Genomic DNA, 144,179 nt, shown 5'->3' with positions numbered 1-144,179 from the left:
CTTCATTGTTCTTCATGGGTCTGGTCATGGTGGTGGGCTCAGTTAGCTCATCCAGATTCGATGAACTGTTCCAGGCACAATGGGCCTTGGATCATTTCGTTTACCAAGGGGACACAGTTCAGATGAAGCTCGATAACTTTTCGGGTATAACGTTATTACATTTTTTTTTTATGCAGCTTGTGATCATGGGAGAGTACTAATGTTGTTTGATGATGGTGATAAACAGGGGCAGGGTTCTCATCAAAGAACAAATACATGTTTGGGAAAGTGAACGTGCAGATAAAGCTTGTTGAGGGCGACTCTGCTGGAACTGTCACTGCTTTTTATGTATGTCATGTTCCTCAAACTCATTATCATCGTTTTCTACTTTATATTGCTTGTGAAAATATATTTTACCATTTGATGCAACAGTTTGATTTTTCGCAAAGTACCCTATTTTTGTTTTTTGTTTTTAACTTGCATATTCCATTAAATTGCTCTGCAATTACTACCTGGGCAACCCATTTTCACCATCTCTGTTACTACAGTTGTATTATTAATCCTATGGGCTTCTGGTCACCTCTGTCCGGTTTTGTGAATTTGGTGACTGACGTTAATGATGAAAACCATTTTTAATTTCTACCCATATTCGTGTTTGTGGTACTTTTGGCTAACCAAAAGAAAAAGTGAAATGAAAATCATGTTATTAAAAGCTTTGTACTGACGATGTTTATTTAAAAATTTGGTGTGGGGGCAGATGTCATCGGATGGTCCAAAACACCATGAATTCGATTTTGAGTTTCTTGGCAACACCACTGGGGAACCCTACATAGTCCAAACCAATGTTTATGTGAATGGAGTGGGTAACAGAGAACAAAGATTGAACCTCTGGTTCGACCCGACTAAGGACTTCCATTCCTATTCCATCCTCTGGAACCAACGCCAAGTTGTGTAAGCTCTCTTTCATTTTCCTACTTTGTAAACCCGAATTTTATTCATTTATCGAGATTTAAAATCATTTATATATTTGCACCGGTCTTTCTGATATGTATCCAGAAACACATAATATAAATTAGATTTGATGAATTTAATGAATTGAAATTTATGATGGATTCATATTTATAACCAGAATTGCTAATAAAATTACATGAAGCACGTATTAGAAAAATCGTATTCGTATGTTGTAATTTGTAGCTCACCACTGTTTACTGCAACATTTTTTCATGTTATTGGGGATGAAATGATTATACGTGTGGTGGCCCCAAAAGTTAAATCATTGTCCTCGAAAGCTTTGCAAACTTTTATAGTAGTAACTTTATTAGCGATTTTATTTCACCATGCCCCATGACTTTGAACAAATTATCAAAGTCATGTTGGGGCATTTCAACACTTGGGTCCCATTAAGTATCGTCTTTGATATCTACTGAGATAATGAGATTGGCTCAATTGTTGTTAAGGATATAGTTGTAAGAAAATAAGGTTGCAGGTAATAATAATAATATTATTGTGTTGCTATTTGCAGATTTTTGGTGGATGATACGCCGATCAGAGTCCACTCCAACTTAGAACACAAGGGCTTGCCATTCCCCAAGGACCAAGCCATGGGCGTGTACAGTTCCATATGGAACGCGGACGATTGGGCCACTCAGGGTGGTAGAGTCAAGACAGACTGGTCCCATGCACCTTTCATTGCTTCTTACAGAGGTTTTGAAATCGATGGTTGCGAGTGTCCAGCCACCGTGGCTGCCGCAGAAGTTTCAAGAAAGTGCAGCAGTAGCGCTGAGAAGCGTTACTGGTGGGATGAACCCAGATTGTCTGAGTTAAGCCTGCATCAGAGCCACCAACTTCTGTGGGTTCGAGCCAACCATATGATCTACGACTACTGCACAGACACCGCGAGGTTTCCGGTCACTCCTGTGGAATGCCAGCACCACCACCACTAGTCTTGGATGTTGTATGAATGGTTTCAAAAAGGGGTTCAATCAGGATGTAGAAAAACATAAAAGTCACTTGAAGTCAATAGACACATGAACTCCATGTTAAGTAGTTTCCTCCTGCACACATTGTAAAATATGGGTAATGTGGAATGTAAAATTGTTTCTTTCATTTGACTCCAATTATTTTAATGTTTGGTAGATTTTGGATAGCATGCATCATCCATTTTGCTTCTCTATCCAGAAAAATATGTCTTAAATCATATGTTGACTAATTCTCATTTTCTCATCTATAGTCATGAGCTGGTCTAAGGGGAAAAAATAGTGAAAGGGAAAAGGAGATCATATGAGCCCCACGAGTAAAACTTTTAGATCTTATCAAAGGACTCCTTCGTTTGACTGACCTAAGTAAAACTTACTAAATTTTTTACTTCAGAGGCTGCTACAGGCTACGAGCTTCGTATTTTTGTCTGACCAGCCTGGCAAACCATTATTTTTAATTACTCCTCTCTTCATATCATTTATTTTTGAACGATTTATATTTATGAATGTCCCTCTCATTAGGAACGGATTTAGTAGGAGGTATGAGACGACACACGCCCCCTAACTTTTTTTTGGACATGTTTTCGCCGGTCACGACCCATTGAGCTTTGTGCTTGAGCACCTCCAGGCTCCAATAATGAACCAAAGTTGGTGGGAAGTTTGATTATTTGCACGGGAGGGCCACATTACAATATAAACTAAACGAGTGACTGACAGATGAGATGAAAAGTGAGGATGTGAAATAAACTTGTTAACTAAAAACTTGGCAGTACTTGTTAAGGTCACAAATAATGATATGCTTACAAAGATTTTGTATAGTACTGTATGCAAAGACAATTACCACTGCAAAAGCAGAATGTAAGTTGCTAACTTCAAACCAGTTGATGTTTGATCAGAGAAGGAACCGGGGAATCAAGATTCAAGGTAGGCCGAAGTCCGGGCTGAACTTCTAAAATAAAGTTTTACTAAAATTTTTTTAGCCCCGATTGTGATAAAAAAAATTAAATGTGCTTCAAATCTTTGTTTCAGACACTGTGCTTAGTCAGGTTCATGCAACAACATATTCTTATTGAAAGAGCATTTTTATCAACCTGGTTTGGCTATATTGTACCTAATCAATGGGATAATCAGTTAATTTTAACCTACTCGACCACTCCATTAACTGGGTCACACAATAATGATTATTTTTCCAATGTGTGAGACTTTCATCCTGTACAGCAATCATGTAAAATTATGCAGCTTCTTAACCTTTTCTATACTTGTATACATATCACTTGAGTTCATCACATAAAAATTTCCCCTATTGAGTTGGGCACTACGGTAATGGCAACATTTAGTTAATAGTTTTATCTTCACGCACGGATCAGAAAGACCTCACTGAAACACAAGATCGCCAAACTTTTGCAGAACAAGTCTATCTATTTTATTTTACTTTTGCCAAGTTTTTCACAGACTTAGCATAATCTTCTTTACCATAATCTTGTGCAGTTAAGTGTCAACTTCTGATTGTTTATTCTTGTCACTTCCCCTTAATTTCGGTCGTCGTAGTACCAATCCAGATCCTCGAATCCCCGCACATTGTGTCAAACTGTCTGAGCTTGTCACTCGACTTTATTTCGTTTGGTGGAGCACGTCACATTGTACATACAGTTCCTAGGTTTTTTTTTAGTTTCACTTAAATCAAATATAAGGTGGAGAACAAATTGTAGAAACACAGAAATTACGTTATATGCCGGTTTCTACAACATACTGCTACGAATCTAAAATAATGTGCAGGTTTTGATCCCGTTTTCTCATCGATTAAAACAGTGCAGCAAGGAGATAGCTGAACATTTTCATGTTTTCTGTCTTCGTAAAACATTAGCTGTATTGGACAAACAAATTTCAATTAGTTGACAAACAGAAAAATATACCAGTATTCTTAAGGTAAGTTTTGGATGTACTGTCACGGGGAAAACATGATCTTCAAAATATCATGTGGTCACTACTTTACTGAAGCACAACGTCAACACTAATACAATTGTTAATCCTAGTTAGTTGCAATGCAAATCAGAGTTACAGATTTTAAGGGAATATAATATGGTGGAAACAGTCGACAAAATCTTGATCGTGTTTGTTTAGTAGGTTAATCCTGTGTTTTTTAGTCTGATTAACACAATCTTTCAGATATGGTCAGATTGTTCAGCTGGTCGCTGAAAATTGAGGATGTGGTCAACAACATGGATGCAATGAAACATGTGAAGGTATTAATCCAGAAATTATTCTCGTCTGATGGGCTACCTCTTCAGTAACAACTATTGAAATTGCGACTTTAGGCACAAAGCAAAGTGAAAAAAGGAGAATATGCAGTACATTACAGATCATCTTGAAGCAACAGCACTTATAAAGTCATAGCAAACCTGAAAAGATCACTCAGTTGATGTAAAGCTCAATTATTAATTTACTTGTGACAGGCAGCTGAGGGTTGGGGGAAAAAACCATAATTCGGGAGCAATTTGACCCAAAACACCAAGATTAAAAAAAAGGTCTCATTGCACATATGGTATCACGTACTCAGAACACATGTTAGTCGGTATAATGGGCATCCCATGTTTCTAAAGGAAATACATAGGAGGTAAGCATTTTTTAGTACACACTTCGCCAAATTTGTGGTATTTTGGAAAAATTTTAGGCCAAGATTTACGCTGATCACTGACTTTGTCTTTTGACGTGATTCAATTTTAGTACGTCTGTTCATGAAGTAAAGTAGTCTGTTCTGGGATTCTTAGAACTAAAAGAAATCGCCTTTACATTGAGGAATAACCCAATATAAATAGGCTAATGAAGATCCCTTTGCAATGACTTTCTTCCATGTTATTGACATTTTTTTGATAAAGCGATTAAAGAATCCCATGAGAAGTTCAGAAGAACTACAGGTTATGGTCTAACCCCCCAACTTAACCATAAGTCCATACCTGAATTTCAGTTATTCAGTTTTGGAATGCACTACAGCACAGATAAATTAAAAGTTGACACACGGCACACTCAGAAGTCAGAAGAGTATAGTGATCTTCTTAAGAAAGGCAAAACATTCTTCTGATTGTATGAAACATTAAACCAGATTCAAACAGAAAATCTGCCAAAATTGAGAACATAATTTGTCGATTCTACTGTAAGTGGGAATGTACAAAATATTTTTTTTGTTATATAACTCTATATTAAAAGAAACCTGAACCTGATGATTACTGTCCTTCAACATAGAAATAAACATCTTCATTACCTTTGGTTTAGAGATTAGGCCAACATTGTTAGTATACCAATTCTTAGCCGTTCCAGTAAATATACAACATTCGGAAAAGATAACCCTTTTTCATTAATTAGAAGGATTGAAACCTCGACATCTCTTGGAAGTATTGTAAGGTCAGTTGTTTCTCAACGTGCATAGAAGGGCTCATTCCATTTACGAGGACATGTAACAAATAACATGTATCCTGATCTTTACAATGAATTTTTTTTTGGTGCAGAAAAATCTCAATTTGGCCTCCAATATTGAAGAGGTCTTTTACACATTCATCCTGTAACTTGTAATTTGTAAGTAGTTCAAATTTGCATGGCTATGATTTTCTCAGTTCTTCCCAAACGATTCTCTACTATTGCACCAATATTTCAACCGTTACATTTCACACAATATAAATTTCTCCATTTACAGAACAAGTTACTAAAAGAAAACAATTCTTACAGTGACTTCGATCTTGAGACTTACTACACTTGTCTACTTAAAAATATAACCCACAAGAAGCATCTACAACAAATTCATGCTCGGCTACTTGTCTCTGGAATTCAGTACAATGGTTTCATAATCACTAAATTTCTAAACGTCAGCTCTGATCTTGGATTAATTCATTATGCCCAGGAAGTGTTTGATGAATTTCCTGACCCATATGTGTTTTTATGGAACGCTGTTATTCGCGGGTACTCAATGCAGAACATGTTTAACGAGGCCATCAAAATGTACTTGAGAATGCATGAGTTTGGTGTTCGCCCCGATGGATTTACCATCCCTCACGTGCTCAAGGCTTGTGGAGGCTTACAGAGTGCTGGAATTGGCAGGGCGGTGCATGGACATATATATAGACTTGGGTTTGAATGGGATGTGTTTGTGCAGAATGGACTTGTGTCTTTGTATGCTAAATGTGGTCGAATTGATTTTGCACGTGTCGTATTTGATAGGGTCGATGATAGGACAGTTGTTTCGTGGACGTCGATTATTTCTGGGTATGCTCAGAATGGGAAACCCTGGGAAGCCTTAGGAATTTTTAGGGAAATGAGGAGAGTGAGTCAGGAACTGGACTGGGTTACTTTAGTAAGTGTTTTGAGTGCTTACACCGATGTAAATGATTTGCTGCAAGGAAAGGCTGTCCATGGATGTATAGTAAAAATGGGTCTTGAGTTTGAATGTGATTTGCGTATAGCACTCACAACGCTATATGCAAAATGTGGGGAGTTGGTTGTAGCAAAATCATTGTTTGATCAAATGGAGGTATCTAATGTGATGTTGTGGAATGCTATGATCTCAGGATATGCTAAAAATGGCTGTGCTGATGACGCGATACAACTTTTCTGGGACATGATAAAGAGAAACATTAGACCAGATTCTATCACAATAAGGTTGGCTATTTTAGCTTGTGCTCATGCAGGGTCATTGGAAGGAGCAAGGTGCATGGATGAGTTTATCATTAATAGTGACTATAGACATGATATTTATGTCAACACAGCTCTCATTGACATGTATGCAAAATGTGGAAGTGTAGAGCTAGCTCGCAGGGTATTTGACAAAATTATAAACAAGGACGTTGTTGCATGGAGTGCGATGATTGTGAGTTACGGATTACATGGCCAGGGTTGTCAGTCAATTGACCTTTTTCATGATATGATTCAAGCAGGAGTGATCCCTAATGATGTTACCTTCATTGGTGTGCTCACAGCATGTAATCATTCTGGTCTTGTAGAAGAGGGTTGGTACATTTTCCACCGTATGAAACATTATGGAATTGAGCCTCGCTATCAGCATTATGCTTGTGTGGTCGATCTTCTTGGACGTGCAGGATATCTGGAACAGGCTTACCATTTTATCAGAAAAATGCCAATTGAACCGCATGTCAGTGTGTGGGGAGCTCTTTTGGGTGCATGCAAAATTCATCGGCATGTGACACTTGGAGAATATGCTGCAGAGCAGCTTTTCTCATTAGACCCATATAATACAGGGCACTATGTGCAGCTGTCAAATCTTTATGCTTCTGTTCGATTTTGGAGTGGTGTGGCTAAGGTCAGGGTAATGATGAAAGAGAGAGGGCTAAGTAAAGATCTGGGGTATAGTTTAATTTAAATTAATGGCGAGCTTTAAGCCTTTCGTATGGCGGATAAGTCACATCCTAGAACAAAAGAAATTTTCAAAAAGCTTGAGGCCTCAGAAAGAAGATTAAGAGTGGCTGGGTATGTCCCCGATACAGAATCCGTACTACATGACTTGAGTCATGAAGGCAAGGAGGAATCTCTTTGCAACCATAGCAGGAGGCTACCAATTGCTTACGAGCTTGTAAGCACTTTTCCTGGAACCACACTTCAGATTACCAAAACTCTGCGGGCATGTGTGAATTGTCATTCAGCAACAAAGATAATATCGAAGCTTGTTAACAGGGAGATACTTGTAAGGGATGCAGATAGATTCCATCATTTTAAGGATGGATTGCGTTCTTGTGGACACTACTGCTGAGCAGGATAAATTTATACTTGACACTAGTCATATTACTCCATTTATCTTGCTGGATCTTGATAGCACCAAAAGTGCATTTTGGTTAAAAGACTTATCATTCATCAATCAGAGCTCTGCTGAAGGTTCTGGAATTTTTTTTACAGTGAGTGTTCCTTTTGACATTCTCAGTTTTATCTACCCACAAATATGCATAATTTTGTTCTATTGTTACGGATCTGCATCTTCAGGCAGAGTTGCCTTACATATGCAGATGCTGAGTCCTACTAAGTTGATTGCGTCATCAGCTTGAAAATTCATACATAGAAATCTTTTGCGAAAACTTTTATGTGAACCTGACCAAATTTATCTTATTAAATTTCCAGGCAAGATGGTTTGTATCAGAGAAGGTTCACAAGCATCCTGGAGACAATGAACGTATTCATTTCGTATTTCATTGACCTCGCGGAGTTTAATAAGACACTATGGCCAGTTCAATATGGACTGCTCTGGCTTCAGTATAAACGTCACTGCTTGCATGAAGTGGCAAAGTTGAAAGGGTCGCTGTGTTGGAAAAATATTATGTGGAATGAGAACTGGACGTGTGAGTGGAAGCCGCCATGACTAAATATATACATACTCTTCGTGAAGACCAGACTGCAAATCTGCTTTGTTATACCCGTCTATACTCTGGCGCGTTTGTTTTATCATCATAATTATTATTACTGTGCTAGTCTTTGGAAAGTTTGCCAACTAGACGTGTACATCTCCTGTTTTGCATTAGACTTCTTTATAAACGTACTAAAAATTTAACAAGTCAATCTCCATTCTTCCTTTTTATTCTAAACATTACTGTTACCACTGCAGTTTTGTCCGAAGAAGTTTTTTTTTTCCTTTCTAATTTTCTGTTGAAAGAACTTGCGATCAATCAAGATGAAACACGTGCTAGATGAAATGAAATGATTAGAAAATAAAATGGTAAATTATAAAAAAAAATTATGGTGAAAGAAGAAAGTATGAGAATGAGTTTAAATTTAATGATGAAAATAAAAAATTACAGGAAAATATGATGAAAAGGTAAAGTGGTCTAAGTATGATGAGACTCGATTTCTAAATTTTTAAATGGTACTATTTCAAAAAATTATATTGCATTGACTCCATTCAGTTGAACTCAACTATTGTGTATTCATCATTTACAATATCAGATTGAATCAAACTTCCACTAATATTGGATCTGTGTTCCCATCCCACCACACTTTTGATTTCTTGAATTGTATATCCACAACAATCATGGAGTATTATATTATTTAAATCATGGTTCCTCTTGAGGGAAAATAACACAACATCATCCCAATTGATAAGATAAACTGACAACTCTTGATGTCAGTTTGCAGACAATAACCAATTATTTTCATGTCTTTCTTATTTCCAGTGCCAACATAAACATAAAACATCATCACACCAACAAATTGCAATGCTATAATTTGTTGAACAACAAACAAAATGAACATCATATTTATTATTCAATGTCAGTGGATTCAATTCTCGAATCCTTGTCAAAGCACCTTCCAACTAAAAGAAATTCCTTTTTCGAATTTTGACTTATAAATCGGAAAATAAATTCAATCAAAGGGCTCCTAATGAAAACTATTTGTGATCAAAAGATGAATTTCCCAACTCCTGCTGCAGAGCTTCTTCAAGCCAAGCCTCAGATTCCTGCATCAGCTCCGGGCTTAATCTAAACATCAAAACACAGAACTCCATCTCATCAAGTACTCCATCGCCATTTACGTCGCCTTCTCTGAGCATGCTCCTCAGCTCCTCGTCACTCAAATCTTGCAAGCCAAGCAAAGCAGAGTGTTTCTTCAAGCTCTCAAAAGTGATGACTCCTCTGTCTTGATCCATCAACAATTTAAAACCATTGCACAACTCCTTTATCAAACCATCCCCGCCTAATTTATCAGCCATTGTGGGCAACATATCTTGAAAATCATCTGCAACTCTTACACCGGCCATTTTTAACAAATAAATAGAAACGTGTTTGTTTATAAACAAAGATACAGAGAAGAGAGAATGGAGAGAAATGAATGAGAAATGAGATTATATAAGAGGGAAAATATATGAAAGAGTGTGGGGTCAGCTAAGGATGACAACCAATGTACAGGCAAGAAACAGTTAATTATATTGTGGTCGGCTTTGGTTGTTGCACACTGCACTTGCCTATCAACTTCTCAGAAGAAGGCTCAGAGGGGTATATGCGGTATTTTACACAGATTTTGTTGTTTATAATAGCTTGTGTTCCGCTGACTTGTTCCTAGATGGCCGGAGAAAATAGTTAAAAAAGACAATGCATGTCCCTTAACTTGTGACCTACTCTGTAAGGAATACTCCCCGTGCCAGTTGACAGCCAACAATGTTTATTTGTTTCACATGACAAATTCTGTATCTTGTGCCCTTCTGGGAAAGGACTCGAGGTCGGGGGTTTGGATTCTCTTCTAGTAGGAGAATAGTTCTACTACACTTACCTTTATAATTTAATAAACTGTAGACGAAAAAATCATGTTGAAGATATTCTTTTTATACCGATTTTCTAGTACGTGCTCATGGTATACACTAACAACCACTTTTTTGGAGGTAGGGGACTTTTATTGGTCAAAACCTCATTAATATTCATGTCCCGCTGCATATGCACAAAAATCATGAACAATAAAATTCATCTACCTTAACACAAAGTAGTTGTTAGTATGCGACCACGGGCACACACCAAAAAGACCATTCTTTATATTGTTTCTATTACAGAACACCATTATCTAGAGGGCTAGATGAGCTATTTCGAACAAATGAAATTTAAAGTAAGTTTCGGTTTTTTCGTTTTTATTTCATGAAAATTAAAATTTGAAACACAGAATTTGTTGAGAATTTCGTATACATATCACACAAATTTATTACATAATTTCGGTCTCTCCATTTTTATACCATGAAATGAAAATTTGGAACAAAAAACTTTCAGAGAATTACGTATCACACAAATTTATTATATAAATGATGAGATTTCACTGATACATAATAAATTTTAACTTTTCATATTTATGCTCTTACTATTCATATGAACTAAATCTATTCTAAGATATTTTGTATTAAAATAATACACATTTAATGAAATTAAATTTTAAATTAATTATCACCTTAAAAAGTCTAGATAATAGCAAGATTTTAGATTTGCTAACATCTTTTATTATTATCCTAAAGCGTGAGGAGGGTGCCAAGGTGGACAAAATCATGGGTGGGAGCGATTTGGTAGTTTTAATATTATTATCCCGTTTGATTTTGAATTTTTTATTTATAAAATCCGATCCAACTTGGCATCGAGAGTCTTGTTGCATTTCGTTCAAGGCCTTGAAACAGTATTTTAGGGCCTTAGTTCGTTAAACTTAAACATGTCCACGTACCAATTTGGACTACCCATCAGCAATGAGAAACTGTACGCAGAAAGTCTTCAGCCCATCAGATTCAGTCCAGCGGATACACCAGATCTCCTTATTATTAATACTAGCCTTTAACCCGTGCGAAGCACGGGCGGGTATATAGTTCGTAATTTATTATTTATATTTAAATTTTAACGTTATTTTATTAGTATTTTAATATTAATAGATTGAATTTATTTAAATTATATTATTCGACTGACTATATTCCCTCCCGATTACTTGAAAATGGACAAACCCTATATATATATAATACATTTAATCCGATTTTAGTACATGTAGATTTAAAAATTAAAAAAATTCAAATTTTTTCCAAACATAGACGATCTTGTAATACATTTGAAAGGTTCAGTAATCTAATCAATCGAATTTCAACATAATTCTGTAATGTTGATTTTTTTGACAACATAAACTTTTAAGATTAGAATTTGAAAGGGTTATGTAATGTGTGGTGTTTATATTGATATAGAACACGTTAAAGTTTAAAAGAGTTATATAAAGCTTCTTGTTAAAAAAAGATATTCAAAATTATCATTTATAATTTTATTTATAACATCATTATAATTTTTTAATGAAATATTATATGATAAGATATTGTTAAGAGTGTTTTTAATATTTAAAACTGTTTAACAATGTAAGACCAATAGACTCCACATTTGTAGAGTTGTAGTACCAAAAGGAGAGTACCAAACAAAAAATATAACTAAAATCTAGGACTACAAATTATACCCATGTTGGCTTATTATAGTATAGTATAGATTTGGAATGCAAGTCTACAACTAACTATGTGTATAAATATCATTTGTAAATTTATTTCTCAAACTTTTGTTTTCTAAAAAACTAAATGATTAAAAAATTTAGAAAATATTTATAGAAAATGAGTAAAACATATAATATATTTTTTTAATATTCATGTGTTAGACGTGGAATTAGTGTTATGCTGTAAGACATATTAATTTGTGTGATCTTATTGCACATTTGTACATTCAAATAAAAATAGCCTCTGTTTAATAATTTTAGGCATTTTACCTTTTCATACCCACTAATTTATGTTTGGTAGTTTTAATATTTATGCTCTTACTATTCATATGAACTAAGTCTATTCTAAGATATTTTGTATTAAAATAATACACACATTTAATGAAATTAAATTTTAAATTAATTATCACCTTAAAAAGTCTAGATAATAGCAAGATTTTAGATTTGCTAACATCTTTTATTATTATCCACTTGAAAGCGTGAGGAGGGTGCCAAGGTGGACAAAATCATGGGTGGGAGGCTGGGAGCGATTTGGTAGTTTTAATATTTATGCTCTTACTATTCATATGAACTAAATTTATTCTAAGATATTTTGTATTAAAATTAATACACTTTAATGAAATTAAATTTTAAATTAATTATCACCTTAAAAAGTCTACTCCCTCCGTCCCAATCAATTCTATACGGTTTCCTTTTTGGGATGTCCCATCATTTTGATACATTCCCAAAATATCAATTTTTTATAATATAAAATACTACTACACCCACTACATTCTCCCACTATCTCCATTTCATAATAATAAAAACACTATTACACCCACTACCTTCCTCCACTATCTCAAATCTATTATTAAAAAATATATGGGTCCCGCCACTTTACCCATTTTCTATTTAACTTTACTAATTTCTTACCCTTTTTCTTGGTCTCCGTGTCCAATCCCAGTGTATATAACTCACTGGGACGGAGGGAGTAGATAATAGCAAGATTTTAGATTTGCTAACATCTTTTGTTATTATCCTGCCACTTGAAACGCGTGAGAAGGGTGCCAAGGTGGACAAAATCATGGGTGGGAGCGAATCAGAATCTGCAAGAGCAACCATCCATGTCACCAACAAAATATCTCCCCTCTTCCAACAAAACCAGACTTGGCGTGAATCGCCTTCTACTCCACACAACCTCTTCTTTCCTTGACATCCCTACACGTGTCACCCCTTCTCACCACTAATCCTCATTCCTCTTACACAACCTGAATAGACCCTTTTACCCTTATCCCCGTTAATACCACAAACATGTCTTGTTATTTCCACATCCTATTCAACAAATACTCATCTCAATTCCTTAGACCGTGTATTCCTTTGTAAAATGAAGAAGAATTGTGAGCTTTGTAAGAGCGTGGCCAGAGTTTACTGTGAATCTGACCAGGCTAGTTTGTGTTGGAGCTGTGATGCAAAGGTGCACTCAGCTAACTTTCTGGTGGCTCGGCATGTGAGGTCTCTACTGTGCCACTTCTGCCAGTCTCGGACTGCTTGGAGTGGCTCGGGACACAAGCTGGGACGAACTCTTTCCATTTGTGAGCCTTGTGTCGAGGCTCGTGTGGCGCTGGCTAGCGAAAGTCACGGAGCTAATGACCTGGACTCGGAATCTGGAATCGATTATGATTCCGATGAGGAGGAAGATGTTAATGAGGAAGGAGAATTGTTTCAAGAGGATTTGGAAGATGAGGATAATCAGGTCGTGCCTTTGTCTTCTTGTTCTTCGGAGAGCCATCGATGTCGACCGGACATCGACATCAATATCTCTCCAGAGGGATCCGATGATTTTGTAGCCGATCTTAACTCCAAGGTATTTTTATATCATACTTGTCTTAAAATACAACTATTATTTACGGGGAGTAAAATATACGCAGACCTGTTTTCATGCTCGTGACTAATTGTATTATATGTATTGTAGGATAATTCGGAGAGTTCTTCTCCTCACCAAATGGACAAGGTGACTAGTCCAGGCGATGAAGATGCGTACATTGACTCATCATCTCTGAGGCCTTTCAAATTCAGAAAACTAGAAGCGAGCCGAGTCGCCGGAGCTCAGAAATATTTAAGCGATTCGAGAATTGCGGAGGCGCTCCAGAGGAAGATTTGCAAAGGGGGAGGTGAAGGCCATGAGTGCGTTGATTTGGATCTGAACGAGTGTCCTTCAAATTAAATTAGATAGGCCTTTGAGTTCTTGTTTTGGATTATATGATAGACGGCAGGTTCGTGTTACTGACAACATGTTAGATACTAATCCCCACTATACTATCAGTTATAAGCTTCTACTTATTCGATATTTGGTTTTGGATGTGTTTGTAAATGCACTAGATTCAGATATTTGATCATTTGTTAAACACCAAGCTGTGTAATGTAATTGCTCAAGAGCTGCATTTTTTGGTTCTTATTTTTCCACTTGCAAGTCTTGCACCATCTTCTATAGAACCGTCGAGCAAGTTTTCAATTTCAAATTTCAAACAGAAAACAAGTAGTTGAAGGAATAGTACTGACGTCGTCATATCAAAATTTTGCTTAGCTACGAAATAGTGCAAACAAAAATTTTATCCAACAAGTACGAGATGCAAAAGTGAAATAAAATAAATTTTATAATTTAAAACAATAATATAATATAACCCTCTCTTATCCATCTTATTCGTTAATTTATTTTAAATTATTATTAATGTAATAAAATTTAGTTACTTAACTAATAATATAGATGATAAATTAAAATAGTTATAGATTTTAATATTTGTGGTTATTAATATATAAATTCTTTTATTAAAAATTGATGGAGTCACTAGACCTCAAATTTTATTGGAGGACTATAGAAACCCCGTTAAACTGGCATACGTTTCAATTCCGGTAATCGGCCTCGCAAAATATATAATTAACTTTTTATTATTATGACTCGCCGGAATAGCATAAACTGTACAATCGAATAGAAGACGAAACGTGAGAATTTCATGGATGATCAAGCGCTACATGTTAACTTACGGATGAGAGAGCTGTTGTAACTTGAATCATAATACTCTCTCCTTCCCAAAATAGTTGTTCTATTTAGTTTTGTACTAGTCAAATTGACTAAAGTTTGACTAAAATTTATTGATATTTTATCAATTGACAAAATAAAAAAAATATGTCACCAGAAATAATTTTTAATCTACTTTAATATGTAATTTTTAGTTTTTTAAAATAATGAGTGATTGACTTATAATTTTTAATCAAAACTTAGTTAATTTGATTAACAAAAATAAAAAATGTAACAATTATTTCGGGACAGATGAAATACATATTTTATATAGAGCGATAATGAAAGAGAGCTTCAAATTGTATAAAAATACTCCATAAAGAGTACAGTACAACAAAGTTTTCTAAGACGAGCTACGCTACTGTCGTGACCACCACATCCGTAAGCAGCAGCGAATTTTTAAATACTGATATTTGTAGCAGTAGGCTCCATGATAATTTAATAAGATATTCACTCTAAAACCTTTCATTAGACTCGGTTTATTTGCATAAACAGCATTCTTTTATTCTTTATACCCAAAATCCACGGAACTTTGAGTTTGAAATGGGGTGGATCTTATACAAACTTACTTAAGTTTTATTTTAACAATTTGAAATATTGATAAATAATTTAATATGTGTTAACAATATAAGATTATATGCACATTTAATAGTTGTTTTACAATTTTTAATACACTTAATAACTTAAAATAATTAAAACCTGATCGAAAGAGTTGTTTTCGGTTTAAATCATCTTAACTGCATTTATTTAATGCAATGATATATTTATCTATATGATATGTACATGTAATGTCAGTGGCTGAAAAGAGTCGTAAATATTATGAAATCATGTCAGAAAAATAATATAATTAAACAGATAATATAATTAAATAGATACTTAAGTGGGAAGGAATGTGAGCCAGGCAAAGCGTGATCATTGAGCTCCGCACAATATATAAATAAATAAATAGCTGTTCTTCATGTACTTAATTTGATCCAGTACATTTTTTATGACTTCTGAGTATGATATCTTTAAGTATAATATCTTTTAAGTGTTCAAATAAAAATAATTATATATGGGGGAAATTAAATGTACACAATTGTACAGCTCACTTTTACAACCAACAAATCGTGATCGTTGGTTGGGTGAGATCTACGGTGCTGGTTGCGTTCATCAGTGACTTAAAGTCACTGATCAGTGACTTTATATCACTAATGTCCCCTCCATAATTCATTTTCCTATCATACCCTTACCGCATTAATAACAACAGTGAGTTCAAGTCCCTAATGGTGTATACATTAATAACAACAGTGAGTTCAAGTCCCTGATGGTGTATACATTAATAACAACAGTGTGTTCAAGTCCCTGATGGTGTATACATTAATAACAACAGTGAGTTCAAGTCCCTGATGTATATAATGTTATTTACATTTTTACTAAATGATCCATACTTACGGATGTTGAGGTCTAAATGTATCAGTGATATTATATGAATTTCAGAAGAAAAAAATTAACTCTATTTGTATTGAGATTTTAGCAGTCAAGTAGTAGTTTTTTTGACTTGTACTATTATCGTGTACTTTATCATGTATTACTGCTTACATTTTTTTAAAAAATATTTTTGGATAATCCAACCGTACGAATGTCAAGATTTATATATTTTGATGATATTAAAAAAATTTCAGAAAAATATAATTTTATTTGGATTGAGATTTCAGGAGTCAACTAGTGTTTTGAGTTGTAGTAGTATCTAGTGTTTTATCATGTATTACTGCTTACATTTTTTTAAAAATATTTCTGGATGATCCAACCGTACGGATGTGGAGATTTATATATTTTGATGATATAAAATAAATTTCATAAAAAAATAATTTTATTTGGATGGAGAGTTTAGCAGTCAACTAGTGGTTTGACTTGTACTAGCATCCAGTGTTTTATCATGTATTACAGCTTACATTTTTTAAAAAATATTTCTGGATGATCCAACCGTACGGATGTGAAGATTTATATATTTTGATGATATTATAAAAGTTTCAGAAAAAAATAATTATATCTGGATGGAGAATTTAGCAGTCAACTAGTGGTTTAACTTGTACTAGCATCTAGTGTTTTATCATGTATTACTACTTACATTTTTTTAAAAATATTTCTGGACGATACAACCGTACGGATGTCAAGATTTATATATTTTGATGATATTAAAAAAGTTTCAGAAAAAATAATTTTATTTGGATGGAGAGTTTGGCAGTCAACTAGTTGTTTGACTTGTACTTGCATCTAGTGTTTTATCATGTATTACAACTTACATTTTTTAAAAACTATTTCTGGATGATCCAACCGTACGGATGTGAAGATTTATATATTTTGATGATATTAAAAAAGTTTCAGGAAAAAATAATTTTATTTAGATGGAGAGTTTAGCAGTCAACTAGTGGTTTGACTTGTATAATCATCTAGTGTTTTATCATGTATTACTACTTATATTTTCTAAAAAATATTTTTGGATGATCCAACCGTACAGTTGTCAAGATTTATATATTTTGATGATATTAAAAAAAATTCAGAAAAATATAATTTTATTTGGATTGAGATTTCAGTAGTCAACTAGTGTTTGGAGTTGTACTAGTATCTAGATTTTTATCATGTATTACTGCTTACATTTTTTTAAAAATATTTCTGGATGATCCAACCGTACGGATGTGGAGATTTATATATTTTGATGATATAAAATAAATTTCATAAAAAAATAATTTTATTTGGATGGAGAGTTTAGCAGTCAACTAGTGGTTTGACTTGTACTAGCATCTAGTGTTTTATCATGTATTACAGCTTACATTTTTTAAAAAATATTTCTGGATGATCCAACCGTACGGATGTGAAGATTTATATATTTTGATGATATTATAAAAGTTTCAGAAAAAAATAATTATATTTGGATGGAGAGTTTAGCAGTCAACTAGTGGTTTAACTTGTACTAGCATCTAGTGTTTTATCATGTATTACTACTTACATTTTTTTAAAAATATTTCTGGATTATACAACCGTACGGATGTCAAGATTTATATATTTTGATGATATTAAAAAAGTTTCAGAAAAAAATAATTTTATTTGGAGGGAGAGTTTAGCAGTCAACTAGTGGTTTGACTTGTACTAGCATCTAGTGTTTTATCATGTATTACAGCTTACATTTTTTAAAAAATATTTATGGATGATCCAACCGTACAGATGTGAAGATTTATATATTTTGATGATATTATAAAAGTTTCATAAAAAAATAATTATATTTGGATGGAGAGTTTAGCAGTCAACTAGTGGTTTGACTTGTACTAGCATCTAGTGTTTTATCATGTATTACAGCTTACATTTTTTAAGAAATATTTCTGGATGATCCAACTGTACGGATGTGAAGATTTATATATTTTGATGATATTATAAAAGTTTCAGAAAAAAAATAATTTTATTTGAATAGAGAGTTTAGCAGTCAACTAGTGGTTTGACTTGTACTATCATCTTGTGTTTTATCATGTATTACAGCTTATATTTTTAAAAAAATATTTATGGATGATCCAATAGTACGGATGTGAAGATTTATATATTTTGATGATATTATAAAAGTTTCAGAAAAAAATAATTATATTTGGATGGAGAGTTTAGCAGTCAACTAGTGGTTTGACTTGCACTAGCATCTAGTGTTTTATCATGTATTACTGCTTACATTTTTTTAAAAATATTTTTGGATGATCCAACCGTACGGATGTGAAGATTTATATATTTTGATGGTATTATAAAAGTTTCAGAAAAAAATAATTATATTTGGATGGAGAGTTTAGCAGTCAACTAGTGGTTTGACTTGTACTAGCATCTAGTGTTTTATCATGTATTACTGCTTACATTTTTTTAAAAATATTTTTGGATGATCCAGCCGTACGGATGTCAAGATTTATATATTTTGATGATAGTAAAAAAATTTCAAGAAAAAATAATTTTATTTGGATGGAGAGTTTAGCAGTCAACTAGTGGTTTGACTTGTACTAGCATCTAGTGTTTTATCATGTATTACTGCTTACATTTTTTTAAAAATATTTTTGGGTGATCCAGCCGTACGGATGTCAAGATTTATATATTTTGATGATAATAAAAAATTTTCAGGAAAAAATAATTTTATTTGGATGGAGAGTTTAGCAATCAACTAGTGGTTTGACTTGTATTAGCATCTAGTGTTTTATCTTGTATTACAGCTTATATTTTTTAAAAACTATTTCTGGATGATCCAACCGTACGGATGTGAAGATTTATATATTCTGATGATATTAAAAAAGTTTCAAAAAAAAATAATTTTATTTGAATAGAGAGTTTAGCATTCAACAAGTGGTTTGACTTGTACTAGCATCTAGTGTTTTATCATGTATTACAGCTTACATTTTTTAAAAAATATTTATGGATGATCCAACCGTACGGATGTGAAGATTTATATATTTTGATGATATTATAAAAGTTTCAGAAAAAAATAATTATATTTGGATGGAGAGTTTAGCAGTCAACTAGTGGTTTGACTTGTAATAGCATCTAGTGTTTTATCATGTATTACTGCTTACATTTTTTTAAAAATATTTTTGGATGATCCAGCCGTACGGATGTCAAGATTTATATATTTTGATGATAGTAAAAAATTTTCAGGAAAAAATAATTTTATTTGGATGGAGAGTTTAGCAGTCAACTAGTGGTTTGACTTGTACTAGTATCTAGTGTTTTATCATGTATTACTGCTTATATTTTTTTAAAAATATTTTTGGATGATCCAGTCGTACGGATGTGAAGATTTATATATTTTGATGATAGTAAAAAATTTTCAGGAAAAAATAATTTTATTTGGATGGAGAGTTTAGCAGTCAACTAGTGGTTTGACTTGTACTAGCATCTAGTGTTTTATCATGTATTACAGCTTACATTTTTTTAAAAATATTTTTGGATGATCCAGCCGTACGGATGTCATGATTTATATATTTTGATGATATTAAAAAAGTTTCAAAAAAATAATAATTATATCTGGATGGAGAATTTAGCAGTCAACTAGTGGTTTGACTTGTACTAGTAACTTTACGTTTATCATGTATTTGTGTTTCTATTTTTTTGAATATTTTTTCTCGATGATCCAACTGTACGGATGTCAAAGTCTATATATTTTGATGATATTAAAAAAGTTTCAGAAAAAAATAACTATTTTCCGTTTGAAATCTTAACAGTCAACTAGTGGTTTGACTTGTATATGTAAGTAGTATTTTATCATGTATTGTCGTTTCAATTTTTTTTTGAAAATATATCTCGATGATCCAACCGTACGGATGTCGAAGTTTATATATTTTGATGGTATTAAAAAAGTTTTAGAAAAAAATAATTTTTTTTCGTTTGATATTTTGACAGTTAACTAGTGGTTTGACTTGTATTTTGGTTATTTGTAAGTAAAATTATTTTTCAAAAATATGTCTGGATGATAATAAAAAATATAAATTATATTATTAGTTATAAGTGATGAGTTTTTATGTCAAGCAAAATAATCATCTAAATTGAAAAGATAATATGTGTTGTGTTGAACTTGTGCAAAATTCCATCATTTTCATTTTATTATTGTTCTTAAAAAATCACGGACTTAGTTTTTTTCGTTAATTATAGATATAACGAAACTCCTATACCTTATGTTAATCAAATGCTAAACAAAAATCAACATTTTTTTGAGTTTTACTTAAACTCATGTCAGTGACTTAAAGTCACTAGTATTTACTTGGAATTTTTTTTTCCCGTGTCGCTTATTTTTTACTTGAGATTCTTTCCAAACCTCTAAATCAATCTCCAAAATTACAACAGTGACTTGAAGTTACTGATTTTCTTTACTTAAATTTTTTTTCAAGATTACGCATTAGTGACTTCAGCTCACTAATGTTCTTTACTTAATTTTTCCAGCCACTAGTTTTGGGGAGCTACTTTAACGATTTCATCAGTGACTTAAGGTTACGAATATTCCCAGAATTACATTAGTGACTTCAAGTCACTGATGTTTTTGACTTAGAAATTTTTCCAGCCCTCTAGTTTTGGGGAGCTACTGTAACGTTTTCATCAGTGACTTAAGATCACGGATATCCCCAGAATTATAACAGTGACTTGAAATCACTGATGTTATTTACTTAAAAAATTTTCCACCGCTCTAGTCTTGGGAGCTAATATAACGATTTCATTTCATTAGTGACCTTAATTATGATTTTTTTACTAGGTAGTTGGGATGTTGGTACATTGTTGGCTGATGTAAATTAGATGCAACATCAGTAATCTCATGTCACTGAAGGTGGGAGGGATAATACCGACATTTTAGGTTTTCGCTCAACATCAGTGACTTCCAGTCACTGATTAGTGACTTGAAGTCACTAACGTAGCTATTTAATCTTTTTTTCATGCGTCCGGAAGATCATGTCACTGATGTACTTCATTTAATGCACACCATTAGTAACTTCAAGTCACTGATGGTGTACACCTAACTTTCCTGTACAATTGTGTACATGTAACCGGCCCCATTATATAATAAGAATCCTATAAATTTCAAGGAAATAGAACTAGGCTTAGATTGTTTTAATTAAAAAAAAAGTGTTTCAGATTGGAACTCGAGAAATGGACCACACATTTTTGGCACCCGGTTTTAAGTTTCCTGGTAAAGAGAGAGCAGTTTAGTGGTTTTAGTCAAGCATAAAGTTGACTTCAACAACCACTATTCTAATGTTTGTCGTTTACATATTTTAATGAAGTTGATATATAAATTGTGGGCTGCATATAGAGGTGGCCAAACGAACGAGTTTGAACGGCTCGACTCGTCTCGACTCGCTTTTTAACTCGTTGAATACTGGTACGCCGCGAGACGAGTTATAACTCGCCACGTCTCGTTAATCTATACGAGACGATCACGAGTCTGGGTTTGAGAAAACGCGCACGTCTCGTCTCGGTTCGGACGTATCGGCACGCACGCCCGCCTCGTCTCGGAGTGTCTCGCCTCGTGGACTCGTCTCGCCTCGTGGACTCGTCTCCACATCTCTGTCTGTATTCTGTGTATTGGTCCTAAAACATTTTACACTACCAAGAGAACCCAAGCTTTGCTACTTTGTTGGATGGGCCCCTTTTTCTACTTCATCTAGTTTTATTAGTATTTTTTTATTTCATCACTAAAATAACACTTCCTTTCACATTATTAATGTTTTATATATATCTAAAGGTTTCCTAATGTTTTTAAAATCTGGAGAGACATTGATCTTGATAAATTTAGTTATAAGAAATTTTGATTTTTCCTTTTTGCAACTCAAGTTAACAATAATTTGTAACAAGCCCTTGTTTTTTGGGCGAAAAGCTGAAATAATATTTGTTTTTTATGCTAAGCAAGGCCTACCTAAGAAAGTTATATACTCTATGTAATATAATATATTGAATATTTGAAAAATAGGAACAAAGGTTATGCATGAGAAAAATGAGCAGCAAGGGACAAATGCTAGAGTGACAGGCCCGAGACGTCCGAACTCGTCTCGTTCGTGCCACGCGTCTTCATGCAACGGTCGTCTCTGTGTCTCTGTGACGACTCTGTAGTCACAGAACTCACTCGTCTCAGAACTCACTCGTCTCGCTTCGCCCGTCTCGCCAGCTGCACTGCAGAGAAAAAAAATCACGACTCGTCCAACTCGCCAAACTCGCGAGTTGGACACGAGTTTAATATTTCAAATTCGCCTCGGCTCGTCTCGTCTCGCTAGCCTTACACGAGACGTCCGCGAGTTCACTTTTCATCAACTCGTCTCGCCTCCGACTCGTCTCGTCTCGTCACGGGACGCCCGTATGGCCACCACTAGCTGCATAGCCTCAATATTAAAACCTGTCGTGGCCATGCATCATACCATGTGCGCAAGTAGAAGAGCATTTTGTTGAGGTTAATTGTCATTTTGTCAAACCCTTCACCACAAACATGATTTAACACCGACATTATCTTCATCTTAAACTAGATTAGTACACCACTGCTATTATTTTACATTTTAATAGTGGCTGTAATTTCTCATCATCTATTCCGTGTGTCTATATACGTGCATGGCTATGCACGAGAATCATGACAATCAAAAATTTGTCATGATTTTTCATAATTAGGAATAATAATTCTAGAATTTTATTTGTATAAAAGATTAATTAACTTCTAAAAACTCATTTTAAGATTTTCATTGTTCCGGAGACAAACGAAAATTCGGAAAGAAATTACACGGACCATCTACCTAGAGTCATACACAATTATAAAACCATTTAGAAAAGTTTCACAATTATATCTAATAAAAATATTAAAATTATAAATGATTTGTAAAACATAAACTAGGAAAAATATATTTATTGAACTATAGATTTACCTAATATATATATTACAATTTTTTTTAAAAAAATATTCATTTCTTTTATTACGATTTAATAAATTTATAGCTGCCATTAGTACATTTTGTATCGAAATAAATATAGAAAATTATAAGGGGAGACGGGAGTGTTGTTTAAAAAAAGAAGTTCCGGGTCCACAATGTATTTCCTTTGTGGTTGAGAATTCGTAGATATTTTTTTTCAGATTTTGTGGTCAATATTGTGTGTGTCCTCTCAAGTCTCAACAACTGTGAAAGATATTTTGTAGAATGGATGGCTCAAACTCGATCACCTTTGATGCTAAAGCATCTTCTTTGTAGAGTACTCCCTCCGTTTCTTTTTTCTTTTCCTGTTTGTGATGTCGGTATTGTTCATAACATGAGACAAATTACTAATTTAAATCTAATCTATAAAACTAAATATAGTCATGAGTGATCTTGTTAGATTCGTATTCACGAGTACTTTAATATGGTGAAATTTTTATATTTAATAAAACTACAAAATGAAAGATATTAACGATCAAAAGTGTGTGTTGGCAAACGTGAAAAGTACAAACAGGAAAAGTATTTAGGGACGGAGGGAGTAGCGTTTAATTGTTTTCTGTGGGTTCTGACTATTCCATGTCTAAAGAATTTCAAAAACATGATATCGATGCCAGTTTTCTTTCCTTGTCTTTTTCCACTGTGTTCCCTTTTCAACCATGCATATTACATTCATCATACATGCCGCCTGCAGGCTTAATAGTTAATACAAATGTATCTAGACTCTCCTGTCTCTTTATTTCTCAGGATGAGGATCAAATTACAGCCACTGGCTTGTCCAAAGTCTTGAGACTCAGTTGTCACATACATGAGCAGCAAGCGTGATCGTTTCACAAACTACTTTACTTTATAGTATACCCTTGACCCGGCCTATTATACATCGGGTCCGTAACGTTTCAAAATAAATTTCGTGTTATCGGGTCTATCTCAACCTCAATATTTTACCATGAATTTCATATACGACGAAGCATGTAAAGATATGGCTCCCATTTGCATGAACACGTCATTGACGAAACTTCTAGCTTTTATTTGGCAGTATTAGTGCGTACATTGAATTTTAGGATGATGGGAGGCATGCCCGGGAGTTGTAGCTATGCAAGAATCATATGGTTTTGGTCCACACATATTCGTAAAAGTATATGTGAAACATATAGGTGAAACTTTGTCAGTGTATTATGTATAAGCCTTACAGTACTGTCAGTTGTCTTCAGGGCAACCACAAAACTGTATTCAAAATCATCTTTAATTTTGCATTTGATTGGCAAAGAAGCAACGCCAGAAAAGCAAAGGGATGACGACTTTACGTAGGCAGATGAGAGACTTTAACCACTACAAGCAAAAGGATGGGGCTCCATCACAAACGGACCACACACCAGCAAAAGAAGGGAATACTGGCAGCTCTTAGCTACACTGTATATACCCAACAACTGTACCAATCCTAAATCAACAACCGATTTACCAAGACAAATGTAATGTTTAAGCATACGTATAAATTCCCACGGAAAATGGATCAAGTTTTGAACTACAAAGACATGGAATCCAAAGACTATTGACCAATAAAGAAATAAGCTCAAAAACAACTGCTAGCTGCAAACACATTTGCAGAAACTGGATTTCCATTTCTGGGACTCCAGCACCTGCATGAACAAATTATTTAAAACACCTGAATCAACAAGCAACTCTTGGTTTGCAGCTTCCCCACCATACAATTATTTACTACAAGAAAAGCATGTATTTTCCAGCTCCAATACAAGTTAAGCTTGAACTTGTTTCGAGCTTGTTTAGTTAGATGAGCCAAGTATGTTCAACTAAAACTTGGGTCAAACTCGAAAATTTGCCTCGACACAAGCTTGAGCTCGTTTATAATTTCACATAAAATTATTACAATAACAAATGATAGATACAAGTTATTTTTAACACATTAATATTTTTCATTATTAAGCTCTGAACAACTTGGCTCATTTGGCTCGCATCAAGTCCAATAAGAGGTTTGAGCGAGCTCATTCAACTTATTTGAGCAACTTGCCTCGGTTAAAAAGTAAATGAACTCGAACTCGTTTATTAGATACCCGCTTCGCCTCATCCTTACTCCACCTAGGACTTCTTCCTCATCTTACATCAATTTCAGTTTTGATCCTTTCTTTTTGCGTAAAGCAACAGTCTGAGTGGTGCTGTTCTTACTTCTTAGAGCAACTCCAATGCAATGCTATACTTGGTTCTATTGCTATATTATAGCATCAAAAGTAAAAAAACTCAACTCCAAAGGGGTGCTATATTTGGATGCATCCATGCATAGATGCATCCTTGGTTCTATATTTGAAACCAAGGATGGATCCATCCATGTTGTCACATCAACTCCAAAGGAAAAATTTGTTGAGATATTTAATAAAATTTATAGAAGGTAGGTAAAAGTTAATAAGTTGGTTGAATTTGAAACTAGTTATAGAACTTAGCATTGGAGTGCAAGTTTTATTTTAGCACCAACAAACACTTTTTGGTGCTATATTATAGCAATAGCAATAGATATATAGCATCTAGCATTGGACTTGCTCTACTACAGAGCTTCGCAACATCTTGTTTGCAAACACCAAAATACCTTCTATTTGCTTGAAGCAACTGTGTAAAGTGGTGCTGTTCTTACAACATAATTCTACAACAGCTTGTTTGCGCTTCTTTAAGTTGTAACTTAGAATTACTTATTGTGATTATAGTTCAAACTATACGAAAGCCCATGTAGCTCCCACAATTATAGTTTGCTAGTCTTCATGCAAATGACACGGAATATTAAGGGGACGTTTGGTTCATGGTTAATGAGCTCCATTAACGGGAATTGGAACCTTTATCTCATGTGTTGGTGTTTGGATTGATAATTTACTTGTTTGGAATGCGAACCTTGTTCTCATTAGATGGGCAAATCAATCCCTGTTCTCATTATCATGACGATCCAAACGCCCCCCCCCCCCCCCCCCCCCCCCCCCCCACAAAAAAAAAAAAACAACAAACAAACAAACCCCTCAATGCTAACATTTACCCAACACCAAATATAGTTATGCACTGTGTAACTACTTAAAAGTCTTAGAAAACTCAGATTACTTTTTAGTATCTGGAAGATAAACTACTTCTCGATTAAATTCCAAAATAGAGTCCTAACTATAAATCAAAAGTCATTTCATTTAAATATTATGTATATACGAATAATATCTTACGGACACTAAAAACATCACAAATTATAGTTTTAGAACATTCTACAACCATAAAACTTGAGGGAGAAAGGGGGGGGGGCTAACAACTTAATTCATATTTCTAATACTACAGACATAAAATGCATAAATAACATTTAGTACGAAATTGGTAGATTATATAACTTGATCAAGCATAAGAAAGGCATGAGTGAGAGGGAGAGAGAGCTAGAAAACAACTCATTTTTGTACTTCTACAGACATAAACTTATATTTCTTCTTGTGCACTCAATCCATTCAGCATAAATAAAAATTACCACGACAGTTGCAAACTATATCTTGATTACGTATAAGAAAGATATGAGTTCCTGCGCCTAAAAGTAAAGAGATCATAGCACCCACCCGTCATCAAAGCATCTTCAACAAGTTCACGAGAGACTAATGGCGTTACCACATAGCTGCTCCAACTCGTTTTCCAAAATTCCAAACAGATAGTTTTTGGTACGCCTGTAAACCCAAGCTTGAGCACTTTGATCCCAATCAAATCTTGACGGACCACTGCATAGAAATTGTAAACATTTTGTGTTAGGCCCGATAGGCGGGATTTTTTAACAATGTGCAAAGCAGAGATATATATTTTCATATTAAATGGTCATCAACTGGTCTGGTAAAATATCTAACAGATTTATGAACAACTAAGTATTGATTTGATCCAAAATACTATACTAAAATGTAAATCCTTTGGGTAAGTCAAGTTCATGCTGTTGGTTTGTTTCATCTACTATAATTTGTGCAATACAAAATGAAGGTGCTTGAGTAGGCTAATAGATATAATATGATCCTTGATCAGTTCTGGAAGCTTATTAGTTCTTTCCAATCTTCTAAAGATGTGATCGAAGCCTGCAAGTATAAGTTTGTTTATAATTTTCAATTTTTTCCTGGATCTTACGAAATCGAGGGGCTACAGAAGTATATTATATAGAGTACTAGTTTACCTCACAAAAAAACTTTTTGTTTATGATATAATTGTTCGCACCAGATAGTTTAGTATGATTTATGAATAGTTTAGTACTCGTGTGTCGAACCAAAGTTTTCGCTTTGGTTAGACTTTTTAATTTTCTTTTTTATATCATTTTTTATTAGTTCTAATATTTTTATCTTTGAATAAGATGGTATTTTTTTGTAAAGAATTATATGTCATATTTGGACTTTCTTTCCACAATATATTAATTTTTTCTTTTATTACCATTCTTATGTTTGTCCTTGTTTGCTTTGATTTTCAGGATTATGGAAAGAGACTTTGGGGTTTTCTTTATCAGTCTTAAAAGTCTTATTATCTAAACGTCCGGAGATATCTTTGCGTATCTTTCGGTTAGATGATAAACTTTTTGGATGAAAGGAATCCCTGATGCGGCTATTGTATCTATGATACAACTCATCTACGAGCATGTAGACCCCGACAAAAAAAAATGTAAGACACTCACATTCAACATTCCTGTGCGCACACGCACACCACGTACACAGTAGTACCTTTAGTAGTGGGAATAGAGGAAACAATAGCTGCACTGTATATATAAATGATTCCCCTGATAGCCATTCTCAATTACTCCAACAAAGTCAATTTTGAGTGATAAAATTAGAGATACAAATTTTGGCAGGCTGTACACAAAGAAGTGTTTGATTGATAAACAGGTTGAGTACATTCAGACAAGCATAATAGTAGCAAAAAAACGAAAACAAACGGGCTTATATTTAGATTTCTGACTGCATTTCAAGTTTAAAGGTACCAGCACAATAACCAAGTATAAACCCAGAATGAAAACATAGTTTCTACATTGTGTGACGTAGTTGTTAAAAAATCTGTGGACCACCTAACTTTTTCACGTGACACCAACCATATCTCTGGAGCACCTAACTTATTTCACATGACACTAACCATGCTTGTTTTATAAAATTTGTTTACTAGTGTTTCAAAGTTACTATCCCAGGCCTGAAGATGTCCTAGAACAAATATTTGACTCCACTGCTTGACACTGCCTTAACACTGGTAATATTTGCAATGAACATATGCCTAATGGTGCTCCACATTCACTAACTCAAGAGACAAGTTTTATATCATAATTTGACTTCAGAGCTATAATTCCGTCTTAACAAGTGACATTCTACAAAGTTTATGTTGATTTGAAATTTTGGTCTGAGCTCAATGAATTAATATTACAAGAAGAGTTCATAGCAAAAATTATATGATAAAATCATCAGAAGAAGAATTAGGCCAAAAATTAGGATTGCTTGCTGCATTAGGTATGTGAAAAATGAAGAGTTTTTTCTGAAACAAATTTAGGAGGAGGACTTTTGAACAATTATTCACACTTGATTTGCAGATGCCATAGATTAAAGGGTGGAAGTCGTCAATATTCAAAAGCAGTGAAATAGCTATTACAAAATGCATGTTATTTTTATGTCGCTCAATGGAATAACTGCAATTCTTTTATAGACAAATTATACTTGCACTCTAATATTCTAAATTTCTATATAATTATCAGAGTCTTGTTTGTCCATTTTCAACTAATTAAGAATGTGAATAGATAAGCCAATCGCAAGGGACTGTATTTGGAAAATAATTCACAAATTCCTCTCCCCTCACACACACACACTAAAAAATGTCAAGAGGCATGGGATTGCAATGAGATTGTTACTATGACATATAACTGGGTAAAGACTAAAGATCCACCATAAGTCCTCGAGATAATGCAACACATGCATAAAATATTGTGGAGAACCAGCCAACCACTTTTTTAGTAAGGAGTTACCTCACAGGTGACGACATCCAGATCTGTCTGTTTGGCGTTTGCTTGTTCAACACATAAGTTCCCAAATTCCCTAATTTGACGGTCAAAACTTGGTTCTACACAAGCAAACAAGAGTTAGTAAAAAACATATTTTGGATAGAGCCATATGAATGTAACAACAATTCTCACCCCATAGTCTATATCAAAACCATCTATATCCACAGAATCCCCATATTCCTGCAAACAAAAGTAGTCATTTAATAAAAGCCAGCAAGGTGGTAAAACATTATATTAATAGGCAACAACAGACTCAAAATCCGAGCAAGCAGGAACTTCTAACGACCATAAGCAATAAACTGCATATAAAAAATTCTTACACAATCATAATGTTACATTTTCTTTAAATTAAGAAGTAACGTGGAGAAGATTGTGTTTGATATTTGGACATAAGTTCGAAATTAAAAGGGGAAGCTTGAGCACTCCTTGCTTGAGGAATTTTGTACCTAGCTCGAGCACACTAAGCCGACTTTTTGCCCACTAATCCTCGGTCAAGGGGAGTCTGTCTCAGGCCTTCTGTTTTATAGTATCTCACTAAAGAATATTTTATTTTTTCACAAACGTGTTTTGGTAATTTTGGGAAGTTTCCGCTATGTAAAGGAAGCAACTCAATTAAGATGTCCACCAGAACAGTGGGGGTAAATGAACAAGGATTGCGTTTTAGAAGTCAAGAAGATAATCAATCTGTCACGAGTCCTGTAAAAACTTTACTTAATCTTGAACATTAACAAATGGTCACAATTTCCCTCACTTTTTTCAATAGAGCAAAGATTCCAACTTTTCACAGTAGCTCATATACACAAAACATCAACATTTGCAGATGTAATTGTTACACAGTTGTATCGTTCTTCACTGAATATCACGATTTAACATAGCAATTAGCAAAGTATGAAATGCAACTATATTGAAAAAGTAGTACAAAAATATAAATTAAATGTACTACCTCAATCTTCTCAAGGAGATGGTGAATTGTAGAATCGGCCAGTTTGTGAAATTCCTCCTCTTGTAGCACACCACTGCGCGCACATTTTCACATAAATTAATTAAAATTGTAATAAAAAAATCAGGAAAGTTCTATATTAAAACTGGGAAAGACATGCCTATAATCAACTGCTACTGGACCGAGCGATGGAGTGTCGTGGGGACCCGACGGGCCGGAGGAGCAGAAGCTTCTAGAAAGATAGGGGGTTGCTGTGGAACAGTAAGTAGAAGGTTCTGGAAGAATCAGTGGAGGCGAGAGTAGGAATGATCGTGATCTTGATGTTGAATAACAAAACGAAAGAGGTGGTTTCACAGTTCTTGGAGTTTTTGCTAATAGTCTTCTCACTACGTTTGAACAGGCCATTTTGCTGCAGAATTTGGGGGTGCACTCGAAAAGAAACAAGAGTTCGAGAAAAGGCCCATAAAAGCTCAAACTGAATAGGAAGGCCCAGGTGAGGTGTTGTTTCTTTGTACACGCGCATTTTCATGCTTTACCGGCAATTTTGGCCGTGATTCGCACACGGATGATTTTTTATATTTTGGGTCTTTCTACTGTGTGCTCATGGACACACATTAAGCATTAAATCTGATAAATTTGATGAATTTTGATTGGTGGACTTGATGCATATGCAGGGGGGCCATTCTTATTTATGATTAGATGACCAATAAAAATGCACCAAACCCATAGGAGTTAGTGCTTAATGTGTGCCCATGGGCACACCATAGAAAAACCGTTATATTTTAATAATAATTGTAATGATTCTGTTTGGAAATTAGAGATTTGAGGAAAAATTAAAAGTTTGGGATAGTTTAGAGGTTCGACCACTATAATCCGCTAATATAAGTGTTTGGTAGTTAGCGGATTGAATTAGAAGTTTGGACCCAAAACGCTAATTTTGAAAAAGCTACTTTGAGGAGTTTTTTGGCTTAGAGGTTTTGGTTTATGTCAGCAAAAGCTAATCAATCATCTATTTACCAAACAGTTTTACGAGAAACAGCTAATTCAATCCGCTAGTCAAAACATCTATTTCAATCTGCTAGTCAAAACATCCAATTCAATTCGTTAACAGCTAATCCTCAAACAGGGCCAATGTGTTTTTAGTTGTACTGCGTTCAACAATAAATTCATAGACTAATGCAGTATAATAGAATGTTCAGAATTGTTAAAAGTTAATTTATTAGACCAAAGTAAATATTAGATGTGTTAGACAGTTGGAACCATAGTCTTCAAAATTGAAATCAAAAAACAAAGTAAAGAAAATACAACTATAAAATAACTTCTTCTATATGTGGGAAAAAACATGAAAACCTAAACATAGCATGTCCTTGATCGTGTCCATCCTATGCAGTCCTGAAAGACGTCACAGACCGTCTAATTAAGTCACTTAATCCTCAAGATGTCATTAAAATAATTGTTAGAAACTAATATACACACTGTTACCTCTCAAACAGTTTAAGTTAACGGCAGATTTGGACGGAATAATGACTGGGGGTTACAACTTTCACGGGAATGTTAAGTGTAGAGTATATATTGCCACGTTTTAAAATTCAGGTACTAAACTGCGTTTGGAGCAAACTTAGAGGTTACAAAGTGTAATTAACTTTTTTGTTTAAGACAACTTATAAATGATGAATAACATAAAAATTTGTATACAGAAGGATATTATTTTTGATTAAACTAAAATATTATAACTCGTACGCCAATACTCCAATCTTTTTGTCTACAATATGGAACCTAACTCTATGTATTAATATATTAATTCGTCATTTATTAACTTAACTTAGTTTATACTAAGATACAATTAATGGTTGTATTTTTGAAATTCTGGAATACATTTTAATTATTCTCTAATATGTAGAATATATGTTATTATATATATATATATATATATATATATATATATATATATATATATAGAGAGAGAGAGAGAGAGAGAGAGAGAGAGAGTCCTACTCCAATAGAAACCAAATTAGTCTAAAAACTAAAAACCAGTTTCTGAAAAAAAAAATTATCACTATTTTTAACTACAGTAATCACTAATTTGTACATAACATATCACTAATTTATATATAGCATATCTCAAGAATATAAATATATATATACACATATATACAACGTATATGACCATCATCTTCACTCAAATCGTAATAATGGACCTCTTACCACCATTACCAAACGTTTCTATGACTTTCCACCATTGTCTATCATTACCAATAGTCACATACACTTTCCATCATAACTTACAAAACTAACGACTACTTACCATCATCATACAACTTCTCTTGCGGCTTCCTACCACCAAGAACCTTTCTACGGATGAAATTAATTATTTATAATCGATTATCAATAATTTAGATAAGTAGATTTCTCAATTTTGATAGTAAAAATCGCTTTTTACATACTGTATAAAAACAGTGATTAGTGCAGTATAAATTAGTGATACCCGTAGTTATAAATAGTGGTAGGGAAACTGGTTTCTAATTTTTATTTTAAAAGTGGTTTCTATTTGATCATGAGCACTTCCCTATATATATATATAATATCTTAAATTAAGAATAAATTAGTTGCCTTTTTATTATTTATATGAATTTATTGGAATAAAAATTTGTAACAAAAAGTATCAAGAGGTCCTGTCTGAATGAAATGATCCTCATAATAAAAGTAATCAGGGCCATCTAAATTTGAAGCAAATCAAAAAAGAATAAAGGCCAAAAATCACGGACCATCAACTACATCCACCTACTAATTTCCTACATAATAACAAATTCTAGTGGCCCTTGGCGACAATCAGCCTGCCCGGTTATATCATCTATCTATAAATCCATAGCTATCTATTCTTTACAGATAGAGAGATAAGAAGAGCGTAGAGAAATAAAAAAGGTATCAGAATATATTCGATATCTGTGGAAATTAATTTCTCAATAATTTACCGTATCTCTCAGACATTACTGTGATTAATCATGAGCCGTTAAACTGGGTATAAATTTCAACGGAGCGCCTCCTTTTGTGTGTGTTTATCTAGGGTTGATTTTCAGAGATTTTTGTTTTGTTGTTTGTTTTACGCAGCCAATAAAAATATCTAATCTCATAAACATTCATTCTCTGCTCCTCATCATTTACAATCTGGCTAACAAGAGGTAAACAAATCTTTTCATTTTTATTGCATTTTACTGTAATTGATAATGATTTGGATTTATTCGATTATTGTTTTTGTGATTTTGATGTATGATTCTGTGCATATGTTAATTTGTGATTTCTGTTATTGTAAATTGTGTTCATGTTCTTTTTGTGTGTAGATGTGTATGATGTATATGAATTTGGTGATGATTTTGCCTAAATTTGTTACACGTACGCCGAGTTCTTCGGTGGTGCTGTGCTTTTGTAAATGATGATCCGTGTTGATTTTTATACAACTGTCTGCACCTGTTATCGTATCGGACATGTATTTAAGTATTAACTGTTCCTGATTTCTATCCAAACATATGAGAATATAAGCTGCGGATATGAATTCTAATGGCATAATTTAATTAGTAGCTGAGGTCAAGCTTCACATGAGTCGTTCTATTTGGTGCTTTTCTAATTACTCTGTTGCCTGGAAACTCGTGCAAAATTTGATGATTGATTTCAGCTGCATCAATGTAAAATTTGTTTCAGTGTTTGTATTATTTCTACTGAACATAATATTCAAATCAAACCATTTGAATATCATGTTTTTGTGGTGCAAAGCCTCCAGCTGCATCACTTCAAAATCTGTTTTTGTGTTTGCATTGTAGCCACAGAACATGATATTCAAATCAAACCATTTTATTAGCTAAAACTTTTTTTTTTGAGTCGGGGATTGTCCAGCTGCAAAGCCCCCTTCAGCTGCATCACTTTAAAATTTGTTCTTGTGTTTGCATTATAGCCACTGAACATGATGTTCGAATCAAACCATTTTATTAGCTAAAACAATTATTTTTTTGAGTCGGGATTGTCCAGCTGCAAGCCCCAAGCTAAAAAAGTATTTACTACAGTACAAGTCTATATATTTATTGTTTACTCAAAGAGTCATAGTGTGATATGTCTTGTCTACTCATGCTACAGGATGATGTTTTTCTGCACTAAGAGGCATGTTTATTTGAAGGGATTATACCCCGGACAAGCACAGTATTTTTTCAAGTATGAAGGATTATAATCTCATGAGATTGTATAGCAATCACTTTTTTGATTCATTTCTATGGATTATAATACCTTCTCATATAAGGTATTATAATCCCTTGGAAATGAAATAAAACAATGATTGAAATATGATTATATGTTATTGTAATCCTTTACATTTAAGATAAATAAAGTAATAATCTAAGGATTATCCCTTCAAGCAAACATGACCTCAGCGATATTATAACCATGACAACTATGAATAGATGTTAGAAACATATACTGATTTGTATTGTTAAATATGCTTGCTTCTCTTCTTGTTTACTAATCTGATACCCTCATCCTTTTCTGTGGTGCATCAGGCTGTTGTCTCTTACACATGTTAAGGGGTGGAATTATATAGGATCTGAAGGACTTATTTAAGCCTGGCAGCTGCAACAAAGTTAAGTTCTTACACCTCCAAGTGGGTGTGGGGTGATAGTGAGAGGGTTTTACTACTTTGTGCTTTAAGGAGATCAAGATCTTCATACATCTGGAGATTGTGTCGTGTCTCACAGGGTTTGTCGCTTGATTATGGCTAAGGTTTACATTAGCTAGATCTCTGGAAGCTTGCTATAATATTTCATTTCAGTTTTGGAGCAAATAGATCTTTGTGTTAGGCTTTTGGATGTAGTGTACAATATATATATTAACCATTAGATGTTCATGCAACAGCAAGTAGTCCTCATGTAATATCAGACTTTAGTTTGTTCTACAGAGATGGTTAGGTTTTCATGCTTTAATGCTCACGTCTATTCCCCCAAACCAAAGGTGAGTGTATAACCTGTTTTGACAATTTTTGTTTAGCAACTCGCACTAGGGGGATTGTGATGGATAATGCTGACTCTATGTCTCTCTGAAACCAGAAATCAGCACAATTATCTGCTGAAGTGATGAATAAGGCATTGGAACAGCACTCTGACAATCAAAGTTCGGGCTCAAGTCAATTACCCTTGGAGGTGCAGGAAGATAATACACTTGTCACTTCTACTCACGTTAAAGGTTCCCAATTGATGGAACTTAACTGGAAATCAGAGGAAGTCAAACTACCATTTCAAAATGAAAGTGTTGCTGGGGTCAAAAAATCCTGTATGCGGAAAAGCCAGTCTTTGGGAAGTGGACTGGATCAGAAACGAAGATTATCTGGTGGCAGTGACTCGGAGAATGAGACGGTTCAAGGATTTTCCAGTGAGAGATCCCATGAAGGAATTAGTTCTGCAGTTTCAGTTTGTGACAAGGATCCTGAAGCTCCGTGTTCTACTTCTCTTCTTGTCAGTTCTGGTAGGGCAAATGACGAATCAGTTTTCTCAGTTGAAGATCCGAGACAATTTGACAAAGAAGATGGTCTTGAGAACTCCAACACTAATTACTTTGGTGAATATGCTGGTGAATATAGTAACCACAGTTCGGAAACCCCACGGGTTATTTCAAAATCCTGTTCTTTGCCCAACTTAAATGCTTTTAGTGGACAGTTATCTATTATAAAGACAATGCGTCGTGCTGCATCTTATGAGGATTTGAATGTATTGAATGTAAAAGAAAAAAAGGTGTTTGTCCCTCAAATAATTCAAGATAGAGAGGGAGATGATGATGTAGAAGATGACGAGAAACCTAGTATGGAAATCCCAGCCGATGATGGTTATGATGAATATAACTATGTTGGTTCAGCGAAGGACTGGATAATACCAGCTACTGATGAAAATGATGCCAAGATTACCCATCAGGAAAATACTGAGATTCATCAATGGGAGGGCATGCCAGATAAGGATTTCAAGATAAAACGTATTGATGTATGGGTTTCTGCTCTTCAGGACTGTAGTCCTAAAGGAGAAAACGAGTCTGCATTCAGTAATCATCAGGAGGATGACGTGGCTGCTGTCTTGGATGGTTCAAGTACCGCCAAACATGATAGCAAGATCACTCCTGGCATGGAAGCTGCAAAAAGATATGTCTCTTCTTTGAGTGCTACAGCCACCGCTGCACAGCTGTCTAACCATGGACTGGTTATGATCCCGTTCCTCTCTGCTTTTGTGAGCTTGAAAGCACTTAATTTGTCTGGAAATGCTATAGGTTTGTATTTCTAATAATTCCTGCATTTTGTTGCTTTTGTTTATGTGGGCTTTGGTAAATTGGTTTACCAACACTATATTTATGCAAGGTTCTCCATATTATTTCCCTTCTAGTTTGATTAATATCTCCTTTCCCTTGACATTTTCAGTAAGGATAAATGCCGGTGCTCTCCCTCGAGGTCTCCATATGCTGAATCTGTCAAAAAACAATATATCGACCATTGAAGGGTTGCGTGAACTTACACGGCTTCGTGTACTTGACCTGAGCTACAATCGGATAATCCGGATTGGACATGGTATGTCTCTCCTCTCTAAGCACGAAATCTAAGTGCAGCAGTAAATAGTGATCATGATTAGCTTGGTGCTCTTAAGCTGTGCATTCTTTTTGACAATATGGACTCGATGGACACACCCGGTTCATTTGTCAATCTTGACTGTACAGTGTAATTGTTTTGAAAACAAGCCCTCAAATGAGGTGCTGAGTGCTTTGGTTGTACTTTGATGCAAACCAAGCCTCCTTACATGTTGATTGTTGTTATTGACTTATTGTCATGCGTTTTTACAAAACTCTGTAGCAGGCTATCAAATAATTCTCTAGCTGTATTAGTATCTTACTTCAAATACGGAAATGAGAATTACGAGATCATGCATGCGATAATTATATTTATTTTTGACACAAATTACCTGGTTTCATCTCTTTTACGTCTTAAGAGTCAGTTTTGTGTGTGTGTGTAGTAGAAACTAAAAATGTATCATACTGAGATTTGAACATTTTAGAATCATACTCTTGTTTTTTCATTTGACTGTGAATTACTTAATCAAGTACATTTCTGTAAATGCATATTTATCTACACATTCATGCATGTTGCACAGGAAGTTTCTTGTTTGAACCGCACTTCTGTGTATTATATTATACCTATTTGTTTGGCTTGTTAGGCCTAGCATCATGTTCTGCAATCAAAGAGTTATATCTGGCTGGAAACAAGATTAGTGAGGTTGAAGGTCTTCACCGCCTCCTAAAGCTGAATGTCCTTGATCTTCGATTCAATAAAATTTCTACAACAAAATGTCTTGGGCAACTTGCATCCAACTATAATTCATTGCAAGCAATTAGCCTGGAAGGAAATCCAGCGCAGAAGAATGTGGGGGATGAGCAACTAAAGAAATATCTGCAAGGTCTACTTCCCCATCTAACTTACTTCAATAGGCAATCTATTAAAGCAGGTACTCTGAAAGATTCAGCCGACCGTTCAGCTAGATTAGGTATTTCTTCCCATCAGATTGACCGTAGTCTCAGATCTGAGCTGAAGACTACGCGGAAGGGAAATCATGGAGTTGCTGCCCATAAGAGGCAGTCATCGTCAACTCAGAGTCGTAGAAGCCCACACAGCCAACATGCAGTTGCCTCGCAAAAACCATCCAAGGATAAGCAGGTGCGCTCGACTTCAACCAGGGACAAGATAAATGCTCGACCAAGTTTTGTTGGAAACAAATTGCTGAGCCTCAGGCCAGATCTTGCTATGCAAAGGAGTCGCAGCGAGGGAAACCTTGGAGGTGCTTGAAATCATGATCAGAGTGTGTTATGTAATTTTACTTTTATGCTTTATATGTTGTGTTCCACACATATCCGGTTTGGTTCGTTCTATTGTTTTTTTATTTGGATTTAATAAACGGAATTATTGTGCTGTGCACAACAAAATATTATTCAAACTGCAGAAGTTACAACTATTTAAGAAATTATCTGTAGTTACTATTTACAAGTTTATTCAGCTTTACATTTTCTGTTTACTTTACATGCAATAATCTCTTAACCTTAAGCATCGGCTGAATAACAGGTCAGGGTAAGAACAAGTAGAGCAGGGTTCCTCGGTATACCCTTTGTGCACTCTTATCTATCTGGGAATGGGAACATTACCCTCATTCCTGTATACTATTTCTGTGGTCATCCTCTATGAATCTCTGCAGTTATCAATCCTCTGATATAGTGTACACGATATCATTATTACACTTTAAATGTTCTGTGAATGATGCTGGCAGCCATAAACTGTTTTGACCATAAGTAACTTTTACCATCTCAGATTTAGCTTAAACTGGTTAAACCTGTAGAACTGTAACGTATTGCATGGATCATGTGACCTTTAGGCATTTATTTTAGGCGCACACACACAAATCCTGATGTAGGCATGTAAGAGCATCTCCAACCATCCACTCGTTCTAATCTGAAGAAACGAACTTTGAACAAATCCGAAACACTAGTAGTGTGAGCAGATTGAGAAATAGGGAAGAGAAGAGAATCCAGGAATTGGGTAATTATATCTTGAAGTAGCTTGATCTTCACATATAACTAGCTAATTGAAGACTATTTCTGCAGCCTCTATTCAAGTTTCTTTTTGGCAAGTGATATTTACGTATTTAAATCTTACTACTAATAATTGAATGGTGGAGGAGGATGACAGATACGTTATTAAGAAATAAGAATCAAAATTGGACAGAATTTCACTCCAAAACATGATGTATTTAGCCAGTGGAGATGTCAGACATATGGCCGATGAGCCATAAAGAATGGCATATTCAGAAGACCGTAGTATGAGGTTCCTGACCGATGCTGATAAGTGATAAATCTCATCATAAAGATATATTGTATTGTGCGCTACATGCTTAGTTCTATGCAAACAAAGTTGAGTACTAGTATTCTGCAGATCAAGCAACAAATATCAGTTGCATACCTCTGGGAACAGAATCTTTGAAACATCCGGATATAGAACAGGACAGGGACTGTCACACAACTTGTAAATATTTGCACACGAGAAAAGATTGGTTAAGTGATCAGGAGTAGTTACTAATTACAATTTTATCAGTTTATCGAGCTTTACACTTTTTCTGATTACTTTACATGCCATAATCTCCTAACTCCCAGACGTTGGCTGAATAACAGCATAACAGAAGAACATATAGAGCATATCACCATCTGTTACCCTTTGCACCTCCTTATTTTTCTGGAAAAGAAACCACTACTCCTTCCTCTGTGTTTGCCGTTTCATGCCTGTATACCACTTTTGTGGCCATTGTCATGAATTTCTGCAGTAAGGTAGCAAGATTGTCAGTCCTGTAATATATTTACAAGAGGCGATTATTAACAGTTTTTCTGTAGACAATTTTAACCATCTCAAATTAGAATAAACATAAATCATGTTATTATGACTTTGTAATAGACAACACTCTTCTTGATATACAGTTTATCACCGTTTAAGAGCTTATAAACTTTAGGCATAGATTTTACCCGCGTGCACACACTCACAAACCCTGCATTGGACATGTACTTGGTAGTAATCAATGCCTATCTGTTGCAGCTGGTATACAGGTCTACAAACTTACAACACTAGTACTGTGAACCAATTGAGACATAAAAGAAAAGAACGAAATGTATGAACTGGGAAATTATATTCCGAAGTAGCTCGTGCTTCACACATACACTAAATAATGGAAGACTACTAATTCTATAGCTTTTGTGGAAGTTTCTCTAAGCCAAGTAATAACTCAAGCCATTGTTGACTGTTTTGCGAAGCAGGGCATCTCAAGCCAATCTTGTTCATTATCATTGTATCAGATACAATGAAACACTTTGCAAACACAGGAAAGTTATTATCCGATGATATATTGGTATATGACTAGATTTGATCATTTCATAGTGTCTCAGCTTGGACGAAGAAAATGACCCATTCAATCTAAGAAAAAAACATATAATTTTGAGTTCTTCTACGCCCATACCACATGAACTTTTCACCATCTATTCCTCCAAGTGGCAGAGCCACATTAAGGTGAGGGTATTCTGTCTCCCATCCAGAGTGGCTCCTTTCCAGTATCTGAATGGCATACACGACAGATGATTGCTTGTCATAAGGATCTTGAATAGTTGAAATTCCAAGTTCCTGATGATGTACGAAAATGCTCTTGATTTCCACTCACAATTCACAACTCTCTTCAATTTTACCAATATATCAACAGAAGTAGAACTTTCTTTCCACAAATTTCCTAAATCTGGTTGATTTAAAGTGTTACCCATCACTCATCAGATAGGCTCCCCTCTTCCCCTCCCCTAATTTAACCAATTCATTTTTATACCATTTCTTTTTGGGACGTACCTCTCGTATACATTCCAAATATCGTAGAATTTTATAATATAAAAGTTTAACTACGTCCAATACTTTCTTCTACTATACTCGCTTTATACATTAAATATTAATCGGTCTCACCACTTTACACGCTTTTCTTCTGCCACACGCCCCATATATACTACTCCCGGGGGCGGAGGGAGCAGCAAAAAGCCTAGCTAAGAGTGAAAAAAATCACTAGACCTGAAATTATCAATCTAGATAGACACCCTTATAAAAGATTGAGTAATAACCAAGTGGCAAATGATCATCCCCACCTCCAACTCCAAGGCTCTAATTTTCAAAACCAATTTAAACTACCCAAAAACAAGGTAACACATGTAACAAACATAATAACAACAAACTTCTGTATCACCAAAATCCAAACCAACATATGAACAGAAATTAATTAACAAACCTGAATGACCTTCATCATCATCTCCGCAGTACTCAACCTCCTCCTCAGGCACAGGATTCAACAGCACCTCCTCCGCCATAACCTTCGCCGCTTTGCCACCACTAAACGCCGCCCCATCACCACTCCCCTCACCTCCCTCACTATACCTCACCACCACCACAGGACACACACAATGTTGCACACAGTAATCACTCACACTCCCAAGCCTTCCTCTCCCACTCTTTCTCGCACCACCAAACCCTCGACTCCCCATAATCACCGCACTCAACCCCAGCCTCTCCACTTCCAAACACAACCTCTCCTTCAAATCATGGTCCTTCACAATATGAACCTTGTAAGGCACGTCAGCCTCGACCAAAGGCTGAGCCAGCTCAGCTGCTTTCAAGCTCGTCAAGTTGTCGAAGCTGTCTTCGAGTTGTTGCTTGTCTTGCAAGTTTGCTGGCTCCGGCGGCGTGGCCCCCCAGTCGGCACCGTAGAGAACGGAGGTGGGACGGACGTGGAGGAGGATGACGGTGTCGCCGGGACGGAGGTAGTTGTTGACGGCCCATTTAACAGCGAAGGCACTCTCGTCACTCAGGTCAACGGCTATGGCTATGCGGCGTTGACTACATGCGGTGGGGGTGGTTAGCTCCGGTTGCGCTTTCATCATTGCGTTAATATAAATGATGTTGATCTAGGTATCTTATAGAAACTGTGCTGATGCTAGTAACACTGTATACAGCTATCTTCTGTATATTTCCACCAAATTTATTTGTCAGGTATTAGGGGTGGCAATCGTTTCGTTTCGTATACTTTCGTTTCGTGTATTTTCGTGTTTCGTGTTTCGTGTTTCGTGTACTTAAAGGTGAAACCCGTATCCGCCCATTATTAATTTCGTGTACCTAATTTGAAACCCGTATCCGTTTCGAATCGTTTCGTGTATATTTCGTGCACTTTTCGTGTATATTATATATAAAAATATTAATATATTTTTTAATAAAAAATGAATTTAATATATATTTTCCTTTATAAATTTATTAAATGTGAATGATATATATTATACATGTATACAATTCTTTATAAATTTTTTAATGTATCTACAATATATATCCACACATACATATAAATATATACTTTATACTCAATTATATATTTAATATATCATTACTTTCGTATATTTCGTGTACCCCAAATGAAAACCCATATCCGACACGAAATCTATCGTGTAATTTCATGTTCGTGTACTTTCATGTTTCGTGTGTCGAAAATCAAAACCCGTATCCATTTTTTTCGTGTCGTCTCGTTTCATTTCGTGTTAGCGTGCTACGTGTCAAATTGCCAGGCCTAGTCGGTATTCACCAGATTGACTCTGCATAATTACCTTAAAATAATGTTTATTACTCCCTCAGTCCCCTGAGTTGTTTACGTACAATGTTTGCATGCATTTTGAGACTCGTATAAAGTATAGTTTCATAATTTTTTTTAAACATTTTCTTTTCTTGAATAAAAGTTTAAATATCAAACTTTTATTCAGAGAAAAAAATTTAAAAAATATATTACGAAAGTATAATTCAAATAAGTGTGAAAAAACGTGCCAAAAAGTAATGTAAAGAAATAAGAGGACAGAGTGAGTAATATTATCTGAATTCATTTTCATAGATTCACGCTTATCCCGTTACAAGTATACTTGTAAAGGCTTGTCTCGATATCGTTACTGTGTATAGAATTTAAGTCAACACCTTAATAAATACAACGATAACTCATGTCTCTTTGTAATAATACCGTATTATATTATTTCATCGAACACGGACCCGGATGCTATTATTATATGTACAAGATAATCGCACTGTTGAAAATAGCTTGAAAGATGTGATAAGGATAAGAAAGTCAGACAACACTGGGGGTGGGGGAGGCTCTGGAAATAACAATATCTAGAACAAAAACTACTCTGTACATTTTATTTTTTTTAAATACATTATTATATACATGCATTTGATATTCTAATGTTCGTTATTAGACTAATTAATCATGAATAAATCAGCCTTTCAATAATAAACAAATGTAAGCTGAATAGTTGTTAACATTAAATTGTTGGTAGCATGTCACTTCAAGAAATTGAGCTGAGAAAATAAATGATAAACGTCGTATAGCACATAAGTGATGCTTTGATGCATCATTTAACTTTACACCTATGCATAGTTCGTGCTGGATATTTCTCATTGCCAGCCCATGGCGATTTATAGCGGGGGCTTTCTCATTTTCACAGGCCCACTTTTTGCTTGATACCCCAACACGTGTACACATTTCCCGACCACCTCTGCTACATGCCCGATGGCCGGGTCAATTTAAATTGTTGCTTCTCTTGGTTCTTTTCTAGTTTAATTGCGACAGGGACGTCGACCAGCCGGATTTTGTATGATCCAAGTTTGCTTTGTTATATTTTGATGCGGTTTGATTTCGAATTTGAATTATTAAAAACCAATATATAAATCCGTGTAGTCGGGTTTTTTCGAATTTTAAATCGAATTCAAATAATTCGGATCTTATAAAAGTGGTTGATTGAAAATAAATAAATTTCTATTATTATAACAATTTGATATATTTTTCTAATATTATGAATACCGCAACAACAACTAACAAAGAGTTTGATGCGGTGACTGTGATTTTGGCTTTTCTGAATATAAGTCAAGAACAAGAATGCGACTCATTGATAGTCACTATGATTTTGACTTTCCTAAATATGAGCAACTTACTCTATATAATGTAGTTTAAAAAATTAGTAAAATATATTAATTTAATTATTAACAATTATTCAACTCACCGATTTATAACTATTAGATTTAATTATTTAATGTATATAAGTCATGTATTATGCTCATAAAACTATATGTAAAATATTAACTTATTTAATAATACATGTTATATATGTATTATATGTATGTATATAATATCTAATTTGTTCGTGTTTCAGACTCAGATCGGATTTGAAACAGATTTCGAATTTCGGATTATATTTTGGTTAGGTATATTTAAGATCCATATACAACTACAAATTCTTTCGGATTTAGAAAATATTCAAATCTAAATTTAAATACAAAAAATTTGGATTCGAGAAAATTCAAACAATTAGGTTCGATTGAAATCTATTGAGTTGGGTATAATTATCATTCCGTATTAAGAAAGGAGAACAACCTATGTTCAGTTTTTCTAAGAGATCGTATATTTGTTTGCATGGATTTTTATTTTGACGCAATTTATAGAAGTCAAATTATAAAGTCGAAGAGTTCTTTCATGTGAATTTCTCATCATCTTCCGGTCAATTAAACTATCGACAATTTAGGAGGGGTGTTGATATATGCAAACCCTTCCATCTATTTGTATTAAATTATATCTTTAAATTGATATGATGTTTAGCTGAAATGATAAAGAATAAGTATAACTAGCGTAGAAGCCCGTGCAAGGCACGGGCATTCTTATAAAGACAAATTTTTGTTTGGTTATAAATTTATGTTGATTCTCATGTTATTTTCTGTTCTATCAATTTATTAAAAAGGGGTTGTATAAATTTTTGAGTGTGAATTGCATGTGTAGGAGCTAATCGTAAGAGTATGTTGAGTATGTTTGCTTGTGTTTAAATTTGTGACTTATGATTTAACCTAACATAACAGTCATTTTGGCTGAACTTATTTTTTAGAGGTTATTTCAGAAAATTACGTACAACTTTATTTTGTTTATGAAATAAACTCTTATTTTCTTGTTAAAAAACGAATATAAAACGCCTCTTTAACATTTATATATCTAAATAAATTATAAAAACATACATCTTTTTTTTAAAAATTAAGTTATTAAATTATCAAAAAGAAAAACACACTCACCAAACATGATCGTATGGGAGTTTGAAATGTCAGTTTGAATAATTTTAACTTATTAATGACTTATAAATAATTAAAAATATAATACTAAAAATTAAAGTGAATTTTGAAGAATTTATGACTTTTAGGTAATTTTTATCAAAAAAAATTTTGTTCCTAATGAACACTGCACCTTATGTTCTAATTGAACGGGGATTTCTATGATACCTTGCATGTTTATGGTTCAAGTGGCCTCAGATAAGTGTATATATATAGACGCATTGTATATTCGTTGTACAAAGAAGATATAAATACTCCCTCCGTCTCTTTTTAGTGACCAAAGTTTGACTGAAATTTATTAATATTTATCAATTAAAAAAATAAAAAAAATATGTCACCTGAAATAATTTTTAATCTATTTTAATATGTAATTTTCAGTTTTTTAAAATAATGGAAGACTGGCTCATACTCTTTGGTAAAAAATTAGTCAATTTGACCAGTAAAAATAAAAATATGACAACTAAAAAGGGACGGAGGGAGTATAAAAATATGACAACTAAAAAGGGACGAAGGGAGTATTAATTGCTGATAGAAATTTTCTAAATAGTTTTCCTATCCACATGAGGGAATTTCAATACGATATGCGTCTGTTTCTCGAAGGAAGGACACACAAGTGTGCAACCTATGTATAAAAGATGTTAATGGATACTCTACAACTATACATACAACTCATATGAGTACCTATGTTGGAGGCAAAGCTTCTGTCCTGTAGTTCATTGCTACAATCCTCATATCACTTCTTAATCCTCTACTAAAAGGCATTTTATTAAGGAAACCCAGTTCATGTATCTTGAATTTACCGCTGTATGGCTGATAAGTTAGGCTTCTAAAATCCCCCACGTCCTACCCTCCTCTTAAGTGTCAGATGCCCTTCAAGAGTTGAACAACCACCAAGTTCAAGACAAAGACATTCCATTATGCTGAGATTGCAGATGCTTCTCGGAAGATATGTGAGGCTCTGGTAGTTACCTAATTCAATCTTAACAACTTTTCTCAGGGACTGATGGATTCAGCTAATGTCTTGATATCTCATATTAACCACGCCATCCAGGTTTCATATTGTACTTCTATTAAACCTCGTACAATTTAATCTGAATCTTACCTACCATTGAATTTAATGGAGGTTGAAATCCGTCTATCTGTAACATAAGCTTGTTGTAAAAGTGCCAGGGCAAAATGATCAAAAATGAAACTCAAATCATTGGCCATTTTGGATTTCTCATGTGACCCATCGCCAAATATCTGAAGAAGAATAGATCTTCATAGTAATGATCCAAATTCATCAGAAGAATCATCAGCACTCTCACTACTAAACTTCAAAAGTGAATCTCCTTTTGTAAAGATGTGATCCTCATAGCTCCACCAGGGGCAAACCCAAACTTGGACCGGAGTTGGCTCAAGCCAGGGTCCTCTCCTGGTTTTGTTCTGTAAATGTTTCAAAATTTTGATTTTTCTGTTAGTATAGCCCGAGTGTAAAACTTGTTTTTCTTGTATTATTTTCAATATGAACACCAGGACTCTTCTACATGCGTGAGCATTGTGAATGAAATTGTGCATTTTTATTCATTTTTGTCATATTTATTATAGCTTCCGTTTATCAAGGTATTTTTATTTATAAAAAGCATTTAATTTTATTATTAAATTAACTATTATTTTTTAGTAATTCGTTTTTGTGCAGAAACGTATATAATTGAAATGAATAAACTATAAATAGTTTAATTACGATTTTTTTATGAATCGTATTAATAATGTAAATAAGAATGTATATTCATAATAAAATGTAAATATTTTGTTGTACTTGCGAGTTGTATTATAACAAAACTTTTATTTAAATCTTAAAAAAATACAATATTACATAACAACCGCGTATATAATCTATATTATAAAGAAACAGAAAAATTATATATTATATTATAGAAAAAAATCTACTAAGAGATTCACAAAAAAGTTGAGAACATCAAAACTGATTTTATTATGAATACATATATTATTGTATTTTATACGTGTATATTATAATAATATATCTGTACAATATTATTAAAAAGAAAATATTAAAAATTTGGTCATGGTTTTATAGGCCTATTTAACTATAACATGTTTTAATGAGCATTTCTATTACAATTAAAATATATAATAACATTCTCTATAAAACATATCTCTTTAACATAATTTTTAATTAGTTTTTGACTGAGTTCATTATTAAGAACATGCTAAATAAATTATTTAATGCATCTAATAAAAATATATTATTAGCTCAAATGAGTTTATTATTTATTTAAAAAGTGTATTATTATTTTAACAGAATTTTATTTTTATAATGAAATTAGTTAAATATTAATATATATATATATATATATATATATATAATAAAATAATAATATTATAAATCATCATACGGGTTATAAACTAATTACATATAAACATATAATTTTTAAAATTAAAACTACTTACCAAGTGAAAATTTGGCTAGCCCGGGTGGATGACGGATTCTGGATCCGCCCCTGAGTTCCACCATACCTCCATACTCCAATTCCACCCGCTCACGTCCACTCATAATAACCTTCTAAACAAAGAATGCAATCCGAAAATTTATTCGACCAGCCTCTCTGCAATAAACAAGTCTTTCAATTCATTGACAAAGGACAAATATGTAGTATATCACAAGTGAAATGAAGCTATAAAACTAATTTGAGCTCTAAATTGATAGAGAGAAACTGAAGCAAATACATGAGATATTAATAGAAAAGAAAAATCATCTCTAAATCGGAAGCTTCTAATTTTTTAGTTTCATGCCTCCAACAACCACCAAAACAGTCCTCATATTCTCAAAATATTGAATTGTAGACTGTGCCGCACCCTTTGTTGCGTCAAATACTGATTACTGTAGTTTCAACTACCTATTTACTTAAAATGTAAAAGTTAAATGTGTCTGTTCATGTATATAAGCATATGTATGAAATCATGAAGTGATGAGGTAGTAGAGTACCTTGAGAACAGCCCCATGATTGATCTTTTTCGAGGACGTTGCAGAGGATGAGGCGCGAAGAGCTACACATAAACATAATTCCTCTTCCCAACGCTCTTTTGGAAGCACCTCCAACACACATTGCTCCACTTCTCTTAGCGATTCCACCGCTTTGTATCTCCGCGAAGCTGCAATTTCATGTGTCAGTATATATTAATAGCGTATTTCTTTGGAAAGCTTTCAATTTAAATACAGAATTTTCAATTGTTACACTCATAATAAATCAGCCTAATAATATAGGTTTTATATCAACAGGAAAACAAAATGTTGGTTAATTAAACCCCATATTACTCCACTGTAAAACCTGAACTGTTATATTTTTATCTTAATACACTTTTTAAAAAATTGTCGACCCCACCGTTAGGTGCATTTATATGTTACAAGTAAGCTGCGGAATCACAATGGAAGGGATCCTATTAAAAACAACAGAGTCCATATTTAAAACACAGATGAACCATTTAACACCTAAGAGAGTCGAATACAATGAGCAAATGCAATTCTATCAATCCAACGTGTCAAGCAACCAACTCGTGTAAAAATCTTAAGGTATCTGATTAAAGTCTCAACATCGTCCTGTATTATTCAACACAACGAAGAAGATTGGAATCCCTATCATATCTCCTGATCATGTTTCATAGTATACACTTCACTTCTTGCACGCCACTTATTTGAGCAAGGCCTAACCTTGCAGATCATTTTTTTTTAAAATCAGGAGAAAAGGTCACAAAAAGTATTGGAAGAAAGATCACAGCGCGCAAGCAGTGAGCTTGTGATATTCAAGCTGATGAAGAATTCGCTCCATTGGAGTTGTCGTAGTGAATATTTTCTTAAGAATACATGAAATAATATAAGAGACAAAGATAACCTATTCAAAGTATATATCACAATATTTAAAAGATATACCTCACAATTGCTGGAGAGAATTATTTTGTAGGAATCACCAATTTTCGTTCCTCCATCTCTTTAGTGACAAATAGTCTTGATCTTCATCTCTTTTCCAGAGTCTGATTTCATTGTCCTAAACAAAGCATTCGTCCAGAACATGTAACATATTAGAGAGTGCATTATTGTTTTCTTGCATATATTTTTAAAAATTGCAATACAAAGAGTCAAATGACCTCGAGACTGAAAAATGCAATGTAATATTGACACTGCTATAGAATCAGTCAGGTTTGATCTTCTTTTTGCGCTTATTTCAGGGCTCATTTGACTTAATTTATCAAATAAAGTTTTTAGAATAGCGACAGTATGACTGCTCTTTGGAGCCCCTTTGTTTAGGAAAATAAAATCATTTGCTCTAGTCTGAACTGCCTAAAAAGGCAAATCAACCAGAAGAGTTGTATAACCATAAAGCAAGCTCAAGACAAGTGCACTTGAATATGTATACATGAAAAATCATAATGCAACACCTACTCATCAGTGGTCATGGTACTTCTAAAGTCAACACATTAGTCATCATGAATCAATAATAACTCAGCATTATTGTACTAATGAATAGACTTTCATATATTATTTGATATAACAATTCACATAAATTTTTATCTGTTACTGCCAAACTCCCCTACCTTCCACCAGTGATCAAAGACACTCTAGCCTGGGAATGGGCGTTCCTATTTTAGTCCCTCACATGTGCCTTGATGATGCAAAGCACGGAGGTTATGACATCTCCGTAGAGAGCGAAATCTCAGCCAATGTGATAGCTTGCCAACAATATAGCCCACAGTTAATGAAAATAACCAGAACGAATTGCCCAAACAGAAGATGTGAAGATTTGAAAACAATGCACAACAAAAAAACAAATAACCGGTCCGATTTCTACTCTATAGTTTGAAATTTCTAGCATTTGAAAATTCAAGTAATTACCATTCCTTTAAGCTCCTTAGGAACCTTAGCAATATTATCGACATTCCCAAGCACATTGGCCACCGACGCAAACAACAGTTCTGTAGCCATAACCAAAGCATTCTTACTATCATCCAACGCCTCCACAACATGAAGCACGCCAGGATGCCTCAGCCTAATCAACCTCGCAGAGTCCCGCTCTAATGACATCCAAAAACGAGTCCTCCGCGGCTTTCGACAAACCGACACGCACTCTCGCCTCCGCCAACGCACGCTTATCAAGCAACCAAACACACACCGTTGGATACTGCTGCGATATCGAATTCATTCCTCGTTTTCCCTGAATAAAGCTGCCAGGCCAGACCTGGACCGGCCGAACCGATCTGGTCCAGGAGATCGTAGTGGTGGAGAGGCTTGGGACCGATGACGTCTTGCACGATGGTCTGTACGGTGTTCTCGATCGCCGCGGAGGTCTTGGCAAAGGCTTGAGTTAGGGTTTTCATGTTAAGAGTATCGCGGTGGCGATGCGGTGGTTGAATGTGGTGGAGGAAGATGAGGTTGACCGGAATTTACCTTCCTCGCTACCGCAATTAGAATAATTGTACATTTGGCTGAAAAACAACGCAAGAAGATTCCGCCACTAGTCCATGAGAGAACGACTATAGATGCACAAGCCCTCACCTGCTAAATCAATTGAGAGGGATATGGATCGAGCTAACGGCGGTTACAACCCAGGGTAATTTGTAATTCAAAGAATATCGAGGGCAAGAAGGTAATTTCGCTGGTATTTTTTTGGCTCATTTTGCCCCTCGTGGCCTTTTAATATATAGAAAGTAGATTTGGTATGAAATAAGAGGTAGGGTGTACATATTCGAGCGCATAGACGTCCATAGACCTCAGGTGAACGTTGAGTAATATTATCCCCCAACTCATGAACAAATTTCGAATCTAGCGAATCAATTTTTTTTTTCCTCCTCATCCGTTGTGAGAGGAATTCATATGAAAAATACGGTTTTTTTTAAATATATTTTCCTACCTTTACAAATAAAATTAGCAAACTTAAGAAAATTTTAAATCAAGAACATAAGAAAAATTAATTAGGATATGTAAAATTAAGAAAAAATCTCTATATTGTATTCGCAAAAATTCCGACCCGAATCTGTCCCATCAGGAGTACATTTCAATCCGGTTACAATTCCCACTCCTATTTCCAGTTCAAACGCCCTCCCATTTCCCAGCCCCCTCTCATCATCTCACATTCCCTCCAAACATCCCCGAATTAAAAAATTTCGCTCCATGACATTTCCAATTCCAAACCATACCCATTCCTAAAAAACAAAACCGCGAGAAACATCTGGATGGAGGCAGGAATGGTATCAGTGGACCGTTGGTCAGACGGCAGTCAAGTCTATTTCCTCACTCACCTCCACTCCGATCACACCAAAGGCCTCTCTTCCTCCTGGAAATTCGCCCCTTTGTACTGCTCTCGCATCTCCGCCAAGCTTTTTCCCTCTAAATTCCCTGATTTCAATCTCTCTCTTCTCCGAATTGTCGAAGCCGGTGTTTGGTACTCTCTTTCCCTCATCTCCCCAACCTCTAATTCGCCTGTTACTGTTAAAGTTATGGCCATTGACGCTCAACATTGTCCTGGTAATTATAAGGTTTTTTTTAAAATTCCGGTTTTAATGTGCCTATTAGTTGTTTGATCTGGAGTCTGAATGAATGTTTTCGTCGTGCGAAATGTATAGTGTTTGTTTAGTTACTGGAGTTCTTGTATTAGGTTATGATGCCAATTATGAGCTGCCTAATTGACTGATAATGCAAGTTGATTTGTTCGCAAGGCATTCGCTGTATGTTAATTTGATATGGTGATTGCTTAAGAGTTTAATATTTGTGAATTGTATTGTATAACATTCTGTTCAAAGTAGCAGGTGTTAAAGATGTAAATGAAATTACAACCAGGGAATGTTGTGTTGCTAATTTTCACAGAATTTTATCTTAAATGAAATTACAACCAGAGAATGTTGTGTAGCTAATTTTCACAGAATTTTCGCTTATATATCTCCATCTCCCTTCAATTAATATATATTTTTTGGATTTATTCTTGTCATTCTGTTAATATTAAATCTGTCTCCCCCATTTTCTCTAGTGGGGTATTTAATTTTCTACATAGTTTACATAATGAAAGATTAAATCTGTTTAATATTTGGGGAAATTGTAATTGAGAGATTGGTTTTTCATGCTTAGAATTGCATTCAAGTACAATGTGCTTTCATAATTTTGTTACCTGAATGTTTGAATGTGTGTTTTTAAAAGAAGTACTTTCCAGATCGTTAAACCTTGCTCATTTATTATTCTTGCAGGAGCGTTTATGTATTTGTTCCAGGGGGAGTTTGGCTGCATGCTCTACACTGGGGACTTTCGGTGGGAAAGAACCAGTAAGAAGGCACAAATCGGAAAAACTATGTTACTTAATGCTCTCAGGGATGTGAAAATTGACAACCTTTACCTAGATAACACTTACTGCAATCCGACATTTAAATTTCCTCCTCGTGAAGTTGCTGCTCAGCAGGTGCAATCTCGTTTGTGTTATGCAATCTCGTTTGTGTTATTATGTTTTATTGGGGCTACTGTGGCAGACTTGTATTCCCTTTTTGTTATCAATAGCAGTTCTTGTAGTAGGTGCACTTAGATTTACTTCAGCAATCTACTGGCTTTTAAGAATAATAGTAGACCAGTATAGTTCATCCTGATTTATTAAATGACAATTATAATTTCCTCAAGACACTTTTAACGAAACTGGTATAGTTACTTAATTACAGATGTTGTACTCTGGGCACCTGTCATTGTAGTCTTAGAGAAAGAAACAACTAATAAGTACTAACAGACGTGTGAAACCATACAGATGGGCCGACAGCTATATTTATATATTATTATGGTGCTACATTATCAACATCAATGTACATATGACATTAAAGATATGCAAAGTTGGTCTGAATTTATTTTCTTTTAAATTGGCTACCAGTGTCAAAATCAACATAGAAACAAATGTTTTATAGATAGATACGCACAACAATAATAGATGGCCAAATATGAAGTTAATTACTTGTAAGCTTTGCTCGTAGCATCAAACAACAATTCTTTAATTCAAAATTTAGAAAATGAGATGTGTATATGGTTGTGTAGTTCTAATCTCTTGTAAGATCTGCAAATTTGTCTGCCAATTCTGTTTGTCTTTGTGCCACTTTCATGTTTCATACTTACTTTTTTATTTTTTCTTGATTAACCATATAACACAGTCGAGTCTTATTGGGTGCATGTTTGAATCTGGCTGCAGGTCGTTGACATAATAATCTCTAATCCTGATCATGACATCATTATTGGTATCGATTCTCTGGGTAAGGAAGAACTTCTACTTCACATTTCGAAAGTGCTTAAAATAAAGGTATTTTTATTATTATGTTAATCTGCAACTTTCTTTCTTGAAAGTGTGTAGTAGTCAACTACTTGCTTCTTATTCTCTTCATAATTTTATATTTATTTAGAACATATAATTATATGTGTGTGTGTGTGTGTGTGTGTGTGTGTGTACATCGAGTTTCGAAGAGTGGCTTTGGTCACTGCATTCTACGTAATTGCATGTGAACATACACACATTTTTCTCCGGAGTTGCAATTGTTGTCACAAATTACATCTACAAATTTTAAGATATAACCATGAACCACCTTTAAACATTTAAAGTCATAATTATAAATTTTATTTCCTGCTATGTAATTATTAATCAGTAGTTGACATCTTACTTTAATTCTTCTGAACAGATCTGGGTGTGGCCTGAGCGCTTGCAGACAATGCATCTACTGGGGTTACATGATATCTTCACAACAAAAACCTCAGTGACTAGAGTGCGGGCAGTTCCTCGTTATAGTTTTAGCATTGAGACTTTGGAGGGACTAAATATGTTGCGCCCAACTATTGGAATCATGCCATCTGGTCTTCCATGGGCATTAAATTGGGTTGGGGGAAGTCGAGGTCCTCGACTATCTTCATCATGTTCAGTATCCCACAGAGACAAAATTGACCGAAGTTCAAAGATTGGCGGCTATAACAGCATAGATATGTCAAATATGGATATGAAATCAATTGAAAGATATCATGAATTTATGTATGCGGTTCCATATACTGACCATGCGTGTTTTGCTGAGATAAAAGAGTTCATTGAGCTTCTCCAGCCGAACACCATCAAAGGTATTGTATCCTCATCTCCTTCCTATGTTGACCCTCATTACTATTTCAGCCACCTTTGTAGAGGAAATCAACCTTCTTGCAAATATCAGAAACTTGAGAGTCACGCTGAACGAAAAAAGGATGAGATACGTACCAAATATAATTTTGGAAGCACAAAGTTTGTTGGAGCAGCAAGTGAACATAGAAGATTTAGACGAAGTGCTTTGAATAGTCGGGAGCGATGGATTAGTAAGCTGAGAAGAGTAAGGCGTGGTGTAAAAATTTTGGAAACCAACTGCAATGACTAATCAGATATTTAATGTATATATTGAAGTAAATAGTAAGATCAAATTTGAAATGTGATAGCTCTCGGCTGTAAGACATAATGCCTGGGAAGATGCTAATTCGAGGCAGAAGCTAGACGTGTTTGCAGGCTTGTCATCTTTAGGCTTTAGGCTTATGTTATCATATTAATATTGATATTAACCCCGGAACTGAACCTCATATGATGTACCTACAATATCGTATGTTAGGATATCCAGTAAAGTTGTTTAATGTGTTTCCACTTGATTTAAGATATCATTAATCTTCCTAGTCAAGGGTCCTTCTTAGGGGGATGAACTGATGAAGTTAGACTTAGTTTTGAATGTCAATGTAATGGAATGTACTAACCTTGTAAAATAGATAAATAGAGATTATTGTGCTAATTACCTCTCCCACTTAATTAAATGCTCTTAGTTCTTAGTATATAATTTTTAACCTGGTTATAGCTTGCTAACAATTTTGGAGATTATATTCTATTTTCTGCATGTGGTGTTTTCTGGCTGTATAGGCTATAGACTGTTTTATTGTTTTTTTTCCTTAATATGTTGTATGTTTATGCTGTGATATCTGACATAATTTTCTGCACATTTTAAAAAGAAAAGAATTTGAAACATTTATGAGGTATGAAGATCTCTGTTCAACATCCATTTGCTAACTTAAATTTGATAGCTTTTTTTTTCCTCGATTGTTCATTTGGTTGTCTATTGTATTCCCTTAATATATACTTTTCTTGAGTTTAGTCTTGAATCTGGGTGAAGTGAGTAGACACTTCTATCTAAATTAGATACCGCACCCACAACAATTGTAAAATTTTCTCTGGTGGCCAACCTTGATGACTTGTCAGCTCAACGTGTCTTTTAGAAGAAAAACATCCCTGAGCTTATGACTAGTTGACTACTGTCTGGGATGTAGTTGTACCAACTTTGGTTATATTGGCTCTTCAAGTCCCTTCTAATCTCCTTTGACAAACTGTTGTCGCCATATTTCATGTTGTTCTTGAGATATATTTAAAGGTCTGAATGTTTATTTATGATTCCATCTTAGATCTGATCCCTGTAATTGTTCTGCATTTTACATGAGTATCTGACCTCACACCATTTATTTAGTTCTGCATTTTATATGAGGATTTGACTTCACACCATCTATAATGTTTGTGTTAAATTCATGTGTTGAGAAATAATCTGTAGTATGCTAGTTCATGTCACTAACATGTTGACATGCACACAAATTAGAAAAACAATTTATTTGTTAATATGAAATAAAATGAAATTTACATATAACATATGACTTTAGAAAGTATTCAAACAGTACCTAAAAGTCTATATAAATGTAGTTGATATATCAAGAAAACTATTGGTTTGTATAAAAAGGATGTGCATATAGGCTTCAGCAGCATGTGTCACAGCCTCACAGGGTCACAACTCTCAGCCTACATTGTCCCTTCTCTACCCTCTATATAATGCTATTTGATTTCCAAAAGGATAATATTTCAATGGATATCTCTTCCCTAGCAAATCAATGTGTAATAAATCATTGCAATTTCTCCTTTTTCTGAAAAAAAAAAAGAAAAAGAAAATGAAGAGGAAATAATCTGATTCCAAAGGACAGAAATGAAGTCCGATACCAATTACGAGGCTCGAGCCATGGACAATTAGTAATTTTAATAGTATAAAATTAGAATATAAAACAATTTTAATGGGTCATCAAAGATTACAAAACAAAACTACTTGAGGAATCTAGTCATTTGCTTTCTACTTTACTCTTACATGTATCAGTCGATCAATACTGTAACGACCGCGAAATTTAAATATGTAAATTATATAATTAATTAATTTCTTTAGTTAGTTTACGACTAGAATGCTTAATTAGTTTGTAAAATGTTGGCTTCGTATTTTCAAGAGTCGGAAGTATTATTTGAGATTTAGTTCGTACGGAAATTATTATTATTATTATTATTTAGAATGCAACTCGTTTAGTAGAAATTTAAATACTCGAAATTATTAGATTTCGTTTACACACCAATTTTATTAAATTTGAATACAGTAAATAAGGTCATTAACATTTGTCGGTGTGTAAATTTATCGGAAAGTGTTTTTATATCATTAAATAATAAAGTTCCGCAACGATCGTCTCGACTATATTAAACAAAATCGCTAAAAACAGTAAATAAACTATAAAGTGGATTTGGAAGCTACTTGGTGCCCAAGTAACGAAACTTGGTGCCCAAGAAACGTTACTTGGTGACCAAGTAACCATTAGCAATAATCTAAATCAAGATTGAGAGTTAGTGTATGCATTGGACATGATTACAATTAAAAGAATTTTTATAAAATCCAAGAGTAAGATTTGTGCAAAGATTTTTGGCTAAGAAAATAATAGAGAGAAGAAAAGAATTAGCTTGAGAGAGTTTTGGGAAGTGGATCAAAGGAGGAAGGAGCAAAAGATTTTGGGAGCAAATTCCTTTAACAAAAGAAAAACAAGGTAATTATTTCGCTCCATGTTCATCATTATTAATATACTCATTTATTAAGGAAATAAGTTCATATTTTTGCATTTTCTGCTTGATCCCACCAGTGGTATTATTAATGCTATCGGTCTTGAAATTTGAGTTGTTTCACCGTATGTACATATATAATTGAGTTAATTAGTTTTCCCCAATTTTAAAGAAAAACTAGGGTTTATATGTCAAAATTAGGGGTTATATAAATAAATTGGGGCTTTGTAATTGGTTCTGAATTTGCTTGTGTTGTTGATTGTTTTGATGTGGCGGGGTTGGAATGGAGTGTGCGGAGCCTGGAATTTGACGGGGAGGAGGCGGAGCGCCGCCCGGCGATTCGCGCCGGCGACTGCCTCGGAGGGAAGAAGAAACGCAAGAGAGAGGGAGGGAGAGAAAGAGGTAGCGAGAGAGAGAGAGGGAGAGAGAGAGAGAGAGAGAGAGAGAGAAGGGATTGGTAGCGAGAGAGAGAGGTTGGTCGGGGGAGATGCTGCCGGAGTTCTCTCCGGCCGGCAGTAGTAGAGGATGGGCGAGGAAGGGAGAGATGAGGAAGATGAAGAAGGGGCAGTTTGGTAATTTGCTTGTAAACGGGTTCTGGTTATCACTATCAGTCTTCTGGGCAAGAAGTTGTTGTCGGATTGTAAAACAAGTTACATATTTGGATTCCTTGCGAGAAAATAGATGGAATAGGCTTTTGAATCGTTGAAAACGCATTAGAAATGAAGGAGATATTAGCGGTCAAAGTTTCACCATTAGAGTTGACTTCGAGGTGAGAGAAAGTGTTGGTGGGTGTGTTGGAGGAGACGATGATGTGTCAGTTTTTGATTGGCTAGAATATTGAAGGATAATATTTAATTAATTTGAGGGACTAAATGATGGAATTAGTAAAAGTGTAAAACATGAAAGTCTAAGTAAATAATATTTCGGATTTGATGGTGAAGCCTAATTTTGGGTTTGAGAGATATTAGATAAATTTATAATTTGGGTGATTTAATAAATAATAAATGAAATTCGGATTCGGATTGGTTTAATATTAAAAAAAGGTATTTATGAATTGAAGAAAGTTATGAGAAGGATAAGGATATAAGGATAATTAAGATGATTAATTATTATTATAATTTCTAAAAGAGCAAAGATTAACAAATAGAGAATAATATACGTTATAATAATTGGGGAATGTTAGAATGTTGATTATTAAAAAATAAGTATATGATTGAAAGAAAAAAAAAATATGAGATAAGAGTTGGAATAAAAAGAGACGTTGATAAGGCGTGAAACTATTGATTTGGAATAAAATACTAAGTTGTTTATTTTGTATATTAGAAGCAATTTACTCGGGAATCAAGCTGAGTATCAAACCCGGAATCAGGAATTGTATTTCAGAGGAGATCAGGCAAGTTCACTTAATCCTTCCTTTGATGTGCTCATGATGTGCAAATATTTGTCGAACGTGATTTCATTTGATATTTATATCTGTGTTTGAATCCCGATATTTTGACATGTATTGGAATATACGAGAAGATCGGAGAGAGACTGATACTAGAAGATTTGACATTCGTTCAGAATATTATTCAAACAGTTTTCTACATTACTGAGTCCACCTATTGTCCAGGATGACTCATTATTTTGTAAAATAAAAAATATCATCAATTTCCAAATCTTTAACCTATCACTCCCTTTTGAGATGATTACCCTATTTTGTAATCTTTATTTCGTTACAGAAGTTCATATTCGATATTTAATTCTAACCTTGCTCATATTTGAAAAGTCTTGTTCATATCTTTGAGTTATTATATCAATGCAAGAATGACTCAGTAGAATTTCTAAACCTTGATTATTCGCTAATATCGACATTTTAATTGTCGAGACCCCGAACTTTGATTCGTCTTTCTTACAAAGTTGTATGATTCTAATGTTTTCTTCAGATGATTGATTATTCTTTCGATATACTCTAAAGGGGATAATTTGCTTGATTATTGAGTTCCCCTCCTAGTTTCTTATTCTCGTTCAATCTGTTAAACTTCTATTCTTCTATTCGTACTGTGATTAATTGATTTTATACAAGGATCATTAACCATGTTCGGTTCTATGTTATTGTTCTTGGGATGTTGTGATCGGATTACCGTTTCTCCGTAATCCGGCTGAGAGATATTTAATTCTGAATTGTGAGGATGCATTCGTTCGCATTCTTGTGAGAAAGGGGAAGATTTATTCAATATGAAGTGAGCCAATTTGTACTCGGGGAATGAATTTCATAAACTGGTCAACACGAATGATTTGCATTCGTGGAAGAGTGGAAATATCTGTTGGCCCTACGTGTGGGACAACTTTAAGGGTTGAAAATGATAACCCTTATGCTAGCAAATAAATGGGGGAAACTGTGTGGCGCCATTCGAAAGTCGCGATCAGACTGCGAAGGTGACACGGGGTGGTATCTACTTAGTGGCGGTGATCGAGCCATATGGTGGAACCATCAAGGATGGAGACCAGTATTATTATTATTCTTTGATTTCTTGAGTTCAATATGTGATTATCTACAACTCTCATTTGGATCTGCTTAATTGTTATATCTGTTTAAATTCCCTTATATAATCTGTGATGTTTGCACTTGAACTGTGAACTTGCTGAGCATTCAAATGCTCATACTTGCAACTTTTTATTTCCTTTAAACAGTATAGACAGAGAATGGCACAAATGAGAAGGATAATCCGGAAGCATATAATAGCCAAGTCAAAGGCAAAACGTGAGGCTATGGCACACGAAGGGTGCGAAGACTTGTTCCCGTAACGAGGATGTTTGTGATAATAGAAATACTAGTTTGTACTCTTGAACTTATCCTTTTACTGATATGATGGACTGTGTGGAAGTGTAAGATTGACCCTGGACTTGTGGGGCGAGTTATGTAACGTGAGACAGGTATGCTAAAATAGTGTGTCGGCCTAGATCCGGGGTATACGGATCTGGGGGCGTTACAGATTTGGTATCAGAGCTATAGTTATATTCTTAGGACACGGGAACCCTAGGAATATAATGAGAGAGTAAGAGACGATAATACGAGATATAAGATATGTGTATATGATAGTTATACATCTACGAGTTTATGCAAGGGTATATACAAAATCCGGAAACCTTTGTGGGACATTAAACCCCATGGTTAAGATACATATACGTATATACAAGTATCTTTAAGATGAGAAACTTAAGGTGACATTGTTTGATTATCTGTGAAGATAATAGTAGCTAGTTCTCTTCGAGGACGCTCTTTTTACACCCTAACTCATAATACTCAGATTGTAATATGGGAAGTGCTCAAAGGAAATTAGGATTACTCATAGTAATTCAGAGAACACGACTATCAAATCATTGAGCCTCCACCATTTGAGATTATTGGTTAGGTAACCTACTAGTTACCTAGTATTTATTGCTATGTCAGGGGATAAACATCAATTTTACCTTATAATTTTCCGTCAGAAATAACTTCTGCACTATCATTGACTTCTCGGATATTTACACCCATATTCCATTCTTTCATTACCCATATCAGATGGTAGATATGATCAATGATTGTCGGATAGACTTAGACACTTTCAGCTGACTTTTCTAAAGGCTACTTCATTCACTTTTGATTCCATTGCAATGCCGAATCTTTATCAGTATTGATTCAAGTTCCATACCTTTATGAACACCACATCTATTGGCGAGATTCTTTTCCCATATTTTGCAAGTTCCGTTCAATATATATATTCAAATGCCAGGCCATGAGCTCGAATGTTACAGCCAGATATTTCTACCCCAAAAGACTGTTGTTCCCACCTCATGTTATATTAAGATACCGATTTTTCTATTACAAGGTTTCTTCTTTTCTAATTGGAAACCCTTTAAATTTAAATGCCAATTTCAGTTCCAATCTCCACATCAAACTCAACACCAGATTTTATTCTAACACCACTCAGTTCTAGTTTCTTCTTATGCTCCATATGTTGAGAGCGAGGCAGTGCCACACTCGGCACACTTTATATTTGTACAACCGTATGTGATGCTAGCAAAGTATTACCTTGAGTTTTAAGTTTTCATGACGAATTTGGGGATCCAAGAATTATATAATTTTATAATTGTTCAAGAGATCTCGGATTTCTGGCCCGGGAAATTATGATCAGGGAATCTATCAAATAGTTATTTATGTATTCAAGAGTCTTTGGATAGATATTCAATAGACTACTTTGACCAACTTCAGACATATATGAGTCACTTTTGTGGATCGAAAATCATTAAGATCTCGGTGTAAAGTTACATAGATATCCAGACACTAATGATTTGGATTTCTTTGGTATAATTTGATCTTTTGTAAGATAACATTTATAATTTACGAGGATCTCGGGTTCTATTTTTGTTCATAGTTTATGACTGTTGACATTGCACAATAGCGGGCATGAGAGCCTTGCATTTTCTTATTATAACAATGCAGATTCGAATATAAGATCTTTTGAGCAGATAGGGATGTAGGTAGACATCTTATTAATCATGGTTGAAGTGATATCTCAGTGATTATCAGAACAGGCGATGTCCTCGGATAATGATAGAATGGTATTCAAACTACGGGTGCATATGATGACGACTAGTGGGAATGGATGGTATTATTTTGAGATTATTTACATTACTTGATATGCATGATCTTTGTACTTATAGAACCACTGTATAAACCTTGATCATGATATCTTGTAGCACCTTTTTATTGGAAATCTTTCACATACCTAATTCTTTCTGAAACCGCTTTTACTTTTAAAACCAGCTATCTTTTGCTAATATATGTGAAACCTTGGGCATGTTGATATACTCCCTTGAACAATTACTAAACCTTAACTGTTTTTACCATCTAATATCTATTTCATGAGCAAAACTCTTGTTAAAATTCTATTAGACAATTTTGCACCAATATGTTGTCCTTTGCACTTCTACATGTCAAATAAACTTGTACACCATGTGATAGTAACCTATTTTATTCCTCCCTTGTAGAAACAAGATGAACTCTGAAATTGGTAAAACCAAGAATAGAGCTCTACCAGAGAATATTCCAGCCAATCCTGATCTGATATAAATGATCTTTGATCTCTTACTAAAACGTGATCCAAACCTACCAACCAATACCAACGGAGCATCAATCAACCAACCACCGAAATCATTTATTATATTCAAAAACTTTTAAGTGTGTACACCCCTGAGTTAAAGGAACCACATATCCTATTGAGGCTAGGACCTGGTTGAAAGAAATTTAAAAATGGCTTTTGAGATTGTGGGAGTTGAGGATGATAAGGAAAATTTTATCTGCAATATATATGTTAAACATGGAAGCTAATTATTGGTGGGATGCTAAAAAGGTCTAGAAAGGACTAGTGTCTTGACGTGGGAATGCTTTACAAAATTGTTCCTATGGAAACATTTTCCTAAATACCATGAGAATCACATAGCTCAGGTTCTTAAAACTCAAACAAGAGGAACGTATCTGTGGCTAATTGTGAATCCAAATTTACATAACTTGCGAGGTTCGTACAACATTATGTTGATACTAATAAAAAGAGAGCCCGACGTTCTCAACGAGTATCGAAACCCTGGATCCTGAACAGGGTAGCTATTTTGAACTTAGCAATTATGTGACTCTTGTTCAGAAGACTGCTATCGTGGAAAGCGGGAGTGAGCTATACAACTGTGAAAAGAATGGCAATAAATGGACGACACCACAGCCTGATCGTAGCCAAGGAAAGAAGATATGGGACTAGAATATAAAGAAACCTTTTATTAAAAGGCTATTCAACAAGTATAGGACTCTTCGAAACAAAAATCTGAGAATCAGATTTCGAGTAAGCCACGAAGGAAATCAAAGGTTCATGCCTCCACAAATTTCAAATCTTCTGCAAGGAGGACCACTGTTACCAGAACGCAAAACATGTTGGAAGAGGCATTCATTTCCGTGCTATCAGGAGTCTACCATTTGTTTTACCTACGAATATAAAGGATGTTATGTTTCAAAAAAAAAAAAAAAAGCTGATACTCGCTTCAACTATCAAAAGACGGGCCATATGGCCAGGGATGGTCGGGCACGACACAAAGAAAACACTATTCTGAAATTATAAACTCTTCCGGAAAGGAGCAACCCAACATCATATATCTTTAATATGACGCTGCAAGACGCCATAGTCAACAATGACATTTCTAGTTACGCTTATAATGCATTCTCTAGATGCATGCTTGTGTGTTGAATAATTTGGGCATTATCAAATTGTGTATTTTTTTGTAGATTTTGTTCAAAAGTTCAGAATTGATACAATACCTCTAGAATAACCCTTGAATGTGAAAATAGTGAATCAAGAAATGATTTTTATGGACCAAGTGTGTCCTAGTTTTGAAGTAACGATTCCAAAACAACTTTTCAAAGTGGATTTAATTCATTTTAAGTTAGGGGAGTTTGACGTGATATTTGGAATGGAATGTTAACGAGTTATGGCGCTCAGATTAATCGTGGGCGAAAGTGTCTAAGAGTTGATAATGAGAAGAGAGTGAATGTAAGAGGATAAAAGCACGATAAGATGTTTTGTTCATGATACAAGCTAAGAAATTGCTTCGGCAAGGATGTCAGGCCTATTTGGCGCACGTGATAGATACGGAGAAATAAATTCCTGAGATGGAAGAAACCTCAGTGGGAGATGAGTATGTGGATGTGTTTCTTGAAAATTTATCAGAATTACCCCAATTAGGGAGATTGAGTTCACTATAGACCTTGTGCCAGGTACCGCACTATATCAAAAGCTTCCTACAAAATGACACCAACATAAATAAAAGACTTGGCAACACAATTACAAGAATTATTAGAAAAAAAAATTGTCGTTAGGCCAAGTGTATCCTCATGGGGAGTTGCTGTATGGTTTGAAGAAAGATGGAAGTATGAGGTTGTGTATTGAGTTTAGGAAATTGGATAAGGGTGACAATTAAGAATAAGTATCCTTTACCAAGGATTAATGATTTGTTTGACAATTGAAAAGAGAGGCTCACTTTTCTAAGATTGATTTAAGATCCAGATATCATTGACTTAAAATTAAGCCAGAAGATGTGCCTAAGACAGCTTTTAGAACCAGATATGAACATTCTGAGTTCTTAGGGATGCCCTTTTGAATTAACCAAATATTGCACCTTCGACCTTATGAACATAATATATATTCAAGACATATTTGGATCAATTCATGATCGTTTTCATTGATGACATTTTAATTTACTCCAAGACACAAGAAGAACATGTGTAGCATTTAAGAATAGTCATGGAAATCTTGAGAAGAGAGAAGTTGTACGCAAAATTTTCAAAAACTGAGTTTTGGTTGGAGCAAGTACAAATTCTTGGACAAATAGTTTCTAAAGACGACATATCAGTAGAACCCGCAAAAGTCAAAACGGTATCAAATTAAGAAATACCTAGAACTCTAACTGAAGTCAGAAGTTTTCTTGATTAGCAGGTTATTATCAAAGAATCGTTCAAGATTTTTCAAAGATTACAACACCATTGACATGGTTAATCTAAAAAGAAGAAAAAATCTGAATGGATACCAAAGCACAGAGAAAATATTCAAGCATTAAAGAAGAGATTCATGATAGCTCCTATGTGACTTTACCAAATGAAAGTGGCAATTTATAAACTTCATTGATGTTTCTCCAAAAGTATAGGATGTGTATTAATGTAGCACGAAAAAGAAATTGTTTACGCTTTATGGCAACTAAAAGATTATAGACTGAGATATCTTATTTATGACTGGGAATTAGTCGCGATTATTTTCGCACTGAAGATATGTTGACATTAATTATAGAGCTAGAAGCATGAAATTTATACGGATCATAAGTGCTTGAAGTATTGTTTTACTCGGAAGGAATTAAATATAAGGCAAATGAGATGGTTAGAATTGATTAAGGACTATGATTGTATAATAAAACAGCTTGCAAGGGAGGCAAATATAGTTGCAGATGCGTTAAGTAGGAAGAAGAATTTGAATGTGTTAACAATGTTTGAGGAATTGAGAAAAGAATTGAAGAAATTAGGATTGGAACTTAAAGATTTGAGTCTAGAGAAAGAAAAGCTTCCTGAAATTTTGGTACAAATAGAATTGTTAAATATTAATAATAACATTTTGGAAGTGTCGGGGAAAAGTAATGGGCGATTCAAAGGAAAAAGTTGACAGGAGAGGAATGCTTTTGTCCAAGGATGAGGAAAGAATTAAGATATTTGCGAAAAGGATACAGATTTCCACAGTAACAGAATTCAAAAGTGAGATTTTGAGCAATGCACATGACCCGAGATATTTCATACACCTAGGAAGCACAAAGATGTTTCAAGACTTTAAGAGACACTAGTAGTGGCCAATTTTTAAAAGAGAAATTGAAGATTGAGTGAGTAAATGTTTAAAATGTCAAAAGATAAAAATAGAACAACGAAAACCCAGTGGATTATAACAACCCTTGGAAATCCCAAAGTGGAAGAGGGAATATATTACTCTGGATTTTAGTGGAAGATTACCACAAACACGGGAAAAAAAAAAAAATCCATGACTCTATTAGAATATCATAGATATACTCATGAAATCGGCTCATTTCTTACCATTCAGTAAAATGTACACAAGTAAGAAATAGACGAGTATGTACCTGAAAGAGATTGTGACTCGACATGGAACCCCAGTGCCAATAGCATCAGATATATATATATATATATATATATATATATATATATATATGCAAGATTTACTTCGAGATTCTACCGAACTTTTCAAGAATTTTCTAAGGATAAGTCGAATCAAAATGCTGCTAATTATTCCCAAACTGATGGATAGAGTGAAAGAACGATTTGAACAATTGAGGGGATGTTAAAAGTTTGTGTGTTAGATGGCAGAGGGAAGTTGGGATTATCATTTTCCCTTAAGTAGAATTCATTGATTAAAGAAAAAAGAAAAAAAAAAGTTATCATTCTAGTAATGGGTTGGCACCTTATGAAACAATATATGGTAGAAAATGTAGATCGCCTCTTTGTTGGGATTAAGTTGGAGAAAAGAAGATTCTAGGACCAGAACTAGTTTAACATACCGAATAATCAATTGAGAAGATACCAAAAAGATTAACTGCAGCTCAATATAGACTGAAGAAATATGCGGATTTAGAAAGAGAAGAGAAAGCGTTTGATGTAGGAGAAAAGTACTATTGCAAGTGTCACCATGGAAAGGAGTAGTGAGATTTGCGGGAAGAAACAAACTAAGTCCCCGATTTTCATTGGACCATTTGAGATTTTAAAGAAAGTTGGATTAGTATACCAACCAGGTTTACAACCTAACTTGCAACATTTACACGACGTGTTTCATATATCATTATTAAAGACTTATAACACATCTGCAACGTGATTAAACCTATGGAGAAAAGCCAGTAAAGATAGTAGATATGAAATTTCAAGAGCTAAGGACCAAGAAGGTTAAATTAGTCAAAGCTATCTGGAGAAACAGAGCAGTCGAGGAAACTATGTGGGAACTGGAAGAAGAAATGCGGAAGAATCATCCTTACTTATTTGACGACCCGTCATGATTCCGAGGTCGGAATGCTTTAAGGGGGAGAGACTGTAACGACCGCGAAATTTAAATATGTAAATTATATAATTAATTAATTTCTTTAGTTAGTTTACGACTAGAATGCTTAATTAGTTTGTAAAATGTTGGCTTCGTATTTTCAAGAGTCGGAAGTATTATTTGAGATTTAGTTCGTACGGAAATTATTATTATTATTATTATTTAAAATGCAACTCGTTTAGTAGAAATTTAAATACTCGAAATTATTAGATTTCGTTTACACACCAATTTTATTAAATTTGAATACAATAAATAAGGTCATTAATATTTGTCGGTGTGTAAATTTATCGGAAAGTGTTTTTATATCATTAAATAATAAAGTTCCGCAACGATCGTCTCGACTATATTAAACAAAATCGCTAAAAACAGTAAATAAACTATAAAGTGGATTTGGAAGCTACTTGGTGCCCAAGAAACGTTACTTGGTGACCAAGTAACCATTAGCAATAATCTAAATCAAGATTGAGAGTTAGTGTATGCATTGGACATGATTACAATTAAAAGAATTTTTATAAAATCCAAGAATAAGATTTGTGCAAAGATTTTTGGCTAAGAAAATAATAGAGAGAAGAAAAGAATTAGCTTGAGAGAGTTTTGGGAAGTGGATCAAAGGAGGAAGGAGCAAAAGATTTTGGGAGCAAATTCCTTTAACAAAAGAAAAACAAGGTAATTATTTCGCTCCATGTTCATCATTATTAATATACTCATTTATTAAGGAAATAAGTTCATATTTTTGCATTTTCTGCTTGATCCCACCAGTGGTATTATTAATGCTATCGGTCTTGAAATTTGAGTTGTTTCACCGTATGTACATATATAATTGAGTTAATTAGTTTTCCCCAATTTTAAAGAAAAACTAGGGTTTATATGTCAAAATTAGGGGTTATATAAATAAATTGGGGCTTTGTAATTGGTTCTGAATTTGCTTGTGTTGTTGATTGTTTTGATGTGGCGGGGTTGGAATGGAGTGTGCGGAGCCTGGAATTTGACGGGGAGGAGGCGGAGCGCCGCCCGGCGATTCGCGCCGGCGACTGCCTCGGAGGGAAGAAGAAACGCAAGAGAGAGGGAGGGAGAGAAAGAGGTAGCGAGAGAGAGAGAGGGAGAGAGAGAGAGAGAGAGAGAGAGAGAGAGAGAGAGAAGGGATTGGTAGCGAGAGAGAGAGGTTGGTCGGGGGAGATGCTGCCGGAGTTCTCTCCGGCCGGCAGTAGTAGAGGATGGGCGAGGAAGGGAGAGATGAGGAAGATGAAGAAGGGGCAGTTTGGTAATTTGCTTGTAAACGGGTTCTGGTTATCAGTCTTCTGGGCAAGAAGTTGTTGTCGGATTGTAAAACAAGTTACATATTTGGATTCCTTGCGAGAAAATAGATGGAATAGGCTTTTGAATCGTTGAAAACGCATTAGAAATGAAGGAGATATTAGCGGTCAAAGTTTCACCATTAGAGTTGACTTCGAGGTGAGAGAAAGTGTTGGTGGGTGTGTTGGAGGAGACGATGATGTGTCAGTTTTTGATTGGCTAGAATATTGAAGGATAATATTTAATTAATTTGAGGGACTAAATGATGGAATTAGTAAAAGTGTAAAACATGAAAGTCTAAGTAAATAATATTTCGGATTTGATGGTGAAGCCTAATTTTGGGTTTGAGAGATATTAGATAAATTTATAATTTGGGTGATTTAATAAATAATAAATGAAATTCGGATTCGGATTGGTTTAATATTAAAAAAAGGTATTTATGAATTGAAGAAAGTTATGAGAAGGATAAGGATATAAGGATAATTAAGATGATTAATTATTATTATAATTTCTAAAAGAGCAAAGATTAACAAATAGAGAATAATATACGTTATAATAATTGGGGAATGTTAGAATGTTGATTATTAAAAAATAAGTATATGATTGAAAGGAAAAAAAAAATATGAGATAAGAGTTGGAATAAAAAGAGACGTTGATAAGGCGTGAAACTATTGATTTGGAATAAAATACTAAGTTGTTTATTTTGTATATTAGAAGCAATTTACTCGGGAATCAAGCTGAGTATCAAACCCGGAATCAGGAATTGTATTTCAGAGGAGATCAGGCAAGTTCACTTAATCCTTCCTTTGATGTGCTCATGATGTGCAAATATTTGTCGAACGTGATTTCATTTGATATTTATATCTGTGTTTGAATCCCGATATTTTGACATGTATTGGAATATACGAGAAGATCGGGGAGAGACTGATACTAGAAGATTTGACATTCGTTCAGAATATTATTCAAACAGTTTTCTACATTACTGAGTCCACCTATTGTCCAGGATGACTCATTATTTTGTAAAATCAAAAATATCATCAATTTCCAAATCTTTAACCTATCACTCCCTTTTGAGATGATTACCCTATTTTGTAATCTTTATTTCGTTACAGAAGTTCATATTCGATATTTAATTCTAACCTTGCTCATATTCGAAAAGTCTTGTTCATATCTTTGAGTTATTATATCAATGCAAGAATGACTCAGTAGAATTTCTAAACCTTGATTATTCGCTAATATCGACATTTTAATTGTCGAGACCCCGAACTTTGATTCGTCTTTCTTACAAAGTTGTATGATTCCAATGTTTTCTTCAGATGATTGATTATTCTTTCGATATACTCTAAAGGGGATAATTTGCTTGATTATTGAGTTCCCCTCCTAGTTTCTTATTCTCGTTCAATCTGTTAAACTTCTATTCTTCTATTCGTACTGTGATTAATTGATTTTATACAAGGATCATTAACCATGTTCGGTTCTATGTTATTGTTCTTGGGATGTTGTGATCGGATTACCGTTTCTCCGTAATTCGGCCGAGAGATATTTAATTCTGAATTGTGAGGATGCATTCGTTCGCATTCTTGTGAGAAAGGGGAAGATTTATTCAATATGAAGTGAGCCAATTTGTACTCGGGGAATGAATTTCATAAACTGGTCAACACGAATGATTTGCATTCGTGGAAGAGTGGAAATATCTGTTGGCCCTATGTGTGGGACAACTTTAAGGGTTGAAAATGATAACCCTTATGCTAGCAAATAAATGGGGGAAACTGTGTGGCGCCATTCGAAAGTCGCGATCAGACTGCGAAGGTGACACGGGGTGGTATCTACTTAGTGGCGGTGATCGAGCCATATGGTGGAACCATCAAGGATGGAGACCAGTATTATTATTATTCTTTGATTTCTTGAGTTCAATATGTGATTATTCAACAACTCTCATTTGGATCTGCTTAATTGTTATATCTGTTTAAATTCCCTTATATAATCTGTGATGTTTGCACTTGAACTGTGAACTTGCTGAGCATTCAAATGCTCATACTTGCAACTCTTTATTTCCTTTAAACAGTATAGACAGAGAATGGCACAAATGAGAAGGATAATCCGGAAGCATATAACAGCCAAGTCAAAGGCAAAACGTGAGGCTATGGCACACGAAGGGTGCGAAGACTTGTTCCCGTAACGAGGATGTTTGTGATAATAGAAATACTAGTTTGTACTCTTGAACTTATCCTTTTACTGATATGATGGACTGTGTGGAAGTGTAAGATTGACCCTGGACTTGTGGGGCGAGTTATGTAACGTGAGACATGTATGCTAAAATAGTGTGACGGCCTAGATCCGGGGTATACGGATCTGGGGGCGTTACAAATACTTTACTGCAAACAATTTTATTTTTATTTGTAGGTTTTATGCACCAAAATAATAAGACTTCAGGAAAATTATGTGTTGAACTTCTTCTCATATTCTTCTTATACATAGTGTTTTCTTAATAATTTTATAATCTCAAAAGCCTAAACCATTTCACACGTAAAGAAGATCTGAACAAGTTGGCTTCACCGGCAAAAAGTTTTTATTATACATATTACTAAATCTGATTTAATTTATAAAAGTTGTAAAATGAATGGAGTAGAATGGTAGACGAGTCTTTCAGAATTCCACAGTTGGTTTTCTGATTTATACAAGTTTAAAATTTAATTTCTGAGGACAATAGTATAGTGGATATCAATTCTCAAGAAGACGTCAACTCTTTTTATCATCCATGGCCACCTTGTGCTACCAGTTAGGGCGGCTATATTTCTTGTTTTCTACTTTACAATTTACACAGAAGAGGTTCACAAGGATTGACTTGAGGTATAGTGACATGCAAGGTCTTCTTTATTGTTGATCATCATGTTGCTTATATATATTCAACTGCATTCTCCAGTAGAAAATATGAACTTTGCATGCATACATCGAAGCTGGCGATGGGTGCTAAAAAAATTTACTATTCAATGTTTCTATTACTTTCCATATGTTTCTTCATCAATTTTTATACTTCTTTTGGAGCTGATAGCATATCAGCTAATCACTCTCTCTCTGGCAACCAAACCATTGTCTCCTCGGGCGGAAAGTACGAACTTGGTTTCTTTAAACCTGGTAAGTCTTCCAAGTACTACATTGGCATCTGGTTCAAAGAGATTTCTGAGCAAACTGTAGTTTGGGTTGCAAACAGGGAAAAGCCTGTGAGCAATAAGCATTCTTCAGAGCTGAAAGTTGTAGATGGTAACTTGGTGCTTTTCGACGAGAGGCAAACACAAGTTTGGTCCACAGAGACAAATTCTGCTTTTCCTAGTCCAGTGGCGGTACTTCTTGACGATGGAAACTTTGTTTTGAGAAACGGGTCAAGTTCAACACTATGGCAGAGCTTGGATTACCCATCTCATACCTGGTTGCCGGGTAGTAAGATTTCATATGATAAACGTACAAACAAGACGAAAACTCTTACTTCATGGAAGAATTCAGAAGACCCTGCTCCTGGATTTTACACATTGGAAGTTGATCCTATTAACAATCAAGGTGTGATTATGTGGAACAGGTCTAAGCTGATATGGAGGAGTGGACCTTGGGATGGACAGGCATTTGGTTTAGTGCCTGATATGCACCATAATTCTTACTCTCTATTTAATTTTTCCTATGTGTCCAATGAAAATGAGACTTCTTTCTCCTATTATGTAATACAAACTCCATCATTTGTGTCCAGAACCATCATAGATTATTCTGGGCAGTTCCAGCTATTCTCATGGTTAGGGGAAACCAATGAGTGGAGTTTGATTTGGGCTGTGCCAAAACAACAGTGTGAAGTTAGTGATGTTTGTGGGGCATATGGCATATGTAACCAACTTGCTTTACCTCCCTGTAATTGTTTGCCTGGCTTTAAGAGTAGGTTTGAGAGAAGTTGGGGTTTGGGAGATTACTCTGGCGGTTGTGTCCGAAGCCTCAGATTGGAGTGTGGTGAAACAAATACATCCAATGGCGGAAAAGATATGTTTGGCAAGTATTCTAATGTCAAGTTGCCTAACAATTCTCAATCTGTGTCGTCTGTTGGGAGTGCGAGAGGCTGCAAATCCATCTGTTGGAGCAATTGTGCTTGCGGTGCTTATGCTTACCACGATGGTACCTGTTTTACTTGGAATAAAGACATCTATAATATGCAACAGCTGTCGAAAGACGATACTAGTGGGAAGGACATCTTTATAAGACTCAGCCCATTAGAGTTCTCTGAAAGGAGTAGGAAGGTTGTTTATTGGGCTGTTGGAGGGTCGTGTGCAGCTATGGTAATAATCTTTTTAGGAGTTAGTTTTCTTATTGGAAGAAAGAAATTAAGTCAAGTGAAGGAGGGAGCTAAAGCTGTAGAAGGTACATTGGTGGCTTATGGTTACAAAGATATAAAAAGTGCCACAAAGAATTTCTCAGAAAGACTCGGTGGAGGAGGTTTTGGATCTGTATTCAAAGGAATATTGCCGGACTCAACAGTGATCGCCGTGAAGAAGTTGAAAGGCATCAGCCAAGGAGAGAAGCAATTCCGCAATGAAGTCAGCACCATTGGAAACATTCAACATGTAAATCTTGTGCATCTTCGTGGTTTCTGTTCTCAAGGCAACGAGAAGTTGTTGGTGTATGAGTATATGTCCAAGGGCTCATTGGATTCTCATATTTTTAAAGCAGAGAAGGGGAAAAGTATATTGTCCTGGAAAACAAGGTATGCCATTTCACTGGGGATAGCAAAAGGGTTGGTTTATCTGCATGAGAAATGCATTGACTGCATCATACATTGCGATATCAAGCCTGAAAACATACTTCTGGATGATTTTATGTGTCCCAAAGTTGCAGATTTTGGTCTTGCAAAGTTGGTGGGGCATGATTTTAGCAGGGTTTTGACAACCATGAGAGGGACTAGAGGGTATCTTGCACCAGAATGGATATCAGGGGCAGCGATAACATCAAAAGCAGATGTGTACAGTTATGGAATGATGTTGTTTGAGTTTGTGTCGGGTAGGAGAAATATGGAGCAAACTAGAGATGGTAAAGTTGACTTCTTTCCTGCAAGAGCTGCAAAGGTGATGATAGATGGAGGCGACATCCTTGGCATACTGGACCCTAATTTAGATGGCTCTGCTGATGCAGAACAAGTAACCAGGATATGTAAAATAGCTTGCTGGTGCATCCAAGAGGATGAAAATGTCAGGCCATCAATGAGTAAGATAGTTCAAATCCTTGAAGGTGTAATGGAGTTGAACCTACCTCCAGATCTACGAAGTCTTCAACTGTTCATGGATATGGAGAACGAGGAGAATATTGTTTTCTATACTAATAGCCTATCCTCCTCGAACTCACAAGAGCTAGAGATCCTTCATACATGACCTTCTTCACATTCGAAGTGCTAAGTGAAGATGCAGATACTGTATTCCGTCTGTAAAGGCTATTTAGCTCAAGTGTTATTTCTGCTCATTATACCTGTCGCATCAATGTTATTAAGTGTTTCTCTAAAAAAATATATAATAACTCATACTTGCATGAGATTTGAGTTTGTTACTGTCATGATTTAATCCTTCTTGTTCCCCAGTTACCGTCAAAGACTCAGATTTACGGCCATCCAAGCTGCCCATCACTTTCCCCGACTCCTGGTATATATATATCTATTCGCTTTTAGTTTGTTCATTAAATTTTAGTTTAGGCAGCACGTCAGTATACTTTCCGAGCTTATTAACTGGTTCACCATCCTTTGTTTCAGTTAGTTCAGTGGAATTGCTTTCCAGTCTTTAGCTAGTAACTTCTTTGCCAAGTGCATCATATCTGTATGACTATATTTGTTTCAGCAAATAGTTTGTATTCGAATTGGAATTTGACTTAAGTGCAATCCATCTGACATTAGTTCCTGCAAATCGTCAGTATCAGTAACACGCACTTGCGTTATACTCTGTAGCCAAAACTCAACTATTTATCTGAATGATATTTATTTGGTTTAGAAGTTTACCCTCGTTGCAACAATTTTTGTGCCTTGGGACGTTATATTATGATCTTTTATTTTTCATGGGGAGTCCTAGAGATTTACAAAAACTTGCTACTCGAATACTCGATCAATGAGACTTATTTTGGCCTTGAATTTTATCACGGACTTTGTTGGATCCAGGTCAGTCCGGAGGTTTTTAGGAAAATGCAAGGCCTGGTAGGATTTGAATTCTGTATGTCTTTTCATGAGCTTTTTCTTTTCATAGTTTTAAGTATCAAATCCTTGAAAAATATATTTCTGCTCAGGAACGTGAAGACACCTGCTGGAACCGGTCCCTGGTATAGATTAGAGTTTTTACTACAGATAAACTTTGGTCTCCATCCAGTATTAGAGTACTATGTAAAACCTTCAAAGATTATTGAAGCTAATGTCACAATCGAGTCCTACTAGCTGCACTCCGTCTTATTGATGAACATGTTTATCTATTGTAGACCGTAGGAGAAGAGGTTTAGCTTGCCATAAGAAGGATGAAAGTAGAGAAACTTAAGATGATGTATTCACAAACCGATGATTTCCAATGTTACAATAAGGTCTCTTATATAGAGATCCTTCAGTGATTACAGTATTACAATAATCGTTTTGTACATGAATTATTTCCGGGTGCCATCTTTTCCAACTTTTCCAGATTCCTCTGGTCTCCATTTCTTTCAAAGCTGCCATAAACCCTTGTCATGTCTTCTGTCCTTTATATCTATTTAAGATTTTCTTGTCTGATTGCCATATCTTCTTGTCTGATATCCTGCCAATTTAAATTTTTTTTTTTTTGAGTCCTATTAGCTGCACTCCGTCTGTAGGTTGTTTCAATCATCCCGTCTGTCCTGAGGAAGACATTATCATTGAGATCGACTCTCTGGGAACTTTTACTATACATCTCTAGGTTACTGAAAATCAAGGGTATTATGACCACTTAAATATGCAACTTTCTGTCTTGCGATACTCATTCTGTTTCTCATTCTTCGGAGAAAGATCATTATATGTAGCATGCATATCATATCTAAATACATACAATTAGTTCTGAAGAGTGTATTAGCAACTACATTGTTGGTTTATAGGGATATTGATACTTTGTTTTCCTAATCTCAGATATTATTATACTTAATCAGGTTTTAGATTATATGTAGCCACACTGTTAATTTACATGTTAAAATATTTTAACATGTAAACTAACAGTGTTGCTTATCCTTTGTTGATCCAGAACACATACTACCTTATGAGCTTATACTTGAACGAAAAAGAACAGTGTTGATTGTATATACTGACTAGTGCCTTTGAAATAAGCGTCGAAGCATCTATTATAATTGTCTACTCTGAAGTCCTAGTTTGTATTTGAATTCAAATACATCTAGATTTTAGTTGAGGATGATAATATGAAGTGAAGGAAGAAGACTTTATAACTGCCCTCATGGTCCACCCCCACCATAAAAAGCTACTGCCGTGTGCTTGGGTAAAGAAGGCTAACTTACTACTCTCAATCAGGACCGATTCCATTGCAATTTCTATCGCGGAATCAGATTTCAATTCTTCATTTCATAGGAAGGAAGCCATGAAAACTGAATAGATTTCTAGAAACAAAAACTTGACCATGTTGCTTGTATAAATAGAGTCTGCAGTCCGCAGCAAATTGAGATAACCTTTCATGCACATACCAAAGGTAGCTATGGGTGCTAAAGAAAGTCGCATTTTCAAGCTAATACCACTTTTCTTATATTTCTTCATCAATATTCATCTCTGCTTTGGAGCTGATAGCATATCAGCTAGTCAGTCCCTCTCTGGCGACAAAACCATTGTCTCTTCTGGTGGAAATTATGAGCTTGGTTTCTTTAAGCCAGGTAAATCTTCCAAGTACTACATCGGCATCTGGTTCAAAAAGGTTTCTGAGCAAACTGTCGTTTGGGTTGCAAACAGGGAAAAACCAGTAAAGAATAAATATTCTTCAGAGCTGAAAATTGTGGATGGTAACTTGGTGCTCTTCGACGAGATGCAAGCACAAGTTTGGTCCACGGAGACAAATGCTACTTTTTCCAGTCTGGTGGCAGTGCTTCTTGATGATGGAAACTTGGTTTTGAGAAATGGGCCAAGTTCAACGCTGTGGCAAAGCTTGGATTACCCTTCTGATACATGGTTACCAGGGAGCAAGATTTCATATGATAAACGTACAAACAAGACGAAAACTCTTACTTCATGGAAGAATTCAGAAGATCCTGCTCCTGGATTGTATACATTGGAAGTTGACCCAATTAACAATCAAGGTGTGATTATGTGGAACAGGTCTAAGCTGATATAGTATAGTGGATATTGGGATGGGCAGATATGGAGTAGAGTACCTGAGATGTACCCAAATTCTTATGCCTTGTTTAATTTTAGCTATGTTTCCAACAAAAATGAGACTTCTTTCTCATATTCTTCTATACGTACTCTCTCGTTCATATCTAGACTTGTCATAGACAATTCCGGGCAAATCAAACTACTCTCATGGTTAGACAAAACCAATAAGTGGAGTTTCATTTGGTCTGAGCCGAAACAACAATGTGAAGTCAGTAATGTTTGTGGGGCGTATGGCATTTGTAATCAACTCTCTTTACCTTTCTGTAACTGCCTGCCTGCTTTCAGGAGTAGGTTTGAGAGAAGTTGGAATTTGGGAGATTACTCTGGAGGTTGTGTCCGGGATATCGAGTTGGATTGTGGTAAAACAAACACATCCAATGGTGGAAAAGACATGTTTGGCAAGTATTCTTACGTTAAGTTGCCCAACAATTCTCAATCTGTGCCGTTTGTTAGCAGTGCAAAAGGGTGTAAATCCATCTGTCGGAGCAGCTGTTCTTGCAGTGCTTATGCTTACCACGACAGTGCCTGTTTTACTTGGAGCGGAGCCCTCTTTAATATGCAACAACTATCAAAAGACAATGCTGATGGGAAGGTAATCTATATTAGACTCAGTTCTTTGGAGTTCTCTCAAAAAAGTAGGAGGGTTGTTTATGGCGTTGCTGGAGGCTCATCTATGGTTGTGTTAACAATCCTTGTAGGATTTATTTTGGCCCGAAAATTTAAAAGAGGGTCAGAGAGGGCTGTAGAAGGCACATTGGTGGCATTTGGTTACAAGGATATACTAAGTGCCACAAAGAATTTCTCAGAAAGGTTGGGTGGAGGAGGCTTTGGATCTGTTTTTAAGGGAACAATGCCTGATTCTACTGTCATAGCGGTGAAGAAGTTGGAAGGCCTCAGCCAAGGAGAAAAGCAATTCCGAAATGAAGTCAGCACCATAGGAAACATTCAGCATGTAAATCTTGTGCATCTTCGTGGTTTCTGTTCTCAAGGTAATGAGAAACTGTTAGTATATGAGTACATGTCCAAGGGCTCATTAGATTCTCATATTTTCAAAGCAGATACAAGTTCAAGCATACTGTCCTGGAAAACAAGGTATGAAATTGCTTTGGGGATCGCGAAAGGGTTGGTTTATCTTCATGAGAAATGCGTAGACTGCATCATACATTGTGATGTAAAACCTGAAAACATACTTCTAAACGACGACATGTGTCCCAAAATTGCAGATTTCGGTCTGGCAAAGCTGGTTGGGCGTGATTTCAGTAGGGTTTTGACAACCATGAGAGGGACCAGAGGATATCTTGCACCAGAATGGATATCAGGAGCCGCGATAACAACCAAAGCAGATGTCTATAGTTATGGAATGATGCTGTTTGAGTTTGTCTCGGGGAGGCGCAATATGGAGCAAACCAGAGATGGGATAGTTAATTTCTTTCCTGCAAGAGCTGCTAATGTGACAGTAGATGGAGGCGAAATCCTTAACATACTGGACCCCAATTTGAATTTTATTGCTGATGTAGAAGAAGTAACAAAGATATGTAGAGTAGCTTGTTGGTGCATCCAAGATGATGAGAATTTAAGGCCATCAATGAGTCAGATAGTTCAAATTCTTGAAGGAGTTTTGGAGGTGAATCTGCCTCCAGATCCACGAAGTTTTCAACTCTTTTTGGACATGAAGAATGAGGAAGATATTGTTTTCTTTACGGGCAAGTTACCCTCCCTAGGTGTGCTAATACAGAGTGATCCTTCATGGACCTCCTCTCTGTCCATGAACAGAGGCTAGGGAGACGATCCGCATTGCATGGATTGTTGTACTCAATTCACTATGATTTCATTGTAAGAGAGTGTCCAAGAGTATTTCATTATATAAAATTTGAAAAAGGTCTGTAAAGGGTATAGTATGATGTTAATATATGAATTTATTTTCACAATATAGTTAGTTTATTAAAATATTATATGCTTTTTTCATTTTAAAAAATAATTCATTTGATTTTTTGACACGTATTTCTAATTTATTTGACTGTATAGTGAAAAATTATTATTTTGAAAAGAACTTCTTTTTTGAGTTAAAATATATGATTAATTTTATTATTAAAAATGAAATTTTAAAAATAATAATTTTAATTATTCGATCAAAAGACATAAATCAAAAAACCAAGCTCTTTATATTTTAAAAAGGGGAAGTAATCAGCTTTCATCGATACCGTACTAATTTATTTTCAAGATATACCTCCAAAACTTAATGTCATATTAAAAATCGCTTATACTAGAGAATTCTTTTACTCATGATATCGGATATGCCACCTCATAACAGACTATATTTTCTTGAACATAGAATTGAGTCAGAATTCATCTATCTCTACCCTCCATACTTGGGGAACTTCGTGTTATTTAATTCTGGCCGATGCACATGCTAATGGCATTAAATTTAAAAATTAAAAAAAAAAATAAAGTTATTGTCTCCTTCAAGTTGCTCCATGCTAATGGCATCAAACTTTAAAAATTAGAAAGGTCAGAAACCAGTGTGTCCTATCAATTTGTCTCCCGGACAAGCAAAAGCGGTAAAAAAGAAATTGTCAATCCCACTAGTATAACTTATATTACAAAAACTCAGGTTTTTGATTTTCTAAAAATGTATTATTAATTTCCAAGATCCAGCTTATTATTAAAAAAAATAAAGTCTTGGGCATGATGCAATTGCTAAAACTATTATTTGTTCTAAATATTTTTGCTAAATGTGGTGCAGATTTGACCTGCCGATGCCCCTTCACCGCTTCCAATTAGTTTCCAAAAACAGGCATACGGTTTTCTTTTTAAGAAAACAGCACTTGTATTGCTTAAATATGGTTTTTTCGACTAATAACATGTGTTACATCTACTTTCATATTTACAGTAATCTTTTCTATTTTTTTCCCCTTTAATTTCTATAAAACCGGTTAGATGAAGCGTAAATGCTAAATATATATTTAAGAGAATTCTAAATACCTAAAAATATTTTTTACTACAGGGTCTTCAGTGAGCTGTAAGAACGTTGAGGCATGAGGGTTCTAAATATGAATTTTTTTATTCAAAAAATCTAGTTAATAAAAATCGAATAATTTATATATATTCTTATTAATTTCTCATTATTGAAAAAGGTTTCGGTTGTTTGTCATCATTTTGTGAAGAACCGGCTCACAAATTACTGGTAGTTATAAACACATTACTGCCGATTATTCGGTATATAATGATTTTTGAATCATTTGCCGGATCATTTTATTGTATTGTAGATACACACATGCAAATTAGTGCTCAGAATCCTATATTTCTATAGCAAGTCTCGGTTCGCCTAGAGAGGAGTTTGAGAAGCTACTCTCAATGAAAATGATAAGGAATTGTCCGAATATTTATAAAATGTAAACAGTGACGGTAAATTTGGGTAATTTGATGCAAGGCTTGATCATTAACACGTGTCTTCTAAAAAATTATGTAAAATTCTAATAGATAATAATTATAGACATAAAGTTTTTTTAATAGAAATATTAAAAATTTTAAAAACAGTAATTATAGACATAAAGTCATTTATGAAAATAGTACCAAACAAAACCTCGTTTTTCTCCTTAGAAGAAAAAAACATTTTTCTATGACATAATTCTGTGGGCACACATCTAATAAATTGAGTTCGTTTGATATTCGTGAGCAGTATTGTGTGTCGTAAGAAACAACAATATAATCAAAATTAATCAAAATTAATTAGATTAATCAGAAATTGTTCGAATAATTAATCAAATAATATAGAATTTGATCAGTTTGGCGAATAATAAATAATTGATGATTAAGATCACAATTAATCATAATTTTGAGAATAATTATAAGAGAAAACACTTATTTTAGACGGTAGGAAAATTATTGACCCGTATACTCGGCGTGGAAGAATTTGTAAGAACACTTGCTGCAAGTCAACCAAACGGGCTAGTATGAACAGATTAAAGAAACAGTATGAAACCAGAATTTGGGTTCACACGCAACTAATACATGTGTGAAGAAAAGAAATTATTAAGTCAGTCGTGATTATTACTACTTGAGGGCTGAGGCATTGCCTCAGATGTCCACGCTAGATCACTCTCGTTAAATTAAACAAAGAATATGTATTACTCGAATAAGGATATTAAATTTTAAGATTTAGGTTATTGAAATTAGCAGTTGGATTATGGTTTTGATCTAATAGTCACAGAAGAAGTGAAGTTTCTATCTCACCCTCCAATAATAAACTATTAGTAAAAGAATATGTGATATCTGGCAAGTTTCTTTTGTCGGCCTGCAAATTCTTCTGTTTACACTCGTCCGAAAATGATTCTTCGGCTTTTAAGATGCGATATCAATACCCTTTATTAATAAGCGAAACCACGTTTCGGTGGAACATCGGTACTAAAGTACCAAAATTCGGTCACTTTCATATTGATTAGAATTTTATAGTCATTATTATATTATTATCAAAAGACTTCAATATTGAATAAAATTTTATTATTAAAGACCTCAATATTCATTAGGAAAGTGAAAAATTTCTGTATTGATTAGAATTTTATTATTAAGAACTTCAATATTGATTAGGAGAATGTTATATAAATTTTTTATTTAATAACAATAACCATTATAGAATTATGAAAAGATTTTCATATTGTTAATATTTTATACTTATTATTATACATTTTTAGATTTTTATAATTATTATTATACAATTATGAAAAGAATTCTAATTAATAAGCGAAACCACGTTTCGGTGGAACATCGGTACTAAAGTACCAAAATTCGGTCACTTTCATATTGATTAGAATTTTATAGTCATTATTATATTATTATCAAAAGACTTCAATATTGAATAAAATTTTATTATTAAAGACCTCAATATTCATTAGGATAGTGAAAGATTTCTGTATTGATTAGAATTTTATTATTAAGAACTTCAATATTGATTAGGAGAATGTTATATAAATTTTTTATTTAATAACAATAACCATTATAGAATTATGAAAAGATTTTCATATTGTTAGGATTTTATACTTATTATTATACATTTTTAGGTTTTTATAATTATTATTATACAATTATGAAAAGAATTCTATATTTATTCAGATTTTATTATTAATAATTTCAAAATTGGTTAAGATTATTATCATACTATAAAAAGACTTCCATGGTGTTTAGGATTTTGTAATATAACATTTATCCTATCCGCACAGTTAAATCGCAAACAATTTAACTTATGAAACAGTTCTATAAAATTCATATCAAAATTTGGCTATCATCATTTTATTTTTTATTTAACAATTATTACTATTATCAAAGAACTTCTATATTTGACAGGATTTTGTATTATAACAATTATCTCACTAATAAATATATATTACCAACAAAATTATTTGCTTTAGTTTTTTAAAACTCAAATAATTTAATATATGGAACAACTCTATAAATCTTTTATCATGCTTCAGAGTTCAAATAAATAACGAGTTCATATTGATATTAATATAATATTCTATCAATAGAATAATAATGTCAACGAAATTATTCGTTTTAATTTTTAAAACTCATACAATTTAATTTACGAAATAAATTTATAAAACTTCTATCATATTCCAGAATTAAAATAAACAAGATTCAATATTGATACCAAAGTATCAAAAAACTTGATCATATATTTTTTAATAATTATCATTATTATCATTTAGTGTTTTTCAGAAAAGTACGATAAAGACGAATAATGGAATAAGGCGGTGGCAACATTGACTTGACAAATGGAAACTAAAAAAAAATGAAGTCATTGTCCATATTTCAACATATAATAAAAGAACCGAAACTCTAGACATACGTCAAATATTCGTTTTAATTTTTAAAACTCATACAATTTAATTTACGAAACAAATTTATAAAATTTCTATCATATTTCAGAATTAAAATAAACAAGATTCAATATTGATACCAAAGTACCAATAAACCTGGTCATATTTTTTTTAATAATAATAATTATTATCATTCAGTGTTTTCCAGAAGATTGCGATAAAGACGAATAAGGCGATGGTAACACTGACTTGACAAATAAAAACTCAAAAAAAAATGAAGTCATTATCCATATTGCAACATATAATAAAAGAACCAAAACTCTAGACATACGTCAAATTATTTGATATCAAATTACTTTTGGAAAGTTAATTAATTTTGTCAAACTATAATATCAGTTTATCAAACAACTACTACAGCTGTTAAATCTACAAAAACTCCAAATATAATTATATATAACGTTTGCCTAATAATTGAATATAACAATTACGACTTAAAAATTTGAATTTTATTCGAGATTAAAGACGCTGTAAACGAACTTATATGTGTTGATCTTGAATATTATTTTCACAATTTAAAAATCATCAAACAACATAGTGATTTTACTAAAATAAATATATTTGTAAACATAGTGATGTTTACAAATATATTGTAGACTAAAAAAAAATTAAAATTGAAACGAGTAGATTATTTTTAAATAATTTTGGACGCCAATACTCTTATTTTGTGAATTCCATAGAACAGAGACTCATATTGTTATGAAATAAATTTAAAGTAGGATCAAATTTTAATATATTGAAAGTCTTATATTAAATAACAATAATTTAAATATCATTTAAAAACAATAATTTAAATAAGTATAATAAAAATATGATAATCTAACTAAAAAAGACATTATTCTTCCAATAAATAACAAATTTTAAAATTTTATTTAAACCCGTGCTTGGCACGGGCTATCAACTAGTATAGAGTAATTCATAATTAAGTTCTTAATTAATATTGTAATACCCATTTATAGTTCTCGGCAAAAAAATCATATTAACTATTCGAAATAAAGAGAAATTCCAACATTAAAGTTATTATGAAATAGTTAATTTTCTATTAGAAGTATTATTTTCAACGTTACTTTGTTCAGAATCCTAATAAACTCTCATTATTTGACGTGAATAAAACATGTATCTTAAAATATTTATGATATGAATAATATATAACAAGGAATAAAAATTAATGAGTTATGTAATTGAATAAATTAAATATCATCTTGTATGTTATTACATCACACCTCTGATCATGAAAATTGTCACTTAAGAGTTAATTTATAAAGCTTAGTTTTAGTTTTTACGACTGGAAGCCAAACAATTATGATTCGGAAAACCTTGAAGGATGGAGCATGTTATTGTATATAAATATTTGGAATGTATTTTCAAATACAGGTTAATATGTTTGATAACTTTGATAAGAAGCATCCAACTTACTATTATGTATCATTCATCTCAATCAATAAATTCTCATATTTTTTTGAGCTTAATGTGTATGAACAACAACTTTGTTGAGAAAAAATATAGAAGAATTACATTTTTCTCGATAATTATATAATTTTTATTTATAAAATTTTTATCTATGTTTGACTAAAAAATTTTGCTCGGATGTGTACAGTCTATACATGCTAATTAAATAGGAAAAAAAAATATTGCACAAAATTAGTTACACAATCATTCACAAATTGAGCATTCGTTAAATTTTGATTGGAATAGCTCCTATAAGCATTATTATTAATATCAACTAAAACATCTTAGGTGAACTATTATATCATTTTATACAAATTTTATTTCCAATTTTATAAATATAATCTTACTCATAATTAAATATGTTAAGTTGGCTACTCCTCCACCTCCACTTGGTAAAACAAACATAAAATCAAAGGAACTGAATTGAACTGAGGGTGAGAGTAATACAGCTAAAACCTGCAGATACAAAAATCTTCTCTGCACTGTATGTCCATACGAACTGTGAGTCTAGATGACTTCTAAAACCACTCACTGTGCAGTTATTATTTTTCTTCATCATAAATACGGTGGTTAATTACATGGTTGGTTGGGGTTCTTAATTAGTAGGTGGATATATATACTCTATCCCACACCAAAACTGATCCATGAGATCAAAGATCACTTACTGTCCGCTCTTGCAAGTAAAGATAGTATCAATATCATCTTGTTCTGGTGAATTTATTGTTGAATGAATTTCAATCATAAATGAGAGTGCAGCAGTGCCCGTACAGGAAAGTGATAACACCTCTAGAACTTCTGCAAGGCCCCGGATTTTTTGTTGTATCATATAAATGTCCAAGTCGTGGCCCGGCTCCTTTGGTAGCTTCTGCTGTCATGATCAGCCAAAAACCTGTGTAGGCTTAAAGCAAAAAACAGATTTTAATGCAAATACCGAATTATTTAAATTTGATAAACATATATACCTCTACACTACACTATTAGCTAAAACCGAACCAAATATCATCAATCCGTTGGTCACTTAAAAGTTTGACGGGAGTTTTAAGTGATTAGAATTTGTAATTTTCGTGAAGTTAAGACCGGGCAAACTCATATTTCTATGTTCAACTGGATGTAAATGGAAAGACTATTGTATTTAGGGCTGTTCACGAACCGAGCCGAGCCGAGTTTTGACCGAACCGAGCCGAGCTTTAATTTTTTTTCTGACGAGCCGAGCCGAGCCGAGCTTTTTTATCGAACAAAAATTGTGTTCAAGCTCGGCTCGTTAACTAACGAGCCGAACACGAGCTTGTTCGCGAACAAATACAAGCCGAGCCGAGTCGAGTCGAGTCGAGCCGAGCCAGAAAAAAAATAAAGACAAACCGCTAGTTGACTCTTAAAATAGCTAACCAAATAATTTTAATTTTTTTGAAACTTTGTTTATATCACTAAAATGTATATATGTTAACATCCATAAGGTTGCATCGGTAAGAAATATTTTTTAAAAAATTGAAACACTAATTTAGGATTAAACACTAGTTAGCGGTACTAGTTAACCTTCTACTTGACTGTCAAAATAGCAAACCATATAAAATTATTATTTTCTGAAATTTTGGTTACATCACTAAAATAGATATATATAAATTATATGTTGAATTCTGAGTTCAATAACATATATAAATTATAAAAAAACCCAAAAATATTACATTTTTTCGAGCTTTAACGAGCCGAGCTCGAGCCGAGCGAGCTCGAGTCGAGCTCGAGCCGAGCTCGAGCCGAACATACTAAAAGCTCGGCTCGAGCTCGTTTACTTAACGAACAATTTTTTGTGTTCGAGCTCGTTAACTTAACGAGCCGAGCCGAACGAGCTCTTAACGAGCCGAGCTCGAGCTTGTTCGCGAACAGCTCGGTTCGTTAAACAGCCCTAATTGTATTCCTCTATATAGATTGATAAATATGATTATGTCACAAACTGTGTATACGTCACAGTTTTTTCTCCTGGCGAGTTGACCCACTTGTGCCGCTAGGCATGTTCATCGCTGATTCCAGTTGTATATATTATTAAAAACACGTTTATGTTTATGAGGCTGGTTTGTATAAATAAGTGCACGTAGTTGACTGCTCAGGATACTCATTCAGTCGTCTAGTCTGTATCTCCAAAAAATAGAGAGTAAAAAGAAGAGTGTGTGCTTCATTTTGTACGCATTCTTGTATTTTGATCCTCTCTTGATAATCTATCATAGCGGAGCTTGAACACGAGAAGAAAAATGGTGAGATCGCCAAGCATCGACAAAAATGGGATAAGGAAAGGTGAGTGGAGTAAAGAAGAAGATGATAAGCTCAGGGCTTATATTAACAAATACGGGATTTGGAACTGGCGCCAGCTTCCCCAGTTTGCTGGTATGTAATTTGCCGTTATTCAGATTAAATTATGTTTTTGCAGAAAACTTGATTTATCCTGTGGCTTTCGTTTTTATATTCAGTCTGTCAAATCCGTTTATGGGAAAAAAGATGATTAACTAGATTTTTGCGGATTTTTAGGGTTATCTCGATGTGGGAAGAGTTGCAGACTGCGGTGGAAGAATTATCTGCAGCCAAATGTTAAACGTGGGAACTACACAAAAGATGAAGAAGAACTCATCTTCAACTTACATAATCAGCTTGGTAAAAAGTATGATCCTTGAACCTGATATTTTCATGATTAATTGCTGAACGGTTCTTTCTTGTTAATAATGTACTCAATATTCCAATGCTTATCTGTTTATGTGATAATTTATTTTGTAAAGCACTTACTTAATCAGTACTTTTCCATCGATCTACAGATGGTCAGTTATTGCAACAAAGCTACCCGGAAGAACGGACAACGAAATTAAAAACTTCTGGCACACGCATTTAAAGAAACGAACAGAAGGCCTAAATTCAACCCTGCCATCCAACGAGAAGAAGAAAAAATCTAGACGTCAAACTTCCCAGATATCAAAACAAGAGATCGATGAAATATCATTTGAATCTGATAAAGGTCGAGAAATAAAAAGTCCTACTCTTTCTGAAGGATTAACCGGCTCACCGAACGAATCATGTTGCACTGAACTCTCACAAAGCTATTCTGATGCACCTCTAACTGATCTTTTCAGTTGGGTTCAAAAAAATGGCGCTCGTGCAAAATCTTGTGAAACCTCCGATGGTTTGTTGAGCCAAGAACTTAACATTGAAGATTATGAGTCAGAGGAAGGATCAGCTAGTAATGAAATGCCTTTCAGATGTTCTGATGTCAGTGATCTAATGGCTTGGTTCGGGGAAGATAATTCGGTGACTCCTTCTATCGAAGGCTTGGGTGATATTTGGAGTCAGTCATTCGAGACGGATATTTACATGATCAATGCACATGAACAAGGTTTATCAGATCCCGGACTTGTTCATCCCAGTTCTCCTGCTACTGAAGAATTTTTTTTATGGTCATATGATTTGAGCGATGTGTGCATCAGGTGATAAACGAAAACAAATAAACCAAAGGAATGACCGCAACAAGAGTAAAAAAATTGTACCGTAACAAGTTTTAGTTTTGCCTTTTTAAGTTTTAAGTTTTAACCGAGCTTTAATTACTGTTATCCAGGAGAGAGTGAAAATGCTCATGATAACAGGTTGTGCAATCCTCAAGGAAAGTGATTGCACAAGTGTATTTATTGTTAAAGTGAATATAATGCGATAAATACAGTACTCTTTTTGTTTTTAAATATTTGACGTTTAACTTTTTGACATATTATTCTAAGAGTTTTGATTGTATACCTAAAATTATTATTTTTAAATTTTTTTTTAAATAAAAATATTAATCATATACTTTAATTCACAAAAAAAAATTTAAAAAATATTAATTCTAGCTATGCAGTCAATGCATTTAAAAATGTGTGCACAAAAGTCAAACGTCAAATATTTGAAAACAAAAGGAGCATTCGATAAAGAAATCACAGCTGTTGCACCTATCCTAATCTCAAGAAGTCAAATGACTCATTATTTAGTGTTTAACAATATATTATGAATTGAACCAATTATTTTGCATTTTTGCTTAAAGAAATCTAAAATGTCACGACTATGAATTATGATACCTAAAAAATTGCGTTGTACGTTTTTAGTTTTATCGCGATGCATGCCAGTGTACAATTAACAATCCGATGCACTCTAAATTATTCAATCATCATGCCCTTATAATTGATATAAGCTTTTAAGTTTCAACGACTGACAAATTTATACTAAAATTGTTACTCCACGAATTGAAAAACACTAGAAAATGTAGATAGAAAGGGACATACAATGATACAGCTATACATAACTTAAAGAACTACGAGTATCCACCCATTCAGAACCTCTAACATCATGCGTTTGGTGTCAGCCCTGCAACGTCATTGTCCTCGTAATGCTGTGCGATATCAGATTTTGCCATTACAAATTTCTTGGTTCGAAAGTTTATACGGAAATTCCATTCCTTAAAACAGCTAATTGAACAAATTATTTATTTAAAGATGTCACGTGGATTTAATTATAATATCTGATGATTGATTTACATATTTATGAAATTAGTATAGTAAATTTAATATATTATATAATTTTAATATATGCACGCATAGTTATTTGAATGTTTTTCGACTGATTACGGAATATGTTTCACCCATCCAATAGGTTCGATTCACACTTTTTAGTGTGGAATCATATATTTTCTTGTTTACTAATAAAATATGTTTGTGTTTTTCTATTTACAGAAGAAAAATTTTGCTCTGCTGCAGCTATTTTAAAAAATAAGTGTATTGTATTACTTTTTTCTAAATAATTAATATTTATTAACATGTTTATCAGTATAATTCAAGAAGGCATACTATTTTAATCAAGCTTAAAAGTTGGTAATGGTGGCCATTTCCTGATTTTAGAGAGAACCCTAAGAGAAAATATGAATTTTATTGACTCTAAAAATATGTATTACCTGATGGGAAGAAGTCAGATGACACTCTGGCTCGACAATTTAATTTAAAAAATAATTTTAAACACAGACAAAAGTTCAATTTTAGTAAATAAGTATTTAAGTATATAGAGTAAATGAAATGTCACTATCCATCACCTTGTCCACTATCTTTTATTTAATCTCCAACTTTCAACTATGGAAATGTCAGAGGTCTGAAACGTATCTATCAGTATTAAAATAAATACTCGGTCCATCTCTTATTATTTTTTCTGTTTTTATTTATCACGTTTGTCAACAAATATTTTTTATCGTTAATATCTAATTTTATATTAGTGTTAAATATAAAATTTAACCGTATTAAAATACTTGTGAATATGAATCCAACAAAATCATTCATAACTATATTTAGTCTTATAAATTAGACGTAAATTAATAATTTGTCTCATGTTATTAACTGTGCCGACATATGAAACGGGAAAAGAATAAAAACACGGAAGGAGTACTAAATTTTATCACATTATTAGTTTTAAAACTAGCTTTAATTATATTTTTTACATTTTATCCGATTCAAATTTCAAGCTATGTTTGATATATATGATGTTGTAAGATGCAAGTTTGCTTCTTTTTTTTTTTTTATCTCGTTGATCTTCTGATAAGCCCAGTTCCATCAAGGGACTCAAGTCTCCTGAACGAGTACAAAAAACTTTTACAAAGCCCAAACAGGTAACCCATTTTCAAAACTATTACAACGCCCAAAGAAATAGCCCATTTTCATCCACTACAGTACAGGAAATGGACTCATTTTCTCGATGTTCTTCCACCATGCCTTTCCAATTTAAGCACCCCAGAATAAGGGTTGAGCATTCGGTCGGTTTAAAATCGAACCGAACTGAAAAAACCGAAAACTGAATAGTGTTTTTTTTAAACTGAACCGAACCGAATTAGTATTTGAAACCGAACCGAACCAACCGAATTATTTTGGTTCGGTTTCAGCTCGGTTTGGAAAAAATTGATTTTGCTGTAAACTTTACACATTAATTTCATACATTAGAAAAAGAATATCACTTGATCATTCACCCCTTATCAGTGAAAATAGCAAAATGAAAGTAAGAAGTAATACGCAGCAGTACAAGTTAAAGAAATAGCACCAAGGTCCAAGGTCCCAAATCCGCCAACAGACTTACAGACATATCAAATAGCTAAGGCACCAGTGAGCAACAACTAGCATTTGCATTACAAAATTACACTCAAGTTCAAAAACAGATCATATGATGAAGTGAAGATGAGTTTGAGTTTGAGAGCCGAGAGGACTGACCGGAGTATCGCGCGGCGTTGGTTAGAAAGAATATTAGATTCTAGAAATATCCTTATCTCAGATCTGTACTGTATAGATATAATATATATATTTATTTATTTTATATTTAATTAATGTTTCTGTTATTTCGGTTTAAACCGAAATTCTTTATCAAAAATCGAACAGAACTGAACTTGTTTTCGGTTCAAACCGAAAAACCGAATTAACCGAATTTTTCAGTAAAATGAAACCGAACCGAATCAAAATTATATGATTCAGTTCGGTTTTTCGATTTTGCTCACTCCTACCCAGAATGCCTTTGCGAATTAGATAAACATTTTTCTCGTCGCCTATAATCTCGAGATGCAGAATTTATCTTTATCATTTACTACAAGTTTATTTCGTTTCTCACTCATTTTAGAAAGTATTAGTGATTTTTGTAGTAATGTGTTTATGAACCCACTCTATACGCTAAATTTTATAAGTTTAATTTATTTTGGCTCTCATACTTCTTAGTATTTAGTTATGGTAATTATATACGAGGAATTCGTTATTATTATTTAAATTATAATCAATAATCATATGACACCTGTCATCTTATACTTTTTTTTAATTTTAGTACTCCCTTTTTTTCTTCAAATTTGGAGTTATATCATCCTCCATACTTAAAAAATAAAAAATAGAAAAGGCCTATCTGAAAAGGCTTTCAATACAGTTGAATGAAATTAAAATCTTCTAATCCCAGTTTAATCGAACACAATGTGATACTCCGTATAATATGAGTGACAGATGCAGACATGTGATATTTGAAAAGGTCACAAGGGTAGGTAATGACAAACATTCAACCGTGATTCCCTCCCTAACCATGTGCTCCATATATCACGGTGTTTTACTACAGTATTCGATTCTTATTAGTACTAAAAAATTACAGTATTCTCGACACGAGATTACTGGTAGGAGTAATATGTAATCATACAAGTAAATACAAAGCTATAAGACCAACATACTCCAGTCCTGGGAAAGGGAACTGCTTTGTACCTCGAGATTACCCAAAATCTTTTGGAAGTATGTATACACGAAACAGAACAGATTCGATCTTTTTAGGAGTATCAAATGTCCACATGCATCATTACCTGTTGATCTTTTCCAAGTCAAGAAGATTTGTTACCTTCTTTTCTTTGATTAAAGTTACTGGCCGATTTCTAAGAGCATCTCCAACGGCGTTGGCTATAATCGTTGGCTAAATTGGACCTGTAAGACATTATGTAAAATTTGCTGAACCTGTAAGACATTTTGCTTCAATGGTATTGGCTATATTAGTTGGCTATAATTTAAAAATAGTATGTTATTAATATTTTAAATTGTTAAAATAGAATATATCAGTTTAATATGGTAATAAATGATGTACAATCTTCCTACAAATTTTCTTACAGACCTGTAGAGGTTCGACAAATTTAGCCATCCACAGGAGGTTGGCTAAATTTATAGATAACAGCTGAGCATGGTTGGAGTTGAGGTTTTGAAGCTGTTGGCTAATTTTTTTTATTTTAAGTATGTCAACTCACTTTTTAGCCAAGGGTTTTAGATGGTTGGAGATGCTCTAAACGTAGTTTCGAACCGAATTCATTTGGCCTGATCTATACTCGACTTCGTCTTTGAATTCTCAACAAAACATCTCAATTACGAAAAATGCATGTGACAGTTCGGCCCGATTTATAACCGAATATATATTTCAACTCGGAAAAAAATCTTTTAAGTAAATGATCAATTAGAACGATTTTGAAATGATATCTGATTAAACAAAGATTCGTTTTTGGTTGAAATCGGATTCATACCTCTTGAAAGGGCCAAATGAGAAAGAGGCAAAATGGTTTAGGTGAACCAAACAAATCGAGAAAAAGAAGAAAGGAAAGGCAGGTAAAGACTTGTCGAGTACTCCATATGTAAACAAGTCTAATCGAGTAATAAAATATACATACAGTAGAGCGAAAGACAAAAATGACCCCTCTGGCTCCACAGGAGAGTCCAGGCTATTCCCCTCTTGTCATTTAGCTTCACGTGAACCTGAACCAAAACCAAACCCCGACAACACTAAAATGGCAGTGACCAAGGGGGCTACGTTCAAAAAGCCTGGTAAACCAGCGGGCCAAAGCTGATTCTAGACAAGGAGATAAGATAAAATCAACAAGGCTAAAACGGGAACTACAGTACGTAACATTATTGGATGCTGAAACGACGACGTAGAGGAAGAAGCGTATGACTTGTCCAACTGGAGCGAGTCCACGGCTAGGGGCATGTTCTCCTGGTCAGGGCTGCACTTGGACTCGTGTGGGTGCGCACTGTACATTATGGCGCGCAATACGGCCGAGACTGTCGGAATGTACGCAGTTTTGTTCCTGGCGAGTAGCCACGTCAGCCCCATGAGCTGGCAGTCCCGGTTTAACATTTTTCTTGCTCTGTCGCCGTTACCGTCACTGTCCTCGTCCGGGTGGTGCCGTGAAGTCCCGTTTTTCCCATCACCTTTTAGCTGTACATCACAAATTTTTACAACGATCAATTTCAAATATATATTAATAATATTTTAATAATTAAATCAACACAATTGAGATTATTCGATTATCAAGTTGACAAGTACATTGTCCCCACCGAGTCTGTATGTACATGAAAAATTGAAATGTTAACTCGAAATTTTTCAAAAATAAAACTAAAAATTGAAGTCGATAATTGTAAAAGCTAACCTTCTGCAAGGCACCAAGACACTTTGTACAGCCGGCGTAAGAAGAATTCCGGCAATTATGCTCCAAATTTTTAACGGCAGCCGTCGGAGTGGCATTACGGCTCGTACCAGAAATATTAAACGCCGCCGTACAAGTAAGTGAGCTAATCTGATGAAGCCTAATGCCACAGAAGCACAAAACGGCGTCGCACGAATTATTAGGCTGCGGAATGTGAATTTTACGGTCCAGTAACGAGGACTGTAACGTATTAACACATTTCTGTGAGTCATCAGGCATCATGGGAAGGTCCGAAGAAACAGGAGCCGCTGTTGTTATTTGTAGAGCCGACCTAGCGTGAGCTGCGAAGAGCCACGCGGCTAGAACTGGACAGCAGCGGCTACGGTCAAGGTTACGTCCGCATGCTGCGTTGACGCCGCCGAATAACTCGGCGGAGAGGTCGAGCCGGCAAGTTTGGGCTTCGGTTTGGACCGGGAATGCAGGGACTGTGTTGGGTGATTGGTAGTCTCCCAGTTTGATGGGTTGGGCCGGTTCTGCGAGTAAACCGGCAACTGACTGGTGAAACAGAAGTGTTAAAATGAAAATGGATACAATAACGTTTATATTCATGAGTGTGTGTTTTTGGTGTGTGTTGTTTTTGGGTTGCCAGAAAAAGGTTACAAAAGAAAGAAAGAAGAGGGGAGATTGACAAGTCTGGGGATTGAAGAGAAGCAAAACTGAGGGAGGTCTTTTGGAGTGTATTCTTGATAGTTCCTTTTAATCACTTGGGAGAATGAAGAGGTTGGAGAGTGATAGCTATGGTCTATATATTTGTATGTCATGAGGGTTGTACAGAATGGAGTGAATATGACTTGTGAGAGAGGTGGAGATAGGGATACTACTTGTAGACTAGCTCCCAATATATGCATGATTTTAGCTGCAAGCTTGGATCAGGGATTACTATAATCTAAATGGGCCTGATTCTTAAGATATGTTATTTAAATGGGTATTGGCATTTTCTTTCCAGGTCCCGACTCATATATAAAAATAGATATATAATTAAATTTTTAAATTTCTCTTATCAAAGTTCTTCTGTTAAATTTTCGTAAAGTTCGTTACGTCGGGCTGAGGTGACAAATTTAAAAAAAAATCAAACATACGTTTATTCTATATAAGCATAAAAAAATTTTAAGTTTGAACTATTATTACCACTAGCGTAAAAGCCCGTGCAAGGCACGGGCCCGTCATTTATAAATTATTTTTATATTATATATTTTGATTAATGGTCAAATTTTGAGTTTTTTTTATAAAATGTTAAGTTTATTAAATTTTTAGAAGTTTCGAAAAATAAAAAATAGATATATTGTTTGTAATAAATTAATAATATCCATGATAACTGATTCAACATAATTGACAAATTTCTATATAGCTCGAATTCACGCATGAAAGAGGTTTATACTATAGGGTTTCAATGTGTTATTCAATCAAAACATAATTAAACGTGTTTATAAATGATAAAAATTATAAGCACGATATACGTGAATCATATAAACAAATTAAATGACAAGATAATTAAAATTGATTTAATATGTTCATGTGCTACGATCATTAAAAAATAAATAGAGATAAGATCGAACACTAATGGACATATTATATAAAACATGCTTATATGAGACGGTCATATAGTGAAGATAAACATAATACTGTACTTGTTAATACTTGTTATCTTTCCCTCCCTCTCTTTTCTACTCCCCTCCTTTTTTTGTAAATCTCTACATATTTGTATATCTTACTCATTAGCTTGTTTTATTAATTATCAATCAATTATTGGTTAGTGATACATTGATTATCAATATGTCGTGTTAGGGGTAACAAATACAAGATTCAAATTTTGATGCATAGCATAAAAACAAAAAATATATAACACGAATAATCCACCAAAATCGTATCAATAATACAATTAATCAAATTATGATAATCAAGTCTAACATACTCAAACATCTGCTCTCAAATAATACCCAAGTCTACATCTTGAATACGCATAATAGACAAAATATGATCATGTGTACTATAAATTTAGTTAAATCAAAATCTAATTCTGAAATACCTGACTCCAATTTCGAAATTTCTAATTCAAATCATAATTCAATTCATATCGGGTTAATACTAACAGAGTAATCCTTCACCAACCCATTCATTTTATAATAATTGTAAACATATAATTATTATCCATATATATTTAATATCACCAAAATCCATGCTTTTATTATAATGAGTAGATATCTGACAGGTCGATAGATTGTTAAATACTCTGTTGTTACCTTATGATAGAGTTTATCGATATCTAATGAATTTTTTATATATTATAATTTATATGTGATTATTTGTTTAATAGTCAACTGTTAAGAATATATTGACTAAAATTCGACTAATTTGACCGGTAACTCGACTGAGTAGCTGCGCACCGAGTTGAATATATTAGTCGGATGATAACTCGATTTTGAGTTTAACTCAAATAAACCTCAACATAACTCGAGTTAAAAGCTTCTTTTGCTCGTTGGAGATTTTGTCATTTTATTATTTTAGTTTCTATTGATGTTCCCTCTTTGAAATGCGCTCTTCGAGATTTTAATTTGAGAGGAGTCCTCTCGTTGTAAATTCTCTTTTTTTGGTATTAAATTTTACAATGTGTAGCACTCGTTTACCAAAATAAAATAAAATCAAGCCAACTTGCATTATACATTAAATTAAAAAATAAAGAACATGTACAAAACGGAAAAAATCTTACATAATAACATAATTATCTAACATTTGTAAAATTTATATAATATTATAACGTAAACTGCAATTCATCATATGATACACACACACACATATTACTGAATTAATCTCTAAAATCAATTTATAAATATATCTAAACTTTTTAAATAAATATTTTTCAATTAATATGGGTACTCATTACTCGATAGGCTTACCAAGTTAATCCAAATTCAATTTTTAGAACATTATAGCTGTTAATTGACTTTCCACATGAGTGTTAGAGTTTATTGAACACCATCATCAGTCATAATATCTTTTGTTAGGTCCAATCAGACGTAGAAGGGGGGGGTTGAATACGTCGTACCAATTTCTTCGATTTAATTTAATTGCGGATAATTCTGTTTCAGTCCATGTTAAATCAATCGTAAATAAATAACTCCAGCAAGTCGGGGAATATTCTTGTATTAGAAATAATCCTCGGGTGCTACAAATTCCAACACAAGTGTCGGCTGCAGAGATTACAATCACTCTATTACAAATTCTCGATAAAAATGATCTTCTAATTTAACTCTCGAGAATGTGTATAGTGTGTGCACTTACAAAGTGTGTAGTTGTTTTCAAATGAAAACACAAAGCTCTATTTATAGGCTTCTCAACATTTAACCATGGTTAACGAGTTCGTCCTGGACGACTTGAGTTCGTCCTGGACGAATTCAATTTAACTGTAGTTAAATTGAATTGTCCAAAATAAATCTATCTCAAAGAGAAACTCAAAGTTGCGCCAGGAATAGTAAGTCAGAGGCGCAACATTTGACTAAGTCAAATGTTGCGCTTGACTGAGTCAAGCATCACTTATACTTAGAAAAAATCTAAGTAAGAGTAAAGTTGCGCCAACACAGTGGATGGCTTCCACTGTTATCTCTCCCTTGACTTCAGGTTTGACCTGAAGTTGCGCCAATATGCAAGTCAAAGTTTGCGCCTGTGATTGGTCAAACATTGCGCTCATACAGTGGATCAGAGTGTGCTTCACTTGGTAGAATCCGGAGAGGAGATCAAGCGCAGGTTTTGACTTAGTCAAACCTTGCGCTATACATATATTAGTTATTGTAACTTAGAGAAAATCTCTAAGTACAAAACTTGTATGTCGCAGGTTTTGACTAAAGTCAACCAGCCAATTTTTAAATTTAATTGAAATGTATATGCATATATATTATTAATTGTTTTTATGAATTACTTGAATTATTATGGTTTCAAGTAATTTCCAATTAACAATATATATACATATATATATAGCTAAATTTAAATATAATACTTTGTTGATGCAGCTTGAATTGTCTTGATCAATTAATCTGTTGATCGGATTCACTGAATACTTTCGTACGTCCTGACATCCTGTGCACTGGTCTGGTTCACGAACGACTCGAGCTGAATTAATTCCTTGAATCCTTTGCTTGATAATATTCTTGATCAATCATTCCGGGTTAGATGTTGCTTCGATAAATTTGATTAAATAATCAAATTAAATATACTGGAATCTTCTGGTCTTTGATACTTGATGTTATTTTACACCAACTATGAGAAAGATTGTAGAAGGGGGGGGTTGAATACAATCTTTTACAAATTTAAAAGATTCAAGAATAATACACTAAGAACACAATAGACAGAAAAACACCAAGTATTAAAAATACGGGTGGATTGAATGATCCACCCGTGAGATTTTATATAGAAGAATCTGTGGATTGTTTTACAATTCGCACAGCTGCTGGTTCATCACTCAACAAGTTCTAACTCTCAGATTTTTCTCTCAAGTAATTTGAACAAGTTCAACTGATGCTACTAACTTGGTTATATACTCCAAGTTTTACAAAGCTTTTAGCTAGATTACAAAATGCACTCTAATCTAAAAACAATGCTGCACAACTTTGTCTTATGCATGCTTTCTGAGATGTCTTCATCTTTGACCATCATCTTGATTTGATCCAGATTGCATTGCATGAGATAAGTATGTTTCTGCTTCTTCTTTATTTTCCTAATTAGGCTTCCATGTCTATTTTAGTGTAATTCGATCCATGTGATTTGTCAGACTTAAGCTCTAGTCACTTTCAACTGCTCTTTGCTTCATCAGTTGAAAGTTCTGGTTACTTTCAACTGCTATTGACTTTATCAGTTGAATGCCCGGCTCATCAGTTGAATGAATTACAAACTTCATCAGTTGAATGCTGTTCCAGTCTCATCAGTTGAATTCCTCAGCATCATCAGTTGAACACTTTGTCTTCAGTTGAATGCTTGATTTTCATCAGTTGAAACATCATCCAGTCTTCATCAGTTGAATAGTTACATCTCATCAGTTGAATATCCTTCACTTAGATAAAATTACATGGCATTGGATATTTACAATTAGCCATCCTATTCTACCCATCCGTTGATAATTCCCAAAGACAAGAAACATAACAATTACAACTGAAATTTGATAAAGGTTCTAAGTAAGACATGTTACAAAATGTTTATGTTATCATCAAAAATTATTGATTCCTAACAATCTCCCCCAATTTATGACTGGACAAGATGCAGACATAAATTCTACACTTGATGATAACAAAAACATTAATAAAATAAAATGCAGAATTTAAATACAAGAGTTAGAAAAGATTACAGATGATTATGCTCCTCTAGACTGAGCAGTTACTTGTTCCTAGAAGATCTTCTTCTTCTGGACTTAAGTTTTTCTTCAAGAATATTAATTTGCTTCTGAAAGATCCTGTAGAACCATTCTTCATCACTATCTTGTCTGTTGAGCTTGGATTGGAGAGTCTTCAGAGTATTCAAGCTAGCAACCTTGAGTTGATCTTTAGGTCTGAAAAATCTCCTAACACCTTGATTGTCCCTAAATTCCATAACTGGAGTAGGTTCATGATGAATTTTCTTTCCAGTGTAGGGAATTTTCAGCCTTCTTTGTAGACTAGCATCTGAGTTCCATTCCTTCCTGATCTCAAGGATTCTCTTTAGTACCATTTGCTTTGCAGGTGGTGTAAATCCTCCAGTCCTCTTCATAGATCCATATATTTTTGTTAGAGAACTGAATCCCTCAGAATTCAGAACTCTGTGAAGAGGCCAGATGACATCACCCTTGTTTTTGTAAGAGAATACCAATCTTTCAGGTAACTTTGAAGTTGCTTCTATTCCTCTTACTTCTTGAAGATCATCCAGCTCCAGCTCCAACTCAGAAATTTCTTCAATGTTAGCAATGATCAGATAGTCATCAGGATTTTCAGGTTCTTTTGGAGGTTTAGGAGGGTTAGCCATCCTCTTAGCAACAGACTTGACTTTCTTCTTTGGCTTGGAAGGTTCTTGAACAAGAAAAGCTGGAATTGGGATATCTTCCAAGTCAACTGGCTCCTCCTTTGGCATTATTGGCTCATCATGGAAGTTGACATCTGGATGTACCACTGTGGTGTCCTTGATTGGAGAAGAAGGCTTTGAGATAGGCTTTTCTGGCACTTCTTCTCTTCTCTTGGCTGCCTCAGGCATCTTAGTCTTAGATTTGACTCTCTTTTTCTTTGGAGAAGATTCAAGAGGCAATCTTTCCTCATTTAAAAGCTCAGCTGCCAACTCCTCTTCCAGCTCAATAGCATACCTTTCATCAACCTCTATTTGATTTAGAGAGAGTTGAGATTCAAACTCCTCTTTTTCACATTCTCTGGCCACCTCTTCAGCTTTTGCATATGAGTAATGAGGATGGCCAGTTCCAATAAACAACTTCTGGCCTTCTCTGTAGATGATGGCAAAATGAGCCTTTAAGGCCACATCTGCACAATCTTTATAACTTTTGATTTCTTGGCCCAAAAGCTTGTATTCATTTTTGTCAGGCCTGGCTAAAGGAAAGTAGATTGAGCTTGAGTCTTTTCCAGGCCTGGAGTAACCACAATTGTTTGGAAACAGAGTTGGCTTGAACTCATTCAGAAATGATGGCTCACCCTTCTCTGTCTTGGAGGGAATAACAATCTCAGGTGTAATCACCCTGAGAATTGTGGTTGTGGTTGGAAAAGAGATTTGAGCTGTAGTGGCTGTAGAAGATGTAGATGATTTCTTGCCCAATTGAGCCACTCTCTTTGCAATGGAGTCCAATTCTTTCATCCTTTCAATCTTTTGCTTTTCCCTTTCAGTGTGGAAAGGAGGAGGAATTTGACTGATTAATTCTGCAGGAGTTGGTAATTCTTTCTCCCCCTTTTTGTTAGCAGCAAGTGTAAGGGATGGACTGGGAAGAGAAGCACCAGAGGCAAGAAGAAGATGTTGAAGGAGTCCAGTCTGAATTCTTTGATGCTGCAACATCTCATCCATCCTAGAGTTTAAGATATAGACATTGCCTTCCAGAGCTTCTACTTGCTTTTCCAATTGCAGTTGTTTTTGCTCAGAACCAGAAATAGCTGATTTGACCTGAGCTGGAAGCTTTTCATCAATTTGTTTGGTCAGATCAGTCTTAACAGAGGCAATGAGACAATTGAGATGCTCTATCTCTTTCTGAAAGTGGAGAGATTGATATTTGTGAAGCTTGAGGTTTTCCAAAGCTTGACTGGCAATGGTGGCAGAGATGGCTTGAGAGGAGGATGAGCTTCCAGGTTGTGATTGAAGAATGGTGGAGGCTTGCCTTTCCAGCTCCATGCTGACAACCATTGCATTTGCAGACTGCATGGAGAGCCATGAAGGTAGAGAAGTGGTAGGTTGTTCACCAAGGGATTCCTCAAGAGCATCATTGAGGTCTTCATCACTATCATCATATTGAAAATCATCTCCAGCATTGGCAGGCAGAGCTGTAAATGCCTCCTTTGCTCTAAGCATAGAAGATGTAGTGTGAATTAGATTAAGGTGCCTCTCAGCTGCTTGATTGTCCAATCTGGCAAAATCTTGAATGGAAGACATTCCATGAGTAAAAGTCTCAGGGTCTAGTGAAACACCATCCAATATGGATCTGTATTCAGCTTGAAACTCTTGTTCACTAAACCCTTCACTGACACCTGCATTTCTCTCAATTTCTCTCTTTTCTTGCATCAAGGGCTCCCCTTGGCTCACCACACAACTCACCTCTCCCTCACTTACCCTTACTAAAGGGTCACTCATATCCTCTCCTTTTTCCTGGCTAGAAGAAAATGCCAGACTCTCCACACCCTCTCCTTTTGCCAGCTCACTAGGCTGCCTCTCCACTCCATAGCTCACTCCACTCAATCCTAAAAGTGTTTGTGCTACCATGTGATCAACTGCTGTAGAAGAAGGTAAAGTAATTGAAGTAGTAGCAGTTGTCAACTGATGAGAGACATCAGTTGAAACATGAGTAGAGAATGCTTTCAACTGATGAGAGCTGTTAAGCAGATCAGTTGAAGGACAAACACTTGTCAACTGATGAGGGAGATCAGTTGAAGAAAATGAAGAAATAGGTTTAGAGGCTGTGATAGTTGAGTCTGTGGTGATTGATTTTAATGGTATATCCACAGAGCACACTTTCACAAAAGAAGGAATTTGAAGAGAAAGATCCAACAAATCATCAAAATGATGATGATCAATCTCAGATGGGGGCTTCTCCATGAAATCCAAAGATGGAGAATTTACAAGTGTGGTGTGAATTAATTCCACATCCACAGAGGAGGTTGGGGATTGTGTTTGAGCAGTAGAGATGGTAAGATCATGAATATGGGTGATTGGTTGAGATGAAGAAGGGGGCTGTGACTCCACATTTATTGGAGTCACATCAATCTGACTTTGAGAAGTTAAAGGCATGAAGTCCAGAATGGATGCCTGTGTGTGTGCAGAGTGCTTCAGTTTGTCACTTCTTGGCTTCTTTCTCCCATAGGCTTTTATTGGTGAAGAAGTGGTGTCCCTCCCCCTTTTTGACTGTGTCCTTGGCTGAGGACTGTTTTCAATAACAACATCCTTTTGGGAGGATGCTGCTAGGGATGTGCTTAAATCCATATTAACATCTACAGTCTTTTGGGAGACTGCAGAGTGGCTAGGCTGGTTAGCACTCACCTCTCCATCCTTATCCTTAGGGTTTCTTTGATGATCACCCTTTCCCTCCCCCTCACTTCCTCCAATCACACTCCCCTCAGGCTTGTGTTTCTTAGTTTTTACAACAGATGCCTTTTGGGAGGCATCTGAGGTTGGTTTAGAAGACTTGGTTTTAGAGGGTTTTGCTATTTGTGTAGGCTGTTGATGGGCCTCTTCAACAGCCCTGATAGCAGAAAGCAAAGAAGTTGAGGGTTGAGAGAGAGTAGTAGGAAAGCCATGTACCTCTTTGTGCTTTCCAGCCTCCATTGTTGGCAGGTACACCACCTCCAAGGAGGGGTATAAATTCATCCTAAAGAGGTCTTTAAAGACTCTCTTTTCCTGCACAAAACTGGGAAGCTTGGCTTCCTTGTTAGTAATAACTAGCTTATCATTGAGATGATTAGCTAGCATCATAAGAAATCTGACATAATATATATTCCTAGGTCTATCAGTTTTATCACCTAGTTTCTCCCCAATTTCTTGGATCATCAAACCACCAAAGTTGAAATATTCATTAGTCAGGTACATGTAAAGCATCTGTAAGATCTGGGAAGTAAGGGCATTAAAATTACTAATTTTACCAGAAAATGCTTTAATAAATGCATCACATAAGTAACTCCATTCTCTCCTAAGACCCCTTCTTTCTATTTTACCTAAGGCATCAGTTGGCAAAACATAATTCATGGCATAAAGTAAATTAACCAACTGATTATCACTAGGCAAAGATAAAACAGTATTTTCAGGAATCTTAAAGCATGCTTTCATAACATCAGCATTAACAGAGTAAGTTTTATTATTGACAGAGAAAGTTAGAGTTTCATGCTCACTATTAAACTCTGCAGAGGTCCACATTTCCTCAACTATTTCATGGTAGATGATGGGAGCTTCAGTCATAGCATAAGAGAGCTGGCTTGACTTGATGAACTCCATCATCCTGTGATACTCTTTCTCCTCCACAGCTTTAGTATCCACAAATGACGCAAAGTTGTTCTTCTCATAGATAAACCCACTTGGTGCAGTGTACTTCTTCATTGGTGCCATTGCAGTTACAGAGAAAGCTTGAAGAGAAATTAGAACTTGGTTTTGCACAGAGAGAGAAGAGAGCTTTGAGAATTCGAAAGAGTAAGATGAAAAGAAATGAAAATAGATTAAAACACTTAAATACTTTCTCAGAAAATTGCTGTGATTGGCTGAGAAATTACCGTTGAGAAGAAATTACTCTTATTTATCTCTACAAAAATTACACACACGATCGTGTATATAAAGTAAGAGAGAGACAAAAGAAATTTCAACGGCTCAGATCTGATAATACTTTCAACGGATGAAATAAGCGCCTCTTTAAACTTCCTAGTCAACTGATGAAGATCAGTTGAAGGCGTCTTCAACTGATGTCATCAGTTGAATGAAAAACAGCGCAGGAGGATATTGTTTCAAACATCAGTTGAAACAATTTCACTAGTTCATCAGTTGAAATATTATAGATTTTATCCAGAATTATAATTAATTCAATTTTGATAAATCAAAATTAATCAAATTCTGGCTGCCGAATTACAGAAAAATTCACTCTAAATTAGGAGAAATTTAACATACCTAATTTACTTACCAACCTTGTGAATGTGGATTCATCAAGAGGCTTTGTGAAGATATCTGCAATTTGTTCTTCACTTGGAACAAAATGCATTTCAACAGTACCAGCCATCACATGTTCCCTTATGAAGTGGTATTTGATGTCAATGTGCTTGGTTCTTGAGTGTTGTACTGGATTTTCAGTTATAGCAATAGCACTGGTGTTGTCACAAAATATTGGGATTTTTGAGAGATTTAATCCATAATCAAGTAATTGATTTCTCATCCACAATAATTGTGCACAACAGCTTCCAGCTGCAATGTACTCAGCCTCAGCTGTAGAGGTTGATACAGAATTTTGCTTTTTGCTAAACCAAGAAATCAGTCTGTCACCAAGAAATTGACAGGTGCCTGTTGTACTTTTTCTATCAATTTTGCATCCTGCAAAATCAGCATCTGAATATCCAATTAGATCAAATCCAGAGTCTTTAGGGTACCAAATGCCAAGATTTGGTGTTCCCTTAAGATATCTGAATATTCTTTTTATAGCAATAAGATGTGATTCTTTAGGATCAGATTGAAATCTAGCACAGAGGCATGTAGAAAACATAATATCTGGTCTACTAGCTGTCAGATATAAAAGAGAACCAACCATGCCTCTATAATTAGAGATGTCCACAGATTTCTCATTAGGACTTAACTCTAATTTGGTGGCTGTTGGCATGGGAGTCTTAGCTTCTTTGCAATCCAATAAATCAAACTTTTTAAGTAGATCATAGATGTACTTAGTTTGATTTATGAATATACCTTCCTTTACTTGTTTAACTTGTAAACCAAGAAAGTAGGTGAGCTCTCCCATCATGCTCATTTCATACTGACTCTTCATAAGATTAGCAAACTTCTTGCAAAGTTTCTCATCTGTAGAGCCAAAAATTATATCATCTACATAAATTTGAACCAGAATAAAGGCACCATTTACATTTCTGTAAAATAGTGTTTTATCCACAGTTCCTCTGGAAAAATGATTATCTAATAAGAATTGAGACAGAGTGTCATACCATGCCCTTGGTGCTTGCTTTAGTCCATAGAGTGCTTTTAATAAAAAGTAAACATACTCTGGAAATTCTGGATCTTCAAAACCAGGAGGCTGACTGACATATACCTCCTCTTCCAGTTCACCATTTAGAAAAGCACTCTTGACATCCATTTGATAAACTTTAAAGTTGGCATGAGCAGCATAAGCTAGGAACATTCTTATTGCTTCCAGTCTTGCAACTGGTGCAAAGGTCTCATCAAAATCAATTCCTTCAGATTGAGAGTATCCTTTAGCAACAAGTCTGGCCTTGTTCCTGGTGACAACTCCATTCTCATCCACCTTGTTTCTGAATACCCACCTTACTCCTACAATTGTTTTATTTTTAGGCTTAGGCACCAGCTTCCAAACATTGTTTCTCTCAAATTGATTTAATTCTTCTTGCATAGCAAGAACCCAATCAGCATCTTTGAGAGCATCTTCTATGACTTTAGGTTCATCCTGTGAAAGGAATGCACTGTACAAACACTCATCTTGAGTTGCTCTTCTTGTTTGTACAGATGCATTTGCATCTCCAATAATTAGTTCAAAAGGATGATCCCTTGTCCACTTTCTTTGTGGTGGAAGTGATTGTCTTGATGATGTGGCTTCATTGTTGAAGTTCAGGTTTCCATGTTGGAAAGCTCCCCCTAAATTTGACATCTCATTATTTCTAGACTGATTGAAACTTTGAGACATTCTTTCAACTGATGATCCTTGAGGTGTTTCAACTGATCCCTCCAATGTAGTTTCAACTGATGCTTCAGTTGAATTTCCAGTTGCAGTTGTTCCTTGCACTAGAGAGTCATCAGTTGGGATATTAATTCCAGGATTAATTCCAACATTTTGAATAATGTCATCATCATCATCACTGTCATACAGATCACCTTCACCTTCATTTTCAAATCTGAGATTATCATGAAATCCTTCATCTGAGAATCCTTGAATCTTCTTATCATCAAAAACCACATGGATTGATTCCATAACAATGTTGGTTCTCAGATTATATACTCTAAATGATTTTCCATCAGAGTATCCAACAAAAATAGCTTCATCTGCCTTGGCCTCAAATTTTCCAAGATTTTCACCTTGATTTCTTAGAACATAACACTTGCATCCAAATACATGAAGAAAGCTAATTGTTGGCTTCTTTCCTTTGAAGAGTTGAAAGGGAGTTAGATTATGAGGTTTGGTAATTAGTGAGATGTTTTGAGTGAAGCAAGCAGTGTTCACAGCTTCAGCCCAAAAATAGGTTGGAAGTTGAGCTTCATTAATCATGGTTCTTGCAGCCTCAATAAGAGTTCTATTTTTCCTTTCAACAACACCATTTTGTTGTGGAGTTCTTGGTGCAGAGAACTCATGAGTAATTCCCTCTTCTTCACAAAATTCTTTCATCACAGAGTTCTTGAATTCTGTCCCATTGTCACTTCTTATCCTTCCAACTTTGACATCTGGATTGTTGTTTAATGCCTTGATATGATTGATGATGATTTTCCCAGCTTCATCCTTAGAATGCAGAAAGAAAGTCCAAGTGAATTTTGAAAAATCATCAACAATCACTAGGCAATATTTCTTCTTTGAAATAGACATGATGTTAACTGGTCCAAACAAATCCATATGCAAGAGCTGAAGGGGCTTCACAATTGATGAAAGAGTTTTGCTTTTGAAAGAGCTTCTCTTTTGCTTTCCTAGCTGACAAGCTCCACAAAGTCCATCTTTTGAGAATTCCAGCTTTGGTAGACCTCTTACCAAGTCCTTCTTTACTAACTCATTCAAGGTTTTGAAATTTAGATGAGACAATCTCTTATGCCATAGCCAACTGTCATCTGAGCTTGCTTTGCTGAGAAGGCAAGTGATAGATTCAGACTTGACAGAATTGAAGTCAGCTACATACACATTTCCTTTTCTTTGTCCAATCAGAACCACATTGTTGTCATCTCCTTTGGTGACAACACAGGCTGCAGAAGTGAAATTTACTTTGTAACCTTTGTCACAGAGCTGACTGATGCTAAGCAAGTTGTGCTTAAGACCAGACACCAATGCAACTTCATCAATGATGACATTCTCTCTTGCAATCAAGCCATATCCCATAGTATATCCTTTGCTGTCATCTCCAAAGGTAATGCTAGGGCCAGCTTTCTCCACAAACTTTGTGAGCAGGGAGGAATCACCAGTCATGTGCCTGGAGCATCCACTATCCAAGTACCACAAATTCTTCTTGTGGTTTCCCTGCACACATTTCACAAACAGATCAAGTTGATTTTGGTACCCAAATTGCTTTGGGTCCAGATTTGTTAGTCTTAGCAGCCTTTTCCACCTTCTCAACCTTTTCCTTGGATTGAATAGGTTCAATCTTTGGTTTTGGTTGAGAAACTGGAATATCAACTTTGTTTTCAAACACAGGCCTTTGAGTCATGCATAAATTGTTCATACCATGCAAGTTTGAATGAAATTGAGGCATGTTAAAGGCATTGAAATAAGGATTGAACATATATGGCATGTTAGGCTGAGAATAGAGATTGTGAGGCAATAAACCAGGCATCATATTCATAGCAGATAAATTCATGTGAGGAACAGATGTCATAGGAATAGGCAAGGATAAATTAGGAGCAACCACAGTTTTACAATTAGCAGATAAATGATTTACACTACCACACTTACTGCAGGTTTTCCTAAGAGCACTAGCATTGGGAGTGTAATTGGTGTGCTTGTTAACTCCTATTTTGCCATTTCTATTTCCTTTCTTCCTTTTAGTCTCCTCAGATTTATGCTCATTAGTATCCAAATTCTTCTTGTTCTTGTTACTAGAATGAAGAGTGTTATTAACACTATCACTGGTCTCAGAAGAACTATTCTCACCTTTAACAAAATTCTTTTTAACAGGACCATATTTCTTGTTAAGCTTCTTGAGAACATTCTTGTCAACTGATGAGTTTTTGTTCAACTGATGACTCTCATCAGTTGAGACTTTGTTCTTCAACTGATGATCATCATCAGTATTCTCATCACCTGAACTGTTCTCAGATATCTTAAGCACTTTCTTATTCCTCTTCCATTCATTCTCCACAAAGGTTTCTCTGCCTTGCATGTTAATGATATTGGTGGAAACATCTCTACCAGATTTCCATTTGGCAATGATCTCTTGTTCCTTATCAAGCTGCTTTCTTATGACCTCTTCTCTCTTCAGAACAACCAAGAGATCATCCTTGGTTGTCTGACACTCAATCTTCAGCTTCTCAAATTCAATAAATTGAGCTTCTAAGGCACTGTTTCTATCACTAAGAAAGGTGTTAGCTTCCTTAATTCTACTGTTTTCCTTAGTAAGAGATTTTAAAGAAACATGCAAATGATACAGTTCAGTAGACATTTCATTAATGGTAGCATTGCATTCATCTTTAGTTAACTCAACTAGGTTTGTAGTGAATACCTGACTACTGCTTCCAGTGTTTTCTTCTTGATCTGTGGAGTTGGCCATTAGAGCTAGATTGACAAACTCCTCCTCTTCATCAGAATCATCTCCAGCTGCCCAATCATCCTTTGTGATGAATGCTCTTTCCTTTTGTTTGAGAAGTTCATAATATTTCTTTTTGTAGTCAATGTTTTCACTTGACTTCTTCTCAACTTTAGGCTTTCTGCACTCATTTGCAAAGTGACCTGCATTCCCACAGTTGAAGCACTTGAATTTTGATCTGTCTACCATGCTTCTATCAGACTTGGGATTGCCTTTAAAAGATTTTGCAGAATTAAAATTCTTTTTGAATTTCAGTTTGGAGAATCTTCTTGACAGGAAGGCTAGATGCTCATCAATTCCATCACTTTCTTCACCAGAATCAGCTACTTCTTTCTCCTTTCTTCTTCCTTTGCTTGACTCTGAGCTCTCCTCTTTGACCAACTTCTCAGTTTCTTCAACTTGAGACTTTCCCTTGTCCTTGACAGTATCCTCCAGAGATGCAACTAGAGCCACAGATGAATGCCCTTTCTTTTGGCTTTTCTCAATCTCTTCATCTTGTTCCATTTCAAGCTCATAAGTCTTTAAGGTTCCATACAGTCTCTCTAGAGTATAGTCTTTAAATTCTTGTGTATTTCTGAGAGAGACTGTCATGGGTTTCCAATCTTTAGGAAGAGCTCTTAAGAATTTCAGGTTTGAATCCTTAACTTGATATACTCTTCCAAAGAGCTTTAGACCATTTAACAGTTTTTGAAATCTGTTAAATGTATCACTCAAACTTTCACCAGCCTTGAAATGGAATGACTCATATTGTTGAATCAGAAGCTGCATCTTGTTTTCTCTCACTTGCTCATTCCCTTCACAGATAGTCCTGATGGTGTCCCAAACTTCTTTGGCACTTGTGCAGCTAATAACACTATCAATCATTTCTTGATCCAAACCATTGAACAGAAGGTTCATGGTTTTCTTGTCCTTGTGCACCTCCTCAGTATCTTCTTGAGAATATTCATGGACAGGTTTTGGAATCATCTTACCTACCATGTCTTCACCATCAGCTCCCATGCTTGTGCAGACCTTCATGGGGACATGAGGTCCTTTTTCAATGCAGTTCACATAGCTTTCATCAATGGACAACAGATGCAGATGCATTCTCACTTTCCAGTGAAAATAGTTGTCTTTGTCAAGAACAGGAATCTTCACTCCAGCATCCTTCTTTCCCATCTTTCTCTAGCAGTGTTGATCTTTTTCCCTGTTTGTTGGGAACCTCGCTCTGATACCAATTGTTATTTTACACCAACTATGAGAAAGATTGTAGAAGGGGGGGGTTGAATACAATCTTTTACAAATTTAAAAGATTCAAGAATAATACACTAAGAACACAATAGACAGAAAAACACCAAGTATTAAAAATACGGGTGGATTGAATGATCCACCCGTGAGATTTTATATAGAAGAATCTGTGGATTGTTTTACAATTCGCACAGCTGCTGGTTCATCACTCAACAAGTTCTAACTCTCAGATTTTTCTCTCAAGTAATTTGAACAAGTTCAACTGATGCTACTAACTTGGTTATATACTCCAAGTTTTACAAAGCTTTTAGCTAGATTACAAAATGCACTCTAATCTAAAAACAATGCTGCACAACTTTGTCTTATGCATGCTTTCTGAGATGTCTTCATCTTTGACCATCATCTTGATTTGATCCAGATTGCATTGCATGAGATAAGTATGTTTCTGCTTCTTCTTTATTTTCCTAATTAGGCTTCCATGTCTATTTTAGTGTAATTCGATCCATGTGATTTGTCAGACTTAAGCTCTAGTCACTTTCAACTGCTCTTTGCTTCATCAGTTGAAAGTTCTGGTTACTTTCAACTGCTATTGACTTTATCAGTTGAATGCCCGGCTCATCAGTTGAATGAATTACAAACTTCATCAGTTGAATGCTGTTCCAGTCTCATCAGTTGAATTCCTCAGCATCATCAGTTGAACACTTTGTCTTCAGTTGAATGCTTGATTTTCATCAGTTGAAACATCATCCAGTCTTCATCAGTTGAATAGTTACATCTCATCAGTTGAATATCCTTCACTTAGATAAAATTACATGGCATTGGATATTTACAATTAGCCATCCTATTCTACCCATCCGTTGATAATTCCCAAAGACAAGAAACATAACAATTACAACTGAAATTTGATAAAGGTTCTAAGTAAGACATGTTACAAAATGTTTATGTTATCATCAAAAATTATTGATTCCTAACACTTGATCTTCAGGCAATCTTGATAGTTGAAACTGATTGTACTTTATTCATCACTGAGGCTTGAACATGTTAATGAACTTCTTTCAGTGGACTGATGCTCGTCTCAGATATCTTGATTGTCTTTGACTGTTCGTATCGAATCTCCAACCTGTAGATTCCTGTATTATACTTACGTATTGTTTCCTGTCTTTTGTTGTGTTGAGTTATCGTAATTACATTTACGTTACATTATGCTTTACAATCTCCCCCTATTTGATTGTTAGAGTTCGACAAGCAAATCTTTTAAGAGGATAACTCAACTGACACAATGAAAAAGCATACTATTTTAAACAGGAAATAATACTAAGTACAGTCTGGATTATATCTTACATTTTCCAGAATTCAAAAGTAAATACAAGCAGCCATTTGTTCCTCTAGCCTGAACTAATCTGTCCTTGGTTTCTTGGCTCTTGCATTCAGCAGCTTCTGCTCAGCTTTCCTTTTTGCAGCTTCCTCTATTCTCTTCTGAGTAAGCTTGTTCTCAATTTCTTCAATCCTAGCAGTGATGGTACTCAGTGCCACTTGCTCCAGTGTATTCTCAGGTGGAGGTTGCTCCAGATTTTTCTTCATCTTCTCTAAGGTTTGCAGATGAACCATCTTCTTCAACTTCTTAAAAGTGACATTCATCTCCATTCCTTCAATTTTCATAATGATCCTTGATGGATGAGCACGAACTCTAGAAGTGTTGTGGACAGTCTCTACAGCTTTTCTTATCTCCAGAAGATCAATCAAATCTTTGAGCACACTCTTGTCTTCTTTTACCACTGACCACTTAACAGCTGCAACTGCACGAGTGATTCTTTTGGAATTGAGTTTTCCAATCTCTGTGAGTGGTATAGCAGTGACTTCAGAGTCTTTCTTCTTCTTGAATATTACAGATGTAGGATTGTAAGTAACAACAGGTGCATTTGGATTTTCAGGAATGTCAGGGTTGAGTGGAGGCAGTGGATATGGTGGTTGACGATTGATGGCTGATAAGTCTAAGTCTCTCAGAGCAGCAAAGTTCAGACGATAAGCATATAACAATTCAGCAGTTAGTCTTCCCTTGCTAGTCCTTGAGCACTTCTCCCTGACTTGAGCTTCCAGATATTTCAGTATACGAGGATTGTATGTTGATAATGCTTCATTAGTGAGTCCAATACTCTGAATCATACCATCCTTGAAATACTTGATAACTGAAGGCTTGTCATGAATTTCAACTCCAATATCAGATATCCAATCTTCCACCATATCTCTGAATATTTCATTATGCTTTCTGCCGGTTGAGATGATCTTGTTTCTTACCACAAACAGCTCAGTTAAAGAAAGATCTCTGAGAAACTGACTTGACACATGCTTGAGTCCATGGCCTTCTCTCTGTAGCTCAAATGATATGTTCACCATCCACCCTCTCCTGGGAAGAACAGCAACAGACACAGTAGAAATGATATCATTTAACACCTCGTGATAATCATGTAAATCCTTGTAGTTGTTCCTGAAGGAGTCAAAGATATCTTTTACTTCGTCATCATCATTGTCTTGAGTGACCTCTGGAAAATCAAACACAGATCTAGCAGCATCCCATTCAGCTCCATCTTTATGTAAGTTGGCAAGTCTCCTTTCCCTTCGAATCCGTCTTTGATTTTCTAACTTCTCCCTTGCTCTCCTTTGCTCAGCATAATCCCTAGCAACATTAGCAATGTCTTGTGGATTTGCAATTTCAAACTCTTCAGCAGGAAAGATGTCATTGTGATATGCAAGTTCATCAGCAAAGACTTCAGTGTCTGGGATTTCTCCTTCTTCAAGATCTTCATTCTCAGCACCAACCATCCTAATCACCCTGTCATCCACAAACTCAGGGATGTATTCATCATGACTGTAACTGAATTGATGTTTCAGAGCAGAATCAATCAGTTCTTCAGACACCCCTGTGAGCACCCTTTTTCCCTTTGCTTTTTCAGCTGCTCTCTCCCCCTCAGTTGAGTAATCCTCTCTGGAAGGTTGAGATGCCAGCAATTTAGCTTCAAGAGCAGCCAACCTTTGTTCCATAGTTGATTTTATTATCACTAACTCCTCCCGTAGAACAAGATTCTCAGCTTCTAGATGTTGAACTTTGAACTTCAGAGCCTCAAATTCTGTCACAGATACAGTAGGAATAGCAGAGTCAATTGAAGGTTGGGTTGATGGGTTCTCATTAGTTCGTTCTGCAGGTGTTTCTCTCATTTCACTCAACACTAGAGCACTCAGTGGGGCAGAGGGTTTCTGTATAACTGGTTCTGTAAGTGTTTCCCTCTCACTCAAAGAAGCTCCAGCTTCTATGGATGTACCTGCAAGAGAAATCTTCTTAGCCTCTTCTAGAGAGGTCACAGAAGGTGCAATGAAGGTTCGTGAGCCTTCGTCCTCAGTTTCCTCGTCAGATGAATCTGAGTCATAAGAAACAAGTTGCCAACTACTCGAAGGTAGTGAGTCCTTAGTTGGATCCTGAGTTGGAATCTCAGGGTGGGTAGACACAGGGCTCGAAGGATGTGATCCTTGAATTGGCGAAGCACCCTGGTTTCCCACAACTGCCTTTGACGGCGAAAGACTTTGTGACAAGTCCTCTATAACTGGCACACTTCCTGATATGAAGGGCTCAGAAACAGATTGCCGTTCACCTTCGAGAGGTGAAGAGTCCTTTGAAGGATCTGGGAATGTTCCTCCCAGGGGGGTAGACAAGGATGTAGAATGTGGCAATTCATCCAAGTTTCCCCCAGAAGCCTGTGAAGGCAATTGACCCTGAATAGGATTAGAAACAACAGTGTCTGTCCCTGACATGGACGACAAAGTGTTAGCAACCGTCAATTCTTCCATCGTGTGTGCAACCTCACTGTGCATTGGAATAGTATTTGGCTGAGGTGGTGAAGAAATAGACATATCTGCAGTTGTCTCAGGTTCTATTCTCCTTTCTTGACTAGGAGACAGAGCTGCAGTTTCAGAAACAATCTCCTTATGTGGTGCACTAAAGGCACTTTCTCCCTCTTTCTCAGAAATATGAAGTGGTTGGCTGAGGGGTTGAGAAGTTTCTGCCTCAAGTGTTTGTGAAGTGGTGCCTTGGTTATGAACTTGGGGGATTTCAAATTCATTGGCACTTGTGATAGGAGGTGAAAGCTGATTGGAATCCAGAAGATTCTGAACCCATTCAGGTGCACTGAAGGACAAGTTGTCAGAGTCAGAAGGAATACCTGACTGTAGCAGTGGATTGTAAGTGTTGGTGAAGAGTTCATCAATATCCACCATCACATCAGCTGCAGTGGTTTGAACAGGAGTATTCACTTCATCTTCAGAATCAGTGGAGTTGTCTTGCAGTGAATCCTCTCCTTCAGATTGAGCATTGTTGTCAGAGGATGTTTGTGCATCTTCCACTATCACCTCTTCTTCTATTTGAGAAGTTTGAGTCTCAGGGATATTAGCTTGTTGAGATGACTCAGTGACTTCTTCAGCTTGTGTTTCAGGGGCCTCCTCTTCTTGAACCACAGGATCAGCAACATTTTGAATGTGTGGTGGAGGCAAGTTCTGGTTGTTTAAGAATTCTTGCATTGCCTCCGGAAGAACCACATCCTCATTGTTTGTGTAGTTCTGATGATTCTCCAGCATAGATATCACCCTTGTAGTCATGAAAGAGCATATAACATTGTCTATATTTGGATAGACAGCTCTCTCAGCAGGAGTCAGCATTTGATTCTAAACAATCTGAAAGAACCGAGGGTAGAGAAGTACATTTCTGTTCTTTCTTAGAGAGTCCTGAAAAGCTCCCATTATCAGATGCCCCAGATTGATTCTTGTGTTCTGAGCTATTGCAATTCCAATTTCTTGATTGAAGGTGGTAATCCCATGGAACCCTCCAGTTTTTGGTGCAAATACATGAGAAATAGAATTAAAGAAGAAATTCCATTCTCGAGGTAAGTGCTTGACATACATCTTTCCGGGAAGATCACCATTCTCCCTCTGGCAATGAATAGCAAAGAAGAAGTTTGTCCTTTCAGCCCTATCTGGAACAGCTTCAAAGTTCTCTGTTGGAAGTTGCAGAGCAGTGTTCAGGGTATTTTCAGTAATTGATAGTGTTCGTCCCTGAATTTGACAAGTAATACCAAGTACCTGTCCTGCATTCACTACAGAAATAGAAGACAAGAAATCTCGTAGAAGAGATTTGTTAAGATAAACAGATTCGGTCATAGCAAATCTAGCATACGAGAATTCAGACATATAACGAACCCAGCGTCGATAATTCGCTTGCGTAATTAAATTATTATTTTCAACAATAGTGAAATTTGTTTTCGGAATCTCAAAATTTGCAGCCATTTTTAATTAAAATTAAAAATGATTATAAATTTCGTTTCACGAATAAACACGAACAAATATTCACTTTATGTTACGAAAATAATTAATTAATAACGCTCCGTAAAACCCTAAATTCAAGAATTTCAGATTTCAATGAAATTACAGTATGTTGTACTTCTTGAAATTCTAAGAATAATGGTATCGGTTTCGCAAATTTTCGATGCCAAAAACACGTAGAAATCTGTCCTAGAATGTCAAAAGTTTCAAGAAACCCTCGTCGAAAAACACCAATGGATCGTTATAAAACTGGTATGGGTAGAAAGCTTTCGTCTCAGGGGTTCTAAAACTGGTCTTAGATCATAAAACGGACAAGGTTTGATTGTGTTTTGGTTCGATCAAAGAACTCGACTCCGTGTAATTTTGAATGGCAGTGGGAGAGTTTGAGTTCGTGTATGTATGTGTGTATATACTGAAAAAGAAAAACGGTTTAAGTGTGGTATATATGTACCCAGTGGAGGGAGAGGCGCAACTTGGTTAATTACCAAGTTGCCCTCCATACTGAATATAGAGAAAGGCTGGAGGCGCGACATTGTTAAAGACAAAACTACCCCTCATACATAAACCATGTATGAGAGGCGCAACTCCAGTACTTGGTTTATTCCAAGTGCACAAACCACATATATGCACACAGTAGCATAAACAAGGCGCAGGTTTGGTATTGACAAAATTGCCCTCCATAGTGTGCACTGTGGAGGCGCAACTTTGTCAAGACTTAGAGAGATTCTAAGTCAAAGACGCATACAGCACCTATACAACAAACAAGAGCGCAATCTTTGACTTTCAGTCAACACTTGCGCTTCTGTTGACAACATGGTTAATGGAGACTTAGATTTTTAACTCTAAGTCAAAAACTAACCATACATATACACCTGTTATATCCTAGGCGCAACATTTGACTTTAGTCAAATGTTGCGCTTAGTCAAAAGCGTACAGGGATAGTTATCAATTTGTTAAATTATTTTTGAAATGAATCAAAGGTCATTTGACAAATTGATATCATAATTAAATTAAATAAATTTTAACTAAATTAAGATTTAGTCAACAAATATTTAATAAATTATGCTGCATTTATTTTAATTAAGATTTAATTAATGGACAACTTAATATAATTTGAATTACTCCAAATCCACTAATCAAATATAATTAAAATATGAATTAAATAAATACTAATATTCATTAATTGAATATAAGCACTTAAATAATTCAAGAAAATTAATTCTAAATATCTACCACTTAGCAATTAATCACATAATCACATAAACTCATGCAATTCATATAAATCATGGCAAATAATTAAAACTAATTATCAGAAAAATATGTAAAATACTGGATGCTCTTTGTAAATGCACAAGTCCTGAAAATATGTACATTTTAAAACTTGTGAACTTACGAACAAATTGCAGTTATTTCTTGTCTAATTAATTAGACATATTTAACATCCCAACTTCACCAACCAGTCTAGAGAAAGTGGATTCGTCTAGTGGTTTAGTGAAGATGTCTGCAATTTGTTGATCAGTAGGTACGAAGTGTAACTCTACTGTTCCATTCATGACATGCTCGCGAAGGAAATGATACCTGATATCAATATGCTTTGTCCTGGAGTGTTGAACAGGATTGTTGGCAATGGCAATGGCACTCGTGTTATCACACAGAATCGGAATTTTATCCAACATGAGTCCATAATCTTGTAGTTGATTCCTCATCCACAAGATTTGAGCAAAGCAGCTTCGAGCAGCTATGTATTCAGCTTCCGCTGTAGACGTAGACACGGAGTGTTGCTTCTTGCTATACCATGACACCAACCTTCGTCCAAGAAACTGACAGCTTCCTGAAGTACTTTTCCTATCAATCTTACATCCTGCAAAGTCAGAATCTGTATAGCCAACCAGATTAAAACCTGTATCTTTAGGGTACCAAATCCCTAGATTGGGGGTTCCCTTAAGATACCTAAAGATACGCTTAACAGCTATAAGATGTGACTCTTTAGGATCAGCCTGGAATCTAGCACATAAACAAGTTGCGAACATGATATCTGGTCTACTAGCAGTTAAGTATAAGAGAGAGCCAATCATACCTCGATACTTCGTGATGTCAACTGACTTACCAGATTTGTCCTGATCAAGTTTGACAGCAGTTGGCATAGGGGTTTTGGCAGGAGATGCTTCTTCCATTCCATATTTCTTCAGAAGATCCTTGATGTATTTAGATTGGCAGATAAAAATACCGTCAGGCTTCTGAATGACTTGAAGTCCTAGGAAGAAGGACAATTCTCCCATCATGCTCATCTCATACTTGCTCTGCATTAACTTAGCAAATCTCTCGCACAAAAGATCATTAGTAGAACCAAATATAATGTCATCGACATATACTTGTACAAGAATTATATCATCCTTATGCTTTTTATGGAAAAGAGTTTTATCGATGATACCTCTGGTGAAACCATTTTCAAATAGAAACTTGGAAAGAGTGTCATACCAGGTTCGAGGGGCTTGCTTCAGGCCATAGAGTGCTTTGAAGAGAAAGTATACGAAGTCTTCAAATTCTTTGTCTTCAAACCCAGGGGGTTGTTCAACATAGACTTCCTCTTCCAGATCACCATTCAGGAATGCACTTTTCACATCCATCTGATATACTTTGAAGTTGGAGTGTGCAGCAAATGCTAAGAACATCCTGATTGCTTCAAGCCTAGCAACTGGAGCATAGGTTTCATCATAATCAATTCTTTCTTCTTGTGAATAACCCTTTGCAACCAGTCTTGCCTTATTCCTCGTAACAATACCATCTTCATCCAGTTTGTTTCTAAAAACCCATCTAGTGCCAACTATAGATTTTCCTTTAGGTCTTGGCACTAGCTTCCAAACTTTCTGCCTTTCGAATTGATTGAGTTCTTCCTGCATTGCAGATACCCAATCTGGATCATTTAGAGCCTCTTCAACTTTCTTTGGTTCTGTCTGAGACAAGAATCCAGCAAAGTTGCATTCATTCTGAGTTGCTCTTCTAGTCTGCACTCCTGTGTCTGGATCACCAATGATTTGTTCAACAGGATGGTCTCTACTCCATACCCTTTGTCTTGGCAGATTCAATCTTGATGATTCACCAAAATCATAGTTGTGTTGAGTGTGATGACTAGTAGATCCACTTTGACTTACTCCCCCTAAGCTGATGTAAATTCTATTTGATGATCCTCCACTTTGACCACTGTGACCATGATGATCATTTGTATTGTTTCCAATACTTCCTCCAGATGGTTCAGGATCAGCATTTCCTTCATTTGTATTAGGTTCCCTTATATCAGCTTCAGGTTGATCTTCTCCTAAATAGATGTCTTCTAAATTCTCAAACTCCAGAGAATCAGATTCATTTTCCTTTTGGAGACTTGGGAGTTTGGTATCATCAAATCTTACATTGATGCTTTCAATCAGCTTGTCGTCATTGATCAGATAAACCCTGTAGGCCTTAGACTCCAAAGAATAACCCAGAAATATGCCTTCTTCAGCTTTGGCATCAAACTTTCCCAAATGCTCTTCTTTTAACACAAAGCATTTTGCACCAAACACATGAAAGTAACTCAGTGATGGTTTTCTGTTGGCCATTACTTCATAAGGAGTCTTATCCAAATCCTTGTTAATCAGGGTACGATTTTAAGTGTAGCAAGCAGTGCTTACAGCTTCAGCCCAGAAATAGATTGAAAGTCTTGATTGACTAATCATAGTCCTTGCTGCTTCAATCAAGGTTCTGTTCTTCCTTTCTACGACACCATTTTGTTGTGGAGTCCTTGGAGCTGAATACTGACGAGAGATGCCCTTATCAGTACAGAAGTCATTAAGAACAGCATTACGAAATTCTGTTCCATTATCTGATCTAATTGCCCTTACTGGCAGATTTGCTTCCTTTTCAATCTTCTTGATATGATCAATGATGACAAGTGCTGCTTCATCCTTTGAATGTAAGAATAATACCCATGTGTATTTTGAGTAGTCATCGACGATCACAAGAGCATATCTTTTCCTTGATATAGAAGGGATGTTGACTGGTCCAAACAGATCCATATGAATCAGTTGAAGGGGTGAACCAATGTCAGTCATGCCTTTGCTCCTGTGTGATGCTTTCTTTGACTTCCCTTTTTCACATGCATCACAGAGTCCTTCTTGACAGAATTCTTTCTGTGGCAATCCTCTCACAAGTTCCCTTTTGACTAAAGAGTTCATAGTCTTAAAGTTCAAGTGTGAGAGCTTCCGATGCCATAACCAACTATCATCAGCAGAGGCCTTGGTGTAGAAACACTTGACCTCCCCCTTACTTGCTGAGTCTATGTCGGCTATAAACAAACTTGATTTTCTTACACCACGGAGTGTAAGATCCTTGTTCTTCCGGTTCTGGATTAAGCAAACTTCCTTCTGAAAGATTACGTCGTATCCTTTGTCACAGAACTGACTGATACTCAGTAAGTTGTGCTTGAGTCCTTCCACCAGAGAGATATCTTTAATGATGACATTTCCAACTTTCAGCTTACCATATCCCGTTGTAAAACCTTTGCTGTCATCTCCAAAGATTACAATTGGGCCGGTTCTCATCACCACATCTGTGAGCAGGGACTTTTCTCCAGTCATGTGTCTTGAACAACCACTATCAAGAACCCACACAACTTTACTTTTCCTTCCTGTGCCCTGCATTCACAAATGGATTAAACTTTCTTTGGTACCCAGACGTTCTTGGGTCCAGGTGATTTAGTAGAAACAGGATTATCAACAGAAACTGGTTTAACATGTGCTTGTTCAGGGGTGACTGGACTCTTCTCCTTTTTAGTCTTAGCAGAAGTGCTTTTAGACTTGGAGTTGGGAGTTTCCTTCTTCTTAGAAGGACTAGCAGTCTTTGCCACAGGGGCAACAGAAGGTGCAGGCATATTCATATTCATGATAGATGGTGCAGAAAAAGATGCATTCAACATGGTAAAACATGCAGACATCATATTCATAGCACATAGCATGCAACCTACTCTACCACATGGCAAATGAACAGCATTCATGTTAACAGTATTAGGCATGCTAGAAACAGAATTATCTACTTTAATCACTTTACATGCATGAGTAAGATGATTAGTAGAATTGCAATTATTACAAACCTTTCTAGCATTAGAATTCCTAGAATTGGTGTTCTTAGGATCTATCTTGCCATTCCTGTTGTTCTTCTTTTTGTTGGAACTAGTACTTCCTAATCCAGTTTTATCTGAGTCATCTCTGACTTGGGAATTAGAAGGTACATCTCGTGATTCCTGTTTTACTTGAGGCTTAACAACTTCCTCATTTTTCAACTCTTCCTTGATGACAAGGTCTTCTTCTATCAGAGGTTCTGTTTGTGCCATTCTAAAGATAGGGGTCTTGGTGTTCTTTAGAATTTTAGGTATATTTGTTCCTTCAGGAGCATTCTCAGTTCCTGCTGAAACAAATATGCCTTCATTCTCTTTTCTCTTCTTTCTTTTAGCACTTTCCGAAGAACTATAGTCAAGGCCAATAGCAACCTTCTTATCAACCCTTTGACTATCCAAGATCTCTTTCTGTAGAAAAGCAGAATTCTGATAGGCCCTAAGCTTAGTTTCTAGGTCAGCAACTTGAGACCTAAGGGACTCCTCAATTTCTGCACTACACTTCTCCTTATTCTCTAGATAAGCAATTCTATCTTTAAGGTTAGTGTACATGAGTTTCTCTAAAGCTAATTCATCTACCTTTTCTTCAAGTTTAGCTATTTTTAGAGAGAGACTACTGTTATCTGATTCTGAAGCTAATAAGCTAGTGTGCAAGTTATACATCTCTTGACCTAGTTCATTTATAGTCTTTTTATAATCAGCAGTAGTCATGTCATCAACAGAAATTTCAGGAGATACCTGAGATGGAGATTCCTCGACAGTGTCAGCCATTAGTGCAAATGCATAATTGCTCTGGACAGGTTCATCATCAGAATCTGTGTCATCCCAGCTTTTTCCCTCAGCAATGTAAGCCCTTCCTTTGTGCTTGGCCACCATTGCTTCCAACTTAGCTTTTAGCTTCTCATTCTCTTTCTTCAGATCCTCATAAGAATTCTTCTTATCATATGAGTTGCTTCTGACAGGAGCTGCTTTGGGTTTCCTGCACTCTGTTGCAAAGTGCCCTAAGTCATTGCAGTTGTAGCATCTGACCTTGCTCTTGTCGTACATGTTTGGTTTGAAACTGCCAGTAGTCTTTGACCCTGACCCTGAGTATCCTCCTTTACCCTGAAACTTGTTCCCTGAAGCTTTCTTGTACCGGGGGTTCTTCCTGAACTTGATATGCTTGAACCTTGCAGCCATATAAGCCATTGACTTATCTTCCAACTGATCCAGCTCTTCTTGAGTGTAGAACTCATCCTCCGGTTCATCAGAAACTTCATCAACTTCAGCTTCTACAATCTCAGTAATGGTAGAAGGATAGTCAGCTTTGATGGATGAACAATCACTCTGAGCAACAGTGTGATCATTGATACCATATTCAACTAATTGTTGATAACCAAAGTATGGTTGATCAGCAATAAGTGCAGTGGTCTTCTGTAAGGCCATACTTTTGGATTCTGTTGATCCACCACCATATATGATCTTTCTCTGTTCAAGTTCCATCTCAAACGTCTTCAGTTTTCCAAACAGCTTTTCCAAAGTCATAGTTCTGAAGTCGCTTCTTTCCCGGATGGTCTCTGTCTTTACAACTAGATGGGGTGGCATCACAAATGAGAACTTTCTGTTAATCTCTTTCTGTGGATAAGTCTTTCCATGCAGGGTGAGTTCATTCAACAACAGCATGAACCTTTCATAGATTTGAGAAATGTTCTCTCCAGGTATTGCCTGAAATGCTTCATATCTGGCAATTAGCATATCGTATCTATTTTCCCTGACTTCTTCAGATCCCTCCATCAATGCCTCAATAGTGTCCCACATCTGCTTTGAAGTTTTCAGACTTAGTATCAGATGTGTCATTGTCTTGGTCATTGAATCAACAATTATGAGTTGCAGATTATGGTCATGTGCAACATATTCCTTATCAGTGTCAGTGTATTCACTTTTCTCTTTGGGAACAGACTTCTGTGGAATACGAACACCATTTTTCAACAGATTCAGGAATTATCTTCATAGGCACAAACGAACCATTTTCCAGAATCCCAATGAACATGGGATTAGCAACTCTGATGTACAGCAACATCTTCATCTTCCAGTTGTTGTAGTCATCCTTGTCAAATGGAGGTACTTTGATTCCTAACTTGTGTGTCGACATTGTTATCAGATAAAATTACGATTGTACTGACAGCTAGCTTTTCAGATTAGTTACGGATCTCAGATCTGTATATCGATCAACCTGGCTCTGATACCAATTGTTAGGTCCAATCAGACGTAGAAGGGGGGGGGTTGAATACGTCGTACCAATTTCTTCGATTTAATTTAATTGCGGATAATTCTGTTTCAGTCCATGTTAAATCAATCGTAAATAAATAACTCCAGCAAGTCGGGGAATATTCTTGTATTAGAAATAATCCTCGGGTGCTACAAATTCCAACACAAGTGTCGGCTGCAGAGACTACAATCACTCTATTACAAATTCTCGATAAAAACGATCTTCTAATTTAACTCTCGAGAATGTATATAGTGTGTGCACTTACAAAGTGTGTAGTTGTTTTCAAATGAAAACACAAAGCTCTATTTATAGGCTTCTCAACATTTAACCATGGTTAACGAGTTCGTCCTGGACGACTTGAGTTCGTCCTGGACGAATTCAATTTAACTGTAGTTAAATTGAATTGTCCAAAATAAATCTATCTCAAAGAGAAACTCAAAGTTGCGCCAGGAATAGTAAGTCAGAGGCGCAACATTTGACTAAGTCAAATGTTGCGCTTGACTGAGTCAAGCATCACTTATACTTAGAAAAAATCTAAGTAAGAGTAAAGTTGCGCCAACACAGTGGATGGCTTCCACTGTTATCTCTCCCTTGACTTCAGGTTTGACCTGAAGTTGCGCCAATATGCAAGTCAAAGTTTGCGCCTGTGATTGGTCAAACATTGCGCTCATACAGTGGATCAGAGTGTGCTTCACTTGGTTGAATCCGGAGAGGAGATCAAGCGCAGGTTTTGACTTAGTCAAACCTTGCGCTATACATATATTAGTTATTGTAACTTAGAGAAAATCTCTAAGTACAAAACTTGTATGTCGCAGGTTTTGACTAAAGTCAACCAGCCAATTTTTAAATTTAATTGATATGTATATGCATATATATTATTAATTGTTTTTATGAATTACTTGAATTATTATGGTTTCAAGTAATTTCCAATTAACAATATATATACATATATATATATAGCTAAATTTAAATATAATACTTTGTTGATGCAACTTGAATTGTCTTGATCAATTAATCCGTTGATCGGATTCACTGAATACTTTCGTACGTCCTGACGTCCTGTGCACTGGTCTGGTTCACGAACGACTCGAACTGAATTAATTCCTTGAATCCTTTGCTTGATAATATTCTTGATCAATCATTCCGGGTTAGATGTTGCTTCGATAAATTTGATTAAATAATCAAATTAAATATACTGGAATCTTCTGGTCTTTGATACTTGATCTTCAGGCAATCTTGATAGTTGAAACTGATTGTACTTTATTCATCACTGAGGCTTGAACATGTTAATGAACTTCTTTCAGTGGACTGATGCTCGTCTCAGATATCTTGATTGTCTTTGACTGTTCGTATCGAATCTCCAACCTGTAGATTTCTGTATTATACTTACGTATTGTTTCCTGTCTTTTGTTGTGTTGAGTTATCGTAATTACATTTACGTTACATTATGCTTTACATCTTTGGATCACAAGATATATGCCTAAAAAAAATTTATGTACTCCTGCTCTTCAAACACAAGATGTAACAAATCTATTATTTGTTAAGAAATATAGTTTCAATAATTAATATAAAACTCTAAATTAATAAATATGCATGTGTAATTAAAAATAAGGTTTGTAAACAAAATCACTCCATTAGAAGTATAAAAACTAATTAATTATGATATTAGAACCAATACTATGTTAAATCAAAAAAAATTTGAGGTATCTTGCAGATATAAAAAGATTATAATTTTTTTTTGATATAATAAGAATCAAGAGATCTTAATTTAATAATTATAATCATAGAATTTACATGAGAATTTATTTAAATGTCTTAAGTTCAATGCACATGAATTGATTTTATACAATATAAATTAACTAATGCATCAACATTTAATATTTTAATTTCTTTGTGATGAGTGGTCATAAATAGGTGACAATTGTAATTAAATGAATATTTATTATGTAAACATATTAATTACTAATACTTAATATTTCAAGTATAATAAATGAATCATATATTGGTAATTTTATAATTATAACTAATATAAAGGTATAATCGATATTTCACAGCGATTTTATTTGCTATTTTTGCCCTTGGTTGCCATTTAATATATAGAAGTAGATTAGTCCATATCGTCAGAAAAAACGCTCCCCAACCCACCAAAACTCTTAGTTAAAACTCAAAACCAATAAATATGTTAAAAATTATAGGAAATAGGTGAACTTTTCCTTTTGAAAAATCTAGTCGATTATATTAGTCAATATTCTAATATCTCAATAATAATTCTTATTATATATTATTTTTATTTATTATAATTTAAAATTACAATAATATCAATACAATATTTTAAAATATTATCAGTTATTATACACAGACTCATCAAACACATGTCCACTCTGTGTCTTTCAAATTTGCTAAAATAAAACGTTATCAATATTTACATCATTCGAACCAATACTTAGTATTCATTTTTGTTGAGGGTTATACGACTGGCCGCTAATAGGAACCCCAATCTTTTTCTTATATGCAAAATGTTAAATACCGACCAAACACTACAATTAGAACCAGATTCATGTTATGACAAAAAAGATAAATTCCAGATTAATGTTAGTTCGATTAATTTATAGATTATTCACACTGATCTGGGCAGTTGCTTTATTTTATTCTAAACTTCACCAAATTTTCTTAGTTAAATCTGATCGATGCAAGAAAAATCAGAGGCCAGCAAAGGATTCGATGAAGCAGAAAAAGGAAAATAAAAGGTGAGAGTGAAAGAGAGAGAAGCGAAATGATAAATCTATATCTTCTTAATGTGTGCAATGCCCATTTTGCCTTTATACCCACGGATTACCCATGTTTTACCCAATTCTTATATACTTCTAATACCTATGTTACATAATCCTGCGCGACCCGTTTACAGCCTCTTAACCGGCTTAATAACCAACTGATACAGTACCTTGCCAGCTTGCCTTCTTCGTGGCTGTTAATTCCCGATTGATTGCGTTGATTGCTGAATACAGATTTCTTCTCTTCCATTATGGAAACTGCACGTAATCAGGGATGCATTTTAGACTATGCTTTTGATTTTTCAAAATTCAAACGTAATTTCTTTGCTTGCTGTCAAAGAGTTCTTGTGTGGGTTTGTAGAGTGGTTTTTGACGGTATTCTTGCTGGCTATGGATTCGCGTTCGCAGCAGCCGATGATTAATTTGTCAGGCTCAGGTTCGTACAAGAGAGGCATGATTTTGCAATAGGATTGGTTTAATTGTGCTTTGCACCTCCGTGTGTGCGAGGCTCATGTGTTGTCTTTCATGTGTAGGTCGGAAGAGGAACAAAGAAAATCAGTCAGATGCTTCACTTGCTGGTATTCGCGAAACAATTGCCTCACATTCATCATTTGAGCCGTGTTTCTTTAGCTTAGGAACACCACGTGTTTGTGTTTTCAATTCATAACCGGCACATTTTGGCAGGTATTCGTCGACGAGGTTCTGGAAATGCTCTGGATTTGTTCCTACAAAGACGCGCTGAAAGCATTAAGAGATCCAGGACCATCGGCACTTCGTCAGAGTTCGACAAAAACAGCAGAGGTAAGAATAGTATCCGCGCATTGTCATTGTGTGCAATTGTTGAATTGTGATCGATGTCTTACGCCGTCATGGTCATTCTGCGCTTTTTATTATTGCAGCCACAAGTCAGGTCCCTCTATCAACTACTGATCAGAGTGCACCATATCAATGTGGGTTCAAACATGATTTTAGACTATGCTTTTAATTTTAGACTATGCTTTTAATTCAAACATAATATCTTTGCTTCCTGTCAAAGAGTTCTTGTGTGGGTTTGTAGAGTGCTTTTTGACAGTATTCTTGCTTGCTATGGATTCACAGGTTACTGTTAGGTCCAAAGTATCGTAGAAGGGGGGTTGAATACGATACTCACTACAATTTAAAATTCTTTCGAATCTTGCGGATAAATAAATTGCAGTCCTGTAATGGGTTTCGTGTTCCAGATATTTATCGGGTCGGTTTCTGAGGATATGAAAATATTAAACCAACACACAATATTTTCCAAGGTATATCTGTATATTGATAAATACCTCGAAGGTGCTATAAATCCAAACCCGAAGGTTGGCTACAATGGCTACTACTACTTACACTCACAAACCCTAGCTTCTAAATATATATATAATACAAAACTAAGCTAGAGTTTATTTGTGTGTAGTAGTGTGCAAGGCACAAAGCCATTCCACCATAAAGGTGGTGGAGAGTGTGTGTTAAACATGAACTCACATCTCAAGTATTTATAGACTTTTCATTAACTAACCCTAGTTAACTTTTGAAGCCAAACTTGCGCCAAACATATATACATATATGTTTGTGTAACTTGAAGTTGCGCCAAGTTCATCAGTGTAGAAGAGAAGGTCAAATGTCGTGCTGGTCAATTGTTGCGCCAAACTTCACAGATCTCAGTATAGTGACTTAGAAGAAATTCTTCTAAGTGTAAGTCAGTCAAACTTTGCGCCTGGGAGGGTCAAAAGCTGCGCTATACAGTGTGACACTGTGTTTGGGACTTAGAGGAATTTCAGGGAGGTCAAATGATGCGCTGAGATGGAGAGTTAATCTTAGGTCAATTGTTGCGCCATAGTACACCCAGAGTATTCATATGACTTAGAAATATTTGGGAGACTTGAACTTGCGCTTGGTAAAGCACTGCCACTCTTCTCTCTCTTCAAGTTGCGCCAGAATACATATATACACATATATGTATATTGAGTTTGCGCCTCAATGGGGTAAACCATCCACTGTTCTCTCTCCTAAGACCTTCTTTGATTTAAACTTGCGCCAAGGAGACTCCTGTATACAACTGTTATCACTCCTCCTGCAATGCCTTAGAATATAAATCAAGTGTGTGTGAAACCCTAGCTCAGGAGAGACACATGCAAACCCTAGGTTGCCCTTGACACCTGACATCATCACATGCATGCATAATATATATAATATAATATATTATGTTGTTATTATATTAATAAATAAAAGTATATATAAATATATACACACATATATATTTTATTTATATGAACATATAATAATATATGTATATATATTTAAATATATTCTCATATATTTAAATATATATAATATATAATTATATGTAAATACAAATGTAAATATATATATATAAATATATATAAATATATATATAGTTATTTATAAATATAAATATAAACATAAATATATATAAAGAAAAGTATATATAAATATATACATATATATAATATTTATATAAACAAATAGTAACATATATATACACATATATTTAAATATATTCTCATATATTTAAATATATATAATATACATATAACTATGTGTAAATATAAATATAAATATATATATATAAAGATATATATAACTCTCTCTAAATATACATATATTTATGCACATAATATAATATATATATACACCCAATTATATAATTGCTTATGTAAAATATAAATACATATACTATATACATATATATTTATTTAAATATACATATATATAAATATACATATACATATGTTTAAAAACATATATACATATATATTATATATATTATATTTAATTAATTATACATATATACATATATATAAATATATTTGTACATATACAAATATATAAGTGCACACATATAAAAGATAGGTCACTTCCTGATATGGCTTTCTGTGGAAGCTTGACATATGACATTTGAGCAGTAGACTTGATACAGCTTGCAGAGGCTAGGCATTTGGCTTGGCTTTAGAACAAGTGACTTGATCAATTTTTCGATTGATAGATACTTTGCAAAACTCCGTACGTGTTGACGCTTAGTGCACTGGTCTGGTTCACAAGCGACTAACACTGAAGTCAAACATTGTATCTTCTTTGTCAGCAAACATTGATCAGTCCGTTCCGGGTTAGTTTATGCTTCAGTTTGTTGATTGTAAATTAACCAACCAAGATATAGAAATATCTTGCTTCAGGGGTTGCACTGAAATCTTTCGAGTACTCGGACAACATCTTCATTACTTCCACAATCTTGAATACTTCAATCTTTATTCTTCACTGAGGCATGAACATATTAATGAACTTCTTCCAGTGAACTTATTCCTTCAAGACTGTAGATGGCTTCTTCAACCTTTGTCTTCGTATGTTCCGATTCCGGTGCAGGCGTAGTGTTATTTACTTGTCCTGTTCTATTGTTGAGTTATCATCCCTATGTAACAGATAGGGTTGTCTTTACATTTAGACTTACAATCTCCCCCTATTTGTTTGTTAACCACAACAAGCAAATCCTCTGGAGGATAACTCAACTAACACTAGAAAAAGTAGAGTCCTGGACTAGTAAATAATGCTACAAAGTTTCTGGATCATATAATACATTTCCAGATTTCATGAATAGAAATAACAGATGTGCATATCACCTTTATTTCTCTGGTTCTTGCTTACCTGCCAGATAATCCTCATAGTCTGTCTTGAAGAGAATTCAAAACATTCCATTATGCAAAGAACAATCAGCAGCTTCATTGAATTCTTCAGTGGTAATGAATGAGTTCATGTCTACCACTTACTGAAGAATAAATGTATCAACTTATACTTCTCCTCCCGTTACCTTGATCAGGTTCCCTTTAGTTATAAGTAGCTATCCCCTTAGATGAAAGATCAATCCTCCTCCTTATTTGAAAGAAGAATCTCCCCCTCAGTAGTACACAGCTAAAGAGTAGTTTAATCCCCCTTAGTTGTAGACAATAGAAGAACGCTAACTTACTTTTTCTTTCCCCTTTCATATATTCTCCCCCTAAATATATTCTCCCCCTTAGTTGTGGAATCCTCCGAGGATATGTGGTATCAAATAGGTCAAGGAACGTGTACAATACTTCCTGTACCAAAAGATAATCTCCCCATAGAGAACTAAACAACGCTAAAGCTGGGCTCGAAGAAAGAGTTCAGAAGAAGGGTTTACTTTGATTGGGTTGGTCCCTATGTTGAAAGAATAGGTTCCAAACGGAAAAGTAATGAATAAGAACTGACATTCCAGTAACAACATCCACTTTGTCTTTAGGTATAAATTTGGTAATTAGTGGGTGTCTCACTAAAATGTTCTGCAGGTGTATCACTCAACACTCAATTTTCTCTCGGTTTTTGGGTAAGGGTGTCACTCACGAGTTCTGTAAGTGTATCCCTCCACACAAATACTGAGCTTCCAAAATGCTGAGTACCTGCAAGAAAATCACCTTAGCCACCCTTAAAGGGGGTCACCGGTGGTGCAATGGGAGTTCGTAATTCCCAGTCCCTGCAGACTCATCAGATAAATCCGAATCATGGTCCACAAGTTGCCAACCACTAAGTGGCTTATCCAATTAAGGATCCAGAGTTGTTTGCTCTGGGAGGTTAGACAAAGGCTTAATTATGGCAAAGGCCTAAGTCCTCCTCAATGTCTGTGAAGACACTTGATTCAAGAGAATCATCAACCATAAGTTCACATCGTGAAATGGAATGAACCGTAGTTGCTTCTGTCAATTCTTTCAACAACTTGTGAGCTTTCAATACCGATTATTATTATATGTACGTCACAAGTGTTTCACTCTTCTCAAAATCCTATGTGTTTGCACTCACTCATGCTCACATATTTCTCATTCTCATATCTCACTGAATCTTCTCAGAATCTCACCAAGTGTTTGACTCTTAGTGTTTGGCTCATAGTGTTTCTCTCAGCACTCAAAGTATGGTCTTCTGTACCTGCATGAGAAAATCACCATAGCCCCTTCAAGAGAGGTCACTGGCGGTGCAATGGGGTTTCGTAAATCCCCGATCCTCAACTGACTCATCAATAAATTGACTCATAGTCAGAGAGTTGCCGATCTCCTATAAATAGGAAATCCATTCCGATTGGATCCAGATCTGTTCTTATCTGGGGAGGGAGACGAGAATCCTGAAGATTTGGCAATTGAGATCCTCGTTTCCTCCTTACACCTGTAAAGGCATCAACCATCTTATTTACCGTAAAATGGTAAATGAAGAAGTTGCTTCTGGAACAAAACCTTTAACCTTACTGTGCACTCTCTTGTATTGTGTCCATAAGATTTTCTGTTTAGGCTCTTCATCAGAGTGATTACTGATGATGTGCTTGACTCAATACAAGATGCTCTGGCTGACGAGCGAATTTCAATGGACTCATCCTGTTGAGAGAATGATTCCAGAGACTGTTTTATTGCCTTTTCAGCTCTATATTCTTTTGAGAGAATACAGATGAGCAACAGTTACCTCAAGTTCAAAAACACCTTTTCTTCTTGAGAGGTAGAGCTGTGGGTATATCCCTCACATCCTTATTTGCTGCAACAAGTACAGTTTCTCCCTCATTGACCTCTAGTCTAATAAGTTCCTTATCACTCCAGGGGGAAAGTTGGGATGTGTTCTGAATTTGGTTTTATAGTCTGGGATAAAGATTGTTGGTTTTCAACCTTATGACTATCTAGGAAAGCCAAGAGGCTGATAAAGTTCCGAAGAACAAGATGAGATATAAATGCATTTTAGAAAATCTATGATTTTAAATGAAAGCAATTGCATTTAATCTTTTGAGAAAAATGAATCAGTTGTGATTGTAAAAATGATTTGCATAAAGAATGACAATCACAACCGATGAAAGAATCAAAGTTTTCCATTAAAAACTGGTTTGAGTACGAGAGTCTGAATCTATGCATAAAAGGTTTAAATGAACTTGTCTTTGAAAAAGACACAGACTCCTATTTCTCACTACAATTAAAAAAAAAGGAGAGAAGAAAATTTATGCGCTACAGTGTATAAAGCACTCGCCACACTAATTAGTGAAAAGGCCTCATACTAGCACATCGTCAAAACAGACGCTGCAAGTGACAAAGATAACCAAGTACACAAATACAAGATAATCAATATCTCGTCTTATGACGCTACATGTATAGATGCAAAATATTCTAAGAAGTATTTATGAAATAGAGTAGTGGATACCAATTGTTGAAATTAATTGATAGGAAAATTTCTTCGAAGAAACTCACCACTCCAGAACATAAATACGAGACAAAATAAAGATTTTGGTTGTCTCCCTTGTACTCAGAATATTAAACACCTAAAATATATTAGCACTAGTGGTTTTAACAAATATGCAACAATATTTCACCAGTGCCAATACATCACAATCAATTCACAAATAAAACATCAATAAAGCATCAAAAATGGACACCAATTAAATATTTTAAAAATGAATTAATCATGCTTCTATTATTCTATTAAAGTCAATCATGAAACAAATAGGCATATAATTGTCATGGATTAACTAAGATAAAATAATAATTACCTATGCAATATCATATAATTATCAGATCAGCATATAACAACTAAAATCATGACAATCATACAAAGATATTCGCAAGCCCGAGGGAAAGTTGAAGAAAAATTCACAAGTCCTATACATGTAAGCATTAAGTACAAGTAAACTCACAACAACTCCTCACAGAAAATATTAACAATTAATATTAGTGATCTACATATAAGCATCCAAAATATCACTAACACTAAAAGTATCACAACTATATGCAGTTAGACATGAAATAAAATATCAATTAATAAATCATCAAATATCCAACACAAATAGTTATGCTTTAAGTATATACACTAATATAAATGGATTCATCCTAGAGAGAATCTAAGTAACTCCACAAATACTAGTATATCATGACTAAATTCTAACTAGATTCTAACCACATTCCAATTACTGATACAAGTTATAAGTCTAGAAATAGATAAGTCATGCTTCAGATTTTATACCTATAAAAATGAATTCAACCTAGAAAATAATCCTAAGTATGTTCACAAATACAGATATATCACGACTAGATTATGACAAAGTTTCTCTACTAGATACCAATTGTTAAAGAGGTATAGATCAAGAAAAATAACATAATTAAGTCATGCTTCATGTCATCTCTAATCATTTAAATCATGAACAAATAAGTCACTTAATTGTCATGCAACATAATTTAAATAATTGAAATAACAAACGCTCATGCTAAAACATATAATCACCATCTAAGCATGCAAAACAATAAACATGGCAATCACATAGAATAGCAAAAAGCACGAGGTACTGGATTTTAAATAAGTTCACAAGTCCTATGTATAGACAATTTAATACTCATGAATTCATTCAAGAAATACGATAGACATGCTCATGAAAGAAGTAATACCTTATAGAAAGTATAGTATGTGATCCACTTGCAGTTAAGTAAAGTGATAAGTTGAATACCTCTGAGACTTGACATTTCAGTTGATGTTACTTTCTTGTACTGATGAAGTCCAGTGGTTGTTGGCATAAGTCTTGGCAGGTCTAGAATCTTCCAAAATGCGCATATTCAAAAGATCCTTGACTTCCTTTTATTGCCATCATTCTTTAGGCTAACTAGTAGACCATAAAAAATTGCAACTTTCCAACAAACTCATCATATCACTAATCTGCATTCACTTAGCAATTATCTTGCACAAGTGACGTTAGTCCACATATAATATAATCATGGTATTACAGCACAGATAGTTGTATTGTGTGTGCCTTGTATCATGAGAGGTAATAATTTGGATACCAAATATGACTCTAGCAAACAGATATTAAGATAATATGCTAGTCAGAAGTCATACCATGTCTGTGACGATCATCAGGTATTGGATAGCAACTCATAGAGAGCTGGTGAAGAAATAGGTATACAAATTCCGTTGGATCTGCAACTGCAAAGTCCTTGAAATATTGTATGAATCTTCATCTTCTAGCTCACTGTAATATCCTGAACCCGAGTCTCGTCAATGGTGCTTTAGTTAAATCATGAAGGTCGTTGAGTCCCCTAAGATGTAGAGTCCTGAACTTGAAGATTCTATTTCCATCATCTTCATAACCTTCTCCTTTGTAATAACTCTAAGCAACCAAATTGGCTTGTCCCTCGTAACAGAGCCAAAAACATCCAGTTGGAATCTAAATACCCGACAAATACTAAGTACTGAATTGTCATTAGGTCAGGGTATCAGACTCCGCATAATCTGCTTTCAAACTGACTGAGATCATCTTGCTGTGCAATCACTCAATCTGGATCCCATTAAGAGCTTTTGAATCTTCCCCAAGTTTCACTTCAGATTGAAACCCAAAGAAATAACATCCTTTCACAATAGCTCTCCCAATCTTCACTTCACCATTAGGAACATATAAGAACTAGAACCCGAGAATGATATTGACTTCAAACCCTTTGTCTAAGCAGATACGTTCTTCATATGTCCTGTTCATCTCCAATGTGGTGTTGAGTTTGACTAGTAGATCCACCAAATGCTCCCCCTAAGCTGTTGCTGGGATTTCTTTAATAATCCTTATCCTTGCAAAGAGATTCTGCTTGGATCTGAATCATTATTAAACCAATAATATCACCTTTAACAGCTTGGAGCAAAGTGTCATTCAATGTCCTATCCAGACTTACAATCACCTTCTGTTGATTAATCACAATCACCCTGTAGACTGTAGACTCCATTGAGTAGCCGAGGAAAATATTCTTTGAGCTTCAAATGCAAGAATTGCAAAGAGGCATTTTCCTCCAAACACATACCAAGAGTTAGTGTTTGCTTCTGATTGGCCACTGACAAGAATGGTGTCTTTCTGGATTTATCAATGATCAGGGTTCATCTTGATCAACCTTCATTTGTGACGTCTTGTCCTTCGAACACATACGAACAACACGAAAGAATCTAGAGTAGTCAATGATCTTCGCAAAAAGATATTTGGCTTTGTTGTAGACATGACATTAACTGATCCGTAGAAATCCATACGTATCATCTGAAGCGGCTCAGTAATATTGATCATATCTTTGCTTCTGTGCGATGCTCCTTTGACTTCCCTATTGACATACCTCATAATCTTCATCCATAATGAATTCCAGATGAGGCAGTCCTCTCACCAAATCTCTTCTTACTAATAAAAAGAGCTCCTTGTGTTGACATACAAGTTTGAGAGCTTCAAGTGCCATAGCTAATACTCATCTGATGAGGCTTCACTATCAAAACAGCTCACTTCATCTTCAGTTGAAGTTCCATATTAGCTACGAGCAATATTCACATCCTTCTTGATTTAAGATAAAACACTATTCCATGAACTGACATAATGTCCTTTGTCAGAGAACCGTTTGATACTAGGAATTTGTGTGCTTTGACTCTTCCAAGAAAGATATTCTTCCATGATGACATTTCAGGAAAACAGGCATGTCCCGTAAGAGAATCTTTGTTGTCATCTTTCAAAGATTATTGACGGAACTGCTCACATGATCACATTTGCTAACAGGGTACTTTTTGTGAATCATATGATTTCAGCTACTCAGCAAACAGAGTGCACCAAAAATCATATGGATCATATGTAACCTGCAATCACAAGTGGAAAGAGTTCTATGGTCCCCAATCATAACTGGGTCCGGATGGATTAGAGATTTTTCTTTAACAGTGGTAACAACATAAGCAATCTTAACATGCTAATTCTTATCTAGACATTGCCCTAATGTGATTCTCAAACATGCTTTTCTAAAATCAATGCAAGTACAAAGACATGCATTCATGAAAATAAGCAGACATGATGTTGAATACACATGGAAAACAATCAAAGATAAGATAGCAAGACAGGCAGTTATGCAATTCAGAAAATTCAGTACTCTCTACTTAAACCAATTAACACAAGTGCAACAGGTAGCAAGTAGAATTACATATATTCAATAATCTTCGAAAAGCATATGGATTAGACACAAGAAATTAATAATCACATTATCAATTCATACTAATCCCAATCTGTTGTTATATGGCATTATACTATCTCTATTACCTAAGTCAGTTTTAGATCTAACATGAAGTTCTAATAGTTCTACTGACATAAGGTAGACATTCCATCATAGAACAAATAAATTCCTTAACAAACAATTCAGATTAGATAAGCAAATCTAATTGTACTAGGGAATCTGAAACAAAGTGTTTTAACAAAGTTATACATGCTAGGATCATAACCCCTAAAACTAAGAGTCGTGTTCCAAAGGAAAGCTTCTAATCTCACCATTGCAAATAATCAAATCCTAAATATTCATACACATGTTAAGAATCTGCTAAAGACACATGCACAAGATTATCATCAATCCTAGTTACCAGAACAGTGATCTAGCATACTAGTCCAATCATTATCTATTGTGATGCTATCATGCTTGTGCTTGTGTGTTAAACAATTCTACTCAGAGATTTATAACATGCTTTGAATATAAAGAAATATGTATTGCATAGATAGAAAGAATTCATACCTGAGATGTGCAAAGTGAATCATCTTCAGAGAATGCTTGGATAGCCAGATAACCATAATCATCCTTCTCATTAGCAATTGATCCATCTCACACCTTTCCTAAAATAGCATAAGAACTTGTTGTGATGTTTCTTTGAAAACATCCACTTGAATTTCAGACAAGCCATATCATCCTTGTTTGTCGTGGCTTCAAATATATATAGCAACCATTCTTTGCTAAAGATACCAATCAATATTGTGTGTACTGACCAACTCAGTTTTCAAACAACCTGTCGAACTGAACCCCGAAGAGTCACCACTTGAAACCAATGGATTCCATCTGAATCTGACATGACTAAACCTCTCAGATAGTGTTATGCTAATCCTTGAAGTTATGTCCTCACATTCTTCAAAAGTGTTAACTTTCGTCGACTTGAGCTTCCTCAAATTCAGTAGTTACAAACTCTTCTGTTCAATCCTAAGGTTCTGACATAAATGCACGAAACTGATTTGGTGCGGTAGTAACTCGATAATTATATCCTTAAACCTCCACAGTTCTCTGTCTTTGGTTCAGCTGATTCTAAATAGATTTAGCATTGGTACAATTCACTGTGTAATTGTATATCCCTGAATCACTGAATTAGATTGAAATCCCTTGAAGATTCTTCTGCAAAAACTTCTCTTTTCATACTACCAGTGGTGCCATTCAAAGTTGACATTCCGAGCCCTGGAAATATGCTTCATTATAGATGTAGCACATTCCCATCCTGATCTGGTGATCTGATAATCAAGTCGGAGTAATTACTCAGATCAAGGCCTGAAGTACCTTCTTCAAAATCCACTTTTAGTAGTACCAAATTAGTCTTCAATAGAATCTTTTTCGAATCACAATCAGCTTTGTCGAACATAGAAAACTGCTTCTAATAATCCTTTGAGAAATCAATTGGATTGGGTCATCAATGTACTTCCATTACCGGTTCTGAGAATTTGGTATTTGAAAGCCCGGTGTTTGTCTTGTAATCTGTCAGCCTGAACTGTCTCAACTAAATGTCAATCTGATTTGTCTTGGAGTAGAATAATTAAAAAAGTTACGGGACACTTGATTATTTAAACTAAGTTTAAATTATAAAGAAAATAAATTTAAAAATAAGTTTTAAAAGATGTAAGAAAATAAAGTATAAAATAAACTTAGTTAAATCTATAAAGTAAATTTAATTATATTTAAAAAATAAATTCAAATAAATTCATAATAAACTGAACAAGTTTAGAACAAATTTATTTCAAATTCATTTAGTAAATATACTAAAATTTATTAGATAAATTTAATTTTTGAAAATATTCAAGTGTCTCATCTCCAATTAAATCATAGCTTCCTGAACAAACTAAATTGAACCCTTGAACTGAACTTATATCCATAATCATTAAAATCCTCTTAAATTTATATTCTAGATTTTAACTTAAATTTAAATCATGAACTATACAAATTTAAATAATAAATTTATAAAAATTTATGATAAGCTTGGTAAAGTCTAAGAGTAAACTTTACAAGTCTAAAATAAATTTAAACAAATTTAATAATTGAATTTGGTAAAGTTTATAAAGTAAATTTAATTAGGTTTATAAAATAAATTTAATTAATTCATAATAAACTCAATTAATAAGTTTAAAATAAATTAAGTCAAATTTATAAAATAAACTTATTAAAATTTAAAGTATAAATTTATAAGTCCTGGTCCAAAGTTCAGTATCCGACGGATAATCCTTGCTTAGGCCTACAGACAAATTCAGCAACACAAACCGGAAGACATTTCCCCTAATCAAATATCAAAAGCTAGGTTCTTGATTTTCCGTACGATAAAGATCCTGATTTGTATATCAATCAGCCGGCTCTGATACCAATTGTTAGGTCCAAAGTATCGTAGAAGGGGGGTTGAATACGATACTCACTACAATTTAAAATTCTTTCGAATCTTGCGGATAAATAAATTGCAGTCCTGTAATGGGTTTCGTGTTCCAGATATTTATCGGGTCGGTTTCTGAGGATATGAAAATATTAAACCAACACACAATATTTTCCAAGGTATATCTGTATATTGATAAATACCTCGAAGGTGCTATAAATCCAAACCCGAAGGTTGGCTACAATGGCTACTACTACTTACACTCACAAACCCTAGCTTCTAAATATATATATAATACAAAACTAAGCTAGAGTTTATTTGTGTGTAGTAGTGTGCAAGGCACAAAGCCATTCCACCATAAAGGTGGTGGAGAGTGTGTGTTAAACATGAACTCACATCTCAAGTATTTATAGACTTTTCATTAACTAACCCTAGTTAACTTTTGAAGCCAAACTTGCGCCAAACATATATACATATATGTTTGTGTAACTTGAAGTTGCGCCAAGTTCATCAGTGTAGAAGAGAAGGTCAAATGTCGTGCTGGTCAATTGTTGCGCCAAACTTCACAGATCTCAGTATAGTGACTTAGAAGAAATTCTTCTAAGTGTAAGTCAGTCAAACTTTGCGCCTGGGAGGGTCAAAAGCTGCGCTATACAGTGTGACACTGTGTTTGGGACTTAGAGGAATTTCAGGGAGGTCAAATGATGCGCTGAGATGGAGAGTTAATCTTAGGTCAATTGTTGCGCCATAGTACACCCAGAGTATTCATATGACTTAGAAATATTTGGGAGACTTGAACTTGCGCTTGGTAAAGCACTGCCACTCTTCTCTCTCTTCAAGTTGCGCCAGAATACATATATACACATATATGTATATTGAGTTTGCGCCTCAATGGGGTAAACCATCCACTGTTCTCTCTCCTAAGACCTTCTTTGATTTAAACTTGCGCCAAGGAGACTCCTGTATACAACTGTTATCACTCCTCCTGCAATGCCTTAGAATATAAATCAAGTGTGTGTGAAACCCTAGCTCAGGAGAGACACATGCAAACCCTAGGTTGCCCTTGACACCTGACATCATCACATGCATGCATAATATATATAATATAATATATTATGTTGTTATTATATTAATAAATAAAAGTATATATAAATATATACACACATATATATTTTATTTATATGAACATATAATAATATATGTATATATATTTAAATATATTCTCATATATTTAAATATATATAATATATAATTATATGTAAATACAAATGTAAATATATATATATAAATATATATAAATATATATATAGTTATTTATAAATATAAATATAAACATAAATATATATAAAGAAAAGTATATATAAATATATACATATATATAATATTTATATAAACAAATAGTAACATATATATACACATATATTTAAATATATTCTCATATATTTAAATATATATAATATACATATAACTATGTGTAAATATAAATATAAATATATATATATAAAGATATATATAACTCTCTCTAAATATACATATATTTATGCACATAATATAATATATATATACACCCAATTATATAATTGCTTATGTAAAATATAAATACATATACTATATACATATATATTTATTTAAATATACATATATATAAATATACATATACATATGTTTAAAAACATATATACATATATATTATATATATTATATTTAATTAATTATACATATATACATATATATAAATATATTTGTACATATACAAATATATAAGTGCACACATATAAAAGATAGGTCACTTCCTGATATGGCTTTCTGTGGAAGCTTGACATATGACATTTGAGCAGTAGACTTGATACAGCTTGCAGAGGCTAGGCATTTGGCTTGGCTTTAGAACAAGTGACTTGATCAATTTTTCGATTGATAGATACTTTGCAAAACTCCGTACGTGTTGACGCTTAGTGCACTGGTCTGGTTCACAAGCGACTAACACTGAAGTCAAACATTGTATCTTCTTTGTCAGCAAACATTGATCAGTCCGTTCCGGGTTAGTTTATGCTTCAGTTTGTTGATTGTAAATTAACCAACCAAGATATAGAAATATCTTGCTTCAGGGGTTGCACTGAAATCTTTCGAGTACTCGGACAACATCTTCATTACTTCCACAATCTTGAATACTTCAATCTTTATTCTTCACTGAGGCATGAACATATTAATGAACTTCTTCCAGTGAACTTATTCCTTCAAGACTGTAGATGGCTTCTTCAACCTTTGTCTTCGTATGTTCCGATTCCGGTGCAGGCGTAGTGTTATTTACTTGTCCTGTTCTATTGTTGAGTTATCATCCCTATGTAACAGATAGGGTTGTCTTTACATTTAGACTTACAGTTACGTTTCTTTCTAGAGTCACTTCACTGTGTCCAATGTTGATCTTTCATTTGTCTTGCAGCAATCAGGCGTGCCCGGTTGTCCAATTTTGATCAAAATCCAAGCCCTGGCTCTGTGTTGGATTCTACCGTCACAAACGTGATGCCTTCTACCAATGCAGCCACAGGTTGGATTCAAGTAATTTTAGATAATTTTTTAAAAATAAATTACGTCACTTTTTCCAAAGCAATACTAAATATTTGGTGTTGGTTAACTGAAGAAGCATGACATGTTAAGAAATTGAAACATTCTATTCACCAGGCTTGGAAATATTTTATTTATTCATTAAAACCGTGTTTGAGAAGGAGTACATGTTTAAAATGCCTTTCTATTGGCGTCCTCCGAGTAAACATATTGAAATCTACACTAGATTGCTAAGAGCTACTAATCCCCAACTCACTTAAGAGTGATTTTAATAGTCTACTGTAAATGATCTAAGCCGGATGAATATTGTTTTTCTGAGCTGGCAAGGCAGTGGAAGTTTAGACTGAAGGCTTAAAGATGCATCATACACTTCTGGTAAACCAGCAAGTGATTTGAATTCTGCATGTTGCTCCATCGTCACCTTGATCCGTAAAGTGGGGTCATTTCTATGGGTGAAACCTCTAAAATCTTAACCTCATAACTTGAGTTTCTGAATAAAGTCCATCAAGGAGAGGAGCAATTTTAAAGAGAATCATCAGAAGACCAACAGGTTCACTTCTGAAATGCAGCATAGAATGTTGGCTTAAACTTGATAAGGTGGAACCCTCTGCAGAGAGGAGATCTACCCTGACCTTTAGCGAATAACTTGAAGACATACCACGGTCTCCAGTGTGCTTTTTTTAATGTTATTCGAGTAAGTTAATTTCCGCACTTCTTTTTTCTTGCAGCAATCGGGCGTTCTCCACTGTCCAGACTTGATCAAAATGCAAATCATGGAGTTTTCTTGCTGTATTGATGCACACTCATTACGTAGGTTTGCTTATTTGTTGTTGATGGCTTATAGTGTGTCCAACAACTGTCATTTTTAATTGTCGCAGCCACGAATCGTGTTCCTCTATTGACAGTTGATCAGAATGAATCCGATCAATGTATGTCGGGTTTTTTTTACTATGTGCATACAATTTAAGTTTGATGCTGCATGCTCTGGCCTTTTTGGATCTAATTATAGTGCCTTTACACTCTGTTTCTTTTTGCGTTGTGTGCTCATTTCATCATGCCTTGGCCCGCATTGATCAATTTACCATTTCACTCACGGGTCGTACCATGCTATCAGCTGCAGACAAGAATGTGTCCAATCAATGTAAGTAAGGAATACCTTTTTAAATGTACGTATTAAAGGGTCTCCATCATTGTACTCTATCTGTTTAGAGTGTCACTGCACTGTGTTGCTGCTGGTGTTTGTTTTCGCTTTCTACTGTTGATCAGAATTCACCCTTTGCATTTGTTAAGGGTACCACAACCAAAGGTAACATTATCTGCCCCGTGCTTTGTTTGGTCCAGATCATAATTTTCGTAGTGCTTCCACATCAATATGTCTGGTATTCTATGTACTTAGCCATTCAAGATTCATCCAACCTTTAGGTCGTGCACTTGATTGTATAACTTGCGGTTTTCCTCTAGAACTTTCTGGTAACCTACAGCAGCCTGAGCTAGACTATGCAGATGCTCACCTGTTAGGTGGACATAATTATTCCCATATCATATGCAGACATTATATATTAACTCAAACTTTTTATATGACACTGTACCTAGAGAATTGATCTCCTCTTGATACTTCTTTTGCACAAGATGTATATAAACAGTATGTTTCAAATCCTACAACACATGATCATAATACATTATTCCAAGGCAGGTCATATACGCTATACAAAACTAAAAATATAAAGTGCCTAGACCCTGCTGATTTGGAGCATTGGCTGTGAGTTTAAATCGTGTTGAATTTGGTCCTTGATCAGCAGATTCTCTGGCCTTCAGCAGTAACCAGTTAGGCAGATAAAAAAAATAGCACAGAAACTTCACGTAATTAAGTTCGAATTAGATTTTATTCTCCAAAAACTTCACCATGATTCGTGACTCTGAAACTTCTGATTTTATAATAACACCAGCTTCTCAAATTCATAATTTGATTATCAGTTCAGGTATACTGTAAAGATTTGTGTTAGTGTGCTCTGGTCTTTTGTCGGCTAACATCTGAATATATGTGATTTGCAGTTCTTTCTATAGAGTCCAAGAAAAAAAATGCCAATGCAACAACTATTTGAAATCCATGATTCAGTGTATCTTCATGTTAATTTTTTGTACAGATTTAAAATTCATTGTTTTCTCACTCTTCTCCATTTCTTTCCATCTCTCATTTCCCTTGAAATATATTACTTTGTATGAATCCATAATTTTTATTCTTTTCTCAAATTTTTCTTCATTACCTTCCTATAAATCCATGATTCGAGTATATATTTCAACTTTTTGGTTAAGTTGTTGTTCTGTATTTTAATAATGTGTGTTTTTTATGCAGATATATCAACTTTGTTTGATGATTCTCAATAGGACAAGAAGGCCCAAAACTACAGATTTATTATCATGTGCCAATCTTGGTATATCTAATTGATTATAATTTTAATAATTATAAACTGTTTTGCTCCATTTTTATATTCATATTCTTGACGATTTATAATTCTAGGTCTGGTATAAGTCAAATTATAATTCTAGGTTGGTTTAATTTGGTACGAAGAAATATTTTATTATTTTTCACGAGTATTGTGTGCATAATCCGATCTCGGGAAATGGTAATAGTTATTACAGCAGCCTGCAAACATGCAAGCCAGAGTCTCTGCATAGTTCTAAATACCTTAAAATATTGTAAACCGAAGATCTAGAGAGAAAAATGAAGAATGCAGAGTTGATATTTGTTCCTGCTCCTGGAGGATATTTACGAGTACAAGGATTTGGATGCTAAATTATTTGTTCCTCCTTCTGGATATTTACTTAAATAGATTAGTTTGAGCTAAACAACAAATATAATTCCTATGGCAATAACCAAACCTGCAAAAAAATTTATTACTACCTCACAAATCTTATTGCCAAATTGAAATTGCTCCCTCATCACGTGAAGAGTACTGGTTGAGACATTGTAGCCGGAATTCATGCATGGGTAAGCAGGAGTTATAATTGGCATATGATGAGTTTGATCACAAGGATTCCTGTGAGGAACCCATACAGATAAACCAAGCCCATTATTTTCTATCACGCAAAGCAACATAGGATTTGGCCAATGCCGGTAAGTATAGACCCTAAAAAAGTGATAAACCAGCATACAGGGGATGTCATTACGATATTATTGATGGGTGCAGCTTTCGCCAAGGCCAGTTCCTCCCACAACTGAAAATACAAGGAAAGCGGATCAAATAAAGGTGAAACAATAAAAATTTGCACTATTCTACAAGTAATACCCTCTCCTGAACAGCTCTTATGCCTTATCTTTCACATTTGTTTTGATTATTAATGTTTCTAAATATTTGTGTTGATGATATGTAGGTTCTGGGATGGATGATAACATGGGTTCAACCAGACAGGTAAGTTCTACATAGTTTGCCGCCGAATCTCTAACTATGCAACGTCTACTTTGCTTACCGTTTTAATGTTTTTCGTAGTCCATAAAAGTTGTTGGACTGATCTAGAAGACGAAAGCAAGCAAGGTATTCTTTTACCTCATTCTAATATGGTTTCTGCCAGTTCCAGGTCTTATATTGAAGCGTCAAAGAAACACTTTTGTTTTAATTTGTAATAGCACTACTTGGCTAGATATTCACCATGTATCTGTTGTGTTTTACTTTTTGACTAGCATGTTATACACCTAGAGCTCTTGGTACATCTCTACATCAAATTCTGAGCAATAGGGTGGAAAAGATTCAAAGACAAAAGCTGACTATCAAAAGCAAGATGCCCAGAAAATAGCTTCAATAAATTGTGGTATGGTATCTGGACAATAATCTTTTGTATCTGTTAAAGACTACATGTGATGAAGTTATATTTGAGTAGTATTTGATTAGTATTTATGAATTCTAATGAAGTTATGACTTAAATGTTTCAATCTGGATATTAGAAGAAATGATGTAGCCTCTCCGGGTCTTTAACTTAATGCCATGGTAACGTCACGATTTCCTGTTTCTGGGAATCAAAAATAAGGGAATTATGATATTTACATAGTAGTTATCTTTAATTCTTTGGGGACTATTTTGACTCCTGTTACGAGACATTTTACGGGTATTGTGTTGTGTGTATGTGTTGGCCTTAAAACATGTGTTGTATCATGATTTACAGGAATGAAGCGAGGTTTTGATACAGTTGCAGAATATGAGTCAACGGGTATCAGGTTATCCACAGAGCATTTTAAATTTGTATCTTAATGTCGTGCTAATATATCTTAAACGTATTGATTGCATGATCAAAGAAACGGGTTGGTAGCGCGGCACTTAATGAGTTTTTGCATAATAGACTTAAGAATATGCAGGCTGCGAGCATAAATACAAGGATGGGTAACACGAGTCTTCACTAATACTGCATATTGCATAGAGTGCTAGGATATAATTTTAGTTACAGTACGTCGCTTTCTGATATATTCTATTGGTTTCACCCATTATCCCTGCAGCAAGAAGTCCTCTTGGCACACATGATACAAACATTTCTCATATGGAAAAAACTGACAGTGTGGATTCTGTGATGACAGAAAGGAGTTCTACACTGCCAGAAGTTGGAGAAAGATCCGTTGAAGAAGGTATTCTGATAACCCCTGCTATGGTATGTTTGTTTTTTTAGTGTTATTATATTTAACATTTACCATATATGTTGTTAAATAGGACTTGACCTTGCTGCGTACATATCCCAACATTCTCTGAGTTTGTAAAGGTAGACCAATTGCTTCTGTAGTATTCAAATGATTAGAAGCTCGAGATCCTTCTTGCAGTATTTATTTATGTGGCTGCTGACTGTGTGGTCACTTTTTATAAAATTCAGAAACATCTGAGTATGAGGTTATTAATTTTTT

At 34.9% G+C, this 144,179-nt stretch overlaps 14 protein-coding genes and 2 long non-coding RNA genes across 23 annotated transcripts in view; 11 read left to right on the top strand and 5 right to left on the bottom strand.

Moving 5' to 3' along the window:
• The window catches only part of LOC108228029 (xyloglucan endotransglucosylase protein 6), a 2,173-nt gene extending 88 nt beyond the window's left edge, over positions 1–2,085 (top strand). Inside the window, exons 1-4 of the mRNA XM_017403488.2 lie at positions 1–144; positions 227–327; positions 737–930; positions 1,502–2,085. The exon at positions 1–144 is cut by the window's left edge and continues 88 nt beyond it. Of these exons, the coding sequence (XP_017258977.1) occupies positions 1–144; positions 227–327; positions 737–930; positions 1,502–1,922 (860 nt within the window). The 3' untranslated portion in view covers positions 1,923–2,085. The remainder of the gene's footprint in view (positions 145–226; positions 328–736; positions 931–1,501) is intronic.
• A 2,693-nt stretch (positions 2,086–4,778) lies between these two features.
• On the top strand, positions 4,779–8,539 carry LOC108228028 (pentatricopeptide repeat-containing protein At3g12770). 3 transcript variants are annotated; one of them, XM_064079870.1, is made up of 4 exons: positions 4,783–5,354; positions 5,459–5,525; positions 5,848–7,849; positions 8,070–8,539. In XM_064079870.1, exon 3 carries the CDS (start codon positions 5,914–5,916, stop codon positions 7,318–7,320), a length of 1,407 nt encoding a protein of 468 aa, XP_063935940.1. In that variant the 5' UTR covers positions 4,783–5,354; positions 5,459–5,525; positions 5,848–5,913; the 3' UTR covers positions 7,321–7,849; positions 8,070–8,539. The 3 variants fall into 3 exon arrangements, with proteins under 3 accessions (XP_017258976.1, XP_063935940.1, XP_063935939.1); XM_064079869.1 differs by having other exon boundaries at positions 4,784–5,354; positions 5,676–7,849; XM_017403487.2 differs by having other exon boundaries at positions 4,779–5,354; positions 5,459–7,849.
• On the top strand, positions 7,348–7,707 carry LOC135147263 (pentatricopeptide repeat-containing protein At3g12770). The gene has a single exon (XM_064080170.1). The coding sequence runs from the start codon at positions 7,348–7,350 to the stop codon at positions 7,705–7,707; it is 360 nt and encodes a 119-aa protein (XP_063936240.1).
• A 791-nt stretch (positions 8,540–9,330) lies between the features above and the next one.
• LOC108226547 (calcium-binding protein KRP1) lies at positions 9,331–9,699 on the bottom strand. Its single transcript, XM_017401515.2, has one exon. The coding sequence runs from the start codon at positions 9,697–9,699 to the stop codon at positions 9,331–9,333; it is 369 nt and encodes a 122-aa protein (XP_017257004.1).
• Positions 9,700–13,217: 3,518 nt separating this feature from the next.
• Positions 13,218–14,358, top strand: LOC108226483 (B-box zinc finger protein 23). Its single transcript, XM_017401449.2, has 2 exons — positions 13,218–13,767; positions 13,876–14,358. The coding sequence occupies exons 1-2, from the start codon at positions 13,288–13,290 to the stop codon at positions 14,125–14,127; spliced, it is 732 nt and encodes a 243-aa protein (XP_017256938.1). The 5' UTR covers positions 13,218–13,287; the 3' UTR covers positions 14,128–14,358.
• Positions 14,359–24,853: 10,495 nt separating this feature from the next.
• Positions 24,854–30,871, bottom strand: LOC108225167 (frataxin, mitochondrial). Of its 2 annotated transcripts, XM_064080410.1 has the most exons (6): positions 30,540–30,871; positions 30,383–30,455; positions 29,572–29,619; positions 29,404–29,498; positions 26,996–27,151; positions 24,854–25,051 (listed from the first exon to the last, which is right to left on the bottom strand). In XM_064080410.1, the coding sequence occupies exons 1-5, from the start codon at positions 30,782–30,784 to the stop codon at positions 27,022–27,024; spliced, it is 591 nt and encodes a 196-aa protein (XP_063936480.1). In that variant the 5' UTR covers positions 30,785–30,871; the 3' UTR covers positions 24,854–25,051; positions 26,996–27,021. The 2 variants fall into 2 exon arrangements, with proteins under 2 accessions (XP_063936480.1, XP_017255473.1); XM_017399984.2 differs by lacking the exon at positions 24,854–25,051 and having other exon boundaries at positions 26,751–27,151.
• Positions 30,872–33,174: 2,303 nt separating this feature from the next.
• On the top strand, positions 33,175–38,403 carry LOC108227553 (uncharacterized). Of its 3 annotated transcripts, none has more exons than XM_017402766.2 (6): positions 33,175–33,301; positions 33,488–33,558; positions 34,921–35,368; positions 35,464–36,667; positions 36,816–36,962; positions 37,603–38,403. In XM_017402766.2, the coding sequence occupies exons 3-6, from the start codon at positions 35,318–35,320 to the stop codon at positions 38,226–38,228; spliced, it is 2,028 nt and encodes a 675-aa protein (XP_017258255.1). In that variant the 5' UTR covers positions 33,175–33,301; positions 33,488–33,558; positions 34,921–35,317; the 3' UTR covers positions 38,229–38,403. The 3 variants fall into 3 exon arrangements, with proteins under 3 accessions (XP_017258255.1, XP_017258254.1, XP_063936014.1); XM_017402765.2 differs by having other exon boundaries at positions 33,203–33,398; XM_064079944.1 differs by having other exon boundaries at positions 33,203–33,558.
• A 1,039-nt stretch (positions 38,404–39,442) lies between these two features.
• Positions 39,443–41,958, bottom strand: LOC108224982 (universal stress protein PHOS32). Of its 2 annotated transcripts, none has more exons than XM_064079945.1 (2): positions 41,245–41,958; positions 39,443–39,744 (listed from the first exon to the last, which is right to left on the bottom strand). In XM_064079945.1, exons 1-2 carry the CDS (start codon positions 41,882–41,884, stop codon positions 39,704–39,706), a joined length of 681 nt encoding a protein of 226 aa, XP_063936015.1. In that variant the 5' UTR covers positions 41,885–41,958; the 3' UTR covers positions 39,443–39,703. The 2 variants fall into 2 exon arrangements, with proteins under 2 accessions (XP_063936015.1, XP_017255250.1); XM_017399761.2 differs by having other exon boundaries at positions 41,236–41,954.
• A 3,702-nt stretch (positions 41,959–45,660) lies between these two features.
• On the bottom strand, positions 45,661–50,745 carry LOC135147311 (uncharacterized). The gene is made up of 5 exons (XR_010284754.1): positions 50,014–50,745; positions 49,054–49,168; positions 48,112–48,278; positions 47,577–47,731; positions 45,661–46,550 (listed from the first exon to the last, which is right to left on the bottom strand). It is a non-coding gene; the product is annotated as an uncharacterized LOC135147311 (long non-coding RNA).
• A 414-nt stretch (positions 50,746–51,159) lies between these two features.
• LOC108227364 (uncharacterized) lies at positions 51,160–55,516 on the top strand. Of its 2 annotated transcripts, XM_064079322.1 has the most exons (5): positions 51,160–51,642; positions 52,356–52,564; positions 53,330–53,437; positions 53,811–54,237; positions 54,327–54,465. In XM_064079322.1, exons 1-5 carry the CDS (start codon positions 51,351–51,353, stop codon positions 54,332–54,334), a joined length of 1,044 nt encoding a protein of 347 aa, XP_063935392.1. In that variant the 5' UTR covers positions 51,160–51,350; the 3' UTR covers positions 54,335–54,465. The 2 variants fall into 2 exon arrangements, with proteins under 2 accessions (XP_063935392.1, XP_017257955.2); XM_017402466.2 differs by having other exon boundaries at positions 51,161–51,642; positions 53,811–55,516.
• Positions 55,517–56,548: 1,032 nt separating this feature from the next.
• Positions 56,549–73,545, top strand: LOC108227363 (G-type lectin S-receptor-like serine/threonine-protein kinase At2g19130). Its single transcript, XM_017402465.2, has 5 exons — positions 56,549–57,021; positions 58,358–58,427; positions 59,708–67,341; positions 68,683–68,752; positions 70,034–73,545. Exon 5 carries the CDS (start codon positions 70,911–70,913, stop codon positions 73,365–73,367), a length of 2,457 nt encoding a protein of 818 aa, XP_017257954.1. The 5' UTR covers positions 56,549–57,021; positions 58,358–58,427; positions 59,708–67,341; positions 68,683–68,752; positions 70,034–70,910; the 3' UTR covers positions 73,368–73,545.
• Positions 73,546–75,674: 2,129 nt separating this feature from the next.
• LOC135147262 (G-type lectin S-receptor-like serine/threonine-protein kinase At2g19130) lies at positions 75,675–76,301 on the top strand. The gene has a single exon (XM_064080169.1). It carries the CDS (start codon positions 75,675–75,677, stop codon positions 76,299–76,301), a length of 627 nt encoding a protein of 208 aa, XP_063936239.1.
• LOC108226209 (G-type lectin S-receptor-like serine/threonine-protein kinase At2g19130) lies at positions 76,200–78,227 on the top strand. Its single transcript, XM_064079321.1, has one exon. The coding sequence runs from the start codon at positions 76,347–76,349 to the stop codon at positions 78,120–78,122; it is 1,776 nt and encodes a 591-aa protein (XP_063935391.1). The 5' UTR covers positions 76,200–76,346; the 3' UTR covers positions 78,123–78,227.
• Positions 78,228–85,736: 7,509 nt separating this feature from the next.
• On the top strand, positions 85,737–87,360 carry LOC108226758 (transcription factor MYB14). The gene is made up of 3 exons (XM_017401754.2): positions 85,737–86,040; positions 86,182–86,311; positions 86,463–87,360. The coding sequence occupies exons 1-3, from the start codon at positions 85,908–85,910 to the stop codon at positions 87,127–87,129; spliced, it is 930 nt and encodes a 309-aa protein (XP_017257243.1). The 5' UTR covers positions 85,737–85,907; the 3' UTR covers positions 87,130–87,360.
• Positions 87,361–91,797: 4,437 nt separating this feature from the next.
• On the bottom strand, positions 91,798–93,528 carry LOC108224722 (uncharacterized GPI-anchored protein At4g28100). Its single transcript, XM_017399428.2, has 2 exons — positions 92,624–93,528; positions 91,798–92,412 (listed from the first exon to the last, which is right to left on the bottom strand). Exons 1-2 carry the CDS (start codon positions 93,227–93,229, stop codon positions 92,044–92,046), a joined length of 975 nt encoding a protein of 324 aa, XP_017254917.1. The 5' UTR covers positions 93,230–93,528; the 3' UTR covers positions 91,798–92,043.
• Positions 93,529–124,366: 30,838 nt separating this feature from the next.
• LOC135147313 (uncharacterized) lies at positions 124,367–125,250 on the top strand. The gene is made up of 3 exons (XR_010284757.1): positions 124,367–124,736; positions 124,834–125,101; positions 125,200–125,250. It is a non-coding gene; the product is annotated as an uncharacterized LOC135147313 (long non-coding RNA).
• Positions 125,251–144,179: the final 18,929 nt, after the last annotated feature.

This window comes from Daucus carota, chromosome 6 (genome assembly GCF_001625215.2).
Source record: "Daucus carota subsp. sativus chromosome 6, DH1 v3.0, whole genome shotgun sequence".
In the NCBI taxonomy this organism is placed as follows: domain Eukaryota; kingdom Viridiplantae; phylum Streptophyta; class Magnoliopsida; order Apiales; family Apiaceae; genus Daucus; species Daucus carota.
The sequence above is the reverse complement of the archived record's forward strand: the minus strand, read 5'-3'. Positions and strand labels throughout refer to the sequence as shown.

What these genes read in the sequence shown, in the direction of transcription:
- LOC108226547 (XM_017401515.2), bottom strand. Translation starts at nt 9,699, where the DNA reads ATGGCCGGTGTAAGAGTTGCAGATGATTTTCAAGATATGTTGCCCACA.
- LOC108224722 (XM_017399428.2), bottom strand. Translation starts at nt 93,229, where the DNA reads ATGAATATAAACGTTATTGTATCCATTTTCATTTTAACACTTCTGTTT. An exon ending in GTCTTGGTGCCTTGCAGAAG is followed by an intron (nt 92,413 to 92,623) that starts GTTAGCTTTTAC and finishes TGTGATGTACAG; the next exon opens with CTAAAAGGTGATGGGAAAAA.
- LOC108228028 (XM_017403487.2), top strand. Translation starts at nt 5,545, where the DNA reads ATGGCTATGATTTTCTCAGTTCTTCCCAAACGATTCTCTACTATTGCA.
- LOC108226758 (XM_017401754.2), top strand. Translation starts at nt 85,908, where the DNA reads ATGGTGAGATCGCCAAGCATCGACAAAAATGGGATAAGGAAAGGTGAG. An exon ending in CCAGCTTCCCCAGTTTGCTG is followed by an intron (nt 86,041 to 86,181) that starts GTATGTAATTTG and finishes GCGGATTTTTAG; the next exon opens with GGTTATCTCGATGTGGGAAG. An exon ending in CATAATCAGCTTGGTAAAAA is followed by an intron (nt 86,312 to 86,462) that starts GTATGATCCTTG and finishes ATCGATCTACAG; the next exon opens with ATGGTCAGTTATTGCAACAA.
- LOC108226209 (XM_064079321.1), top strand. Translation starts at nt 76,347, where the DNA reads ATGTACCCAAATTCTTATGCCTTGTTTAATTTTAGCTATGTTTCCAAC.
- LOC108226483 (XM_017401449.2), top strand. Translation starts at nt 13,288, where the DNA reads ATGAAGAAGAATTGTGAGCTTTGTAAGAGCGTGGCCAGAGTTTACTGT. An exon ending in TAGCCGATCTTAACTCCAAG is followed by an intron (nt 13,768 to 13,875) that starts GTATTTTTATAT and finishes TATGTATTGTAG; the next exon opens with GATAATTCGGAGAGTTCTTC.
- LOC108224982 (XM_017399761.2), bottom strand. Translation starts at nt 41,884, where the DNA reads ATGATGAAAGCGCAACCGGAGCTAACCACCCCCACCGCATGTAGTCAA. An exon ending in TGATGATGAAGGTCATTCAG is followed by an intron (nt 39,745 to 41,235) that starts GTTTGTTAATTA and finishes ACCTTACTGCAG; the next exon opens with AAATTCATGACAATGGCCAC.
- LOC135147262 (XM_064080169.1), top strand. Translation starts at nt 75,675, where the DNA reads ATGGGTGCTAAAGAAAGTCGCATTTTCAAGCTAATACCACTTTTCTTA.
- LOC108225167 (XM_064080410.1), bottom strand. Translation starts at nt 30,784, where the DNA reads ATGGCCTGTTCAAACGTAGTGAGAAGACTATTAGCAAAAACTCCAAGA. An exon ending in CCAGTAGCAGTTGATTATAG is followed by an intron (nt 30,456 to 30,539) that starts GCATGTCTTTCC and finishes ATGTGCGCGCAG; the next exon opens with TGGTGTGCTACAAGAGGAGG. An exon ending in GTTTTGATATAGACTATGGG is followed by an intron (nt 29,499 to 29,571) that starts GTGAGAATTGTT and finishes TTGCTTGTGTAG; the next exon opens with AACCAAGTTTTGACCGTCAA.
- LOC135147263 (XM_064080170.1), top strand. Translation starts at nt 7,348, where the DNA reads ATGGCGGATAAGTCACATCCTAGAACAAAAGAAATTTTCAAAAAGCTT.
- LOC108227363 (XM_017402465.2), top strand. Translation starts at nt 70,911, where the DNA reads ATGCATACATCGAAGCTGGCGATGGGTGCTAAAAAAATTTACTATTCA.
- LOC108227553 (XM_017402766.2), top strand. Translation starts at nt 35,318, where the DNA reads ATGGTTAGGTTTTCATGCTTTAATGCTCACGTCTATTCCCCCAAACCA. An exon ending in TCTATTCCCCCAAACCAAAG is followed by an intron (nt 35,369 to 35,463) that starts GTGAGTGTATAA and finishes CTCTGAAACCAG; the next exon opens with AAATCAGCACAATTATCTGC. An exon ending in GATAATCCGGATTGGACATG is followed by an intron (nt 36,963 to 37,602) that starts GTATGTCTCTCC and finishes TTGGCTTGTTAG; the next exon opens with GCCTAGCATCATGTTCTGCA.
- LOC108227364 (XM_017402466.2), top strand. Translation starts at nt 51,351, where the DNA reads ATGGAGGCAGGAATGGTATCAGTGGACCGTTGGTCAGACGGCAGTCAA. An exon ending in TGACGCTCAACATTGTCCTG is followed by an intron (nt 51,643 to 52,355) that starts GTAATTATAAGG and finishes TTATTCTTGCAG; the next exon opens with GAGCGTTTATGTATTTGTTC. An exon ending in GTGAAGTTGCTGCTCAGCAG is followed by an intron (nt 52,565 to 53,329) that starts GTGCAATCTCGT and finishes ATCTGGCTGCAG; the next exon opens with GTCGTTGACATAATAATCTC.